Consider the following 144,179-nt stretch of genomic DNA (forward strand, 5'->3'; position numbering starts at 1 on the left):
TGCATCATGATACAGCCTTTGGCTAAGCACCTTTGGGTCATGGTGTTCTAGTGAACTGACACAGTGGGCAGTGGGGGTGTTGCTGGGAGCTATTCCCACACCAGGACACCTACTAATACCTTAATGATAAACGAAAGTAGCTGTGAATTTTTCAATAATATATGACTATGTGAACATATTGCTAGACTCCCTCCTAGGGCCTATCAAGAACCTCTCTAACTGAGGAGGGGCCCAGAGTTTTGGCTTCTTTAGCTTCACAGGAAACCAGCCTCTGGGGGCTAGGAGTCTTTAGAAGTTATCTTCTATTTTTTCAGTTTTCAAGGTGAAATAGCAATCAAGATGATCAGCTAGGAGTGAGAATGGAGAATGAGGTGGGCAGTTTGTGAAAAAAAAATAATGTATGAATAGTCAACTATGAGAATGAACAAGTGAATAGACTAGGGAAATATAATTGTTTTTAACACTTAGAGAAACATATAAATACTGTATTTACAGATAAAATATTTTTAGGTATGTGCTTTAAAATAAAGAGGGAGTAAAGGGTATAGATAGGAGACAGGTAAAACAAGATTATTGAATGAGGTGGAAGATAGGTAGGTATGGTTATTGGGGGTTCATCACACTACCCTGTCTACTTTGGTATATAGCATACAGATGACCCTTGAATAATGCTGGCATTAGGGGCACTGACCCCCCACCACTCAGTCAAAAATCTGCATGTAACTTTGACCCCCAATAAACAGGTGTCCCTTGGTATCTATCCTCAGGGGATTGGTTCTAGCAAAATCTGTGGATGCTTGAGTCCCTTATATGAAATGGCATAGAACAATGTATACAGTAAGCCCTTAGCATACACTGATCCCAACTGTGGAATCCATGTTTGGTTGAACCTATAGATGTGTAACCTGGGAATATGGGCTGACTATATATTTATGGGGAAAAAATACATATATATGTGGACTTGTGTTCTTCAATGGTCAACTGTATTTCAAAATGTCCATAATGAAAAGCTGCAATAAGTAATATCTATTCACAGCCTAAGTGCCCATCAGCAGATGAGTGGATTGAAAGACTGTCGTACATCTACACAATGGAATACTATGCTACTGTAAAAAAGAAGGAATTCTTACTATTTGCAACAGCATCGATGGAACTGGAGAACATTATGCTAAGTGAAATAAGCCAGTCAGAAAAAGATAACTATCACATGATCTCACTCATTTGTAGAATATAATGAACAACATAAACTGAAGAACAAAAACAGATCCAGAGACAGAGAAACATTGATCAGACCATCAAACCTCAGAGGGAAGGAAGGGGAGGGGAGGGAAGGGGGAGAAATCAACCAAAGGACTTGTATGCATGCATATAAGCCTAACCAATGGACACATACACCAGCGGGGTGAGGGCATGAGTGTGGGGGGGGGGAGCATGGGGGGTCAATGGAGGGATAAGGACACATATGTAATACCTTAATCAATCAATCAATCAAATATTCAAATTCAAATTTATTTTAGTTCTAAACTTAATATTTGTATGAAATTTGGGAATGCACCGGTATAAGTATCCTTGGTTCTAGCTCTCATGTTACTTATTACTTAAAGGGAAAAACAAATTAGCAATCCTCCAAACATATGATGGAGATGGATTGAGGAGGGCTTTGGAAGCCATGTAGATGAGTTTGCGTTTTATCATGAAAATGAGAAACCAATGAAGTGTTTTAACCGGAGAAAAATATCATCATATGTCTCCATTCACTCTCTGTACAGCTATTCTCATGTGAGGAACTGATTGAGGAAAGGCTGAATCATGGCATGTGATTAGTTAGGAGGCTATTGTAGTTGGCTAGGCTTACATTGGTGGGAGTTAATATAAAGGGTGAGCTGAAATTGTAAAAAATGGTGGGGGAATTCAGTGTGTTGTCAAAGCTGGGGTCTTGGTTTCAAGAGTCAAATACCAACCCAAGATTAAGCAGGATGATCATTCATTCTCTAAATCACATAAGCCATAATGGTGTTTGATTTTTGCCATTCCTCTTAGAAACATATACCGGCTTACCATTGCCCCTAAGAAAAATGTCTTCCTTCTTTGTTATAGCATTCAAGGCAAGGAAACTTATCTCTCTATAATTTTCATTATGCTCTACTAGAGGCCCAGTGCACGAAATTCGTGCATGGGTAGGGTCCATAGGCCTGGCTGGTGATCAGGTTCCCTGCCTCCTGGCCTCTCTGCCTCATCCTTCCTTTGCTCCCTCAGTGCCCCACCGCCACTGCTGGTCATCCGCCATGTTCTGTGCTTCCCCCTGGTGGTCAGCGCACGTCATAGCAAGAGATTGAACTCCTGGTGTCCTGGTTGAACTCCCAAGGGGACAATTTGCATATTAGCCTTTTATTATATAGGATAGGCTCAGGACACACTGGCTTGATTTCAGGAAATAAGCTGAGAAATTTTAGAAGTTCCTGCTCTCAAGAATACTGGACATAATTCTCCTTCTTTATGAAAATTTGTTTCATCCTTGTGTTAGCCTAGACATCAACTTCTCCATGATCTTCCCTCTTCTGTGTCCATATCTCTTTCCTGCATGCCCTAAGCACATTAATTGGACCTCATATTTACACTTAGGTAGTTACTTCAATGTGTCTTTATATCTACAGTGGTTTTCATATCGTCACTCCAACTAAGTTAGAAACTTCTTGAGATCAAACAGTGTGTTAATTCAATTTTATCTTCCCTGATTAACATATTTTAGGGACCAATAAATAATTATTGAATCAAAATGATTTCTTAATTTCTTCTGTCCATATTACACTAAAATCTAGATTACTGACAAAGTTTCCATAGAAAAATTTGATTTTAGCTTAAATATTGAACCATGCTGTGAATGCATGTGGTAACCTTAAAATAGCAAATGACAGGGCAAATTTATGAGAGTGCATAAAATTCTTTATTTAGAACAATAAAGTATATGTATATATAATGTAATTTCAAATTCAAACCTGTATAAAAAAGGTCAGGACATATACCTATTTTAAAAAGTACACATACAGTATATACACATACACATCACATTTTACAACCTTTTTTATTTAATTAAACTTCAGTCATAATAAAACTATTTAGAATAGTGTTGACATACATTTACATTACAATATGCAAACTCCAATCTGACTGAACTAGCAATATATCTGTGCATCCATCTAAATGTATGAATACTTTTCACGTCTACCGATTTAAAAAACTGTGGCAAGTGGGACACTATAATCACACGTTAACCCTTAGAACACAGGAGAATAAGATATTTTGATTGGAAAATGTTATTTAGTTAGTCTTACAGCTCAGAAATCAAGTATCTGAAAAATACTATGGTTTTTAGTTTAGACAGTTATCTTAATTTTATTTAAACAAAACCATAAGGATGTAGTTGGAGATGGCAGTTATCAGTTTACAATGCTTAGCAAACATTTTAGGATCATGAAAATCCATTTTAATATGGATTATTTCTAAGACAATAGCTTGTTAGGAAATGATAGTACTATTACTTTATCTTTACAAACAAGGCCATTTCCAGGTTTGTTCATGGAAAGCAGCAACACCATACAGTGTGTGAGCTGAAACTGTAAATGAACTAGTTAGAATTTCAATCTGAATGTTTATATTTTAATGCCAATCTAAAAATAATATTGTTTCAAAGACAAGCTAGCTTATTTTAAAATTCTTATCCCACTTTCCAATTTAAAATGAAATTTATGAATTTCCTCTTTCCAAATGGATTCTAAATTACCTGTTGGCATTCAAGAAACTTTATGAGCATCTTACATTTTCTGCTGTTAGCTTTTAAGAAAATGAGAAGATTTAAATGCCTAGTTTGGTACATTTCCAAATGTTACACACATCTTATAGTATCTCTTCCCGACTAAAATGCAGTAATGCTGTTCATTCTTCAGAAGTGATCCAAAAACATTCGTTTAAGCAAAGCAAATGCCATCTCTGTGTAAATGGTTATCCAATTCACTGTACATGAGACTGAATTTCACTTTTACTAATGGACCCTATTTACATTACAAACAAGAACAGCAATGACTTTTATGGTCAAATTGCTTATTCACGAAGATCAGAGTTGGATATTTTTCATGAGACAGTTTCAGCTCTATTCTCAGTCATATATCAATAGGCTTCCCATCTAATGTGAGCTCTCTGAGTTCATCATATAGATAATTACAAAACTGAGAACCAATGAGGGAGGTGATTGACCTGTTTCAGTAATTAGCAGAGGTTTCTTACAGTTTTTCCCAACATTTACCCCATTATGCGAAACTGCCTTTTGGAAAAATAATTTTTAGTTAAAGAAGCATAGATATGAAATGGCTAAAAGCCCTATATTGGAATTACATTTTGAAACCAAAACCTAGCTTCAGAAAAATATTAAGAAATATCCATGAATTCCGAATAATTTTTTTTGTTAATTTAACTTCAATTGAATTAAAGTTCCAAAATATGCCACAAAATTTCTCCAAAGTATTTTAATGCTCAATGAAAGGTGTTTGTTACTAAAACAAACACTTCATTATGGACACCTGCTTTTTCATTTTTCACATGCTTAATCCTTTCTAAAGAGGATAGGGTACTTATTCTATTATTGTATTTTAAAACAACCAATTTGTCTCTGACTCTTTAAAAAGTGGCAGTGTGGTGAGCACCTTAGATAATAATACAAAATTCAGGAACACTTTGATATCACTGGGCAGGAACAGTTTATCACAGAGCCAGTTTCTTTCTTTTTTTAAAAAATATATTTTTATTGATTTCAGAGAGGAAAGGAGAGGGAGAGAGAGATGGAAACATCAATGATGAGAGAGAATCATTGATTGGTTGCTTCCTGCACACCTCACACTGGGGATCGAGCCTGCAACCCAGGCATGTGCCCTGACCCAGAATAGAACCGTGACCTCCTGATTCATAGGTTGACACTCAACCACTGGGTCACGCCGGCCGGGCAAGCCAATTCTTTATGAACTTGGGTTCTTCCAAAATAGTGCAAAGCTTTAGGTATAATTTAGAATCAGTAGACTTCTGAGATCATTTTAAAAGGCAATTTCAAAACACTGATTTATAAAGAAGAATATTCAAACATATGCCAGATAAGACAAAGCAAAGATATAGATAATATATATTTTTTCCTATCTTAAAGCAGATATGACAGTTAATGCCCAAGCAGCTAGCATCTAAAATAATGTTCAGCATTTTTCTATTGTTCATGAATTTTATGAAACTTCAGTGTTTTAAAAATTGGTAATCCATCTACCTCTCAATGAACCAATACATTTAATTAGGCAGAATATAGCTCCTCTTGCCAACTATGCCAGATTTCATAAGTTGCTGAATTTGTTTCTTTAACTCCATTGATTAGGATCCTGTCCTTGAATGTTAAAATCCAGCTACTAGCTGAGAACAAAAGTACACTTATTGTACTCTCCAGCTCATTAAACAGCAGTGCCACATGCCTAAGAAAATTGAAACCATTGGTGAAACAAGTCGAACTATTACTTATCAGTTTTCTCAATCTACTTATGACCTACTCACGTAACTCGCATTCACCTATGTCTATTTTCCTCAAAACAATCCCTGTCACATGCCTGAGACAGGTCCTTTCAGCAATTAAACTGATCTCTGGTTCTATTACTAATTGATTATACCACGGGATATCTGAGGGCCTACATAAGGTAATGCAGCTTCCCAAAGCACTGGCTTATATTTTAGAAAAAATGACTAGTGTTTGAGGAACCACAGAACTTTAAAGAAGGAAGGGATCGTAGAAATCATTTGGGCTCTTTGGTACAAAAAGAGATCAAAGGCCACGTATTGAAGTTGTATTTGGATTAGCTTTGAACGTAGCTAAAATCCAACTACACTAGAAAGTCTTAGACTTTAGGAATCAAAGGAAAGTAGCAGTTTCGCATGCACTTTTGTATTACTACACTGAAGATGGTCATCTGAGGGTGGGAGTACATGGCAATAATGTTGTTCTAAGGAGTAAGTGATAATGGCAAGCTTTGGATTCCTTTATGTGCATGCTCATGATAGAATAAGAGAACCTTCTCCAAAGTAAGTCATCAGAAATCATTCTTTCACTGTAGTCAGATGTTTCTTTGACCATAAAAAAAAAAATTGGCAAGGGAAATTCACATGATGTCTCACAAGTTCTGGTTTAAAAGCGCAACGTCCATCTTGGGAATTCCTGCCAAATTCCCTCTTAATACGACAAACGCTGTCATACATTTTAAATAGCAAACTGACATGCATAACTACATAAAGCTCTCTTTTTATTTAATTCATAAACCTTAATGGATATAGAGTGCCTGATTTTAAATAAATGGATCCTTTAAAACAGATAATGGTGGTTATACTATAAATAAGTAGAGTTTCCTGATTCCTTGCATTCTTATAAAAGCCAAGTAACCTAGTTTCAACACCCATATCAGCATGTGGGTGTTGTGGTTTTCTAACCTTACATACTAAAGATCATAATTTATTTTTACTCTCTCCCATGACAGAAATCAAAAACAGGACCTTCATACATTCAGCAATTTCTCCTAAGTCCCTTTCCATAACTCTGTAATAGTTTTAGAATATAAACATTTTGTAATATATTTTGCAAGCATGATTTATACACCCGACAGCGGTCAAGGGAAAAGGCCGCCCGCACCAGGGGAGACGAATGTCCTCCTCGGAGACTGCCCTGCTGCTCAGTGTTCATAGCTTCTTCGTGCGATGACTCTTTGGGGGACTCTCCCCTCTGCAAAGGCATCACTGTTCCAATTCAGTACCAGCCAACCGTGCCCCTTTGTCTCGTGCGATGTGGGTGAGCGTGGTTCACATCAGGAAGACTCGAGATCAGACCCATATCATTAGCGGCTAAGAAGCTGACGTGATACCCACTCCAATCACTTTTTCCTCCACTGCTTTGAATATGTGCAGTGGCTGATGCTATCGAGTTTTTGTCTTTAAAATTCTTCTAGATCCCCTTGAGAAAAATTATTACCGCAACTATCCAGCTTGAACGCTACTTGAAGGGACCAAGATAACTACAAACTGCAGGTTGTAACTAAAAATAAAGCGATGTGGCTTTTCAGCAATTAGACATTTCTGGAGGCATGCAAAATGGGCGTGCAGTCTGGGACACGTGCTTTCTCTCCCAACATCAGTTGCAGGTTCTACATGACACCACAAGTCCCCCAGGTCCTTAAAGTAGAGTCCTGCTCCATGCAAGTTCTTCTTTATAGATGATTAATGCAGTGCCAGTTTCACAGTAAAACACTTTGTTCCAATTTCTGAATCATCCATATAGAGTCATGGGTAGCAAGAACAGGAAAAGATGCGGTCTGTCACTCCAGACAGAATATGAATTTGTTTAAAGCGGCTTCATTTATGAAGCAAACATGAACTGTTACCCACCTAGAGAGAAAAGACAAAGAGAGAGATTATGGTATATATCTGCTTTCTGCCTCCTTTTCATTCCCATTACATGAACTCATGTGACTAGAGAATTAGATTCAGATTACAATGTATGTTTCAATTACACAGCCTAAAATGACTTGACAAATGTTTTCCTAGATGCAGTGATCAGTCACTCTCTATGCCAGGGGTGGGCAAACTTTTTGACTCGAGGCCCACAATGGGTTCTTAAACTGGACCGGAGGGCCGGAACAAAAGCATGGATGGAGTGTTTGTGTGAACTAATATAAATTCAAAGTAAACATCATTACATAAAAGGGTACGGTCTTTTTTTTTTTTTAGTTTTATTCATTTCAAACGGGCCAGATCCGGCCCGTGGGCCATAGTTTGCCCACGGCTGCTCTATGCTCTCCCTGGTAACATTGAACATTATCTGAAATGATTTTATTGTTTATTACTTGTCTGCTCCTATTGAATATATGGAGCTTTTTCTATCTTTTTTACTTACTGCTGTATTTCAATACCTAGTACAGTGCCTGACATAAAATAATACTCAATAACTATTTCTTGCATGTAAGAAAGGATGAATGGATATCCTGTGGCTTTCATACCCAAAGCATCCCATAGATTATCTCTATTATTTGTGGTAAGAGGGTTCTTAACCTATGTAGCCTGGAATTTCTCAAACAAGGCTGTGGAAAGGTAGCAGACAGGTGGTGAGGGGAGAGGGCTTGAAGGACAAAGGCAGTGGTGTTTAGAGAGAGGTGAAGTGGACTGAGATGGAGTAGCATGAAAGAGATAGCTGGGACAGGTGGAGAAGCTGGTCAGAGGCCCAGCCAGTAACAGCTTCCTGGTCATTGCGCAGTGCTAGTATCTGGACTGCCCGCCAGGTTCTAGCAATGGCTTCTCCCAATGTAGGAAATAGCAGCAGCAAGATCTCACTCAATCCTGTCAAACAGACAACAGAAAGACAGAAATCCTGGCACCACATCCTGACAAAGCGTCTGGGAGGTTCATTTGCCTGGGCACCGCTTACTGTACTTGTCCAAGCATGAAAGCCAGGCTTTGTTTTAGTTCTTCTGCGCTGGTGTTAGACCACTGAGCTTTGGACTTAGCTTTCAGATTTTGCAACTTTTGAGTGAAATATTTGTACTTCCTTGTCTATTTATTTTTATTATAAACAGTATCTTCATCCTATCTTAAACCACCATCCTAAATAAATGTGCATTTTTGCATTTCTTTTCTTCCCTAATCACTACTTTTCCCCTTATCTCTGTTCTTATTTATCAATCCCAGAATCAGATCACTGGTTTTAAGCTATGTATGAAATTCAATGTACGAGTGATAAGAAGTGCAGTATTTTTCCCAGTCTTTCTAAATGCTATATTATAGGACATGTTATCATATAATAAAACCATATTATATGACAATTTATCAAACAGAAATTTAGGAACTAGAGAACCTGTGTTTAGGAATGCAGAATTAAATCCTGAAGGAAAATTAAGAGGCATTAAGAGAAAACTTCAGAAATCCAAAATACACAGAAGATTTTTTTTTTTAAAAAGTTTAGTTAGAAAAGCAAGAGGGAAGAGCAAAGATATCTATATTTATATCTATCTTTATCTGAATAGATATATGTAAAATCTATGAATAATTTAAAATTATAAATTTAAATATAGAAAAGCAAGATTACAAATCTATTTCTTATTTTGTCCCTGGATTATATAGCAACAAAAAGAAACTTGAAAGCTGGCAACTGTTTTCCCAGAGAATAAAACTACAATTTTTATAATAATACTCTGGCTTTTTACAATAATCTCATGAAATAAGCAGGATGAGTATTATTATCCCCTTGTTATATATGAAAAACTGGGGCTTAAAAGACAACTGACTCATTCAGTAACCTACAGCTAGTTAAATTTTCAGAGTCAAGGCTTGAACTCAAGTCTAATCCCTTCTAATCCTCGGCATTACAATGTGTCTATAGAAAGAGAGCTCCAAAACAAAAACTCCAAAGCTCCAGAAATTCTTAGGAAATACCTGGTGAAAAGTCCTATTCTTGCCACTTGGTAACCAATCATTCCCAGGAACTGTTCGCTCAATGACCCAGCTTGCTCAACCCATGCCCATCTGTACTCCAATTCTAGCATCTGTTATGTTCTGGCTTAGATCTATAGAAACTTCCAGATTGGGTTTCTTTTAGGAAATCTCTCTACCAGCCTCATTATAATAAGAACTATTTCCTACTCTTACTATGCTGGGGTAAGCCAATAAGCACTGCTAACCCAGTATCTACAAACTCGTGCTATTTACTGTCAACCACCCCGGGCCTTCTGGGTGACTGTAGTCCTTCTACCAAGGTCTCAATTAAAATTCCTTGTAGAAGACTCCCAAATGCAGCCCTGACTGTTCTCTGAATTCCAGGCTCTCGTATTTGGCCACAGGTCAATATTTACTAACAGCTCCTTCTATTTTCTTTTCACGGCACCACTATCTGGTTAGTCCCAAAGGCTCCATATCACCCTTATGACCTCCCTGGAATGTCGAGCCTCACATCCCATCAGTAACTAGGAATTGTTGATTGTTTTTGTTTTGTTTTGTTTTGTTCTTTACTGCAATGTCTCCAAAATGGCGCAGGCTTTCCTGTTTCCATGGCCCGACCCTAGTTCAGATCATCATTCTTGCACGTTTGTTTAGAAGATGGGCCTCCTAAGTGGACCCCCTGATTCTAGTTCACCACTCATGGTTATCTGGCCTCACTATATCTGATTACTTTCCTAAAACTCTGCTTTGATTGTATCACTCACATCTCTTCTGAGCCCTCCAATGGCTCCTTCTGTTACTCAGTAGAGTGTAAGGCCCATGCTTGGAATTTTTCAAACTGATCCCACACTTTCTTCTCAGCCCTTTAACGCTTTATGTGTGACCTCCACTGGAGTCTGCCTGGACAGACTGACTCTGGAACACAGTCTATACTTGGTCTCTCAGAATTAGTTTGTATCATTTGCAGCATCCAGATTACCCCTCACCTGTGCTAAGAAAAATTTACCAATCGTTTAACATCTACCTCAGTACCAATGCTACCTCCATTACCCGCACAATGAAGCCTTTCTCCGATTGCTAGTGATTTTTCTCTCCCTTCAAATAAAGCAACTGTCTATGGGTTTGCATGGTGCAATTCTAAGGGATTCCACCCAGACCAATAGAGTGATGATGCAGGCACAGCCTATACAACCATCTGCAATGGCCTTACCTCAGGTCTCTTATTGCATTTCCCTTGTAAGCTCCTTTAGTTACTTTTTAAACTTTTTCAAATAGGTTATTATGCATATGTCCTATTTCCTTTTGTAGGCTATAAGCAATTTGAGGATACAACTAGGTTATATTAAGCTTTGCATTGAATAATGCAAAGAATGAAGAACGAAGAGCAAAATCTTCCTATAATATATTCCATTTCTCTCAAACTGTGCTGTACATAACCCAATAAATGAAAAATTATAGAGGCATGTTACATATGGATACTTGGCACCAGCTAATTGACCAAATGGATTTTTAATTTTTCTTATAGACATTTTTCATGTCTGATGTTAAATAAACACAGTTTTAGTATATTTTCTCTTAGAGGCACTTTCTTTTGTTTCTAGTTCATTATTTCATATTCCTTCCTTTTCTTGTATTTAAAATCTCAAACTCTTGCCCTAGATGATTTGGCTCACTGGGTAGAGCACTGGCCCACAGACTGAAGGGGCCCAGGTTCGATTCCACTCAAGGGCATGTACCTCAGTTGCAGGCTCAATCCCAGTCCCTGTGTAGAAGGCAACCAATCGATGCGTCTCTCTCACATTGATGGATGTTTCTCTCTCTCTGTCTTTCCCTCTCCCTTCCATGCTCTCTCTCTGAGAAAAAAAAAAGCCAATGGAAAAATATCCTTGGGTGAAGATTAAAAAATAAAATAAAGAATATCAAATTCCCCTCTTCATTTCCAATTGTAGGTTATTTCCTTTGGAGAATTAACTATTCCACTGTTTCTGTTCTAGTGTTCCAATATTTGTCCTGATTTAAAATGTGAGTGAAACTTCCATTTCAGGGAGAAATCCTCACCATAAATCTGAATCATTCTCCCTGTATTTCCCCCTTTCTTGTTAACCAAGAAAATGAATATAATTCAAATTATGTCTAAATTTTAAAATATATAATTACAACTCCCCATTTCATTTCTATCTTTGTACTTTTTACTACTGTTATTCTTAGTTTTCAGCAGATTTCTTCTCCCATGTCATAGTCTGTTCTCCCAAACCTTTCCCTGCACCACATCCTTTTTCCCAAATTATACTCAAAGTTCCTTGGAAGTTTTAAACTTGTATTGGTATAGGGGCAAGCAAAAGGCTTTCCTCTATACAGTGGGTACTCAATAAATGATTACAAATGATATACATTTTGACTTTGGAGTATGCAGATTCATGATAATGAGCTGCCCCTTTTTTCTTCCTTTTTCCTATCTTCAGCATTTAACTTATTTACTTTGACATACAAATGTCTACTTTTGTTCCTATTTCCAGAAATTTTTCTGTGTGTTAATCCTTACCGAGGATATTTTTTCCATTTTTTTTTCTTTTTAGAGAGGGTGGAAGAGAGGAAAGGAGGGGTTGAGAAGAGAGGGATAGAGGGAGAGAGAGAGACATATGTGAGACAAATAGAGAGACACATCAATTGGTTGCCTCCCCTACCAGGGGCGGGGTTCAACCTGCAACCCAAGGCCCATGCCCTTGACTGGAAATTGAACCCACAACCCTTCAGTGCTTGGGCTGATACTCTAACCACTTAGCAACACTGTCTAGGGCTTATTCCATAAATTTTATTCTCACACTAGTAGCCTGGTGCATGAAATTCATGCACATTAAAAGGGAATTAATTGCCCTAACCAGTTTGGCTCAGTGGATAGAGCATCGGCCTGTGGGCTCAAGGGTCCCAGGTTCGATTCTGGTCAAGGGCATGTACCTTGATTGCGGGCATATCCCCAGTGGGGAGTGTGCAGGAGGCAGCTGATCGGTGTTTCTCTCTCATCGATATTTCTAACTATCCCTCTCCCTTCCTCTCTGTAAAAAATCAATAAAATATATTTTTTTTAAAAAGGGAATTAGCCGAGATATTTTAATATTGCTATTTGCCCTTTCTCTATAATAGAAGTGTGAGAGATGAAAGGAAATTAGTAAAATGCATATGAAAATAATATATAAATTTATTAATAAATAAACAGTAACAAAAGCATATAACAACAACAGAGGCATGATATAAAAATGACAAAAACATGATATGAAAACAACAAAAACATGATATAAAAACAACAGTGATGCAAACAATGACTGATAAAGTGATTAAACTTATTCTAATATCTCCCTGTACACCACATTAAGAGTAAAAACACTTTCAGAGTGCTTGACTAATTTCCCTTGTGATGAAGTATTTAGAACATTAACTGTAACGTCACATGCTCTTCAAACTTGAGAGAAAACAACATATAACCAACCATGTGCGAAAACGGGTTCAGGTAGGAATATGCCTACTCTGACTAGAGTTTGTCCTTGTGATTTATTAATAGTCATCACAAATGCTGGCATCACAGGAAACCATCATCGAATCAATTTAAATGGGAGGCCAGTGTCAGATGGGGACAAATTAATTCTTGGAATCAGAACAACCTCTCCTGCAGATCCTGTTAATACTTCAGCTTCGATAATGTTAGGTCGTAATCTTTTGATAATAAATCTGGTACCATTACAAAGACCCCATTAACTATTGAGATTTCTCAATAGCATGATGATTGCACCCACTTTCAATTTTAATTTATGACACGGCATTCCCGAAGAAGTAATACTATTAAGAAATTCGATGGGAAAATTTTCCTTTTCAGCATCATCTGTGGAATCAATGGAATCATCACTCAAATATGTGTGAAATCTCCATTGAGTATATCCAAAATCTCTTCATTTAATTTTTGAACATGCTCATTTTTTGGACAAAGAATTACACGTTTAGATATATTTTTAATATTATCTATAGATATAGTATTTCCAAAGGTAACTTCAACGATAGATCCATTACAAATCATTTCACAGGGGATTTCAATAATATCCATCCCAAAATGAAAACTGCTATCAAGTTTGCCATCTCCAAGTTTTACCAACCATCCACTATAAGCAGAATCCTCAGATCTCATATTTGTTGTAAGAGACAACTTTCTGAAACAATCCCCAAACACTGAAGTACTTTACACTCGTTTGTACTATGGCCAATCAACAATTAAAAATTTTTATCTTATTGAGGCAAGAACACCTAATGTGAGATCTCCCCTCAACACACTTTTATTTTATGTACCCACTGTAGCATCGTTAACTATAGACATAATGTTGTGCAGCAGATCTCACGATCTTCTCCCTACTTGGTAAACTTTCACTTGGGGTTTATTCATTCGTTCAGTTGTTCATTCAGCAAACACTTACTGAGAGTCTACGATGTACTGGAAACAAGTGAGGAGCTACAGCGAGAGCCGGGCAGGCTTGGTTCCTGTCCTTAATGCTCCCCCAGGCTAGTAAACTGATGCATGTTGCTTGACTACAATTGCATTAAAATGCCATGTTTTTGTCTCTTAAACAAGTACCCTGGGTTTTCCCATCACATAATCAACTCTCCAAATGTCACAGGACAAAGGCTACAATTAAAAACACACGATTAAAGACCCGTGTGCCAAAACAGGATCCCAGCAGTGCAATCCAAAACCGCACAACAGAGGACATTACTTGCACTTTAAGACTCAATTAACTATTTAATGTGTGATTTGGGATGTCTGGCTTAGGGGGCTGAAACGGCAGAAAGGGAAGATACAGTGAGGCTTGTGTTGGGGTTGGGGACAGAGAAATAGATTTCCAGGCAAAAACAATGACTTCATCTTGGGGAATGTGACTCCAGAAAATAAAAAGAGTTGCACTAGGGTTGTATTCATTTACATCAGTGGTTCCCAAACTCACTTGGCCTACCGCCCCCCTTCCAGAAAAAATATTACTCAGCCCCTGGAAATTAATTTTTTAAAAATTTTAATAGCAGTTACTCATCGCCCCCAAATGCACTGTGGCCATCACCGCCCACCCCCCCATCGCTGCAGCGCCCACCGGGGGGCGGTAGCGCCCACTTTGGGAATCACTGATTTACATCATATCACAGGAAAAATGAGCCTAGAAAGAAGTGAGGAGTCATGATTTGGACCCATTGATCAAGAGCATGTTTAAAGGCAAAGATGAAGTCTGTGCAGTAGAAGGTTAAAGTGTTAGAGAAATGTGGGGCATCGCTATTAGTGTATCATGTGATTTTGGATTGTTGAAAACGATGTTCTATCATCGATGTTCTATCAAACGATGTTCTATCCCTATAACAGTGAGCGCTCCGGGAGGAGGCAAAAGGCTCTGTGACACAGTTTTCCTGGTGAAGTTTCAATCTAGAGCTAAATGTCGGAATAGGGGACAGAAGTGAAAGCTGGAAGGACAGTGGCCTGTAAGGAAAGAGCCAGGATCACCAATGACTGCCTATACCACCCGGGAGAGTTAGTGGTCATGAGAGAGAGAGCCTGGGAAGAACTAAGGAGCATGAGAGAACGCTCAGACCCCGCTGTAATGAATGCGCTCAGGATTCCACGGGCCGGTTGGCAGAAGTGCAAGTGAGAAGAGCATGAATCCATCCACGCTGGACCAGGGTAGTGCCATTCCGGGTGCTCCCCCAACAGTGTCTGGAGTTTGAACACCAGTGCCTTCCAGACGTGTTTTCTCACTTCCCCATCCTCCCAGCCCTCTGCAGACCTACACAACCACAGCGGGTATTTGTCAGTGGTAAATATTCGGCGCGTCCTGGACTCTGTTCTGTGATGAGGCACAATGATTACCAGACATGTGGCAGGCGGCACTTCACCTTGACAATTCCCCTCTCCTGACTGTAAGATATTTTGACCTTTTCTCCTTTTCCTTAAGATGGCAAGGAAATTTTTTTAGTTTTTGCTCTTTTCAGCATCTAACAAATGAAATACTTTTTCTATCGTTACAGTAGTTACACCTAATTGAAATTGATTTTATTTATTCTCCCTCTATTAATAATATTTTATTTTAGTCCTAATTTACTCTATTCCCTTGTGTAATTTATTTTCTGGCCTCAAAAATAGTAAACACTTATCTGTTGATTTTTTACAATCTCCCATACCAGATGAATCCACGGGCCAGGACTAGCACGGCTTTGCCTTTCAAAGCTTCAGAATAACAATGGATTTGAAATGTACAGTTCAAATATGACAGAGCTTTTCAGTTCACATACTGATATCAGTTCAATAGGAGACAATACATTTTGTTTTGAAATTTTGGCTGTGTAATTTTTGTTAAATATTTCAGCTTGCATTCTAAAAACTTACCAATATACGAAAGTAACAGTGTGGATACAAGCAATTAGACTTCTTGAAACTCTCTCTCTTTTTCTTGCAACATACTGAAAAACAACAAGAAAAATGCTTATTTGCTTTTGGACAGAAATTCTGACATGATCTAAACATTTTAAAAGGCAGGTCTTTTTTTCTGTAAACACAGTAACAAAAGGTTGCAAAGTTGAGTAGGAAGCTTACCTTCATAAGTATAACTATAAGGATGAGGGAAGAATTTATCTGCCTCAATACAGTTTCCCAAGTAGATTTTAAAATTCTCTATGCATATACACATACTAAAAATGCTTATGTGTATTTAACATGTGAATCTGTATATACAGGCATGATTTGAGAGAAAGTAACATGACAAATGAAAATCAAACCTGAACATAAAATCAAAGTATCAGTATTGGGCAATATGGCATAAGATAAACAAATGATCAGGGTCAGCTACAGTAAATGGGAAGGTATCTTAAAATAATTTTTATATTTGGCTTTGGAGAAAATAACAGGTTGGGAAAAGTTAAGGGCTCTAAAAACTAGAATGATGGCAAACATATTAAGTATGCAAGAGAAAAGTAATAAAGTATCTTGACTTGGAAGTGATGTTATGAGCCAAAATTTAAGGAAGAATGAGACAAATGTAGAGTTTAGAGGGGCTAAGAAAAAGAAACATTCTGTGGCAGCAACTCAGGCAAAACATAATAAAGATTTGGATGAAGATAATCACTATGGCCAAAGAAAAAGCTAAGCTTGTGAGAGATTTGAGAGAGGAATCAGTATGTCTTGTAACAGTGTGGAAAAGAAGGATAAGCAAACATGCCTACCAAGCTCCATGACCAGGAGTCTGAGCAAGAAATAAAGTAGAGAGGACCAGTTCTGACACCCAAGGGTTGTGAAGGTGTTCTACAGCTAAATGGAGATGTAGGCTTGAAGAAGGAGTGAGGGGTTAGAAGCGTGGACAAAGTCTTGGAGGGCCCTGGCTGGGGGATGCTATTATAAGAGTGAACCACTTTAAAAAATATATATATTTTATTGATTTTTTTACAGAGAGGAAAGGAGAGGGATAGAGAGTTAGAAACATCGATGAAAGAGAAGCATTGATCAGCTGCCTCCTGCACACCCCCCACTGGCGTGCACCACCCCCACTGGGGATGTGCCCTTGACTGGAATCGAACCTGGGACCCTTCAGTCCCCAGGCCGACGCTCTCTCCAGAGAGCCAAACCGGCGAGGCTGAACCACTTCTTATAGGTATTATGAGCATGTGTATGGTACATGAAATGCCAATGCCAAGCTTACTGGTCCACACACTTAGTAAAACAAAATACCTTATCTCATTATCCTCTTCATTAATCTGTATATTTTCAACTGCCCTTGTAAGATTTGGTTGTTTCTTCTGGAAAAAGAACAGTGATACATATCATAAAAATATCAGTGCATAATATACTATTTCAAAGGTTAGTGGTCTCTACCTTTATCTTTTGTCAATAACTCCAGTAACAGTTGTCTTCAGCATGCAGCATGTAAAATATTTTTCCATTAAGAAATGATAAGAAATGCATGGTATTATTTACTCAACATTTTTAGAATATGGGAGGCAAACATGTAATAAAGAAACTGAAAGATTTAAACAGTAATCAAATTCAAAAGACATTTCAAAAAGCTGAGTCACAATGATTTAGCACATTTTTAACTTTTAGACAGGCTTCAATAAGAAGAGAACAAAGGAGTAGAAATCCAAATTAGCAGATAATACAAATGGCATTTGTTTGGCTTTATAAGATTTTCAGTGTATTCTCCTTCCATTTTATATTTAGTTAAAGCTATTAAAACCAGTTGCATTTCTTCAGTCTGCACCCTCAGCCAGAGGAGTGGTTTCCCAGGCATAAGAGGTAATGGGAAGAAACCTTTCTAAGATTTTAATTTTGTTGTAACTAAATTAAAATTGAACTTCACTTATTTTATCATTTTCTTGATGAGATCCTTTCTCAGAAAATGGCAGTTTGTTTGTTAATCATTTATGTAACTGTAGTAAGAAGTAGTGACTATATGAAGTTCAGAAAGTTTCTGATCAAGAAAAATAAAGACAACACTTACCTTCCAGTATAAGGCTCCAAAACCAAAGCCAACTAAAAGAGAGAAGAATGCTGGCAACGTCATGGCTGCCCATTGCAGCTTGGAGTCTCCAATGGAATTCAAGGCCTTCCCTGTAATTTAAATAGCACAGTGGTGAACACAGCATATCCATCTGGGGTTCTGCTCTATCGCTCTGGTAGTTCCCACCTGTTTCTGTAACACGCTCTTGATCTCTCTCTGTTTAAAATATTTAAACCACGATTTTTCTGCTGAGTATTGTTTGGGAATGGCAATATAAATCCATGCAGTTTCCAAAAGGTAAATACATTGAAAAAGAGAAAAACCCACAGACTAAAGGAAATTTGACTTGGTTGATGTAGATGCATAGGGGATGCAGACGGGATGTGTTCCTGGGTTTGGGGGTGGGAGGGTGATTTGTACTACCAAGCAAATCCATCTTCTGTGGCTTTATCTTCTAATATCTTTCACTTTCTCATTCTTGATATCTACCCAAGCAATTTTGTAAGGATGACATTTTGTCATCCAGACCAAGGTCTGCAAGCACCGTCATTCTGCAGGCATTGTGGTTAGATTACTTTTCGGTACCTCATGCTGAGAATCATGCTGTCTCTCATTGCATCTTCAGCACAGTTACTGGATGCCAGGCAGTAACTGACACTGTGCTATGGGCTAACGCAGGGATGGGGAACCTTTTTTCTGCCAAGGGCCATTTAGATATTTATAACATCATTTGCGGGCCATATAGATTTATTAACTAAAACTAGCCTGCTGTATTTGGTCAAACATTTAATTAACTCACCCCTAGTGCCTTGGCAGGGCCAGACCAAATGATTTTGCTCCAAAAAACACCCTTGGGCCGGATGTTCCCCACCTGTCAGTGTTTCCAAACAACAAAGCTGTTCCCTGTCAGTTCCCACGAATTTTGGACAGTGGAAAGTTTTGGTAATACTGAGATACAGTTGCCGAACCGGTTTGGCTCAGTGGATAGAGCGTCGGCCTGCGGACTCAAGGGTCCCGGGTTCGATTCCGATCAAGGGCATGTACCTGGGTTGCAGGCACATCCCCAGTAGGAGATGTGCAGGAGGCAGCTGGTCGATGTTTCTCTCTCATCGATGTTTCTAACTCTCTATCTCTCTCCCTTCCTCTCTGTAAAAAAATCAATAAAATATATTTTAAAAAAAATACTGAGATACAGTTAATATGTTAACAACCCAGGAATTTGGGATCACTCAAATCCTATCCATACGGTGTCTTTGAGCAACCTTTACTTAAAAGCAAAGCTTTGTTACTGGCTTGGGCTTTGGCCCCAAGCACCCTTACATAGGCCTTGAGGAGCCTGATTCAAATCTTACTGATCCTTGGAAAGCAGCAGGAGCAAGTGTCGGGAGTCAGGCCCTAGAAGTGCAAGCAAGCCTTTTCTGATAACATTTTTTCTCTCCCTGCAAGAGATGTGGCAGTATCACTAGAGAGAACCAAAGGCTTGGATATTAAGCTACTTGAATTAACAGAAGCAATAGGTGAGTGTAGGGGCTGACAGTGTAGGGGCTAAGGCGTGATTTCTCAGAATTCTTATTTTGAAAAGCCCAAGACTATTGAACATGAACAAACGGCTGAAAGCACCAGTGTCTTCCATTGCTTACCCTAAATAATAACTTAGTGAGAGAGAAGACATATGTTAGCATGGAACACCTTCCTTGTTCCTGCTTTGCTCTTCCAATAGAAGCTGGATGACTCATAACTTCAACAAAACACTTCCCCCACAAGGGTCTCTACCTCCCAGCACAAAGCTTAACATTTTGACAGGGTTTTCTCTGTTTCTTGACAGGGAACAGCTTTGTTGTTTGGAAACACTGACATGTGCCATTTTGGAAGTTAAAAATCTCAGTTTTCTTTTAAAGATGCAATAAGTTTGGAAATTATACAGTTTCAATGATTGATCAAAATGTAAACTAATCCAAGATAAAGCAACTGCTTTGGGCTATGATATTTTCCCATGTTATCTGAGTTACTGTCAGCCCCTACACTCACCTATTTAACATATAAGGTACCTAAATATAGAACATAATACAAAAGAGCTGAATCACTGTAGATTTAGCAATATTTAGGAAAAAATAAACCATTAAATTTAACCTGAGAGGCAAGAAACAAATCTTATCTACTCTAGTCAGAACAGGAATTGCCTATTTTCCCATCATTTATAAAGTGAAAGTAGAAAATTTGCCAAATTTATGCTTCCTGTTTCCAAAGAGGCTCTGGTAATAGGATATGTGCGCGCGCGCGCGTGCATGTTGGGGGGCAGTGAGTGGTGGTGGGAATGTAGTGTAAGGGACAGTGGGACTGGGTAGGGAAGTGGGGTCTTCCATTCACATAACAATGAATCTCTTCCTTAAGACTTGATTAGCAGTTTTTCTGGTCCAGCCCACATCCTACAATCCCCATGGGAAATACAGTTTAAGCATCTTAAATTGGAGCTCAACATGAATTCTCTCACCAAAATAAGTCTGAGGTACAAAATGGGATTTGGTATAACTGAAGTGTTACTATTATTACAATAATAGTTACTTTAAGGATTATGTGTACTAATTTGGGATTTAACCACCATTTATAAAAGTGTTTCCTAAAAGAAAATGGGTTCAGAATTTTACATGCAATTCCTACCATTTTAGGAATTTTATTTTACTGTCTATAAATGATTAAACTGTGTGTGTGTGCTCCAGTAACATGTTTGAATTTTCCTTACTAGTCAACCTGCTGTGACCCACACTCGATACTGGGGTGTAATTTTGATAAATTTGACCAGGTCACCTCCTTGAGGAGCCCTGACCAATGTCTAAAGTGAGAACAAAGGAAGCTGTTGACTTTTGCCCCCCAGGTCCCAAGGAAAACCAATGAGCTAGGATGGTGCTATGTAGAACGCCATGAGCTACATTTGGGCAGCCACATGCCCTGGCATCAAGGCAGCCAAATGCCCTGTTTGCCCTGTTTTATCCAAAGGCCAAATCTTGAACTGCACCATTCAGACCAGAGCAGAGACCACACCCACTAGCAAAAAAGCATAAGGAACTTACTAGAGAGTGAGGTCTTCTGGGATTCCCCACTTAAAATCTTTCTCAGGTGGAAGGACAAGCTCCTAAGGCAGGTGTTCCAAACAAAGCCCTAACAAGGAAATTTTACTTCTCTCTCTGAGTACTGTGGCCTTTTAGCCACTTGGAAAGTCCCACCCCGGGACTCTGGCCCTCAGCAAAGCCCTGAAAACTGCCTATCCCTCCAGCAGCAGCCTGGTGAAGACTGGGAGGCAATGGGACCACGAGAACTGGGCTTCACCTCCCATAGAGGTCTAGAGGTCAAGGTTTCCTCAATTTTGTTATTGCTTCTGTTAATTCAAGTAGCTTAATATCCAAGCCTTTGGTTCTCTCTAGTGATACTGCCACATCTCTTGCAGGGAGAGAAAAAATGTTATCAGAAAAGGCTTGCTTGCACTTCTAGGGCCTGACTCCCGACACTTGCTCCTGCTGCTTTCCAAGGATCAGTAAGATTTGAATCAGGCTCCTCAAGGCCTATGTAAGGGTGCTTGGGGCCAAAGCCCAAGCCAGTAACAAAGCTTTGCTTTTAAGTAAAGGTTGCTCAAAGACACCGTATGGAGTAAGGGAGCTCATCTGGATAGGATTTGAGTAATCTCAAATTCCTGGGTTGTTAACATACTAACTGTATCTCAGTATTACCAAAACTTTCCACTGTCCAAAATTCCTGGGAACTGACTTGTTTGGTTTGACTAATAATACCCAATATCTGTACAAATACACAACACAAAAAGTATGCTTCGAATTTGTGGCGCGCCTTTTTAGAGTGAGTCTGTAAGTACTACGCCTGTGAACAGGGATCTCTTGGTGCTTAGCAAACATGCTACATGGTGCTGCTCCTGGGTTCAGACCCAAAGCTCACAGGCTTTCCAATCACTGACCCACAGCCTCAATGCATCCAGGTGTTCTAATAATTAATTATGAACACATACTACACGTCAGACATGGCTCCAAGTATATGTGTGCTGACATTTGAAATTCACAGAAACCCTATGAAGGATGCATTATGCTCCATTTAACTGGGGAGTCCAGAGGGATTAAGTACCTGGCCAAGGTCACACAGCCAGGCAGGGGCTGGGATATAACCAACCCCAAGGCAGTCTGACTTGAGACTGTAGTTCTTGAAGAAGATGTGTACAGTAATGTCAAAGCAAGGATATCTTTCTACATCACTTAAATACTGTCTGCAAGGATCTCAAACATTTTTAGATATCCTCTTAGCCTGGTACAAAGATGTTACTATGACTTTGAAAATACAACTCCTTTGGATAACCTGGATCGCCTTTACAAGCTACAGAGAGGACACGCACATCTCTGGACTACTCCTTCATATGGCCCAGTCCTCTGCTTAGCACGGTCACATTTTGGTTGTTATCTCTGAAAACTAGCATGCTTTCTCCATATTTCCTTGACCTTATTTCCAAAACAGTCTTTCCTCCTTTATGCTATGACTAAAACAGTTACATATGTCTATTATTATATCTATTATAATATAAAGTTGGCCCTTGAATGCAGGAGTTAGGGGAACCAACCCCTCAGGCAGTCGAAAATCCCAGTATAGCTTTTGACTCCCCCAAAACTTAAGTCTCCTTGGTATCCAAGGGGGATTGGTCAACGGGGAGGGGTTCTAGGACTCCCTGTGGATACACAATCTGGGGATGCGCAAGTCCCCTATGTAAAATGGCATAGATCCGTTCATACAGTTTACCTTCCCATCCATGACCTCCCAACTGCAGATCAAAAACAGTACAAGTATTTATTGAAAAAAAATCCATGTATACTGTATGTGGATCTGCACCCTTCAAATCTGTGTTGTTCATGGGTCAACTGTATATTTGATATGTATGACAAAATTCTAAGTATTTCATTTATGTCTGTTTTTCTTATGAGAATGCAAGCTCCCTAAGAGCTGGTCTTGTGCATGGGTACCTAAGTGTCCCATTTGTGAGTGACATCACCCGGCCAAAAGTGGCTTATTATGTAAGACCCATACTTTTTATAAAAAGGAAGAAAAAAGAAAGCAAAATAAACAAACAAAAGGACTGGCCATTCATTTTGCAATTTAAAAAGCACATTCATACTCAGAAGCATACGACTGAATGGGTGTTCTGCATTCAGTTTGTCATTTAAAGTAAGTAGAAAAGACTTTTGCTTCCAACCATGATGGTAGCAGATTAGCCTTCCCAAGCTAAAGAATTACTACACTAGACAAATTATCTCAGGCAACTGTTTCAGACATTAGCCAACAGGCCGCACAAGAAAGAGCAAAAACACACACGGTGAAACCCAAACGGTCCTGATTTTCTGGCTGGGAGGCACCAAGGCATGGAAGACAGCACCCAAGTGGGACTCAGAATTTTCACTGAGACAGGGATTCAGACTGAAGTTCAGGTTTGCTGATCTGGCTGGAGTTTGCGGAGCAGGGTGAGTTGCAGGTAAGGAGCTGAGCAGAGGAGTGCCAGAAATCTCCAGGAGATTCTGCTTAAGCCATCAGTCAAATAATAGGCTGCACATGCACAGGGAGAGACTTCACAGAGCCTGCTGATACACTGAATGATGCCTGGGAAGCTATGACTTTATCAGAGACACGAACAGTTCTGATGAGCAAGAATGGAGAGATTTTCTGGCTACTGACTTAAAAAGCAGGTAGTATATATAGAATAGACACAGGATGTCTCAGTGGGATGGAGAAGGACAGTGGGAAATTTTATAGTGCTACTCAGAACAGATTAATTAAAATACAATGAATACACACACACACACACACACTTTAACCTAAAAGAGAGCTGGAAAGGAAGGACAGAGGATCAATAAACAGGGCAAACAGGAAACATAACAAGAACGGTAAACCCATACCCAACCATACCAATAGTTGTATCAAATATAAATAAATGAATGAAAAAACTTTAAATGTCAGAAAAACTAGATGAAATAGCAAGGCCCAACTATATCCTGTCTACCAGAGATATGCTTTAAAAAAAGAAAATGCCAAATCTACAATGAAAGATTTTTTTAATTCCCCTCTCTCAGTAAATGACAAAAGTTAGACAAATAATGATATAAAAAATCTGAATAACACTATCAACCACTCTGATTAAATTTGAGAATGCTACACATCATATCTGAATAATAGACATAGTCAAATTTCAAAATATTACAATGCATGTTCTCCAACAATAGAATTAATTTAGAAACAAGTACCAATAAGACATCTAGAGAAAATCCATTTTTAGACTTCAAACAACACGTGAATCAAAGAGGAAATCACAAGGAGAATTTAAAATATTGTTAAAGAAATGACAGTGGAAACAGAGCATATCAAAATGTGTGGGGTGCATCTAAAGCTGCTTACAAAGACATATCTTTAAGGTGCTTCTATTAGAAAAGAAGAATGATTTTAAAGTCAGCAATCTAATTTTTCCACCTTGAGACATTAAGAAGCTAGAACAAGTGAAGCAAATTAAACCCATAGCAGAATGAAGGAAATAATAAGGATTAGAAATCAATGAAACACACATAAATATAATTTAAGATGCCAAAAATTGCTTCTTTGAAAAGATTAATAAAATCAATAATTAGTAGGAAAGACCTTAATTGACTAACACACATACAATCCCTTTACAAAACTTTCCAGATCTGAAGTATCCTGTAATTCAGAATTTAGGTTTTAGATTCTGCCCTGCATATACTGTGTATTATATTATTTCCTCAGAGAGGTCTGGGTAGCAACCTGCAATCAAACACATTAATATTTCTACAGTGAAATGCATAAATAGTCACTTTAAGAAGAATAAAGACTATCAATAGCCTCATCTCAACTTGGTGGCAAAAATTCCAAAACAAATTGGATATTAGAGGGTCTTTTAAAAAATTTATGAAATATAGAATTGCTATTGTGGATTTGTAATTAATGGATTACTTCTTTTTATAGATAGGTCTTCTATGTCCCTCCACAAATGACAGTGCCCTATTAATAAATCTTAAGGGATGACTTTCTTAGCTAAGATCACAGGATGATTTTTTCCTCTTACATGAGACTTGAGGGTCAAAATATTTAGTAAATCTAATGATCTTTGCCTAGACTTAAAAAGAGGATATTAGACTTCCAGGAAACTAAGCTCTTGGTCAAAGAAGACAGGAATTGCAGGGGAAAAAGCATATTCTCTTCTAACATATAATTTTATAGTGAAATAACAAAATCATCAAATTTCCACACACATAATAGTAAATAGTGATATATACAAAACTGAAAATATCCTTGGAATTCCACACAACTAGCATTTGTACTTTCTGTTGTAAAACTCAGGCAAATTCTACACGGAATAAATTTTAAGTCAACAATGAAAAAAGCTTAAATCAAATTTATAAAAGTAATTTCATGCCTTATTTAAAATAATCTTAGCAAAAAATTATTCGCCCAATTCTCTCATTGTCATCTCCAACTGTACGGAAACCCAATTCTACAAGTCTAGTCCTTAACTCTCAGGAAGACCATAATAGGAAGAACAGTAATGGAACAGTATTCACAGCAATAATTGCAGAATTTCCTTTAAAGCCCATGCAATACTCCCAGAGGTGCTAATTGGAGCCATGCATGCATTAAATCAGATACATGTACTTACTATTACTGCTACTGCTGTCATTCCTAAGGGAGTTGGCTGCAACAGGGGGTAACATAAATGGTTTTGTGACACTGACTCTGGAATCTAAATAGAAAGCAATAATGTGTCAGTGTTGCACGGTGATTTACATAAATTACAGAGTCCCCAAAAGGCCGAGTGCAATACCAGAGTATTTTTCAGGTCTACTTCCCAAATCTCAATGATTCATATCCTATTTATTTCATCCTGGGTCTTGCTGTTCTATTTTTATTAAGAAGTTCACCAGTCACCTTATAGAACAAAGATTCATTGTCTATACAGGCCGATAAATGTAAAATTACAAATTGTTCATAATTGGCCATTTAAAAGAAAAGCACTGTAATTAAGATTTTGTATTATAGGAACCCTGGGGAGAGAGTGGGAGAGAAAGAGTCTCAAGAGAGAGTAACTAGTGAAGACCAGAATTCATGCCTCAGAGTTAGATCCTTTAGAAAAGAATTGAGACGGGGACATAAGAAGATGGGAGGTGAAGAATTGTAAATTACTGGCAAATGGCAGGTAAGAAAAACATGAGTGACTATCTCGTTCATTGTTTACTCACACACAATTCTTTAATCTGACAATCATTAATTGTTTTGGCTTGAAAAACAAATCTATAACCATTTCTTTTATGCTTGACATTTGCTTTTATATTAGACAAAACACACATACATCTTTCTCTAACTACACATATATTTATTCAGAGGTAGGTTCTTACCTACACATATGAGAATCAAGCTTGCTTTTATAGTTAAATTAGAAAATCTTATATGCCTTACCATTGTCAGGACTTAACGTTGAAGAAAATACACATTCGCTAGTTTTAGATGACACCATCTCCAAGTCCTTGAAGGCATTGATGGATCTATTAAAAATTCTAAAGAATTCTTCAGGAGTAAGCATCTTGAGTTCTAGGCTGTTAGATGACTTTTTTACATTCTAGAAGAAGACAAAAACAGGATTATATTTTTCAAAGAGTCTACAGATTTTAACTGATGGCAAAGTAAAAGACTATGTCCTTCAATGATGCAAGGAAAACGAGCTCTCTTAGACAATTTTGTTAATATACATAATTCACATAGGTACAGCAGGATAGTGATCCCGTCAAGTTTAGTCTGAGGCTCAACTCCAGATAAAAGGAATAGGGTGGGCAGGTGAATTCAACATCATAATAATAAAATAAACCTAACAACAAATTAGAGATATTGCTCTTTTAAGATGCTCATTAAAAATCATCATTCCTTACTAAAAAAAAACACAGACCTCTATAACACAGTTGATGCTAAATATTGGCAAGGACATGGATGGAGCTAAGGGACTCTTACAAATTGATGGAATGATGTAAATTTGGCAGGTTTGATACTAGCTGTAAAGTTGGACATGTGCCCATCCTGTGACCCAGAAATTCCACTCCTAGGTGAGGACTCTAGTGAAGCTTTTGCATTTCTGTACCATGAGACATACAGGAAAGTTCTTACCAGCAGTGTCTATAAATGCATACATCAATCAACAGGAGAATGGTTTAATCAATAGTGGTATGTTCAACCAATGGAATACTATATAAGCAGTAAAAAAGTAACCACAGCTATATACATCAAAGTGCGTAAATCTTATAAACATGATGCTCAGTGAAAGAAGTCACAAAAGAATAAAGAATATGATTAAGTTCTAAAGTCCCCCTAAAAGCAGATCAAAGCTATATTTTAGGAATTCACAAATGCATGATTATCTATAAAGAAAATCAGGCAATAATACGAGTTAACACTTATGTAGCACTTACTATGTACCTCTCTAAGTGCCTTATATATGTTTACTCAATCTCCAAAACAACTGAGAAATACCTTCTGGTATGAATCTCCTGGGTTCCAGCCAAAGCATCATGATGATTAAAGGCACATTCTTTGGTATTTGGAATGTTCTTCCTGACATCACCATTTACTGAACACCTAACTCATCTTTCAAGCTCCCCTGCATATATTATTTCCTTTATGACACCTTGTCTGATATACCCTACCTATTATCAATGCCATCAGCACACAATACTAATATGATATAAAAAGAGATGTTAATTCTAAGATGTTATTTATTATAAGACTAGAGGCCCAGTGCATGAATTCCTGCACAGGTAGGGTCTGGCTGGCCTGCCCTGATTGGGGCTGACTGGGGCTGATCGGGCTGGGCCGTCAGGAGAAGGGGACACGGAAGGTTGGCTGGCCGCACCCCCCCATTGGTTGGGGGGGCTCACTGGGGACAGGGTTGGCCAGGGGGAGGGGCTGAAGGCAGTTGGCCGGCCAGCCCTGCCCCCTGGTCAAACTCCCAGTCGAGGGGACAATTTGCATATTAGCCTTTTATTATATAGGACTAGAGGCCCAGTGCATGGATTCATGCACTGGTGGGATGCCTTGGCGTGGCCTGAGGGGATTGGGCTGAAACCGGCAGTCCAACATCCCCCCTAGGGATGCAGTAGTGCGTGAAGTGGCAGGTGGCCAGGGAGGAGCCCGAGCCCAGGCCAGGTGTCGCGCCAATCCTGCTCATCCTGGCCCCGCTGTGCCTGCCATTGCTGCTGCTTGGTAGGCTCACTGCCACTCTGCTGCAGTCTCTGTGTGCCCATCCTAAGGCGATATCAGCATGCTCATGACCAACAAGCGGCCGCCATCTTGCGCCCAGTCAGTCCCGATGCCGATCCTGATCCTGGTCCTGTCTGGACTGGGGAGAGGCGTTCAGGGGGAGTGTCTGCGGGAGAGGCTCATGCCACCGCAGCTGCGCTCACTAGCCATGAGCTCAGCATCTGGCGCCCGTAGGTCAGCTGAGGAGCAGTCCCACTGTGGGAGTGCACCTACCACCAGAAGGCAGCTCCTGCATTGAGTGTCTGCCCCCTGGTGGTCAGTGCATGTCATAGCAACCAGTAGAACGGTGGAGCAGTCACTTAGGCTTTTATATATATAGATACATTCTGACTCAGAAATGAGAAGTGAATAAATATAGTGATTAGGTTTACTAGCATGACAAGAATTCTGAGATTGGAGAACACAAATCAGACTGATATTGGGCCTTACAGTGTAACTGGAATTTTGATGAGGAGGAAGTATTTGAGCCTTGTGGTACAGAATCATATTTAAAATCATAGGTTTAAACTTCTAAAAGGCCTGTAGGCTAAACCTGGGCTTGTGAACTCTATGCCCAAGCATATCTCCCGAATCCTATTCTATTATAGATTCAAAGTTATAAAATCATCATCATAAAAATATTTATTAATCTTAATTTTGCTAGATACAGTGCTAAAGCACATATCACAAACCATCTCATGTCAACTCTACTAAAGTTCACAAAGCTAATTAGTGACCAAATCAGGATCTGAACTCCAACACCTTGTACTGTACTTAATCCTAGTGTCTCTTTAATATGCTTAGAACCCAAATTATTGCCATGCCTATATTCTGAAGTTGACAACAACTAATCAGAAAATGACTTGGAGATACTAAAATGCACTTCTTTGTTATGACGTGATTACTATGGATAAGAGTCAAGTTTAAATGTTCATTACAGACAATTTTCCATTTAAAGGTAAATGAACATTTGTAACCTAATAGAAAAGTTATGATAATTTAATTCACTTATAAATAACAACTTTTAAGTCTTAATGTATATTTCAACACTGCAGTATAACTACAAACATGTATTTCTGTACTCATCTTTCAAAATATTTTTAAATTACAAATTTATACATTAATAATCACACAAACAAAGATGCCCCATCCCCACCACCACCATCAATATAGGTTTTAGAGGAGAGTAGTAGAAACCAATCCCAATGTATATAAGGTTACCTCCAATGGGTGTTCTTCCATGCACTCCACAAGGTCATCTACTATTTTCACAAGTTTGTCTATGATAGAATAATTACTCAAGCCTTCAGAAATATTTGAAAACTTGTCCAGAAGATCAGTCAAGCTGACTGACAATTGCTCCACCATTTTGCTTATCCAACAATGGCTAGGCTGCAAGAAATTGAAAGAGAGAAAGATAAAGCATCTTTTAAATACAGTCAACTAGGAGCATCCTTCAAAGACATCAGTGCTGCAGTCATTGACTGCCAGATAAAAGATTTCCTTATATTAGAACAGGTCAGTTCTTGTGTTCTGTTTAATTCAGATTTAACATCTATTTCAAAATTTACAAATGCATGTAGATTAGAGGAAAGTGTTGATGGTAAACATTTTTCTCTTTCATGGAAGTAAATTAAGATGAGACAGAGCCAACTCTTACCCTTGATAAAATTCAGATAGTAATGGAATTAACATTACACCAAGCATGGAGCCCCACTGAAAAATATGTATTCTGTAGTCAATGTGTTCTTAAAAGAGCTTTAGGTACAATGGGACTTTAGGTACAATGAGAGAGTCCTAGTCCTTAAGGAACTTCTTGTCTTTTGGTGAATGGAAGATAAAACAATCTATAATAATAAAAGCATAGTATGCTAATTAGACCAGACAGCCAAATGACCTTCTGGATGTCATTCCGGACGTCCTTCTGGATGAAGCCGCGGTGGCAGGAGCTTAGGAAGAGGAGGTTAGGGGTGATCAGGCAGGCAGGCGAGCAGTTAGGGGTGATCAGGAAGGCAGGCGAGCAGTTAGGGGTGATCAGGAAGGCAGGCAAGTGGTTAGGAGTGATGAGGTAGGCATGCAGGCAGGCCAGCAGTTAGGAGCCAGTGGTCCCGGATTGCAAGAGGGGTCTTGGATTGTGAGAGGGTGCAGGCTGCGCTGAAGAGCTCCACCCCTCCACCCCCCAATGCATGAATTTCATGTACCGGGCCTCTAGTAGACTAATAATAGCTGATTTTCCTAGAGTGATAGATTTCAAGCCTCCTTCATAGATGAGTTCCTTTTTTTTTTTATTGCTAAAAGTATTACATATGTGTCCTTTTTTTCCCCCCCGCCCTTGACAATCCCCTGCCCTCCCTTACCCTCCAGTGTCTTATGTCCATTAGTTATGCTTATATGCATGCATACAAGTCCTTCGGTTGATCTCTTACCCACCTCCCTCCTGCCCCCCAACCCTCCCCGGCCTTCCCGCTGCAGTTTGACAATCAGTTTGAGGCAGCTCTGCCTCTGTATCTATTATTGTTCAAAAGTTTGTAATGGTATTTATTATCCATGAATGAGTGAGATCATGTGGTATTTTTCCCTTCATTGACTGGCTTATTTCACTTAGCATAATGCTCTTCAGTTCCATCCATGCCGTTGCAAATGGTAAGAGTTCCTTCTTTTTTACAGCAGTATAGTATTCCATCGTGTAGATGTACCACAGTTTTCTAACCAAGAAAAAGAATTTGGTAGAAATGTGATCTGAGAGAGAAGCACTTTTGCCTTAGTGAAAGGGCCCACTACATAATTTTGAGGGCCAACAGCAAAATAAAAATTTATTTATTATTCAAAAAAATGAATAATTTTTTATTATGTCTAAAAAATGATTAAGAATTTCAAGATGGTGACAGAAGAACATGACACCAAGCATGGAGCCCCACCTGTGAAGCCAGCCCAGCCCACTGGTCAGAGGCTCAAGCTTTGGAGTCAGGCATAACCGGGTTCAATTCAGCCAAGAGACTGTAGGTAAACTACACAAATTTTCTGAACCTCAGTTTGCCTATACTAGTATATGGAATGGGAATAATGGAACAGGGCAGTAGTGAGGTGATAATGTATATAATTCGAATGTAAGTTTCATGAGGGCAGGATTTTTATAAAATCTTGTTCCCAACTGTGTCACAAGGGCCTAGAACAGTGTCTGGAATATGGGAGTTGCTCAGAAACTATTTGCTGATCTGATGCATGAATGACTAAAGAAATAAATGAATGAGAAAAAATGTATCAGGGGGCCACACCTTCTGCAAAGGCCTAGATAGTAAATATTTTAGACTCTGCATGCCAAGAGGCAAAAATCAAGGATATTATTCAGGTATGTTTACAGAATGGAAAACAAATTTCCACAAAAATTTTATCATAAAATTAAAAATGTAATAATTGAATATGACTTCTTTTGCATAATAATTGAATTTAATTTTCTGTGTAATACAGGTGTATCAACAAGAATAATAGAATTCTCTATTTGAGGTCAACATTTTGCTCATTTGGGATCAAAAGTCACCATTCTCTATCATCATATAGACCACAAGTGTTCATCTATAAAAACCAATCCCAGCTGGCTGACTATGCAGAATCAAGCAGCAGACTAGATCTGGCCTACACGGTATAGCTGCTATAAATGGGTGGGGATCAACAGAGGTTTAGATTATTAGGAAAAACTTCTTAGCATATTAGAATGGATTTTCATAGTTCTTAAATTAATGTGGTGTTTTTTAAAATTAGTAATTGATCATAAGTTGAGATATTTCACATATTTTAAGATTACATTTTCTGTAAGTAGAGGCTCTGATTTCTTTTTTTAACTGTGCTTAAATATTACAGTGAGGAGAATAAGGCTATGAGTGGGGATAGCTAAACTTGACTTGGCTTCATAAGATCCTAAATAATTTACTATATCTTCTAGAATCTATTGTATTGGAATGATACAGAGTAACTGATGCCATGTAAAATGAATCAAAACACTAAACTTTATTTTTCCATTTACCAGCAAAGTATCTCTGTGGAGGAAAGTCAAGTAATTTATTTAATCTAAATTAGATATTGGGGCCATTTTAGATTTCTTTAACAGAACAATTTCAATTAATATAATGCAGACAAAAAAGAAAGGGGTTTACCCATAGATAGGTAAGCTCCAATTCCTGGAAGCATTAAATGTCATTTAAAAGTTTTGGGTTTGAGAGTTGGGGGGCCAGAGGGATGGAGGAATTGAACAAAAAAAGAAAAAAATGAGAAAAAGCTCATGGGTTTGGACAGCAGTGTGGTTATTGCAGGGGTGGGATTTGGGGGAGGTGGAGGAGGGTATAAGGGGTATAAATGGTGATGGACAGAGACTTGACTTGGAGGGTGAACACACAATTCAGTGTACAGAAGATGTGTTGTGGAGTTGTGCACCTGAAACCTGTATAATTTTGTTAACCAGAATCACCCCAATAAAATAAAAGAAAAAGAAAAAAGAGAGCATCTCACATTTAATATGTCCTGACTCTACTCTTCCTCTTCTACGTCACATCTCAGCCTAATCGCAATCAGTTTCCAAATCCTGTCAGTTCTACCATTTTACAGTCTCCCAGATCCATGCCTTGTTCTGCCTGCTCTAGGGCTAGATTACAACCTCCTTTCCTTTCTTACCCATCACAAAACAAACAAACAAACAAATAAAAACTTTCAGGATTGTTGGCTCTGGCTTCATTTAAGTAGAATAAACAAACCACCAGTGCGCATTAATTCAATTAGGTCACTTCATTCAACTCATCAACCAAGTTCCGAAAGACTGTGTTTCCAAGAATGTTCAGAATGGATTCTTTGTTTTGTTCAATCAATGCTTATGCTTATCTCAAGCATCTGCAAGTTCATATTTGCACCATTTACAAGTCACTTTCCAAGCTGTCAGTCTTTCCTTTGGGGCAGAACTGCTCTCCAAGTTTCTCTCCATTTAGACAGTGACAACTACCTTTATATAGTCAGCCCTATCAGCAAGGGTTGGGATTCCTAACATATGGAATACAGCACATACTAGGAGTACAGTTTGAATAGTATTTACATGGCAGAACAGCCTTTACCAATTAGTTCACTCCATTGTAACTGTGCAAATATTTTTGTGGTAAGCAAATCCACATATTAATATCTTTAAATTCCTTCCTTGCTCTACTTTCTGAATATACTCTGCCTATCCTCTTGTTGGGTCTTCTGACATGTAGGAACCAAAATTAAATTCCTTTGTTTGTTTTGAATTGAACTAAGGGCCTCCTTTTGTTACTGTGGTCTTTTTTTTTTCTTTTTCTGTGGTTAAAGTAAACAAAATATTTTGTATCCATGTATCTTATTTTTACACTGGGGAATGCCAGTGCTTACAGACACTTCTGTTTACCTCTCTTTTCATCTGAACTCCATGTTTACATTCTGTATTCAAGTTCTCATTTATCTATAACTACACTTCCCATTTTCACATACCAAATCAACAGTCCAAACAATCAACCTTTTCCAGTAAAATTTTCAACTCTAAAGCTGTAATTTTTTGCAGTTTAATCATGAAACGTCCACTACCTACTCCTACCGCAGTATCCGTCCTTTTAAAGTAATGAACAATTCATTGCTAGCTGATAAGATATAAACTTCTGGACTCTACTGCTGAAAAATATATTTCTAAAAGTTTTGCAATTGTATTTCATTCATTATTCATTCTTGCCACAATTTCATTGGAAAAGGTTGTATAATAAATTCAAAGTTGTATCTTTCCCATAATTTGTTTAAATAGTTACATTTTAGCTTTTCAAAATTCTTGGATTTATTAAAGCTAAAACTGAGACAAATAAATAATATTAAATATCATCCAGTTTTGACCTGTCTGCCTGCAGGAGAGGTAACCAGTTTTTACTAGAATGTCAAGCAGTTTCGTATTTTCTTTTTAATTAAATATAGTCAATGATTTGCAAAGAGAACAAAACATGGCCAACTGAATATTTCACTTGTGAGTTAATAGGCCTTTCTATTTTTCAACTCTTTCAAGATTATGATTAAGAAATGGGTGGTTAAAGGTTGTGAAGTGCACAAATGTAATTTTTTCTTTGCCTTAATCACAGGCATGATGGTCACTATTTCTTATATTTCAGAGACCATTTTAAATGTAAATAGTTCTTTATAAATATGAACTCACAGCATTCATTAGAAGAATGTATGATATAAATACCATTCTTTCACTAGTAGAAGAATGTGAAGGCTTAGGAAAGTTGATAAAGCCATGCAGGATGTCATAGCAGCAATGTAAAGACTACCTTTCAGATCCCTGAAGTTCATGTAACTGAGTTTTATTCAGCCATATACATACAAAAAGAAATAGAGTCTTTGCTTTGAAAGGGAAAATATGTCTGGATTTTCCCTAATTCCATAGTCTCAATTTATTACCTTCTTTCTTGGTGGCTTCTGTCTTACATTTTCTGGGTAAATTATAGCAGTTCTAGGTAGGACTACTAAAACAACATATCCTTTATATTCATATATATATAATACGTATCATTCTAGAATGCTAACTGAATCAATGATACTGAATCAATAGCTTTGAACTGCTAGCATGCTCCTACCATTGAAGATTTGGTTAAAAACTGTGAATTTCCTAAGGAATTAAAAAATATATATTGATTTATTTGGAAGGGAGTGGAGAGAAAGGAGAGAGAGAAACATCAATTTATATATTGATTTCAGAGAGGAAGAGAGAGGGAGAGAGAGATAGAATCATCAATGATGAGAGAATTATTGATTGGCTGCCTTCTGCACAACCCACACTAGGAATCGAGCCCATAATTCAGGCATGCACCCTGACTGGGAATCTAATGGTGACCTCCTTGTTCATAGGTTGACACTCAACTACTGAGCCAGGCCGACTGTTCCTCTTATTGATACATTCATTGGTTGATTCTTGTATGCACCCTGACTGGGGATGGAACTGCAAACTTGGTGTTTCGGGACCATACTCCAACAACTGAGGTACTGGGCAAGGGGGAGATTCCTAAGGGATTTTAAAAGCACCACGAGCACCAAATTAATGATTTAACAAAATGATATTTTTTAAGATATAAAAACTACTATAAATAAAAGCATTCTAAATATAACTAGGAATGTGACTGCTTGCTAACACCAACAAAGAAAAGACCCATGCAGCCCTGGCTGGTTTGGCTCAGTGGATAGAGTGTCTGCCTGCGGACTAAGGGGTCCCAGGTTCAATTTCGGCCAAGGGCACATTCCTGGGTTGTGGGCTCGATCCCCAGTAGGGGCATGCAGGAAGCTGCCAATCAATGATTCTCTCTCATTGATGTTTCTATCTCTCTTTTCCTCTCCCTTCCTCTCTGAAATCGATAAAAATATATTTTTTTAAAAAGAAAATATCCATGAACATTCTAAAACTACACATAAATTTAAAAGTAGATGTTATATGAATTTCATAAGACATGTGATATAACACTTCTGCAGTCTCAGAACTAGTTGAAATACACTGTGTGCTTTGAAAACATCGTGGGATCTTGCTAATTTGGGCATGCTTTCTCCTTCCCACCTTCCTGCTTCTTTCAAGAAACTGTTCTGGTTTATTAGTTGAAAGAATCTGACACTTTATGACACGAAGCACCAGGCTTAGATGCAGAGTCACCACAGCTTTATGGAAATAGGAGCTGAAAGTGGACAAGACATGCTAACAGTAAGTCCTCAACTTTGTCCATAGGTTCTACAACTTTAAGCAAAATGACATACAATGAAACCAATTTTATTATAGGCTAATACCTATTTATATTTAACCTATTTATATTTAATAAGGGTTAAGTTCCTATGGCATCTCATCAATATTTTAGTAACAAAACGGCATAAACTGAAATGACATTATTCAAGGACCTGCTAGATAACACTTCTTCGTGGATGCACCTGGCACCACTTCTGATTTGGTAGCTATTCCTAGAGATATCTGTGTGCTTCCTTAGGGGGTCTAAGGTAGGTGATCACTGTGAGAGTTCTCCACAAAGGAGTGGAGGTAATACACCCATTAGAGATTCTGAGGGAGAAAAGCCCTGGCTCACACGCTGTGAGGCTTCTGAGAAACAGTGGTATTCACCCAGTCTTCTAATCCAACTCATCCAATTACCAGCATTACCATCCAGTTTGAGTGTTTTTGTTTCCTTTTCTTTAATATGTGTCAAACCTCAGACTTTCCAGAATTAGAGGAATGAGTGCCCAGGGCACAAAGCATTCCCTTTCTTTCCTCTCATGCTTCCAGCATTTACTCCCTAATTGAGCAATCCATCGAATCTAGAGCCATGCCATTAGAAGCACAATACTTTAAATCCGGAAGGAATACTAAAGACCACGTGGTCCAGTTGTTCCAATATCATGAATGAGAAAACCAGTGATGTGGTTTGCTCAAGGTTACACCAAAAATTTAGATAGAAATATGAGACACCAAGACTGTCGAACACCTGCTAGTTCTTTCATCAATGAGTCCAGTCAAAGCACATAAACTATTTTTCCTGCCCCAGAGTCACCATGACTCTGCTCGCACATCTGGATCAGGTGCACTGGTCCTTAGGCTCAATTAAGAGATCTCTGGGTAAAGGTATGGCTCATTCTGTATCATTCCAATGAATCCAGTGTCATTTTGATGAAAGAAACTTTCTCTGAGCAACTGTCAGAACCAAATAGCAAATGTCAATTGCCATGAGTAAACCTTCTTTCCTCTCCTTCCGGTTTTTATTCTTAGGGCTAGAAAACAGACAAGACACCCCTCTGCCACTCTCAAACATCCCATGGATGGGCAAAGTGAGAAAAGGCCTATAAAAGCACTTTGCGAAATACTGTGTGCTCCCATTACTAGGTGTAGAGTCTCCAAAATCTTAATTCGCTTTTGGATGAGCTGGGTTTTGTCCAGACTTATTTTAGTCCTCTCCCTAAACAATTAATTTGGGTTTTCAGTTCACTTTAGGCACTGTAACTTTGCATTTTCTTGTTTGAATTAGAGTGATGTAGAAACCTCAATCTGATTAAGATGGTAATCAGCCCAAACACTATAAATATGTGTTGTTTCCCAGAGCAGGTCTATAAATGGCTCCCGAGGCAGACACAAAATAGCACAGTGAGGAGGGAACAGCATGGGGAGGGGAGGGCAGCAAGGATGACCCAGAGGCTCATTTTGCCTCATTCCAGTCCCAACTCTGCTGACACAGTTTGAGAGTTTAGACAAGTCTATTCAGAGCTTCAGTTTCTCTGTCTTTGAAAAAAGGGGTCTGTCTAATTGTGGTAGCCAAAATAGGGCCAGTACTCAATATGTGGCCAGTGTGACTGAGTAACTACAATCTTAAGTTCACTTAACTTCAGTTTTTTAAATTTAAAAATCAGTACTTGGTTCAGTCACTAGAAAACTTTTAAGTATGTTTGGAAAAGCTAGGTATGTAAACCTGTATTTTCATGAAAATCTAAATATGGACTAAATATTTCTGATGAAAACTTAGTGTCTGAACTAGAATGTGCTGGAGGTGGGTTCTGAATAATGTAAAACAATGTAAAACATTCCTTTAATAATTTTATATAGATTGTAAGGTAAAATGACATTTTGGACTACATGAAACTTATCATTATAGTTACACCGTTCCCTTGTAACTTTTTTTAATGTAATGACTGGACAATTTAAGATTACATATGTGGCTTCTATTATATTTCTTTCAGACAGTAATGGGGTAGATGTTCTGAGCAGTGCCTTAGTATAATCACTTTGTTATTAAGATGGACCCTGTAGTTTAAATACACATAAGAGCCATTTAAAAATACTATTAAATGTTGTATTTTATTCATTTAACTAGCATTTATGCTTAATCATTTAAAAAATACTTATTATATGAGAGGTAGATTTAGATAATTACAGTGTCTACTTGGCTGACTTCTATTTCTATAGTAAGTACTCCAAATCTGAGGGTCAACCCTCAGGATCTGTACTTATAATTAGTGAACTTGCTCTGTGGCCACAGCTGATTGGACAGTGGAGGACCCTGAGCTTGATGGGCCAATCAGAAAGTCCCTTCCCCAAACTAATACTGGTGATAGGAACTGATAACTAGTCTTTGCAGGGCCAAAACTGTAACATGACAATTTGGGAGCGCTGGGGAAGTTACAATCTACCATGTGACTGGGACAGAGGAGACAAATTCTGTCAGACAGAACAGAATGAGGCAGAGATGCAGAAATGGAGAAAGGAAAATCCAGTTTTTGTGTCTTAATTATTTTTTCACAACAATACTTTTTTTTTCACACATGCAATTTTAAACAGCTGGGTAAGCAATATATGATTAGGTTCCCAAAATGAAGATTTTCTGGACAAATTCTATAGAAATTCAGAGAAACCATATCAGTATTATGTAGTAGCACCAAGCAAAAGCACAGAGTAGGTGTGATATACAAATGATTCAGGGAAGAGAAAGCATGATATGAAGTAGGAAATGGCCTGGCAAGAAGGCCTGGTGAGAAAGAAGGATCTTAGGCTGACCTTGGAGGAAATGACCATTAAGATGCTTTCAGCCCCAGGATAACTGCATGATTCTGTGGGGAGAATTTGAATGGGTAGACAGGAGGGAGAAAGGCATCCCTGGCAAAGGGAAGTAGCACTAAACAGTCTTGGAGTTTAGAATAAGCACAGTAATTTTGAAGGCAGGGACTCATCTGGCTGGGGTGGCGAGTTTGTGTTGGGTAATATGGGTATTGAGGTGAGGTGGTTAGGGTGGGGCGAGATTGTGTAGAGTCCTGAGCAAGGATCAGACTCAGGAATTTGGCTTTCAGCCTTCAGTCCTTGGGAACAATGAGAAAGTTCTTGACTATGGAAATGACTCAATAATAAGTAGTATAATAGAAGGCGCAAGGAAACTATGGTTCCTCAAAATTTGCATAATACAACTCTCACACTGAAGATCTTTTACAAAATGAACACCTACCTAAAAGAAGACCAGAGTAACACTGTGGAGCAGATATGTGATGTTATAGGCATTCACCTCACCTCATCATATTAATCGTGTGGATTCTATTCAGGTCAAATTTGTACCTCAGGGAAATTACAAGTGATTACACGTTAGGGAACTTTCCTCCTTCCTTCCGTCTGCACTTTCTTTCAGTAGATATTTATTAAGTGCCTATCACCCACTAGGCAGTGAGAATATTAAAAAGCAAACATACAATTCCTGCCCTCTTGAAGTTTACAAGTGGACAATTATCAATAAAATAATCCACAAATAAATGAAAAACTGCTACCCTGAGGTGTCCTTTCTAATAGGAGGATTTGGTGTCATCAAGGAGAGGGAAGGCTTCCATAAGGAAGTGAAATTGACGCTGAAAGCGTCAGCAGTTACCTAAACAAGAGGACAGACCAGATTCCAGGTACAGAGAAAGCCATGTGTAGAGAAGCCTCCCAGCGGGGAATGTGTGCGGATGAGGGACTGAGCAGGATATGGAAAGGTGCCAGATCAAACAGCTCTGGGAGGCCTTGTTTAAGGAGCTCCTTTTCCTGTTTCCCAAGAGCAATTAAGAGCCATTCAAAGTAAATGAAGGAGGAGTTAAATGATCACTTGAAATCTCTCTTTTTTAATCAGTATCAACGAAAAAAATTGAAACCTTCAATGATGAATTCTGAAATGACCAGGGAGACTGGAGGAGCCCAGAAGCAGCCAAAGAAGGGGAGACTGGTCCAGAAGTGAAGTCATGCATACCTGAGGAAGGGTGTTGCAGAGGGAAGATGGCTGGGAGGCATATGGTTAGAGTAACGTTCCATATTGCCAATGACTTGTTCAACCCTGCTTAATTTAACTTAATTAAAAATTGATGTGATAGTAAAGCCTGGTTCAGGTAAGAATCATTAATAGCTGCTAAACTTACAGGAGAGACTTGGATGAGGAATTGGACATCGTCTGAAAGTGTCTCCCCAAAGATTGCTTAGTAGTCGCTAATGAGTAAATACACAGCATCAGTGGAACACCTGCACCAGGTGATCACACAACGAGCACCAGGAAGGTGAGATGGACAATATGTGCCTCTAGAGGCATCATCACTTATGTCACATAGAGGCTGGACATGCCTAATCTGAATATAGTCATTCAGAAACTGTACTACTGGGGAGGGCTGCATTACTGAAAACTTTCACTCTCATAAATACAAAGAAAGGTTAGGAGCTCTTAAAGCAGACTAACGAGACAGGATGTATTAGTTTCCATAAACTTAATGTGCTTGAAAAATTTATTAGTTTGTAGTCCCTGAGGTCAGGAGTCCAAATAGGTCTTAGTAGGTGCAAATCAAGGTGTTCAATGGGGCTGTTTCTTTTAAAGGCTCTACAGGAGAACCCCTTTCCAGCTTTAGAGGATGTCTGCATTCCTTGGCTTGTGGCCCCTTCCTCCATCTTCAAAGCCAGCCATGTAATATCTTCAAATCACTCTCTCTGGCTCTGACACTCCTGCCTCTTGCTTATAATGATGCAAGTCATTAGATTGGGCCCACCTGGGTAATCCAGAATACTCTCCCCATCTCAAAATCCTTAAATTAGTTATATCTGCCAATTCCTTTTGCCTTGTCAGGTAATACTAGATTCACAGCAGGAGACATGCGTGGGGAGCCATTATTCTGCCTATCACACTTGATATAAAAATGTAAATTATAATCCTAGATCGCTTCTTGTATTGGAGAAAAAGAAATGCCCCCCAAAAATGTTGTTAGAATTGAAATACAGCCAGTGGATTGAAGTATTCTACTTATTCCTAAACTTATTGAAGTTGACAGCTTACAATGTTGTCATGTAAGAGAAAATAATTTACTTAGGAAATATACACTGAAGTATGTAGGGTAAATAGACATTATGTATACAACTTACTCAACAGGTTTAGAAAAATAATAAAACACACATGTGTGCAAAGAAAGCAAGCATTTAGGAAATCAAATAAGGCAAAATATTAAAAGTAGATGAATCTGGATTAAAGAGTATATTGCTGTTCTTTGAGTAATAGTCTTATAAACTTTTCTGTAAATTTGAAGTTATTCCCAAATAAAAAGTTAAAAGAAAACTGATGAATACATAATTTACTTTTATTAAAAACAGATAAAGAATTTTTTACTCAAATACCACAAGCAACTCATAGTGTATATCACTTTACAAATGTGAAAATGACCGAAGACATGTGGCACTGATTCAGTGACTTAATATTTGTTCTTTCTATAGTAACATTACTAGTAAATGGAAAGGCTTGGAAATGTTTAAGACTTTTAAGGTTAGGAACTTAAAGGAAATCTTAAGCCTGGCAATATTACAGCTTCAGGAAGCTTAAAATAGAATTGGTAATTATCCTTAGATTTAAATAAAAACCTGTTGATCATACCCTGCTATTTGTGAGAGAGAACCTACTAGGTAATTTCCTAGGAAGGCCCTTAGAAAAGCAAGCTCTCCTTTTCAGGTGTATTTATCTGATTTTTAAAACAAAAGCTAATAATAATAATAATAATAATGATGATGATGATAATGTGTATTCTATTCTAGAGCTTTCTTCTGCCCAGTGCCGCAGGCAGAATTTTATTGCTTTGGCCCCAGAGAAGTTGTTGGTGCCCATTTTGATTCCCACTCCACCCTTTATTGTTTAAACACAAAAGATAAGGCAGCTGGGACTCTGACCACTGACAAATAATCAGGGGCCTGTCCACTGGGAAACTCCTCTGATCTTGGCAGCAACTACGGTTTTAAAAGGAAGGTAAAAGAAAGCTGAAGACAGGTTTCTGCGCACAGTCCTATGTGTGGGCTTGTTTTCCTTGCCAACTGTGGTAGCCAAAAACAGAGTTACTCCCCAGCGTGCCAGGATAGAGTGCCAAGATCAAATAATAGTGGACTTTTCTCAATTACAGAAACAGAAAGAAAACATGTGGCAAAGAGCTGGCTTTATTTCTACAAGTTTGGCTCTTGCTGTCACCAGCCAGTACCAAAATGTGTGATTTAGTGTAATCTATGATTACACCGTACACAATAACCTATTCCGTTATTTTTGGTGTAAGCTTGTTTTTCAAAGAGCCGCATGTCTTTGAGTGAGTTCGGCAATCAGAGGCCCAAAGTGCTTCTCTAGCCCAGAGCAGGTGCGTCCTTCCCACTCAGATGCTTCACTTAGAACACTTGCTCTCACCAGTGTAATTATTGAGATAACCACATTCTGTAACCCAGGGGTGAGTCGCATGACCCCAGGTTTCTTGTTAAGATGGGTCACTCTCTGGTTGTGCAAGCCTGGGCAAAATACTTCTGGGTTGCAAACCACAGTGTGTCATTTGTAAAAGAGGAGTCACCTTAGCTCTCCTGCTGCTCTCACAGGTTTTTCCGTAATCATCCAAGGAGACAAATACGTGAATTCATTTTGAAAAAGGCCAGATAATTTCTCCCCAGTTTTTCAACATAAGACTAAATCGACATGTGTTTGTTTCTTAAAGTGTCTGATGAAGTGCTGTTTCCATAGTTTTTCCTAAACAAATACTTGCTGCCTGAGTGACTGAATGGTAGCATTAATTAACTTTCAGGATGCTGTGGTTTTACATCCCTATCTCTAGAGAACTTCCCCTAATTCAATAGGCCAGACTTTGACCTAGACTCAAGAATAACTGGTTCAGCATGAAGGTACATGTTCAAAAGAGTTCTAAGGAACATTAGACAGTTCATGCTAAAAGGTTTACTAAGAAAAAGAAAAGTACCTTTGACCTTCTCTTGTAATGATAACCTTATAGTCTTTGAAACACGTTTTAAGTACAAGCACTTAGTGATGTACTTAACGCACTTAAACTCGTCATGCTTTTGATTGACTCAAAGCCTCGGACAATTTGCACGAGGTGGATGTATAGTATTTGGTAATTTAAGGAAAGATGTCTACTTGCAGAGTAGAGTACCCCAAATGGTTTCAAATGAACTCAACACAATATGTTAGTTAGAACGAATCAACGTGGAGCAGTATCTCAAAGGCATGTTGCAATAGTAAGCAACCTGCAAAGTGGTGTATGCAGTATAATGACATTAACATAAATATGAAAACATGCAAAAAACAATATATTATGTATAGATGCAGAGTTTGCAGTAGTAAAACTATAAAAGCACAAGGGCTACTGTGTGCTGTTGTGCTCGACACAACTCCAGGGGAGGCTAACCTCATGCCAAGTCCTAAAAACATGCCTTGGAATAAACTATTCCAGTTCAGAATACTTGTTCATAAGAGACAAATTGTCCCTAAGAGACAAAGTGGGACATAATGGAGATAGGGAAAGGGAATACAGGGGACTTAGTTATATGTATAATGATTCAATATCAAAAAATATTTGAAGCAAATATTGCACAGTGTAAGGTTTGACAAGCTATGTGATGGATACATGGGTATTACATTTCCTATGCTTGAAATATTTATTCATATATGAATTCTTCAACTATTTCTTCCCAATGAAAAATAATTAACATTTCTTGGTTGCAATAACAAAGGAGTGTTTATAATCATAACCTCATATTTTTATTATGAGGTTCTAAGAATCTATTGTAAGATTCTAATAAATTCTGAGATAAAATAGTTTGTGTTCTCAAATTAAATAGAAAAGAGATTTACATAGGACCTTTTCAAGTATAGAAAAAATTTACATAATTTTACACTGAAGCCTTTTTGGGGAGAGGCTAAAAGGAAAAGAGAAATTTGTGGCTTGTTCCAAATTTGGGAGTAGAGGTTTAGGAAACAACTTGCAAACTTCTAAATGTCAGATAATTTTCTATCTCAATAAGGTGATGCCATCTCTTTTATCAGCTACCAAAATGAAACTCTGAAACGTAAAGTTTACATACCAAAACGTCCATTCCGGGGACATACTTGAGGCCTATCTTATAGTCTTTTGGAAGATTTGCCACCTACAGAGACAAAAAAAAAAAAAAAAAGAAAAAAAAAGAAAGAAAATACTGTAAGAAAATCCATACATAACAATTAATATGCTATTTTTAGTAGTATGGAAAACATACAAACCTGTTATGTTTTTAAGTTACACAGAATTTCAACATTTACACATAAAATGACTTTCATTCTTGATATCCCTTTGTAATGAAAGTCAATCTCCAAAAAAATAAAGTTACAATACAAATCCTTTGGACTACAAATTCACTTATGGAAACATGATCTGAATTGCAATTTCTATCTGTGGTCTTGGAAATTCCCTTCCAGGATTATCTTCATACAATTCCTCCATATAATCAGGAATACAATATATTTTCCTTATCAGTCATTCACAAAGTCATATGTCAACATCACTCGGGCACCTGTTAGGAATGCAAGTTCCTGGTCACACCAGACCTGCCGACTCTCACTCCACAAGTCCCCAGGCCATTCTGGTGAGTGCTCAAGTCTGAGAACTACTGCTCTATGTTGTTCTAAGGAAAAACGTCAGCAAAACTTCAAAAGAATGCTAATTATGGGATGGAGATGCTTTATAACTTAAATAATTTAGAAAAGTCCAATTCATCCACTTTTCTAGGGCTGAACATCTGAGATGCCTCAAATATTTCCCTAATTTCTTTTAAAGGTTTTAAAAATAGATCTAACACATTTCTATCAGTCATTGTGGCATAAATTGAACAAGCACCTGATTTGGAACCAGGGAATTTGAAACAAATCTAAATTCTGTACTTTGGTGTCTCTCACCTGTAAAATGGAGATAAAGATACCCAGGCCAAGTAGTCATGAACTGAGGTAAGGGAATGTGTCAAACACATCATAAACACTCAGTCTATTTTGAAAGCTATACTGGCAACTGACTTCCAAGCACACGGAATTCTGGGTTCTCTCATATCCTTTCTTACATATAGCACCAGCTCTGCCTTCCCACCCTTCCAGCTTTGTTAAAATTTCCATCTGAATAATACAGCCAACAGTTGATTTAGCCCACTGGCTCTTAAAACAATATATAATGGGGAAATGTGGTTTTGCACTGTTACATCTTCAATGAATCTACCCTGCTTTTGCAGACTTATCTTCTCTCATCCTGGCTCCAAAATCTTTACTGTTCCCCAAAGTAAGCTGGGACCTTGTACATATTTGCTGGACTATGTCATCTCTGAGAGGAGATGACCTAGTCAGGGTGTCCTATAACACAACCCATGTTTCTTCTTGGCCTTGCCAATAGCTTCTAGAATCTGAGAACAATTTGGCGAGAAAATAATCCAGGTAAAGGCATAAGTACAGGGGGCCCTGGAACAATGCAAGGGTTAGGGACATCGACCCCCATGAAGTTGAAGATCCATGTTTAACTACTGGTCAGCCCTCCAAATACATAGATTCCCAACTTCAGATAGAAAATACGTAGTTGAGGGGGAGCCACTGTGTTCACTACAGTTCTACCTCCAGTGGTACCTCTCACACTCCCATCTCAGCCTCCAGCCTAACATTTACCACATATTTACTGTGTGTCAGGCACTGTGCTCATTAAGGACTTACATTGCATCATTATATCCAACCCCCAGATCCCTGTTACATATTATCTGTATTTCACAAATGAACAACTTGAGGGGTGAAGGAACCTGACTAAGGTCACATTACTCAGTGTTAAGTCTGCACTGGAACTCAGCTCTGACAGCAAAGCCCCCTTGCCTCTTGGCTCCACTGCACATTTTCATCTACTTTCTGCCCATTTGTCCTGGGCATTTTCCACTCATGAGGCCACCATCATCTCTCCTCATGCCATCCCCACCAAATTAATAAAATAATGGACCCTCTGCTGCTCATTGAAAACACTAGAGGCCCAGTGCACAAAATTCGTGCACTTGGGGTTTTCCTTCAGCCTGGCCTGACTGGGAGCCCTCAGGGGATGTCCAACTGATGGCTTAGGTTCACTCCCTGCGGGAAGTGGGCCTAAGCTGGCAGTCAGACATCCTTGGCACTGCTGTGGAGGTGGGAGAGGCTCCCGCCACTGCCGCTGTGTATGCCAGCAGTGAACCCAGCTCAGGGCTTCTGGGTGAGTGGCGCTCCCCCTGTGAAGAGCACTAACCACCAGGGGACAGCTCCTGTGTTGAGCATCTGCCTCCTGGTGGTCAGTGCACTTCATAGCGACCAGTCGTTCTGCCATTTGGTTGATTTGCATATTAGCCTTTTATTATATAGGATGTCTGGGCTGCCAGAGAGGCAGTATTTTTAATTGTTAATTTAGGAGTTACATTCTTGCCTTTTACTCTTAATTTTCTTCCTCTCTTACCATGCTTCCGTAACTTCTTTGGTCTTTTGGATCTTCATCCCCATCTTTAAAAAGCAAAGTGACTTAATTATGTTCTGCCAGCCTTGACACTGCTGATGCCTTTGCAGGTATAAATGCTGGAATCAGACTGAGCAGCAACATTTTTTCATTATGAACAAAACATGTACATTAAAGCCATTCCAGATGGAGAGACATGGCAAGCAGTGGCAGCTGCTCTGAACACAAGTTGCCTGACAATCTGGCCCTACTTTTATATATAACTTGCATAGCCAACAATATAGAACTGGTCAAGTTAGCATTCAGAAAACTCAGGATCTGAGTACATACACCTAAAGAGCAGAGAAAATGGAAGGGATATGCTGGCCAATCCCATATTATTAGTAATTTCTCTGTAAGAAAATTGGCTTAAAAAAGTCAAAGAAACCCCACAAAAGTTATCTGACCAACACACTAAACTCCCTACACCTTACCACTTGAAGGATGGATAATAATAAAGAAAATTCTCCATTAAATTGATTTAATAGTATTTAATTTCTGATGGGGCTTAAAAGTAATGATACTTTTGAAAAATGCTATACAATTAATAAAAAGTTTTTATACACAGTCTCTACCACAGCCCCATGAGGTGTATATCATTACACCTCATTTACAGATGAAGGCCTGGAGGCCCAGGGAAGTTAACTGGCACCTGGAGGTCACAGGCACCAGGAGTTCCTGGTGGGGATGGGATCAAATCCAGGCTCTGGGTGCTGCTCTCAGCACAGTTCTCTCTCCCCTTCATGACTTTATTGGTGTGCACCGATTCCTTCCCAATTACATTTGGAAGAGAATTTAGGAAGTCAAGTTAATAGATTTTTATGATCAGTTCATGAATTATTATATTACTTTCTAAGTATTAAGGTATGTTGAGCAGCATTCAGAAAGCACAGAGAACCCTGCGATAAATTCAGCTTCTCTGAGCAGAGGGAGCCTATGGCCTGGAACTGGAAGATGTTCCTTTGAAGCACACACGAAAATGCACAGTGTTGGGGACACACGGCCCAGGTTGGATCCAGGCCCTGCCACATGCTAACTCATCGGCAAGTAATCTACTTCAGTTTTAATTTCCACATGTGTAAAATGGAAATCATAATAGAATCTTACTAGTGGACTTATAAAGACTAATTTAGAATTAAAGACCACATTTTAAATACTTAGTGCTCCAGCATGGCATGCGAATGAGTACATCACAAGGGAATGGGGCATTAGACTAGACAGAGGAAGGGTCACAGGCAAAGACAAAGAGATGGGAAAGCGCGTCGTAGTGTCTTTGGGAGACCAGAGACAGAAAAATCAGGCTTCTGCAGATGAGAGGGCAGGAAATACTCCAGAAAGCCACCTTAGAGAGCCCCTGAATGTTGTGCTAAGGAGGCCCAAAGGGAGGCCGTGAAGTTTCAGTGGGACCAGGTCTACCACCAGAGCCCACAGCAAGTCACTTCTGCCTGAGGGACATCACTTCCTCTCTGGGGAACTTCTACTTCTCGTCGGTAAAATGAAGAGGGTGAACTAGACAATTACTAAAAATCAGTCTGATTTAACTCTCATGTAAGCAGGAGTGTTGCACTGAATGTTTAGTTTAAGAGGGAACAGGACAGTAAACTTAGGAAGATTAGTCTGGAAGGATGGATTGGAGCAAGGAGAGAACAGAGGTGGGAAACAGTCTAGAAGACCACTGGGCCAGTGCTGAGCATGTGCTCAATATTTATATAGAGAGTGGAAGCTGAAAAAGCAGAAATGTGGTTTAGATTCCAGGGAAGTATCCTGTTGGTATGTTAAGTGGATAAGTAACCAAGGCTACAGATTTTGAAAATAAATATTTTGTAGTAAAATAAGCTCAGGGCAAAATTAAATAAAGTCGAACCTAATTGATGGAAAATTTTACCAAAGGCCAGATTATCCCAATGATCTTTGTAGTTTGGTCTCCAAAGATGTCAATACTATACCCGATTGTAAAATGCATAAAACTGCAAAAAACAAGTCACTTGATGATTGGCTGGCTTTACTAGGTGGGCTCATTCACTATCTTTTTTGAAATGTCTTAAGAATTGATCATACTCAATGACACTGAAGGAGGGTGGAGTATAAGGGAACAGCATGCAAAATTGCTGGATACTGAGCCAAAAAAAAAAAATCATTGCAAGCCAGATAGGCACTGGCTGCATACCATGCCCTGCAGGTATCTGGACTCAGTAGAAATATTTAAGTCAGAATATTTAACTCCCTCTCTAGGTCATGGATCTGAAAACCTTAGCATCTTCAAATGTCACTGAGGTCCCCAAATGTTCTCAAATCAGTGTTTGCTGAGACATCTTTGTCAAGACACTTATTTATCTCAGTTTTTTTCTCCCAAGTTCTAGGTAAGAATCAAAATGCAGTAGGAGTAACTCCTGATCCCCTTGACAATGTACATAAAATGTAGTGCAGATGTGGCCCTTTTATGGGTAAGGGCCCACAATTTTCAGAGTCTCATCAGATCCAAATCACTACTGTAGAGGGAAAACAAGCAAACTGTGCTCTTGTATTTAAATGTCATAGTTCACTCATGCACAACAGCTTAGTGTAATGTTGGCTGTTGAGTCTTCAGAAATAACATAGGAGAAAGCTTTTTGATTTTTAAAATTTCTCCTTATAAGTCATCTCCTATTAATATTGATAAAAATCTAAGTAACCAGGTCAATTACCTTTAGTTTTCAAAGGTACTGAGATTATTTTTTTAATAATGCCTTAATTAATGATTTAAAAAATTAGATGACAACTTCAGGAGACTTTTCTGGATCATATTTTCTCAGTGAAGAATACATAAAGAGTTAGATGACCCTTGTCTTCTTTCAAAAGCAGAACAGATAACAAATTCTATTTCACAGACACACTTTATGACTTCAGTTAGGTAGTATTAATTGAACTTCTACAATATGACTGCTTCCTAATCATAAAATAGGTGGCTACTACCTAGGAAATAAAATTCAATAGGTTACAATGATAATTCTTACAGTACAGTTGACATTTACATCTTAAATTAAGACCTTATAAATTAAGAACTGGGTTCTTGTGCTTCAGATCCACAAACAGAGACAGGAAATGATGGGTTCAAATCTCTACTCAGCTTCCTCTTTTTTTAAATATATATTTCTTTATTGATTTTTTACAGAGAGGAAGGGAGAGGGATAGAGAGTGAGAAACATCAATGAGAGAGAAACGTCAATCAGCTGCCTCCTGCACACCCTCTACTGGGGATGTGCCCGAAACCAAGGTACATGCCCTTGACTGGAATCGAACCTGGGACCCTTCAGTCCGCAGGCTGACGCTCTATCCACTGAGCCAAACCAGTTAGGGCAACTCAGCTTCCTCTTTACAAGAGAGGATAGTCAACTGACTTACTATTAGTAGGCCTCAGCTTTCTAACCAATAAACTGACGCTAAAAAAAATGATCTCCTAGGGTCATGAAAATTAAAGGAAAGAATCCATACAGAGTGCTTTGCATGGTGTCTGAATACTCAGACAAGAACCACTGCTTTAACAAGTCAAGGAGTGGGAGACATAGCATGTAAGTGGTTTATTCCATAAAGAAAGAACTCACAATGTTTTCTTCATCATAAAACTGACATGCTTGGCAATATAGCAAGCCATCACAAATTTTATTTTTAGTACATTTCTGTCCTTTCTTTGAATACTAAAATTCCTAACTTTATCTGTACTAATAAAAGGGTAATATGTTAATTAGACTAAATAAACCAGATGTCTTCTGGACAAAGCCACAGTGGCAGGGCCAAGGCAGAGGCAGTTGGGGCAATCAGGCAGGCAGGCAGAGCAGTTAGGGGCGATCAGGCTGGCAGGGGAGAGTGGTTAGGAGCCAGTGGTCCCGGATTGCAAAGGGATGTCTGACTGCCCGACTGAGGGATCAGGCCTAAACCGGAAGTCAGACATCCCCTGAGGGGTCCCGGATTGGAGAGGGTGCAGGACGGGCTGAGAGACTCCCCCTCCTGTGCACAAACTTCATGCACCAGGCCTCTAGTTTTTAAATAAAGGCATTTCTACTGACCACAGGAACAGAAATTAACATGCTAAGTATTGCAAACTAATAAAAATAAACTTTAAAAACACTCTAGCTATAGAATCATTGTTCTTTGAGGGTCACACAATATGTGAGACCTCTGCTTTAAAGAGAAAATATGCTTAGAAAAGCTTAGCATCCATCTAGAAATTGAAAGACTCAAGAGATTCCAATCCTCCACTTTTAATGCAGTGGCAATTCTATTTGAAAGAAATTATATTTGAAGATGAATAAAAACCAGAATTATTCAAAACTGCCCATTCAAAGTGTGAAAATTTGTTATCTGAGGATATTTTTATAATTTCCCACTATGTGAAACTCCAAGAGTTACATAATATTAATGTAACCTACTTAAAATAAGTGGCTACCACAAGACCAGGAAAACCAGGCATTCCTGAGTTTCAATTCCTTCTACTGATTTGTACCCTGACCTTGAAAAGGCAGAGTAATTTCACCTCTACAAGATGCAGATGGGATAGCCACCTGCCTTAAAGCATTTTGAGAGACAAATAACCACTCAATGGATATTTAAAGATAAAAAGAGCTTTTAAAAGAGTAAAGTCACATTTAATTAAATTCCCCCAGATGAAGGAAAAACATCATCACGAATGAAGGCAACAGTAGGAAGAAGTAAGATGGAAACTAATTTGAACTATTTCAATATTTGGATTCCTCCCATCAACACAGCCACTAAAAGCTGGAGCCTAACTGTCCTCTAGATATAAGCTTTTAAAGTTCCATTCATCCTCTTCCCAGATACTTGACCCTTTCCTTAGGTAGGTCTGAGTGTGCCATTTAAAACAAGTCTTGCAACATTTTTTAGAAACAAAGCAAAACGTTCTGTAAATAGATGAACTATTATCCTGAGTAAACATGCCAGCAGGATTTCAAATTAAAACCTTGGGGGCAATAGGGGTAGGACAAAGTGTCCAAGAAGAAATGTGAAGAGAAAAAATGACAGTCAGGTCATAAGTCATGTGCTTCTCTGACATGAGAATGACCCAAGCAAAGAAACTTAAGGTTTGTGGGCACAGTACAAGGTGCCACCTAATGTAAAGGCAGAACTGGCAGAGACTGCAAAGGAATGATTCCAGTTGAAATGATTGTGAGGCACAGGGCAAAAGTGTACTATCAACTCACTTTCTTTCCCCCAAATAGGACTTACCAAGGTTATACCTGCAAAACGAATTTCTCTCATTCTATACAAGTTCCTTTAGGTAAGACATTACTGAATGACTCCAAAAGATGCATCCTGAAGAAGTATTCTTATGCACTAAAAGGACTTCAAAGCTAAAAAGGGCCAGGAACTTCCCAGGGAAGCAGATAAGCGCTATACACCTTTTCTCAGAAATTCACCTATGGCCTCAGAGGCATCCTTTGGAGTTCCATTTTACAAAGGTTCGAAGTGGGTGAATCCTAGATTAAGATTATTTGTCCAAGTCACACAGCTAGGTGACAGCAGTCTTGGTGACCGGGGCCAAGGCGCTTAGCCCCACTGTTCTTTAGGGAGAGGCTGTGATGATCTATGTTCATAAAACTCAAGTCACTCATGTTGCTGTTTGAATTAGTGAAATTAATGGATTTTAGTTTAAGGATGGGAAACACAGCTTTTCAAACATGAAAAACAACAACATTATCAGTACTATGACCTAAGCAGTCCTGGTGCTTCTATGCAAATAACTCTCACCTGGGATGCAGACATTCAGTTCCTCCACTCCATCTGCACAGGTTGAGAGTCAGCATTTTTGAAGTGGGGCCTGGCAGCTATACTTTTAATAAATACCCTAAGACAGTGGTCGGCAAACTGCGGCTCTCGAGCCACATGCGGCTCTTTGGCCCCTTGAGTGTGGCTTTTCCTAACCTTAGGAGTACCCTAATTAAGTTAATAACAATGTACCTAGCGATATAGTTTAAGTTTAAAAAATTTGACTCTCAAAAGAAATTTCAATCGTACTGTTGATATTTGGCTCTGTTGACTAATGAGTTTGCCGACCACTGCCCTAAGAGATTGTATTGAGCTGTACTTTGAAGAGGTACCCTAACGCATGGTTCTCAAATGATATCCCACAAATACTAGTTTAAAGTCGTGGCTTTCAAACATTTTTCATATGTTTGATTCTTTTTTCTTATTTGGAAGCCCAGCTATGTAGATAATAGCAGAGTGGCTGGGTGGCTCTAGGAGCCCATTTGAGAACCACTGTTCTAGAAGACCAGCACTGGTAATGGGACCAGGAGCCCATCTTCAACAATTTGGGTCTAGGTTTCCTTATTTATAAATAGTTTCTCTATAATGTCTCTAAATTCCCTTTCATCTCTGGTATCCTATGATCCCATAAACACTATTACTATCACCACTAAGAGCTATTATTTAGCAGGCACTTGCTTTGTTCTTTGCACTATTCTATTAACTTATTTAATTCTTGCAATCCCTCTATGAGGTAAACGATTATTATGATTTTTTAATTGATTTTAGGGAGAGGAAGGATGAAGGAGAGAGAGAGAGAGAGAGAGAGAGAGAAGGAAGGATCAATATGAGAAACATGGATCAGTTGCTTTCCATACACACCCCAACTGGGATTGAACCCGCAACCCGGGTATGTGCCCTGACCCAGAATTGAACCTGTACAGGATGACACTCCAACCAACTGAGCCATACCAGCCAAGGTGTAAAGTATTATTAATTGATTATAATGATGAGGAAACTGAGGCACAAAAAGGTTATGGGATAATAACTGGGGTAAATATTTATATATGCATTCTCTTATTTAATCTAACCCACAAAACTGGTCCAAGGTCAAAGAATTGGTATTTAAAATTCAGGTTTGCTGGATTCCAAAATCCATTCTCCTAACCAATATATAGGGTACCCCCCAAAAGTGTGTATACACTTTGAATAATTATAAAGGCAGTGTTTATTAAAATATATTTCATTTTCAAAATTGAGCTGTCAGCTGTTAAAGTGTATATACATTTTTTGGGACACCTTGTATTCACACAGGTTGGGTCCGATGTTATACCATGAAATCTTTTAAATGGCATCCATTTATGTGCTGTTTCTGTGATATTAGTGATATACATTCATATATTCATGGAGATGGCTTATTTCCCACTCTGATATCAGAAATTACTTTATACTTTTATGTTTTCTACTCTATGAAATACAGGCTGTGCATTATGAAGGTCTTTTATTCAATTAGAAGTGATCTATATTTTTATTAACTTGATTTTTTTCAGTAATCTGAAATAAACTTACTAATTTCACTAGATCAGCAGTTCTTAACCTGTGTGTCGCGACCGCTTTGGAGGTCGAACGACCCTTTCACAGGGGTCGCCTAAGACCATCCTGCGTATCAGATACTTACATTATGATTCATAACAGTAGCAACATTGCAGTTATGAAGTAGCAACGAAAATAAATTTATGGTTGGGTCACAACATGAGGAACTGTATTTAAAGGGCCGGAAGGTTGAGAACCACTGCACTAGATCAACACTTGAAATTAAAAATTTCTCCATGAGTAAGTTGCTAGAAAGGAGATAAAACTCTTTTCAGTTTAATGATTTCACAGTTGTCCTTGAAGGGAGGAATTATATTTTAATGTCAGTATTAATAACCATCCCTTTCTGGCACTTCTTTCTTTTTAGTTTCTAACCATTTTCCATTGAATCAACAGATAGGTAACAGATTGAAAACAAGCAAATGGTTTTTAAAGATAAGAATGGGAAATCTTGGAAGGTTCTTATAATACCTATGTATGCCATTTGAAAATACCGATTTGACATTTCACTGGAAGTGGTGGTCACTGAGTAGTATCCTCAAACACTCAGCAAAAAATAATGCCATGGTTGCATCAACTCCCAGACTGAAGGGTCCCAGGTTTCGACTCCCCATCCAGGGCATATAGCCTGGGCTGCAGGTTCCATCCCCTGCTCAGTCTGGGCACATGCAGGAGGCGACCAATCGATGTGTCTCTCACATTGATGTTTTTCTCTCTCTCCCCCCTTCTCTCCCTCCCTTTCACCCCCTCTAAAAATCAATGAAAAAAATATCTCGGGTAAGGATTAACACACACACACACAAAAGCAAACAAACAACTTGGACAGGTAATTTTTCTTAAATACCATGTTAATATTGGATATGCTTGGCCTGTGGTCAGATACACCATCATCTCCCAACTATGAGTCATTGCCCACATATTTGAAACTTGCTCCCCAGGACCCCTGCTGATCGCCCCAGCTCATTCTCAGCTTCACAGCTCTACCAGCAGCCCCTTTAGCATGTACGGGAGACACATACTCAGCTGACATCCATAAATCTATATAACAAAGATAAAACTAGCCATAATAAAAACTGAGATTAAATAAAAGTTAAGACACTTTGGTCTTTAAAGTTTGACAGAAAAGACCATCTAGAGCAGTAAATCTCTTTTCAGAAATGTCCTAAAAATGCGGATACCTGGAGCCCTCCCTCAGACCTACTGAATCAGTAGAACCCTGACACCTGCAAGTTTAATAAGCACCACAGGTGACTGTAATTCTCACCTCAGTGGAGCACATCCTTAATTCTTTCATCAAACACACATTTAATGTGTGTCTTCTACTAAAACAAAATTTAAAAAAAAATACTCCACCCTTATCCCCCCCACTATACTCAGTACCTAGCTGAGCATATGATAGGAAAATGATGCATTGCTTTGGTCACTATCCTCTCAAATAGCACATGTTACTACATCTTCATGTTACTGCATCAAGAATACTTTTAAACCTGTACCCTCTTATGTACAATATTAATCTTGGATATGCTCGGCCTATCTTCATACACTGTGTTTGTGTGTGCCTGTGGGTATGGGTGTGTGTTCCTAATTCTGCACTGAGGCTAAGCTAGCAAGATTTTGACCAGAGCATTAAACTTCTGTTTCAATGAACCGAAAGTCATTTAAACCAGGAAATGTATATCTAGAGTAGGAAAGATAAATATCTCCATGAATGTACTTTTCTTTCTTTTGTACATGTCACAACAACCCTCATTTCTTTTTTAGTCTCACATCATTTCTGTTCTCTAGACAACAGTCAATAACTAACTGTCCTCAGCTATTTTGAACCAGAAATTTATAAAAATGCCTCTCAAATGCTGTTCATCCCGAAAGCACACTCCGAAACTCAAATGAGCATGTACAATCTCCCCTAGATCGTCAGAGCTGGGAAAAATGCATTCCAGATGTGGTATTATGCCCCCTGTCTCTGTGGTCTGCATTTTAAGAGAGGATGGCACGAAGCTGGCATTGCCTAATAGCAGGAGTGTGAAATGGCTTTTGCTGAGGGAAGAGTTCCACTGACAAATGTAGGAGATGAGTCTGGTCAACATCTGGACAACAAGCCACTCCTCCAAGTATGTTCACTGAGGGAGCAAGTACACACCCCCACAAGGGACAGGGTTTCCCAGATGTTGGAAAGGGGAGAATGGCCATTTCAGATCTCCTTTGAGTGGGTTTGATAGAGAAAGGTAGGAAGGCATGTGGAGGGGAAATAAGACATGCTGAGGAACCCACTAAAGAGCTAATGGGGATTCTCTAACCGGTTTGGCTCAGTGGATAGAGCATCAGCCTGTGGACTGAAAGGTCCCAGGTTAGATTCCGGTCAAGGGCATGTACCTTGATTTCGGGCACATCCCCAGTGGGGCAGGGGGCGGGGGGGGGTGTGCAGGAGGCAGCTGATCGATGTTTCTCTCTCATTGATGTTTCTGACTCTCCATCTCTCTCCCTTCCTCTCTGTAAAAAAATCAATAAAATATATTTTTTTTAAAAAAGAGCTAATGGGGAAGTAGCCAGGGCTGGCACATCTGCACCCAGGAAGGGACCTCGCTTCCCAGCTGGGGAATGAGATGAAAAGACCAGCAAAAAACAGAAGTCAATACAGCAGTGTGCCATGGGCCCATTTTATCAACAGATTCTCTGTGACCTTGAGTGTCTTCCCTCCTGCTCTCCCTATAAGCCCTTTAGATAACTCAATGATTTCCTTGTCTTAGAAAAAGGCCTATTTGGATCAAGGAAAAATGAAATCTTCTTCAAAAAACACAAGAAAAAGGGTCACAGCTATTGAAAGCATCCTTCACTCACCAATTTTGTAACGTCTTTCACATCATCAGTGACACGGTTCGTGCAGATCCCTGTAGTTCTGACGAGATGATTAAAGAGGAGCAGTTGAAGATAAATGCAAGTGATAATCCAAGTCTAAACAAAAAGAGAAAAACTGCTGGTGACCATCAGTTAACATCTGTAACCACTTACACTATTAACATCTTACCCCTTAATGTGGAAAAATGCAATCTGCTGATTTTTTAAATACTTTCGGCTTAAATACTACAAGTAAGCACTGATCTTTCAAACTGTGCTGACTGAAGTTTTCAAAAATTCTCAGTTAAATGTGGTTTGGATTTTTCATTTCAGTGACATTATTTTTAACTTTTGTCAAAAGCTTTCTACAGCCTATTTCTAGTGGCAATTAGGAATAACTTGTAGCAACACGTAAAGGATTTATCACTTAAGGTGTTCTCTAAAAACCAGGGAATGCATTAAATTCATACCTTAAGGCACCAAATGAAACTTTCTGTACTTTAAAGGTGGACTGTTTGGCAAGTAGCAGCATAACCCTGAGCTGTGTTTTAATCCAATAGTCCATAATAATCCTCCAAGTTTGGATCTAGAATAAAATTTAACCTAATTTATGAGACATCAAAAGAAACATAGTTTTGAATAATACCTTTTGAGCTATTTAATAAGGAAGACTCTTTCCCTAGTCAATAAGAAGACATTCTTCAACCCCAGCAGGAAGCAATCACACACACCTCTCTCTTTGAAAATAACACTTCAAACCATACATTGCAGTTACTTTTACACGGCTTATTTTTTCCTTATTACACTATATTTTAAGTTTGTAAGAAATTGGGCATCTGTGTGTGTGTGTGTGTGTGTGTGTGTGTGTTTCAGTACCTTTACAACATAAGACACAGCACCTTGCATGTAAAAAATTCTTTATACATATTTTGTTGGATGAATCAGTGACCAAGGTAAAAATCGTCTAATGCTTCAAACTGAATACTTATTTATTGAACACGTATTCTGAGACAGGGACTGTACCAGTCACTAGAGAAATAAAGGTGACAGACATGCCCTTGAAACTCAGAGGCTTTGGGAACACAAAGGAGGAAACAACTAATCCATCAATTTTAAGGGGAGAACCTGCACAGGAAGACAGCGCCAAGAAAAGCCAGAGAGAAAATATGACTCTGGCTGGATTCTGGAGGACCAGGAGAAGTCTGACAAGGAAGGGAGGATAAGTCCAGGAAAAATAAACAACATGAGCAAAAGCATGGAGATGTGAAGATATGAGGTCTTAAAATTGCACAGAAACCCATCTGCACATGGCTAGAAATCCTTCCTATTTTATGTAGCTAGCCAGTTGTTAAAAGGAACTAGATTGTTATTTTTAATTAACATCTGTAAGCTAACTAGATATTACATTATTACACTGGACCAAATGATGATTATCATTACTAAAATTTCTAAGAGTGCAATGCTACCTACATAAATAACAGTGGCTTGTAAACAAAATTAAAATGCTTTTATTGTTTTACTATTGTGATCTTTTAGCAGTAATCCTACTTAATTTTGTTTAAGTCTATTTTAAAGCAATATGGAGTCACACTCTTCATAGCACCATCTCCTTTTGGAACAAAATGAAGAGTAAGTTGTATAAGTGATTTCTGTTTGGAGCTTCAGTCACCCGCCAGCCTGAAAGCAGCCCTCAGCCCCTCACCCAGACTGGCCAGGCACCCCAGTGGGATCCCCACCCTGAAGGGTGTGTGACCAGCTGCAAACAGCCATCATCTCATCCAGGCTGGCCAGGCACCCAAGCGGGACCCCTACCCTGATCCAGGACACCCTTCAGGGCAAACCAGCCGGCCCCCACCTGTGCACCAGGCCTCTATCCTATATAGTAAAAGGGTAATATGCCTCCCAGCACCAGGATAAGCTGAGAAGCAAGGCCTCCTGGCACCAGGATCAGCGTGACAGGGGGCAGCGCCAAACTCCCTGATCGCCCTGCGTTTCTGTGTGTGACAGGGGGCAGGGCCACAACCTCCCTATCCGCCCTGCTTTGTTCATGACAGGGGAAGGTGCCCCAACCCTCTGATTAGCCCTGCTCTGTGCCTGATATGGGGGAGCTCCCCAACCCCTTGATCGCCCTGAGGCTCTGTGTGTGACAAGGTGCGGCGCCCCAACCCCCTGATTGGCCCTGCTCTGTGTGTGACAGGGTACGGTGCCCCAACCCCCTGATCGGCCCTGCTCTGTGGGTGATAGAGGGCAGCGCCCCAACCCCCTGATCCGCCCTGCTCTGTGTGTGACAGGGGGTGGTGCCCCAACTCCCCTATTGGCCCTACTCTGTGCGTGACAGGGGGGAGCTCCTCAACCCCCTGATCGGCCCTGCTCTGTGTGTGACAGGGTACGGAGCCCCAACCCCCCTGATGGGCCCTGCTCTGTGCATGACAGCGGGCAGCGCCCCAACCCCCTGATAGGCCCTGCTCTGTGCGTGACAGAGGGTGGCGCTGCAACTTCCCTATCCACCCTGCCTTGAGTGTGACAGGAAGCGGTGCCCCAAGCCCCCAATCGGCCCTACCCTGAGCATGACTGAGGGTGGCATCGCAACCTCCTGATTCCCCCTGCTCTGACAGGGGGCAGCGCCCCAACTCCCCAATCAGCCCTGCTCTGAGCCTGACCAGGGGCTGCACCTAGGGATTGGGCCTGCCCTCTGCCACCCGGGAGCAGGCCTAAGCCAGCAGGTCATTATTTCCCGAGGGGTCCCAGACTGCGAGAGGGCACAGGCTGGGCTGGGCTGGGCCGCCCCCCCCCCCCCCCCCGAGTGCACAAATTTTTGTGCACCGGGCCTCTAGTATATATAATATTTCTCCATGACTCTCGTCTATGATATGACTTGGGAAACCCCCCAAAGGGTCTCTGTAAATGGCCAATCTCACTAATGATCGTATTCATATTCTAGGCTCTAAGAAATAAAATTCTGTTACTCTGTTTCTTCTCTTCACCACGCCCTATTCCTGGCACTGAAGAAACATTAAACAAACATTTGTTTGTTCACTTATTTATTCAAAAAACATTTACTGAGCACCTAGTGGGTGCCAGACACTGTTCTAGATGCTTGGGACATATTAGTAAAATATGGGGGGGCCGCAAAAATCCCTGCCCTCATGAGGCTTATCTTCTAGTGAGAGAAGGCAGACCATAACCAAAAAATATAAGAAACTAGATTATACAGAATGTCAAAAGTTGTTTCGTGCCATGGACAAATAAAAATTAGATCAAGGTAAAGAAAATTGGGATTAAAATGCCTACTCTGCTCCACTGGCTTTAGCAGTCTTAGGTTCAAGTTGACCAGCACACTCACGAGGCATCAGGGGCTTCCCTCAGCACCAAGCTTTAAAAGGATGCAGGACAGGCAACAAGAGCATGGCCAGCACCAGCAGAGCCCAGTCTCAGGACCCCGGGAGGCAGTCTCTAATGTCCGCACAGCACTGTACCTGGGCCGTGGAGGGCAGTGACAGATGATTTCGGGTGGGCAGGGCCACTCTGGGGGCTTATACCTTGCTAGTTGAGCAGCCCCATCAGGGGCATGTGATGAATTTCCAGTCATTCTCCATCACAGCTACCTCCCACTAGTACATCTCAACAATAAAGCACATACAAGTGTTTGTTCTACTAGAAATGCCAGCAGGATTCTCCTGAAGCCCAGCCATACTCCTAGGCACTGCCTGCGTTCTTGCTGTAAGGAGGATGACAGAGAGGGTCAAATCCCCAGGCACCCCCGAGTCTAGAGAAAAGGCCCCATTTCTTTCCAGGACTGCAGAAGGCGGGGATACGGCTTGAAATTGTAAGCAGGATGATACCTGGCGTGCCTCACTGAGAAGGCTCTGTTTTATCACAGCTTGGATGCAGCCGAGGGAGTGGCCCAGGCGGGTGTCTGTGGGAAGAGTGCCGCAGAGAGGACAGTGGTGCGAAGGCCCGAGGTCTATCAGAGGTGTCTGCTGTGTTTCAGGAGCAGCAACAGTAAACGGGGGCAGAAGATACTGTCAGAGAGAATGGAGAGGCCAGATCCTGTAGCGTCTGGTACCCCACGGTGTCCACTTCTGTCATACTCCGACCCTCCAGTCATGTGTAAGCCTCCGTGCAAAACAAAACTTAACCCTCTCATATATACATCCTATGCCTATTTATGTATATGTATATATGTATGTAAATACACCTATGTAAAAAAGACTGTTGGGCAGTTTCTGACAAAACTAAACATGTTTGTGCCATACGATCCAGCAATCACACTCCTTGGTATCTACCCCAAGATGCTGAACACTTGTGTCCACACAAAAACCTGCACGCTGATTTTGTAGCAGCTTATTCATAGTTGCTAAAACTTGAAAGTAACCATGATGCCCTTCAGTAGGTGAATGGCTAAATAAACCATTTAGGTGGAGTACATCCAGACAAGGAATTATTATTCAGTGATAAAACAAGAAGAGCTATCAAGACATGAAAGACATGAAGTAACCTTACACACATACTACTCAGTGAAATATGCCACATATTTGTGATTCCAACGACAATGACTTTATGGAAAAGGCAGAATTATGGAAACAATAAAAAGATCAGAGGTTGCCAGGGTGTGGAGGGGGGAGTGATGAATAGGCAGAACACAGAGAACTTTAGGGTAGTAAAAATGCTCTGTAATAGTAGATACATGTCATTACACATTTGTCAAAATCACAGAATGTTCACCAAGAGTAAACACTAACATAAACTAACTTTGGGTGAGTAAGATGGGTCAATGCAGGCTCATCAATTGTAACAAATGTATCAGTTGGTGGGGGACTATTGATAAAAGGGGAAGCTGTGCATGTGTGGGGACAGGGGGCATATAGAAATTGTCTCTACCTTCCTCCCAATTTTGCTGTGAACCTAAAACTACTCTAAAAAAATAAAGTCTTTAAAAAATGATTACTTTGATTACTGTGGTGAGAGCCTTTAGGTCAGCAGTTCTCAACCTGTGGGTCTCGACCCCTTTGACGGTCGAACGACCCTTTCACAGGGGTCGCCTAAGACCATCCTGCATATCAGATATTTACCTTACAATTCATAACAGTAGCAACATTGCAGTTATGAAGTAGCAACGAAAATAATTTTACGGTTGGGTCACAACATGAGGAACTGTATTTAAAGGGCCGGAAGGTTGAGACCCACTGCTTTAGGTTAACAAAGTAGAAACAAGTTAGTAGTTATTGATCTAATCTAGCAATTTTCAACCCTTTTCATTTCATGGCACACATAACTAATTATTAAAATTCTGCAGCACACCAAAAAATAATCTATATATTTTTGCCAATCTGACAAAAATTAGGTATAATTTTGATTTGTTCACACCAGACAGCTATTGTTGTGTTTGTTGGCTGTTGTTCTTTTTTTTTTATTTGACAATTTAAGGGAAAAGAGGTCTGTACTCCTGATTAAATAGTCAGGTATTACATGCTTTAAAAATTCTTGAGGCGTACCGTTAAAAATCACTGCTCTCATCCAAGCAAGAAAGGACTGCTCGTTGACCAGAGTGGTTAGATTCTGGATGTCTCATCAAGGTTGAGCCAATAGGATTTCCCGACAGATGGAATATGATTTGACAGAGTCAAAGATGACTCCAATGATTCTGGCCTGGACAACTGAAAAGGTGGTGTTTCCATCAGCTGATATGGAAAGGCTGAGGATAGAGGAGGTTTGGAGGGCAGGTCAGAAGCTGAGTTTTGGGTGTGCTAAGTTTGAAATGTCTTTGAGACATCCTACTGATGTTACCTGTGGGGAGCCGGCACGGCCATGGCACACTCAGCCCCAGGGAGCCTTATGTGCCATGCCAGCTCAGCCTGGTTCAGTGACCCTGAGTGGGGGTGGTGAAAGGCTTAGAAATGACAGACATGAGAATGAAAGCTGGGTCTTGGTGGGACGCTGCCCCTCTGATGGACAGCGCCAGCGCCCACAAGCTGTGTCTTTATTTTATAGCAGATACCACGAGGCAAAGTAGGGGTGTGATCAAAATGTTTACAACATTCTCGTTGGTTTCAACCCTACTCAACTACATGCACCTGAACTCTATCACACAGGCACATGGGGCCACGTGTTCGGACCACAGGTTCAAGCTTACAACTACAGCTGTTGGCTAATTGTGCTGGGAAGGCTGTGCCCTCCAAGCTGGGACTTGCACATGGCAATAAGAGGACTGTGCCCTCCCCTCAGTCCAAGGCTTGAACCTGTCCCAAACACTGTAGCCACGCCCCATAGTTACTGGATCAGGAGGAGGGAAGTTTGGGCTGGGTATATCAATATGATAGCCTTTGATATAGAAATGGAATTTTACGCAAAAGAGTAGATGAGATCATCAAGGATTGAGTACAAATAGAAAAAAGAACTAAGGACAGAGTCCCAAGTGCTCTATCCTTAAGAGGTCTGGCGAAAGACTGAGAACTCACAAAGAAGCCTGACAAAGAAACCAAAAAGTAGGAGGAGGCCAAGTGGGAAAAAAAATAAAGTACCGAAAGCCAAACTGTCAAACTATGTTAAATACAACAGGTCAATTAAGATGAGGGCTGAGAACTGACCACTTGGATTTAGCAGAATAGACATCATTGGTGACATTAACAAGAACATTTTTATTGAAGCAGTTATGGGAAAAAGCCAGTCTGGAGTGGATTTAAGAGAACACGAGAGGAGAGTAATCGCATGCAGTGAATATAGACAGGTCTTTTAAAGGGTGTCCTTCAAAGGAGATCAAACAAACAAAAACGAAGTGGGGTGAGAGTTGGCAAGAAATACCAGGATGTCAGTGTGTCTATGGGGATGACCCCGGAGGAGGGTGCGATTGGCAGTGCGGGTCAGGGAGGGGACTGGCTGAGCAGTGTCCTTAGGAAGGCAAGAAGGGGCGAGATCTAGGTCTCAGGGAGAGGGCAGCTTCAGTATTGTTTTTTGTAGCAGTTATATATACACATCTGTAAACATAGGATTTCGCTCACTGTATACAATGTACATTGTAACTTCATACACTCAAATATCCCAGACAAACCTATATTTCTTGAAGCACTTTATTTTAAAGCTATTAAACAAACTCATATTGTAATTTAATTCTGTATATACTTTGCTACCAAAAAGGAATATTCACCTTTTGTAAAATTCAATAACTCACTCTGGCATAAGTAAACATGAGGAAGGAGGAGCAGTGAAGGCAGAAATATACGGAGAACTCTGCAGAGCCGTAGTAACTTACTTTTTTTGTCAGAATTCCTGGGAGAGGGCTAACATGTGGAGCTTACTTCTTTATATGGAGAAGTAGTTTTTCAGTACTACTTATTCTATACAGAGATCTTTCTAATATATAGTACAAACACTTCCCTGATTTCTTAAACAGTGGGTAGAAATATTAAACTTCGCTTTTCTTTGACGAGTCAAGTTCATCATATAAAGGGAAGGCTAAGTGAAATAAGCCAGACACAGAAAGACAAATATCGCATGATCTTACTTATATGTGGAATCTAAAAAAAAAAAAAAAAAAGTTGAACTCACAGTAACAGACAGCAGAATAGAACAGTGGTTACCAGAGGCTGGGGGGTGAGAGGAAAAGGAAAATATTGATCAAAGGGTACAAACTTTCTGTTATAAGATGAGTAAGTTCTGGAGACCAATGTATAGCATGGAGACTGTAATTAATAAGGCTTTACTGTTTAGCTGAAATTCACTGAGAGTAGATCTCAGATGTACTCGGTAGCTCTGTGAGGTAATGGATACAATATGCTAATTAAATTGGGGTAATCATTTCACAATGTATGCATATATTAAAACATTATACTGTACACCTTAAATATATATAATTTCTATTTGTCAATCATACCTCCATAAAGCTGGGCGGGGAGCATTGCCGTTAAAAAGTTGTGCCTGTCATCCTCCAAGTGGCTCTCAGTGACTGTGCTTGTTTAAGTGACTGTTTTTAAATTTTTATTGTAGTTTTTGTCAACTTGTTTCTCAGTTTACCTGTTAACAATGCCTATTTCTAGCCGACAGAGTCTTGATGGCAAACACAGAACATGGACCATGTATGGTGGGTGTTTTATGGTAGGCGGAATAAGGGCAAAATGATGGCCCCGTTCTAATTCTGGAATTTATGAATATACTAGAGGCCTGCTGCATGAAAATTCATGCACTTGGGGGGAGGGGGATTCCTCAGCCCAGCCTGTGCCCTCTCACAGTCCAGGATCCCTTGGGGGATGTCCACCTGCCAGCTTAGGCCCACTTCCTGGGGGATTGGGCCTAAGCTGACAGTCAGACATCACTCTGGCAGCCTGGGAGCTCTTGGGGGATGTCCTACTAATGGCTTAGGCCTGCTTCCCATGGGGAGCAGGCCTAAGCCATTAGTCAGACATCCTTAGCACTGCTACAGAGGTGGAAGAGGCTCCCGCCACTGCCGCTGCGCTAACCAGCCATGAGCCAGCTCTGGCTGAGCAGCGCTCCCCCTGTGGAAGCGAACTGACCACCAGAGGGCAGGCTCCTGCGTCGAGGTCTGCCCCCTGGTGGTCAGTGCGTGTCATAGCAACCAGTCGTTCCTGATTGTCCCGCTGTTAGGGTCAATTTGCGTATTATATTTATTATATAGGATGGCCTTATATGGCAAAATGGACTTTGCAGATAGGATTAAATTAAGGATCTTGAGATAAAGAAATTACCCTCAGTTCTCTAAGCCCAATCGAATCAGCCAGGTCCTTACAGACACAGAACCTTTCTCAGCTCTGGTCAGAGAGCAGCAGTGCCGGAAGAAGGGTCAGGAAGATGTGACATAAGGACTTGACGTTGCTGGCACTGAGCAGAAAGGACGGGGCCAGGAGCCCAGGAATGCAAGCAGCTTCTAGAACAGCGGTTCTCAACCTGTGTGTCGCGACCCCTTTGGAGGTCGAACGACCCTTTCACAGGGGTCGCCTAAGACCATCCTGCATATCAGATATTTACATTACGATTCATAACAGTAGCAACATTGCAGTTATGAAGTAGCAATGAAAATAATTTTATGGTTGGGTCCTCACAACATGAGGAACTGTATTTAAAGGGCCAGAAGGTTGAGAACCACTGTTCTAGAAGCTGAAAAGGGGCAAGGAACCGGTCTCCCTTAGAGCCTTCAGCAAGGAACACAGTCCCACCGACACCTCAATTTTAGCTCAGTAAGCCCCACTTTGGACTTCCTAATCTCCAAAACTGTAATATAATAAATTTGTATTATTTTAATTCACTAAGTTTGAGATGGTTTGTTATAGCAGCAATAGGAAAATAAGTCAGAGCTCAATAAACTTATTTTCTGAATGAATTAACGCATGAGCGGAGTAGTTGCCCAATGTCAGAGCTGTTCCTCGTAAGAAAAATCAACTGCCCATGTCAGTGTTCCGGGTCCCCCGCCCCTGCTTTAAGCAAAGCAGCTCAGCCTTCTTTCTGTTTTATTTGTTCATGCTTCTGGGTAAGATTTTGTTTGAACAAAGGTTTCCAAGGGCAAGAAAGGAAAGAGAAAAAAAAACAACCACAGGCTTTTGAAAACCAGTGGTGTGATGGGAGAGTACAGAACATGTATCCAGGAAAACCTCTGAGTCCCTTATCGTGGGACCTCAAACAAGCCAGTTAATCCCCCTGAGTAGCTGTTTATCAGTCTCTCCAATGAGAATCAGGGTAACTTCCCCCTCACCCACCTCAAGGAGTGCTGATGGGAATCAAATCAAAACTTTTCAGACTACAGGTGCTGTGCAATTATTTGCTGTGTGGTTTCTGGGCTTGGGAGCGCTAGGAAACCAGGGAAACCAGTGCTTCAAAACCATTGGAATGAAACTGTCAGAGAAAGGACTTGGTAAGGCAATCCATGAACAAAGAGTGTGACCTTTACTGCAGGGTGTTTTGACTCTCATTTTGGGTTCAGATGCATTTTTTTTTCTATTTATTTCTTGGTACTGTGGGTAGAGTAGCTTCAGTTAATAGACTACTGATTCCCAATTAAGTGAGGTGTCCCAATATATCAGAAAAAGTATTTATCGCTTTTTTCTTTCTCTTCCTCTTTCTCTAAGTTCTGGAAACTCCAACAAGGCATACAGGTGTCTAAACATGTGGGCGTGTGCCCCCCCACACCCTTGGAGATAGCAGGATGAAACTAAATGTCCCTGGGTTTGTGACTTCTCTCAAATGTATCTTTTCAGTTTTGCGTAAGCATCTCACTGTTTTTTTTTTTTCTGTAACAGTCTCTGCTTCTGCACATTAATTTTTCTTTGGCTACTTTCTTTTAGCGTCGTGCAACTTTTCTCTGTGGGTCACGCTCATTGTGTGATAACCTTTCATTTCACGATAACCTTTCGTTACACATAGTAAACTAATCTTATTGTCGACAGTTCTAGATTTTATTTTTATTTAGATACATCTGTTAAGTGTCCTCCCATATACTCCCCATGGCACACAAAATTCCAATAGCCTAATCATTGCTAAAATTTGCCTTCAAATTATTTACAGGAGGAAAAAATCTAATGAGACATCTGTATGCACTGTTAGGACTGCAACAGAAACAGTCCTGGTGAAGGGAAGTAATAGTGACTAAAATTCATACTCAGTTGTGAATGACAGATATAGCAGGCCTTCTGGGGGGAGCAGGTTTTAACACTGGCAGATCGTACTGGAAAGGTACTTTAAAGGGACCTTGGGGAAAAGTTACAGGAAGATGAGGCTGGAGACCCTGAAGGCAAAGGTCTTACCCAAATCTCATTTTTGTGGAGAATCAATCTCATCAGACCCCAGTGGACTATTCACTCAATTATCGCTTCTTCCTGAACCTAAGTGCCTTCCTTACAGTAAAAAGCCGCCTGCCAGGAAAAGGAGCTGCAGTGTCCCTAAAGCCAACTCTTTACTTGATCTGAACACGGTTAGAACACAGAAATGACTTTTCAGACTTCTTTCCTCTGGTAGAAATGAACATGTGTGCAGCCCAAGAACACTTCTCTGTCAGGGGTCTTCACCCAGCTGCCTTGAACACATACGCTGTTCAAGAAACCAGAAGATTCCAATCGTCTAAACTTGGAAAAAAACCCAGACTTTTCTATAAGTGCGAGAAGCGGTTTTCAAACAGGCACGGCGAGCGTCCCCGTTGCAGACTCCTCCAAGTCAGAACGGTAGTGAGTGGTCCGTGTGGCTCGTTTTCTGTACGCGCAGACCTACAAAATGGTATTAAGACTGCGCCGAACAAAACAGCAGCTGCTGCCAAAAACAACATCCATCTTCTCTTTAATCTCAAATGCCAGCTAGCGAAGCAGGCAGTTGCCTTGCAGCCCAAATGTGCTTTGGAGGAGAGCCAACTGGCGCGGCTGCCCAGAGCCAGGAAAGCAAGTTACCGAGACACAGGTAGAGTCATCAGTCCCGAGCTCAGGTCTTCTGAGTTCACATGAACCAGATCCTTCAAAAGTGATCTTGAGGGAAACCTACATCAGATGCCTGTTGAGTGAATGGCCGTCAATCCCATATGACCTTGTCCCTCAGGTTTTTTTATTGATTGTAAACTTGCCATTAAACACTCAGAGAAAAACCTACTCATCCCACACAGATTCTCCTCTCGTGGCTGTCCAGTAATCTCAAAGGGGCGAAGGAACACTTAGCAGCCTTATTTCTTTTTTAAACTTCACTGCTGTCGGGAAAGCTGATGCCGACAGCAGAGCTAAGTGAAAATTCAATCCAGCTGGAAATCCAAATTGGCACACAGAAATCTTGTGAACATACTCTTCACTCTCTTTTCCATGTAGGTCATTTTGTGAGGAAGTTAAAGGAAAATATTTTAAAATATTGGTAATCACTAAAATATGTGGTGCGTATGCCCTATGACAAGAACAAAGCATCCGAGAAAGGAATCGCTTAACATAAAAAGGCAGATAGACGGTGGCTTTAATGTGAAAGAAGAATGTAAGGATTTCAAGGTATCCCATCTACGGGAAAATCACTATGATAGTCAGTACTCACTCTAAATGTAAATGGTATTCAAGTGCAAATCACTAGCATATATTGATTCCTACTAAGGGCCACGCACAGGATGAGCAGTTTGCTGATATTATTTCATATAACCTCCCACCGACCATGTGGAGGTTATTATCCTATTTTGCTGGTGAGTAAAATAGGATTCAATGAGATTGAGTAACTTGCTCATGCCACTCTGCTAGTAAATCCCCAAACTGAGTTTAAAGGAAGACCTACACAGCACTGGAAATAAAACTGCCGGGCCAGTCAGACATAAAGCTGATTTCATCTACATTTAATGAACTATTTAGTTTTATTTAAAAAGCCTATGCCTTGGAAGGCACATAGGCCCCTTAATCTAAATCAGTTTCTAATTGAAACCGCAGTGCCAAGTTACTACTAGGCTGGGTAAACAAGTAAATCAAGTTACACTTTGCTGTAGCTTAAAGAAAATCACATAGTTAGAAGGAGGGGAGAAACCCAAGAAATAAAGTGATAAGTTGTTCCTGTTGATAAATACAAAATCAAGTGCTTTCAGTCGGTTAAGAAGAGCTACTTATTCATTCAACAAACTTGTCTAAGTACCTGATAAGTACATAAGATAAAGACATACAAGATATGGACTTTGGCCTCTGAAAGTTCAAACTACTAGAGACCCACAGCAGGGCCATAGACTGAGAGGGGAAGGGCCCAGGAGGGACAGATAAACCTGACTTTGGGGGTTGGGGATGGAAATTGAGGGAGGGGCTCAGTGACAGCTCCTGGGAGGAGGTGACACATTCTTCAAAGGGAAGTAGGAAGTAGCCAGATAGATCAAAGGCAGCTGGGTGAAGACCCCTGACAGAGAAGTAGCAGGGGCCCAGAGAAGTGAAGGTACATTTTCACAGAACTTCAGGTTTATGATACTATTGAAAAATAAGTTTCAACGTATAAGCAACAATAGAAGAGGCTAGGGAAATGTGCAGAGGCCCTCCCAATTTTGCTAATTGAGTTGTTTTTCTATCTTAAAGGCACTGCTCAGGAGCTCTTGAAGGACTTTAAGCAGGGGAGTATCAAAATCTGATTTATTGCCTGGCCTGCGTGGCTCAGTGGTTGGGCATTGACTGATGGACCAGGAGGTCATGGTTTGATTCCCGCCCCGGTCAGGGCACATGCCGGGTTTTGGGCTCTATCCCCAGTGTGGGAGGCAGCTGATCAACGATTCTCTCTCATCACTGATGTTTCTATCTATCCATACCTCTCTGAAGTCAATAAAAATATATTTTTTAAAAAATCTGATTTATTTTTGAAAGGCTTATCAGACATTAGAATAAAGAATAGCCTGGGGGAGGCAACAAGCCTGAGGGACAGGAGGCCAGTTAGCAGGTCGCTGGAGTCATCCAGAGTTGAAGTGAGGGGAGCCCCAACTATGTGAGTGGCCATGGGAGAGGGACATCAATAGGATATGGAAGTGGAATGGAAGGGACTTGGTGGCTTACAGGAAATGAGAGGAGTCTCAAATGACTTCCAGGTACCAGTTTGGGTGACACAAAAAAGTGGTGCTTTTCACTGAGCCAGGGTATTCAGGAGGCGAGGTGGCTGCTGGCAACTGCAAGTTTATCACCAAAACCCCTGACGAATAGCACTGTACTGGTATAAGGAGAAAGAACTATCTGCATAGGAGATGAGAGGATGAGAAGCAAATACACGAGAGACAGAATGGTTGACTGTGGGGCACTGTGGCCAATGGAAAAGAATGTACAAAACAGAGAGAACGGTCAATAAAGCAAGCACTACAAGAGGTCCACCTGGTGGTTGCTGAGGGGTACCTGGTGGAGTTGACCTTGATGAAGACAGTTTCCAGTAGTGAGTCAGACCGTAGTGGATGGACCACAGGGATAAATGAGTGTGGGGAATTTCAAGGATATACCACAACAGCTTGCCTAGAAAGTGAGGAAGACAGCGGGTAATATCTGGAAGGGCTAGAAAGTTAACTTCAGTCTGTAGAAGGAAAGACAGCCCTAAAAGGGTGGGGCTGAAAAGATCAACTAAGCCTTCCTCTTTCTTACAGGGTCTTTCAGGAGGAACAACGCCTCTGTGCCTCTGTGGTAAATGACAGCCAGGTGAGCTCAGAGGCTTTGCCATTGCATGACAATCCCTACGAATGACTTCTAGCTCAGACTAGAACCTAGGGCCTAGGGGTTCAAGTTTTGCTATTATTTTTTTTAGAGAGATAGACATGATAGAATAAGCATTTGTGCCAGTACTGGAGATTCCATCAGAAACAATGGTAATATATACGTCTTTAGCAGTTAAATAAAAGCAGAGGGGGAAAAATCCCCTTAAACAGTATAAACCGACTGGATTTTAGGGCGATGCTAGTCGAGGACTAATTCTAATCAATTTTATGAGGATGATGATATGCAACAAACCAAACAAGTCTAGCAAACTGGTGGATGCTAGCTCAATGTTAAACCTAGATGAACATATCCATTGCCAATTATTTTCACTATATGAATGTATTTTTAAAGAAATAAGAGAGACAGACCCCCATCATTGGCCAAGGTATAGGAACATAGCAAAAAAATAAAAAAAATTCATGACAGTTCTTGAATCCGCATACCAACTTTCAGTGCTCCATGGGCACCTGTTCTTGTTGGATGGCATTGTTCACTGTCATGTCAAATGATTGCATTGAACGACCATCATAAGCTTTCCAAAAACAGCCACAAAAACAAAAACCGTAATTCACACTCTCCCAAGTATGTGACTCACTTCTGAAATTGTAATCTCAGGAAAATAAAAAACCCTGCAATTCTTCAAAATCTGTAGAATCTTTTTTTATATATATGTATTTCTTTATTGATTTCAGAGAGGAAGGGAGAAGGAGAGAGAGAGATAGAAACATCAATGATGAGAGAGAATCATTGATTGGCTGCCTCCTGCACACCCCCTACTGGGGATGGAGCCCACAACCCAGGCATGTGCCCTTGGCCAGAATCGAACCTGGGACCCTTGAGTCTGGAGGCTGACGCTCTATCCACTGAGCCAAGCCGGCAAGGGCTGTAGAATCTTTTGATCTCCAAACAACTGAGAGCTAAAAAATAAGTGCAGAGCTCCAGTTGCTATCTGATCCCAGGTGCTGAATGTGGACTGAATGCCTGAACTCTCTCAAACTTCTCATGCATTTTCCCTACAGTTGAAATTAAATGGGTTCAGATGTCTTGTCAGATCAGCTACTGGGAGTCTGACAAGTCTGGTCTCATAGGGCTGTTAAATTCAAAGAAAACACTGTCAGGAAACAGCTCAGGAAATCGCCAATAAAGTGTTTTTCCCCACCTGGGTTTCTGACTCCATTAAATAAACCAGATCTTTGCACTCTGCTTTAACTACCTCTAAACAGCATGAAAACCAATGGGGCTAAAGGCCCTGAGTTCAAAAACACCCAAGGTCTTGATCATTTTCTTTATGACATCAGATGACCTGCCCAATCTGCGAAGGTCCCGGCATGAGTCTTCCCAATTACACAATGTATGCTGGATGCACCAATTGCCTTTGGATGAACTGAATAAAATGTTGAAATGCCCCCCTTTCATGGACAAGGGTTTAGATCAAAGTGCTATTACTAGGGTATTTACTTAGGATGCAGATTCCTGGGCATAGTGAGGTATCCAATTTTCTGAAGGTGTATCTCAGGAATGTGCACTTTAAAAAATATATAGATTTCTTTATTGGTTTCAGAGAGGAAGGGAGAAGGAGAGATAGAAACATTAATGATGAGAAAGAATCATTGATTGGCTGCCTCCTGCACACACCCCACTAGAGATTGAGCCCGCAACCCAGGCATGTGCCCTTGGCCAGAATCGAACCTAGGACCCCTCAGTCCGCAGGCTGACGCTCTATCCACTGAGCCAAGCCTGCTACGGCAGGAATGTGCACTTTTAACTAGCCCTTCATGTAATTCTTGGGTACTCTCTCAGGTCTGAGTCAGGCTGTTTAGGCTGTACTTGTTCATGGGTGCTATATCATTAGGAAAAACAAACAAAAAGGTCTCAAAGGTATATATACAAGGTGGCACTCGGTTCAAGGGCTACATAGCAGATGCTCCTGATTTAGAGTAATCTCAAAAAGAAAAGTTAAATGTAGCGAGTGTGGTGGGTACCGTGGATCGGTTCTCTCAAGTCCCATTCCAGCTCCCTCCTAGCATATCCTTCTCACTGTAGTGGTTGCAAAACTGGAATCTGTATTTCTTGGGCTCCTCTGCATTTAGCTACACCTGCAGATGAGTTTAGGTTTTGCCCATCAGGCACCACACTGCAGGGTTTGATATGGGAAGAAAATCCTTGACATGAGAAGTTGGAGGCTAGACATGCATTTTGCTGGCTTGAGTGGTGTTGGGGCAACTAGACTATGCAACCTGCAGCAGTAACAGCTTCCTGCATTGGCTGTAGCAGCTACACAGAGAGCAGTGGCCTTAACTGGGTTCTCGGTGCTGCAGTATTCTGGAAGCATACTCTCCTAGGCCTGCTGGTGGTTTTATAAGCCATCAAATACATTTCAATACATCTCTTTTTTACTAACTAGAGTGGATTATACTGTCTGCAACTAAACCTTAAGCAATACTAAGAGTAAAGAACCCGAGTTATTAAGCATTTATGTCTCATAAAGGCTAGTCTAGATGTTCCTTGGGAATTTTCCATTAGTATTTCAAAATTCAAATTATAAAATAAGAATCATATAAAAATTTTTATGAAGAGCCATTTTTAATTGGCAATCCATAAGAATGTTAATGCAATGCTACCACTTGAAGCAACACAAAGCAATTTACCTCTGATACGCCCAGGACATGTTCCTCTGGATATCTATCTGCCACCTGAAGCACAGTAAATTGCAAGTTCATTGCTTATGAAAGAGGTGATGCTTAGAATAGAACAACATCAGCAAAAGTGAGACCTAGATGCAAATCATGGTTCCATAACTTACATGCTGTTACCTAAACAGATTATGGAAACTCACCTCAGTTTTCCTGGGGTGATCACATTTCTTTGACTTTTTTTTATAGATTAAATAAGACAGTTATGTAAAGCACCCACAACAGGAATGGCACAATGCAGATCATGACATGACTTGTTAATGCTATAGTTATTATTTTATCATTCTTACTAATGCTTTCAATGTTGGCTTCAGAATTAAAGCTATACTAACAGTGAATGTCCCAACCCCACTTATGCTCTGCCTCCCCATAGATTAAAGATCAGCACAGGAAAGTTGATAAAAAGAGGTTGTGAAACTGCCCCCTGCACTTGGATTGGATCAGCTCCCCCAAAGCAGGCAGGCTCCTCTCCACCTGGTGCAAAAGTGAGGCCCAATTGTTTGGGCAATGGGTGAATGTTAACCTAAACTGCAGAGTTTCAAAAGTCAACTTTAGCTTCAGCAGGAATCCAAGACAGTTTTAGAAAACAGGGTGTTTAACCCATGCATGGAAAAAAAAAGAACAGTAGAGAGTGGGGGGCTGGGCGGCAGTGATTCTAGAATTAGGCTGCCAGTTTTTAAATCTCTCCTCTGCCACTGACTAGCCTTGTGGCATTTGCAAAATTAGTTCATTGTCCTGTGCTTTAGGGGCCCACCTGTAACATGTGCACAATACAGGACCCACCTCACAGCCTTGTTGAGGATTAAAAGGAGTTATGTGTGTTAAAGCACTTAGTAGAGTACCTGAAAATAGCACACCTTCATAGATGGCCACTACAGTTATCATCACTGATAACTGTGCAAAGGGTTTTCAACCATATCTAGAACAGTCATCCCCAGAAATGTCATTTCCAGACTGGAAGCACAGTGGTCCAAGCCAAAACTCAGGGCACCATCCTTGATTCTCTCCATTATTCTGTTTCTACATGCAGCCTGTCAAGTCCTATCAGTTCTATCAGTAAAATGTACCCTGAAACATTTCCTTCTCTCCATCACTCCTGCCTGGAAGACTGAAAGCACCTTCTAAATAGCCTCCTTTGCTTGTATACTTTTACTTACAATAGTGTGGTCTTCTGGGAATATAAAACATCTCTGTCTGCTTAAAATCTCTGAATACCTCTCCATTACATTTACAATCAAGAGTGAACTCCTGACCAGGCCTACAAGGTGGTACGTAACGTGGACTTGCCCACCTCCATGCTCATTACCTTACCAATCAGGCCCTCCTCCCACCATACTCCAGCCACACTGGCCTCCTTTCTGTTCCTCAAACACTCGAACGGTATTACTGCCTTAAGCCCTTTGCACTTGGTGCTGTAAGCTTTCCCCGTCTTGGGCTCTGCAAGAGGCAAGTCCTTCTTTTCATTCAGGATTCAGTTCAAATATCACCTTCTCAGATAAGCCTTCCCAGGTAACCTAAGCACTGGTAGCTTCAACTTTCATATCACTGTTTTATTTCAACTGCAATAACATTTTCATCAGAAATTATCTTCATACCCCAATGAGTTTATTCGCTTATGGCTTATCCCTTTGACAAGAATGTAAATGGTGTGAGGGTGAGGATTCTATTAGTCTTGTTCTTCCTTCTTAGCTCTAGCACCTTGGACTGACCCCCCACCCACATACATGCTCCTTCACATCTGTGGATTGCATGCATTGCAAACTGCTTCTAAAATACCTGCAAAAGTGCTCCTCTAATCAAAATCTCTTTTATATAGTGCAGACTCCAGTGGCATCAAGATCCAAATTGATCTTACTCATTTGTGGAATATAATGAACAACATAAACTAATGAACAAAAACATATCCAGAGACAGAGAAACATCGATCAGACCGTCAAACCTCAGAGGGAAGGTAGGGGAGGGTGGGGGTAAGGGGGAGAGATCAACCAAAGGACTTGTATGCATGCATATAGGCCTAACCAATGGACACAGACAACAGGAGGGTGAGGGCTTGAGTGGGGGGGTAAGGGGGGGAGGGTAATGGGGGGATAAGAACACATATGTAATACCTTAATCAATAAAGAAATGTTTTAAAACAGAGAGAATATACTCAGTATGTGAAATGGGGCACAGACAAGTCTGGATAATGCAGGATTCAATCCTCAGCAGATGGTGTCCATATTCACACAACAGCATTGCAACATCACCCACCAGTTTTGCTTATTATCTGTCTCCTGCACTTGAGTTTGAGCACCATAAGGCAGATTCTTGCAGTTCCTGTTTCGTTCACACAACAGTGCTGAGCACAGAGAAGCCTCTCAAATACATTTCTTAAATGAGTAAATGCAGGATAAACACAAGAGTTTTGTCCTGGGGAAGGGGCAGGGGGTGGGCTGGAAAGGGTCAATGGAGAGAAAAAGGAGACATTTTGGGGTCAATGGGGGAGGGGGAAAAGGAGAAAGTATTGTTGAAATACTTTCAACAATAAAGATTTAATTTAAAAAATACTGCAAAATTCTAATGATGACAAGTGTAATGTCACAATATTCTCTTAATTATCCAAAACATGACATTAGCTAAATGGGTCTCAGTTTGAACTTCTAACCATTTTCTTTGTACCTTTATTTTGTGTGTGTCTTTGTACCTTTAAATACTTCTCTAGCTCCATGAAAAATGAAAAATTAGGATATAAAACCAGAGATAGACTGTAAACTCCATGAGGAGCAGGAACAATGTAACTGTTTTGCTCACTATTGTATCTCTAGCCTCTAGGCAGTTGCTTTTCTGGTAGTAAATAGATCAATAAACAATTTTTAGTATGTAAACAACCAGTGGAAAATGCCTTTTCTTGTAGATGTGGTAAGAAACTGTGACAATAAACCAAAATGCTGAACTTTTAAATCCCCAGAGCTCCCTTTCTAAAGGTAAGTATAATATGAAGTTACTTTCCTTGGTTGACCCAACAGGGGCATAGTTTCATTTATTTATTTATTTATTTATTTATTTATCTGAATTTTTTTAGAGAGACAAGAAGAGAGAGGGAGAGAGAGAAACACTGATGTGAGAGCAGAACATTGGCTGCCTCCTGCACGCCCCCTACCGGGGATTGAGCCTACAACCCAGGCATATGCCCCAACCTGGAATCAACTGGCAACCTTTCCATGTGCAGGATGATGCCCAACCAACCAACTGAGCCACATTGGCCAAGGCAGCAGGGACATATTTTTTTAAAAATGTAGGTACTTTCCTACAGTAAGTTCAATGAAAGTCTGTGAGAAGTCTACAATTCTGTAGCTTACTTAGAATCCTATATAATAAAAGCCTAATATGCTAAGTGTCCAGTCACCTGGTCGTCCGTTCAACTGATCAAAGCATAATATGCTAATGATATGCTAAGGCCGCTCAACCGCTTGCTATGACGTGCACTGACCACCAGGGGGAAGACAGTTGACTGATCGACCAGTCGCTATGATGTGCACTGACCACCAGGGGGCAGACACCCCGACCGGTAGGTTAGCTTGCTGCTGGGGTCCGGCCAATCGGGACTGAGCGAGATGGGCCGGACATGCCTTGGAGCCCTCCTGTGATCCCTCCCCCCCACCCAGCTGGCCAACCTCCTGCGTCCCTCCCCAGCTCAGTGATCATGCACTGGTGGGGTCCCTCGGCCTGGCTTGCACCCTCTTGCAATCCGGGACCCCTTGGAATATGTTGGAGAGTCAGTTTTGGCCCAATCCCACTCAATACAGGAGCTGCCCCCTGATGGTCAGTGCACTCCCACAAGGGGGAGTGCCACTCAGCCAGAAGCCAGGCTCACGGCTGGCGGCTGGCGAGTGCAGCAGCAGTGGCGGGAGCCTCTCCTGCCTCTGTGGCAGCACTAAGGTCGACTGCCGTCAGTCAGACATCCTCCAAGGGCTCCCAGACTGTGAAAGGGCACAGGCCAGGCTGAGGGAACCTGCTCCCCCTCCCAGTACACAAATTTCATGCACTGGGCCTCTAGTTTAGTATAAAATGCAACTATAACTTTCTCCCTGTTTCCCCAATGAGCTGTAATCCCTCAAAATTTCTTAAACAGCCATTTATAAAAAAATTAATCATGGTGATTTGGCACTGGAAATACACACAGAATGTGATTTCATTTGAGAGCAAACATGTTCAGAAGTGATAACACTGGTTGAGCTTTCAAATGCTAATCTTATCTCTTCCCAAAGCATTGGCTAACTGTTCTCTATCTGTTCATCTTTACTACAGTAGGCAAAACAAACAAACAAACAAACACCTCAGAGAACCAAATCCGACCCATTCCTAGTTTGACTAAAGAATAAAATCAGCCACCTTTTCTTCAGAGTAATATGGGCATAGGATTTCTGCTCTCCTCTCACAGGACTTGTTTTCTGTTATTCAGCTTTTCCACCGTGATATCCAGGCAGTTATGCTTACCATTCTCCACAATTCCAGTTGTAGGAGGAGACTCCGAGTTCAGTAGAGAAAAGAAGATATATAACAGAAACAAAAGGAGAAGGCTTTTTACAATCTATCAGCATGTGAGTACTGGCATCACACCTTTTATTATTTAAAAAAAGGTTCCGAATTAACAACCTTCAAAGTAAATGTAAACTATTTTATGTTCTGAAACTCATCCTTGAAGAAGACTCAGGAAGATTATGAATTGAGCTCCCTAGTGTAAAAATCAAAAGAAGAATATAGTTTAAACCCTCAAGTCCTTTCTCACAATCATGTTGGGGGGAAAAAAAAGACACTTCGCTCTTTGGACAGAAAAGAGGGTTGAGTGGGAAATGACCATCACAATCCTGTGGGCTCCTCAAAGCAGCTGCTTTGCTGAGGAATCAAATGGAGATGGAAGCATAAATGTAAACAGGAGGACTGCTTGGAAAGCAAAGAGAGTCTCTCACCGCATGGGGGAGAATGGGGACTTACTTCCCAGGAAATGGAGAGAGGACCCTGTGAGCTGTGGATCCAGCTCAATGAAATTTAAAAGATATGTTGCAGCTGCTGTAAGATTTAGGAGCCAAATCTGCACAAACCATTTTGCACATCGACTTCATTGTTTAATTCTGGTATGTGAGCACCTCTTCTCATTGATGGTACTCTTTGGAGCTTCTATTTGTAAACCGAGGCAGGAGGGAGACTTTGCTCTCTGGGATAGGACATTATTTAAAACTTTAAAAGCTGTATGGGTGCCAGGAATATTAACCTTGCAGTTCTACACCCAAAACCAAGATTACATGATTAACAAAAACATACAAATAGCCCTAGCCAGTATGGCTCAGCGGATAGAGCGCTGGCCTGCAGACTAGAGGTTCCCGGGTATGATTCCGGTCAAGGGCACATGCCAGGGTTGTGGGCTCAATCCCTGTGGGGGGCATGCAGGAGGCAGCCAATCGATTCACTCTCATCCTCTCTCTCTCTCTCTCTCTGTCTCTCTCTCTCTCTCTCCCTTTCTCTCTCTCTCTCTCTCTCTCTCTCTCTCTCTCCCTTCCTCTTTGAAATCAATAAAAATATATTTAAAACAAAACAAAACAAACCTCATTGGGGTTAAATTTAAAAAACACACACACATACAAATAAAAAAATAGACAAAATGAAAATAGGCCATGGTACAGGTTTGTGTAACTTTTAAAAAATGTCAGAAGTTTGAAAACTTAGCATCCAAAGAGTATCCTGCAAATTAATCTGCTAAGGACATAAAGTCCCTGTACAGAGCACTGTGTCTTAAGGCAGTACTGTGATTGCTTTGGTAACTTCTGATCACAGATTAAATGGGTGTCTTCTAACCACAAGTGAAATCTGAAAACGTCATTTCTTGATAATCCTCCAACTTCCTTCCTCCACGTTTAAATATATCTTTGATCTTAAGTACTAAAACATTATTTTGTTGCAATTGCTTAACCACATCTGTTTTATATCCATAAATATCATTCAAATGGAACCATCTAAAAATTCTCATATTGTCACTTTTCTGTCTTTCATGACTTTCTAGATAGATATAATGCACAACAGTAGGCAAAACTACACAACATACTGTCCTTGTCTATTGCACTGGCTAACTATTAACCAGCACAAACTGTGGAAAAATATATGAAAGGAAGCATTTTGAAGGGGTGGGGAGGCGGTAATTTGGGAAGAAGAATCCATTTACTGTATGTATCAGTCTTATTATTACTTATCAAAAATGTCTTATCTAGGCAAAAAAGGGAAGATGACAGCAGCACCAAGCAAAGGATTAGGAGGAGCACAGAGATCAGATTTCATGATTCTAGTTGTGAGATGCTTCGCAACTTGCTCAACCTCTCTAAGCCCACCTTCCCCTTCTATAAAATAGAATAATCACATGACCACCCTCACAGGTGAAGAGAATTAGGGGAGATAAAACATGCAACCCACACACTTAGCTCGGAACCTCACACATTGAATGAGCATCAAAATCAACATTTCCTTCTTTGTCATCAACAGCACTATGTCTTAAAATCTTTTCTGGCTCATCAACCCTTTAAACATCTGAAATTAGCAAGCACCAGCTGGTACTTGCCATTCAACCACTGTGTTTTTTCCTCAAAGATGCCAAGCAACGTGCCTCAGCTTCATCTTTTTTAAATCCTGGTCTCCACTCTCTTCTACAACCCAAGAGGCCCATTTATTACTTCTCCCTCTGAGCAGATTTATATTTGAAGAATGTGTGTTTGTGTAGAGCAGTGTTGCGTGCACAGTTAGGTTTGCTTCCTATAGCCATCCGTGCCTACCAGCAGTTCTAAATTTCTTCCTACCTTCCAAGTCACCGCCTTGCCATCAACCGAATGTCAGCGAGGTCAGGAAGCACAAAGTTGCTAAATACCCACATCCATGAGTAGAATGCTGATACACATTCAGAGTGCCGATAGTAAATGATTCAGTCAAACATACACCTGGCATGATTCATTAACTCACAGTTTGGTTCTGAAAATCTTTACCAAGATGTTGGTGCCGTGCCACCAGCTAGGGGTACCAATATGAGGTGATTCAGGCAGGTAGACAGGTAAGTAAAATGATGATTTCTGTATGTTTTAAGCACACAATTTTTCTTAATGCTAGAGGAGCACAGGGTAAGATCACTAAACACAGTGGGGATGGGGGCAGGGAAGAAGGGCAAACAGACATGAGGAAGGGTTTCTGTGAGGAGGCATCATCTCAGCTAGACAACTGGAGAGGCTGTCAGGGCCTCTGAGACTAAGTGGTGAGTTTGCAAGTGTACCACTGTTCACAGTTAGGTGACACTGGAATGAAATTTACCATCTGGGGAGTGGCAGAGATAAGCACCAGCCACATCACAGAGAACCTGTATAATTGTTGAGGGTTTGGACTTTACCCTTCAGGTAATGCAACGTCATTGGAGGATTTGAACCAAGGTAGATGCATGGTCAGCCTTCCATCATAACTCCAGATGGTATGTGTGAGAGAGAATCTTTAAAATTATAGAATTCACCATTCGTTTTGTTGGATAATGAAATGAATACCCGGGAGGGACTAAACCATATACCAACACCACACGGCTGGATCTTGTGCTGTCAGCACGTTCTTGTCTTTCTGTATTACCTCTCAAATGCCAGGACACGAATTTTCAGGGAAAGATGCAAAATTAGGCCCCTTTGTAATCCAGCTCTTCTAAGCAATTTTTAAAAATAATCCAGGCCAATGACTCTGTCTCATTCTACTTTAGTCCTTAAAAGAATGAACTTAACTTCATTTTTCTCCTTTTTCTGATTTAAAGAGATTTTTAAATTCTTGATTTTACAGTCTTGATTCGAGTTTTTTTGTCTTAGATCCAACTCTGAACTCACACATTTCCACATTTCTGGGTTGGTTACTTGATTGTTGAGGTAGCAATAGTCAAAGATTCAGTCAAGAAACCTCTAGAAAAAGCCTTTAAGTTGTACAATGTCAGAAAACAGAAGCTGTTTTCTGTCACAAATGCTTGAACAAGTCAGCACTCCATCAAAAGGAATATAACAGTTTAATGTTCTGTCAGAGAATGGAATGCGTGTTTACCTGAAGTAATGGCCTGATAAAAGGAACTCTAGTCTGTCTTGACGGAAACAAAACTTACTCAAAGATTAACCTGGACAATCAATCCCTTAAACTCTAAACACAATCATCACCCATAAGAAAATAAACCTTGAATTTGTAATGAAAACAATCCCAAACTGTTGATCATACACACTTACTAAATTCAACACATACTGCCCCCTCCCCACGCCACAAGAAAGGGACTGTGAATTTAAAAGTGAATTTTGCTTGACAGCAGCTAACATTTACCTAGGTTTTTCTGGATATCTGGCACAATACTAGCCCTTCTCATATATTGGCTCATTTAATCCTCACAACCACCTAAAGAGTTAGACACCATTGTAAACCTCATTTTACAAATGAGAAAATCAGCATGTTAGCAGAGTTAAGTGACTTAGAGTCATCCAAAAGAGGTGACTCCAGATCTGAGTCTGCAAAGTTATTAATACATACTATACATAAAATAGTTTGAGGCTCCTTTTGGAAGACATTAATAAACACAAAGCTTTCATGAATTTAGAAAGTTTAGATTTTTTTCATCACTCAAGGTTTACAAGGATAATATGACCCTAGGCCTATGAATGGAACCTCCTGGTCTGTAGAGAACTGCTCTATCCATCACCTCTTTGCCTCTTACAACTTGTGAGGCAGCCAAGGCGTGTGTTAGCATCCTTAGTTTCAAAGATCCATGCTGACTGAGATCCAGACCCTTCACTAATCTCCGATCACAGTTACGTAATCTCATTTCCCATAACCAGCCCTAATCTCTCCGTGCTTTTCAATGGCCGCAGGTTTTTAATTACTACAGCCGTCACACAAAAGTAGCAGACAGAGTAGAAGTCTGATCTGTCTGCTGGCATAATCCAGTCCCTAAAGATTAGAGACACCACTTACTGAACATCAGTTCTGGGTCAATGTCCACCTATTATCTCATTTAATCTTTGTATTCTTCTATGTACTGTTACCCCAGTAGACACATGAGGGCATTAGGGCCTAGAGGAAGAAAGTAAATAGCATGCGCATGGTCTTGGTGAACAATGGAGCTGGGACTTAGGCCACATTCTCTCTGACTCCAAAGTCCACGCTCCTTCAAGTGTCTGTGAGATCAATGGGTCAAACACTGTGCACAAACAGAATTTACAGTATAGCTGGAAAACATGGATGAGGTCTGGAAAATACTTTTTTTATCATAGTAAAAATCTGCGAGGGCCAGCTACAAGACAGGTATACAGCATATTATTCGTAAGTTAAAAAGGTAAAGAAGGAAGGGGACCAGAAGAGGGAGGGAGTGAAAGGAGTAGGGATAAAACGGGGGTGGGGGGGTGGGGAGGGGAGGAAGGGAGAGAGGAAAGGTGCATTTTACAGAAGAGGAAATTCAGGTAGGAAAAGTTGAAGCAAAGTTAAGTAATTTGCATAGGATCTCTTGGCAAGCTGGAGTCAAGAACCAGAGGTAAAACCTAGGTGCTTTTGACCCAAAAGCCATACTCTTTCCATTCTCCCTTGACAAGGGGCTATCTTTCTGTTAATGCGAAAAATGACCTCTCCTCCCCGATAGGGAAAAGTAGGACATCACTCACCAATTCATGAGAAGGACTCATGTTCGGGCCCCCCCAATTCTAGGGACAGCATAGAGTTCAGGAATGCAGGCGCTGGTGCTGGCCGCCTGGCTCGGAAGCCAGCTCCTGTGTGCAGTTCGCGCGGTGACCTTGGTGCATGATAGAAAGAAGTAACTGCGCTCTAGGTGAACTATCTGGAGATATCATTATACACACTTAGCTCTTTTTCTGGTTTTGTTATAGTAGGGAATGAAAACAATCCAATTATTCAGGACTGCAGTGGATGTAAAGCCCGAGTTCTTTGGATAAATGGCTCCAGCTTTCCCTTCCATTCAGACAGTGGGGACTTTTAAAGGCACTTTCTCTCAGACAGGAGGCACCACACTGATAAGCTTAGCAATTGCTGAAGGCTAAGGATAACAGTAAACGTTTATTTAGTATTTCCCATGTGCAAGTGCTGGACGGAGGGCTTTCCTGTGGATTATTTCACTGAATCTTCATGACCGTCTTTGAGAAGTGTACTCTTGCTGTCCACGTTTTGTAGCTGTGGAAACGGAGGCTCAGAGATCTCGTGCTGAGCCAACCACAGCAGGCTGTCCAGCTGCGGGCTGCTCGGTCCATCATAGCTCTGCCATGCTGTGTCCATCATCTGTGTTCAGATGAGGCCAGGACCTTTCAGCTAACACTTTTGTTTCCGCTCAACCTGATGAGTAAGTCCCATAGCGGTGCTGCTGACAAGGGTGTTCCCATGGTCATTTGTTTAAAAAATCGTAATGTTAAAGCAGAAAATGAATGACAGAGCAAAGGTCCTAACTTGGGTGGCTGGTAGTTTTGAAAAACAGGCAGAAGCATAAAGATATCATTATTAAATAGTTTTCTAATATGCTCACAGGCGCTTAGAGTTGCTTTAGAAAACAGCGTGAAAATAGGGTCAGGACCGATTGAATGAAGTGATCCCTGAAGCATCTTTTTTTCTAAGAGTGTACTATTTTGCAACACCATCTTAAAATATTTTAAAACCTGCCCTCTGCAGACAAGAGTACAATTTTATTTGAAAGACACCAAGGTTTAGACAGTAATTCTTAATTCCATAAAGTAAAATGGCCCTTTTACCGTTTATAAGGCCCCCGCCCCCGCGCCCCCCGCACAGCAGTCAGATGAGGCACCCATTTGACAGCTGAGGAGACTGAGGGAGAGGCAGGTGCCCTGACTGTGTGAGCGTTGTTGCTCCCACAACCATTTACCCTCCTGGTGGGACTAAGGAGCTGGGTCAGAGCTACTTGTCCCTCACCCAGAAGCTCAGCTTTCCTGCCATATAAGACTAAAAGCTATCATCTCCACAGACAAATTAAAACCAAAAAAGCTCACACTGTACAGACTGCACATCTATGTATGTATACCTAAATATGGCTAAGTGGAATCGAGTCTTTAGAATTCAACAGCCTTGGCTTCACATCCAAGATTTTCTGCTTACTTGCATTTTATTCTTCTTTTAATTTGGGGCACGTTTTCTTAAACTCTCTGAACTTTAAGTTCCTTATTTGTTTAAAAAAGTGATATCAACAATAGTATTTACTTCATAACTTTTTGGGGCTAGAATCAAATGAGACGTACCCGTGCAGTTTGCACCTCATCGTGGTGCGTAATCAACAAGTATATATTAACCTATCAACTGCTCTTACTATTTCCTTATTCAATAAGCTGCTTTCTCTTTTTAAGTTGCTTGTCATTTGGACTATTTTGTATAACTTTCCTTTCATGGGAAGGGGGGTAAAGGTAAAGGAGATAAAATTGAAGGAAAATGTTGTTTAATTTGCTAAGAGTACTTATGAGTGTTAAAGAAGGCAGATAACATAAGGAAGTTATGCCATTAATCTCTAAGGATTATTTTATTTATTCATGCAAAAGCAGAAATGGCTAACAATGAATGTATTTCTTACAGCATTTGGATTTGCTATAATATTTCATGATTCATTATTTTAGCAGAAAAGGAACTGATTATGTACTAAGTGTAAGTCGTTGTGCCCTTAGACAGTCCATCTCACTTAATCAATACAACTAATAGGTGGTTATTTCTGTACCCATTTTAAAGATAGGGAAAGTAAAGATCAGAGAAAAATACCTACTGAAGGTCACATAGCTAGTCCGTGGCAGAACCAATACTACATTTGATCTATAATTCAATCCAATGTTTTCTGTTTTTTCACATGGCCTCCAGTTTTGCTTAGTAAATGATATTGCATATTCATGGAAAACAATGCTCTATATGGTGAACAAAGTAACCTTTATAATCATCAACCAAACACATTTGTGCATATAATAGCGCCAGCACAGTAGTTAAAAATGTACTTTGTTTTGCCCTGGCTGGTGTGGCTCAGTTGGAATGTCAGCCCATACATCAAAAGGTGGAGGGTTCTATTCCAGGTCAGGGCACATACCCAGGTTGTGTGTTGAAACTCCAGTCAGGGCATCTACTGGGGGTAGCCAATTGATGATGTTTCTCACATCAATGTTTCTCTTTCTCCTCTCTCTCTTCCTCTCTCTAAAATCAATTTAAACATTTTAAAAAAATTTGCCCTGTTTTTTTTTATTTTTTTTTATTTTTCGCTAAAAGTATTACAAAGGGTATTACATAAGTGTCCTTTTTCCCCCCCACCGCCCTTAACAAGCCCCTGCCCTCCCTTACCCCCCAATGTCTTATGTCCATTAGTTATGGTTATATGGATGCATACAAGTCCAATTTGCCCTGTTTAACAAAAGAAAAGAAAAGGAAAAAAGCCTCAAAAAAGTATATCAGCACCTAACAACCTGAATCAGGCATTTACTCTTTCCACAACACGATGAGTATCTGATATGAGCCACTCTGCTAGGCAACTGGAATTATGAAAATTTTTTATCCCACAACCTAATTTTGTCCAAATTCTATCACTGGCAGCTGTTTCTAATATCTGAATTGCATTTGCTTTTGATTCCATGTTCCTGTAAACAGAATTTGTATCTCTGACGTGCTAAACAAGCCACACTAACGCACTGTGGCTGTGCCAGCTAAATCTCTTTGGGTGTTATTCTTGGCAATAAACACGTGGAGTTGGCAGAGGAAGGACCTTATCTGAATTTCCTCATCTGTGAAATGGGATTTTTAAAAAAAAACCTGTACCTACCTCCCAGAAGAAAAGTTCTCCCAATTAATTAATCTTGGAACTGTTTTCTACGGAGTGCCACTCTGGTTGATCTTATTAGCAGGGTGATTTGATTTTATAAAGCAATGATGGAAACTCTTTAAAATGGCTACACATTTAAATGTCAAAATTTGACACACACACTACAGTAAATCCTTTCCTTCATGCTGAATCATTTATGTGTGACATTTGTACAGACGCAGAACAATAAACGATCAAATTGCTTTTGAATTTAAAAGTCTATTAAAATTGTTTAAGAATAAAAAAAGATTCAAGTTTCAAAAGGGGAGAAAAAGGCAGCCCACTGTTTTCTAAGTATTATTAAGGTATAGAGTATGGCACATTACCAAAAAAAAAAAAAAAATACACGCACTAAAGTTTTAAAAATACTTTCTTGGGCAGGGGTTAAGGATATTGTTTTAATGTTATAATTTGTTGCAAAACAATGAAAGAATAACATAAACCCTATTTTGTAGTGCTTTTGTACATAAAATTAATGTCATACAATATTAAAAACATACTAATAACCTCTCTTTCATTTTTCATGAATGTTTTCTAATGCCTTTATTATCTCTGCATTTCAATGCCCATTTTGGACCACCTGGAGGCAGAAAGCGCAAGCCATGCACCCTATCTAACAAGCAGAATTCCATGTCAGAGCCAGTCCTCCGCTTAACAGAACACATCAGAGGCCTCTGAGTAGGCCTGGCCGAATAGAGCAGCTTTCTAAACTGCCAGAGATCCAAACTAAAGCAATCACAGAGGTTTTCGCTGGTCATCAAAAATGGAAATCCCTAATGTGTTGACTATTTCAGAAGCATTAAATTGTAGGTTTACATAGAACCATAAATAATGATGTGTGACTGCTGAGGTTTGTTTTGTAATCCCTGGGTTTTCCAGATGACATTAGAAATCACTTTATATGAAATACTTTTACCCTTCCTCCCTCCTCTTCATCTCAAGTTCAGCAGTTAATGTAAATCTGAACAGCCATCCATATGTCCTGAAAAACACGTGCCAGGACAGGAGCAAGGAATTTATAACACAACCCATTTCTCTGCAACGCTCTGCTTGGAAATCAAGGAATCCGTGTGCTTTCACAGGCAGTCGTCTAGAAAGGCCTCAAGAAAGGGACTCCCAGGAAACAACAGAAAACTCTGCATAAGGGGGTCCCTCACAAAAGACAGCCCCTATTAAATTATAATTCTTTGAGGTTTTACTCAAAACCCTCAACTACCCTTTTGGACCACATTCTAAGCCAGTTGTGAGATACACTTGAATGGAAAGACTGCTGGCTTCAGAGATTTTATGTCAAGTTGAAAAAGAGGCAAAAGTTCTAAGCACCCACAGTGCTTTTGTTCAGAAGATGAAATTCTGCTCTTGAAAGGGCAACAGAGTATGTGCAAACAAGGCCAACACCAGGCCCCCCATCCTACTGTGCTGGGTCCTCCCAGGTCTGCAGCCTGCCACACTATGTGTTTGGGTGAGGAGGGGGGTGCGGGGGGCTTCTGCAAAGGTGAAGGAGGCTGAGGCTTTCTTTTTCGAGTGAACGCTGAGGATGGGTTTGTTCTTGCTCTTTTGTGCCTTTTTGCATTGTCACCCTAGAGAGCAAAGGCATTCTCTGAAGGGCAACTGCCCATTTTGAGTGACTTTCTGTGCACCCGGAACACAGAAAAGGCACCCTGGCTGCGCCCTTCATGCCCACATTCTAATCCACAGCACTCAAAGCACCAAGGCAACAGCTACACCTGCAGAGGCACCTGCTGAATTCCCACACCCAGATCACGAAGGAGAGCTACCGCTGCCTCTGTCAGAGCCTGGATCACTGCCTCGATGCTGGACGTGCTTTCAGTGGGCAGCTCTCTAGGCTCTGCCTGTGCTTAGAGGAGAACAGCGTCACTGTCACTGCCACTGCTCCATTTTCTGAAGAATCCCTGCTCTCTTGGCCCGCGCAGGGGTCCAGCTGATGCTCCAATAGTCTCCTGTCAACAATGAGAAAGGACTGTCATGGCTTCTGATGGCTGAGGAAAACCAGCTGCTGGCTACTGGGCTTGCCCCAATTCTCCAGTGAGGTCAGTTCTAGAGAGAAGCTCAAGAAAGGAGGTAGGTGAGAGGTGTCCCGAGAGGGTACTGAACCTGCGAAAATCCTCAGCCAAGTGCCTTCCACAAGAACAGTCTTTCCCTGAGGCAGCAGGCCTGCTCCCTCCTTTTCCAGCCCGTGTTGCCGGCTGCAGACCCCCTCCTCTTCCCTGGTTTCTGAGGGTTCATGCTAGGGAGTGGGCCAGAGATACTACTGAGATCAGTGACTCGCCCAGGACTTGTCCAAGACTTGCCTAAGCCTCAGTGTCTGCTGGCGCTGGAGCAAGAGCCAAGCACACGACCCATTCCCCCACGCTCCCCACCAATGCCTTTCTGCTACGTGATCAGATTCCCTCCATGGCTACTGCATGCTCCCAGACACTGCAGACGGCAGGAGCAGAAGAGACACGCAGGCCCAGGGAGGCACTCACTACCTTTGTGAGCCTATCTCCTCTGGTCGCCTGCCTTTGCCTTAGGATCCTTCCTTACGGAGAGGATTTAAAGATCAGAAGAGAGAAAGTAACAGTGGATACTGCTAACATAGCAAAGTGCAAATACCATTCTTGTTAGAGAGAAATGCCAAGGAGCAGGTAAAATGGCTAAAAGCAGAACAGTCTAAATTTAAACCTCTTTCTCCCCATTGGCTGGGTCATAATCATAAAATAATGGCTATCATTTATATTCACACCAAAGCAATGGCTACACAAGTCTCAGAACCAAAGGGTGCTTAAATGCCATCTGGTTCAAGCCTCTATTTTACTAGTACCTTCAAAATTTTAGAACTGGAAGGCACTTAGAAATCGCCTAGTCCTACTTTCTCATTTTACAGTTGAGGAAATTGAGGTTGGAAAAGACAGCAACATAAAGAAGAGTCTTCCTTTAGATGACACACATTGAGACCTCAAAAAAAGAACCATGAACTTGTATGCATGCATATAAGCATAACTAATGGACATAAGACACTGGGGGGTAAGGGAGGACAGGGGATTGTCAAGGGTGGGGGGGGGAGGGGAAAGGACACATATGTAATACCCTTTGTAATACTTTTAACAAAAAAAAAAAAAGAACCATGAGGCCTAATTATAAGAAAATCACTCCCCACCTCCTTTTTTTTTTTTTCTGGACAGAGGAAATAGAGATGTGATATTAACAATTCCCTCAAACTCCCAACCCCTGTTAATAGTTCTTCCTGTGCCCATAGTCAAGTAAAAAGGAAAAACACATTTGCAGCATCTAAAAATCAGTGAGGATACAGTCAATGGTTTCTATGAGACAAAGTCTATACAAACTAACCTTGAAAACAGCATACATTATAAAAGCATCTTGGTGTTGCCTCAATTTGTTTCATAAATGTTCTGACTACACAGGTGACTTACACCCAAAAGCAGTCCCCTGCAGCTGTTGGATTCATGTACTAGAAAAAAAGATAAAAGATCACTCCTAAGATTGATTTGCAGCCAAATGCCTTACCCTAATTTACAAAAGGGAACATTAAGGTAATCAGGAAAAGGAAAACAAAAATCTCCCAAACTTGCATAATGGATAAAAATGTCACTGCATGTTGCCTGGGAAAGACAAAAAGGATACTGTGCAGAAATGAATGCATGGCCTCAATCAGAAGAGCAAGTGCAAGAACACCAGGGATAGGATGCTAAGTCTCCAGTTCAAAACAAAATAAACCCTCAGCATCACACCAGGGGAACTCAGAAAGCAAGAGTGTGGAAATATGGAAGTGAATCAGAGATGGCGATAATATTTCCATTTTCTATTTCTATTTTCAATTCTAATTCTCTCACTCATTTTTAGTTTTAAAGAATTTAACATCCTTGATGCCACATATAGCCTTTGTTTTCGTACATTCCCAGTTTGCTGTGTGTTCACTACAGTCTATAAACAGACATCAGCCTGGAACGGGCAGCACTGAATCCACAGATTCAGATTTGTCTGTTTTGCTGGTGAAGCACCATCTACCTGCAATAGTCAGTTTTTCTCTGGTTGTTAAGTTAACCAGCAAGCAATTCTCTTCTCAGGAACAACAAATCCAGACTGGAACTACAGTAAGCCACTGTGCTGGGATAAAGATATATATATTCTCCTTTAATCCTTACAACCACCATGTGAGAAAACTCTTTATGACTATTTTATAACCATCATACAGATTACAAAATGCAATTCCTAAGAAGTTTAACCATTTGCCTAAGGTCATTTATCTCACCAGTGGTAAAACAGGAATTGGAATCTAAGTCTTCAAAAGCTAGAGCTAGATGACACACACTGTGTGTCCACGACACCTGAGGCGCTCCCTAGCCATGGGTGGGAAGGGCACGTGAGTGCAGACCATGCATAAAACCTCCAATATTCAGACCAGCCATTTGGGCAGGGGTTTTTTTTTTTCCTGGTGATGGAAAGATGTCAATCACCTACCATTAAAGAACAAACGTGACTTGCAATTTGCTATGTTCAAATCAACAGTTAGACATAAATAAAATTTAGCAATTTTAATTGGTTTGGCTCAGGCCTTCAGATTTCCATATGGTTATTTCCTTGTTTTATGTTAAATGTAATTGACTTAGCACTTGAATTTTAAAATCTTGGCAGAATGTATCAATTAAAAGCTACACAAAATAGAATTACTCAAAGCACACACTCCAAATTGAGTGACTCTAAGGATAAGATGAAAAAATGCTCTTTTCATAATTTTTTTTTCTACAAACTTGCATTATCACCCAAATATCATCCTCATACAGACAATAGAGGGATGTCTTCTTGGAACAACAAAAGCTAAAAAGTAGTCTATTTGCTTCTCTGAGAACTAATGCATGCCTAAAATGGCCTTTTATTACACTGTTTGCAAGATGGATTTTTTTCTTAATATTTTTAAAACTGATAGCAGTAAGGAAAACTCTTACAAACCATCTGAAAACTAAAATGTGAGTACATCAATAAATCGGGCATCAGGCCCATTAAGTTGATAAGCACTTTTTAAAATGGTCTTGAAAAATATACTGTCCAATTGTTATTTAATATACAGAGTGTTATATTAAAATAAATGATTATTGATCGAAATAGATGTTCTTTCTGAACCTAAGCCACAATTTCCTTCAAACCGCAAAACCATATAATATAAATAAAATGCACTCAGAAATCTGAAAAATGCAAAATGCATTCATTTCTGTAGACTTGTGGTTAAATTTGTTATAATTGCTACTCATAGGTATTGTCCATGTAATTATTTTCTTAATGCTAAAGTCCATTACAAATGCTAAATAAATGAAAGAATCATTTATTGAACCATTACAAATGCTAAATAAATGAAAGAATCATTTATTGAATCATTTATTGAATTGTTTCTTGATGGAATTTTCACACTTATTTAGCTTAACTGAAAGGCCAGAACATCTGGTGCACCCGTGATTCTTGGAGAGCTGCATAACTGCAATTAAAGTTTACTATTATTATTACTTTTATTAAGTTCTAATTTTATATCTTGGGTAATATATACTAAGAGAGCAAAAAACTGTTTACCTTAAAATAGAACTCTCCTATTAAGGCCATCTTTATAAATGACCATTGAAACTATTGATTTAGTAGATACCCTTGCTGGCAATTTATCTTACTTCTTAATATTTGATTTCCTCATGCTACTCTCCATCCATCCAGAGTTACACAGGAAGTTTCTTGTACCTTTTGGATTAGAAAATTTAGCAATATTAACAAGGATCCAATCCCTCTCCCCCTCATTTCCACAGATTATGTTATCGATTTCATACTATTTCTAGTGTCCCCCTTTTCAGTGGCAAGAATGTGGAATTGCTAGAAGTATCCTTAAAGGAGACCTTGAAGGTCATTAGATCCCAGGCAATGAATGCCTTCATTCAGCAAGGGCACTGCCCTCCTATGCCTGCAAGTCCTTTAACATCAGCAAGTTCCCCCAAAGGGCTTGCACTTTAACTTGGTCTGAGCAGGTCACATTTCTAAAATATTTAGCTATCTCAAATGACCCTGGTCAGCAGCACTGAGTCACTAACACCATGGCGTTTCAGGCTAGATTGACCTCTTTCTAGTTTTCAATGGAATTATTCCATGTAATCAGATTTACACAGTCATTTAATCAAAGTGAGAAGGAAGATTACAGAGCTCACATGTGTTTCGCAAAGCAAGGGTGCAAGGATCATCAATCCTACTGACACTCAAAGTGACATGATAGTATGTCGCCCTCCTTTGGAGTGTTGGTCATTAACCTGATCTGTCTCCAGTGCTCTTGTTTAAATAGGAAGGTTTAGGCTCTTTTTCTGAACTGGTAGATAGAGATTTCTCCACCCAGATCTCACCACTGCCATTCATGTGAGCAGATGCTACTATAACAGGGAATGGGTTCTATGATCTTGCATATTATTCCTGCAAAGCAGAAAACTTGTACAAATCAAGAAATTACATCGTAACCTCTCTTTCCTTGCCAGCCTTTAACACTTGCATTTCCGCAGCACACTGTGGTGACCCCAGGTGTGGCCTTCAATGCTCTGCCTATAAACCAACCTGCTTGCAAGAAGGGAACTGCACTCCCTTCCTCTCCTCCTAGGCCTCTGCCCTAGAAACCTTACAAACCTTTCTGCCAGGCAATGCCCCTTCCCCCTGCTCTTCTCCACATGGGTGCGATGACCTTGATTCTTCCTGATTCCTTCCAAATGTGTACATCTCCTAAGCCTAGACATCTATTGAAAATATGATACGAAGCGCACCCTTTAATACAGCATTTCCCCCACAGTGATGCCTTCATTCTGAACTGACGATTTCCCTTTTCCCCCAACACTTCTATCCCTTCGACACATTTCAGGAATTGCAATTTCGGATAGAACCTCTGGGGGGTGAAAGGGCAGCCTTACCCAAGGGACAGACACACACAATTCCAAGGGGAAGAAGTGAGAAGAGGTAAGAACTGCAGTGGTGAAAAGAACTATGGATAGGAGCAACGTGGGGGCCCTTTTAAAATGACAAGCCACATATCTGCTTCAGGGGGTTGCTGGATCTAATTGTACCCCTGGGCCGTGCTTTACCCAGTGATTAAGTGTATAATGCACAATTTAGCAGCACTGAGAATTACCTAAATAACTATCATTAGAGGTGCCCATTTAAAAAAAAAGAGAGAAACTTTCTATTCTGTAATGAAAGAAGGTGGGTGCGATGTGGAGGTATCACCTCATCGAGAGCTCTCTGGAGAGCTCCCCCATAGCTGCAAACCCCGCAAATGCTGCGGGGAAGCAAGTTTCCGCGGTGGGCCAGGCAGGTTCCTTGCCCCGCGGAGCGCTGCTACTAAAGAAACTCGAGGTCGGCTTCGCGCCCGCGGTGGCACCCGCGTCCCCGCGAGCCCCGAGCCCACTTGGGGGCTGCACAGAAATCTGGGTGCGAGGGAGCGCGAGAGTGTGTGGCGTACGGGGAGCTGTTTTGTAATCTCCCGGAATCCGAGAAAATGTCTCCCGTGCAAAGACATGCCTTTCCGTGATCACTTAAAACTCTCCGACCAAAGAGCAGATCCTTCCTCCTTACAGGAACTGCGACTCGTACTGACAGCTCCAAACTTAACGGCTGAGGCTGCGAACTTGGCACCGGCTCCCTCTCATCACTCCCACTCCTCCTCTCCCGGGCTCAGCCGGCCCCGGCGGCTCGGGCTCGCACGCCACGCCCGCCTCCCCCGCACCCCCTCGGCGGGTCCGGCAGGCACAGCCCCGGACGCCCAGGCAGGTAGTGCCGGGACGCGCCGGCCTCCGGACGCGATTTTCTTGGAGAGCCGGAGAGCTCCCGGGCGCGCCCTACTCACTTGTGTCTTCTTCATAAGGAAAGGCAGCGCTGTGATCTAGCCCAGGCAGCGGTGTGGCGACTGCGTTTAGCTGTTCTGGAGCTCCAGCATATTGCACGAGGAGCGGCTGCAGATAGTCCACGCATTGGGTAGCCCGAGCGCAGCGCCCTCTCCACGGCCCGTGCTTCCCGCGGCGCTCCCGGTCCCGGCGCAAGGCGGCGAATGAAACCCCGGCCGGCGCGCCGCCAGCACTTTTATATCGCTCCCTCCCGCCTGCTCCGGACACGCCTCCTTCCCTTCCGGAGCCCAGGAGTGGCGAGTCCGGGCCCTGGCTCGGAGTGGGGGGTGCCGGGGGAGGAGGGGGAGATCGGGAGGGCGTCAGAGCCGCGGGGATGGCCCAGAAGTTGGACAGATCGGGTTAAGCGTGTCCTGTTGCCTGCGGGCCCCGGACGCGCACCGGCAGGAGGCCACGAGGGCGCACGGGCTCCAAGGGCGAAGCTTAACAACCTGCAGCCGCTGCAGGCGCGGCGCGCCAGACGCGGCCAGTTCCAGCGTGGCCTCTCGACTGCTCAGGGGCTCACCTGGCACCGCCCGGACAAGCGAAATACTTCGCCGGTTGGCTAAGGCCCGGTACAGGGGTGTTTGGGGAGAGGACTCCGGAGCCTAGCCAATAATTCACCCTGCCCCGCTCAGGGACTTAATTAGGATTTAGACCATTGTCTTACCCCTCATTTTTTTAAAAACAATTACTTTAGTGAATAAATATTTAATAATTAAATGAATTGTTCCCTCAGGGTTAAGTATTGCTAAGGGAGGTGTTGTTTTCAGAAGGGTTCACTGCTGCTTCTTTAGAAATTAAGATTGAAAGGAAGTGTAGATTATTAACTGTGCAGGTTGCGGACACAGCAAGTGTTCTGGAAACTACTTTTTGTTAGAGAAGTTTTTCAAATCGGAAAGATCATGTAACAATAATATTAGCGAACACCATTATGTGATGCACTTAATTACATACTAGGCGTCATGCCAAGGACTTTACATAGATTATATAATTAAATCTGTTCCCCAAGCTATTGCATAGGTCCTCTCATTTTTATTCCCATTTTAAAGATGGTGAAACGGAGGCTCACAGAGGTCAGTTTCCCCAAACCACAGCTAGTAAATGGCAGAGCTTAATTTGAATCCAGTGCTCTGGCTATACAGCCTTTAAAAATTACATAAAATAAATATTTTATTGATTCTCCAAAAACCCTTTTATATGTTTCTTATAACTGAAGACCATTAAAAGACATTTTAATTTTTTTTAAAAAACATGTTAACTAGACATTAACATCAATAATGGATTAGAACAAGAATAATGGATAAATGTAGGAATTAGGTATTTTAATAAGAAAGTAGGTTCCAAGTTTGCCTTCATTAGTTGAGTGTGCCTTTGTTAAAAATGAATGAGCCAAACTTATAACCATGAGAGAACAAGAAAGTAGGCAAAATTTGAAGCTCACTGTGTTAGTTTTCTATTGCTGCTGTAACAAATAACCATAAACGTAATGGCTTAACACAACACAAACTTAGTATCTTACAGCTTGGAGCCATAAATCTCACTGGGCTAAATATTGGAGAAAATCCCTTCCCTTGCCTTTTCTGCCTTCCAGAAGCTGTCTACTTCTTTGGCTCATAACCTCCTTCATTGTCAAAGTCAGTAATGGTGAGTTCAATCCTCCTCACTACAAATCATTTTGACTCTCCCTTCTGCCTCTATCTCCTACTTTTCTAAACACCCTGTGAATACATTGGGCCCACCTGGGTAATCAGGATAATCTCCCTATTTTAGTCAGCTGACTAGCAATATTAATTCCGTCTTTGCCACATAACATAACATATTCACAAGTTCCAGGGATTAGGATGTTGACATCTTCAGAGGGCCCCTGCTCAGTCTACAACATGTAACAGCATAAGTTTGGGGAGAACGTGGAGTGGAAATGTGGACTAGGTATGTCACTGTGCACCCCTTTCAGGGCTTACCTCTGAGTGGCTCTGGAGCTCCCAGCTAGAAGACTACCTCCATGGTTAGGAAAATAAGTGTTTGACAAAAGGACCACAAGAAAAGTTTAAAATAATTGCTATATACATATATATATATATATATATACATATATATATATATATATATATATATATATATATATACATATATATATATATATATATATATATTTTTTTTTTTTTCCCAGAGGGAAGGGAGAGAGAGATAGAAACATCAATGGTGAGAGAGAATCATTGATGGCTGCCTCCTGCGTTGCCCCCACTGGGGATCAAGCCTGTAACCCGGGCATGTGCCCTGACCAAGAATCTTGGTTCATAGGTCGATGGTCAACCACTGAGCCATGGCAGCCAGGCTGCTTTTACTTTTAATCAAAATAGTACTGCAGACCATTTTAAGTGGAACTGGAAAGTCTGAAAATAGAAGCAAATATGACAGCATTGGAAGGTAATAAAACCAGCCTTTAGGAGTAATTTTGGTCTGCCAGAGTTTCAAAACAGTTGAACATATATGATGCACGAAGGATCTACACTACTGAAATGTGTCATGTGGCCTAACAGAAAGGGAAAAGAGTTTGAGGAGGATTGGTTCTATTTCAGATTCTACTTCACTCAAGTTGAAGGTCTAGCAGTGTGGCATGCATAACTGTAAAGTTTGCCAGGATGATGTTAGGTGGTACACAAATGAACATTTTTATTTATTTTATCAAATGAATATAAATTAAAATGTATATTTTTAAATGTATAGGATATAGTATAATATATGATGCATATAATGCTATATATACACATATATATATATATACTAGAAGCCCAGTGCACAAAAACTTGTGCACTCGGGGGGGGGGGGGGGGGGTCCCTCAGCCTAGCCTATGCCCTCTTGCAGTCTGGGACCCCTCGGAGGATGTCCACCTGCTGGCTTAGGCCCGCTCCCTGGGGTATCGGGCCCAAGCTGGAAGTCAGATATCCCTCTGGCAGCCTGGCAGTCCTCGGGGGATGTCCATTTGCCAGCAGGGAGCAGACCTAAGCTGCAGTCAGACATCCTTAGTGCTGCTGAGGAGGCAGGAGAGGCTCCCGACACCACCGCTGTGCTGGCAGCCATCAGCCTGGCGTATGGCTGAGCAGAGCTTCCCCTGTGGGAGCGCACTGACCACCAGGGGGCAGCTCCTGCATTGAGGATCTGCCCCCTGATGGTCAGTGTGTGTCATAGTGACCAGTCATTCCCAGTCATTCTGCTGTTAGGGTCAATTTGCATATTACCCTTTTATTATATAGGATAGAGGCCTGGTGCACAGGTGGGGGCCGGCTGGTTTGCCCTGAAGCGTGTCCTGGATCAGGGTGGGGGCCTGCTGGGGTACCTGGCCAGCCTGGGTGAGGGGTTGATGGCTGTTTGCAGGCTGGTCAAGCCCCCCAGTGGGGACCCTCACCCCATGGGGGTTTGGCCAGCCTGGGTGAGGGGCTGAGGGCCGTTTTCAGGCTGCCCACACCCACTTCAGGGTGGGGGTCCCCACTGGGGTGCCTGGCCAGCCTGGGTGAGGAGCTGATGGCTGTTTTCAGACTGACCAAGCCCCCCAGTGACCGAAGCTCCCAGCTTTCCTTTTTTTTTTTCCGCTCCAGCTCCATGGCCATGGCGACTGGAAGCAGTTATCTGGGGTTTATTTACCTTCTATAATTGAAACTTTGTTGCCTTGAGAGGAGGCAGCAGCTGGCTGGGAAGCTTGGCTTCTTCCATCGCCGGGCTGCCGGCCGCCATCTTGGTTGGGTTAATTTGCATATAGTCGCTCTGATTGGCTGATGGTCATGGCTTAAGGTGTAGCGACGGTACGGTCAATTTGCATGTTTGTCTTTTATTAGTGTATATATATATCACATCAAACAGATGATTCCAGTTTGATTACTTCTTAGAAAAAACTTTGGTCAATTTAAAGTCAGTTTAATGTGCAACATTAAGTAAATAGTGCTAAGGGAGGGCATATATGACAAAAACTACAAAGTTGGTAGAATTGCTGATGCTTAGGAAACATCAATCTAACCATACTAATTTTGTGAAATCAATAGGATGGAATGGCCTAATAAGTTAGACAAGGTTTTAAAGAAACAAGGGGTAGACCTACCTGAAATTAAGTTTATATTCTTTTCATTCAACTCAATAATTCATCCCAATACTCAATATATTTCTCTCCTACAGTGCACTCTCGCTCTCTTCTCTCCTTCATCCTTCCTTCCCTTCTTTTCCCTCTCAGTTCTCTATCTCATCCTCTCACCTCCACAGTTCATTGGCTCCGGCTACATTAATATCATCACTGATTTTCTCACCCATAATTCTGTATCTTTTTTAAATACATATATTTAGGAGTGCACTTTCCCTTTTCAGTGAGAATGTGTTTCCCTGACTGGGGCTGAACTGCCAACATTGAAGAGGTCTTGCTGGCCCAGAGCAGAGCAGAGCTGAGCTGAGCAAAGCCAGGCAGAGTGGAATGGGGCAGAGTGGAGCACACTGGACCAGAGCAGAGGTGTCTAGCCAGAGGGGGGTCTTGCTGAGGGCCACCTTATCCCAGAGTTGCCTCATAGTCATGATTTTCCACACCCATGCTGCTTCATCACTCAGCTGTTTAGCGTTCAAACCATAGCTGTGCTAATCTCACAGCTGTGTCATACCAACATTGAACTCTTTGCAGTGAATAAAGTTTCCTTCTATAGGGCAATAAAATAAATAAATAAATAAATAAATTACTTTTTAAAATATGTTTTTATTGATTTCAGAGAGGAAGGGAGAGGGAGAGTTAGAAACATCAATGATGGGAGAGAATCATTGATTGGCTGCCTCCTGCATGCCCCCTACTGGGGATCAAACCTGCAACCCTGGCATGTGCCCTTGACCCGAATCAAACCTGAGACCCTTCAGTCTGCAGGCTGATGCTCTATCCCAGCGGTTCTCAACCTGTGGGTCACGACCCCTTTCACGGTCGAACGACCCTTTCACAGGGGTCGCCTAAGACCATCCTGCATATCAAATATTTACATTACGATTCATAACAGCAGAGTCGTACAGCGGAAGCGTGCTGGGCCCATAACAATAGCAACATTACAGTTATGAAGTAGCAACGAAAATAATTTTATGGTTGGGTCACAACATGAGGAACTGTATTTAAAGGGCCAGAAGGTTGAGAACCACTGATCTATCCACTGAGCCTAACCAGCTAGGGCAGCAAATAAAGTTTTTTTTAATGATTTCAGAGAGGAAGGGAGATGGAGAGAGAGATAGAAACATCAATGATGAGAGAGAATCATTGATCAAGTGCCTCCTGAATGCCCCCTACTGTGCATCCAAGCCTGAGGCCAAGACCCAGGCATGTGCACTGACCAGGAATTGAACCCTGACCTCCTGGTACATAGGTCAGTACTCAACCACTGAGCAACACCAGCCCAGCCATAACTCTGTATCTTTTGTTTCTTTCATAATGTTGTGCTACAGTTGCTATATGATCATATTACTTGAAATCAAGTCAAGAGAATAAAGAAAACATATCAAAGGGATTAAAAAGAGTCTGTATGCAAATCAAGGATGGTAGGCAAGGTCAGAAGTGGGTCAGGAAGACGGAGATTTCTCTTTAAAGTGTGCCTTGGAGAGGAGACACGGGCCAGAATCCAGTTCCCTAGCAGAAACAAAAGCAGGAGGTACTTAAAAGTGAACTAGTGGCATTGCTTTGGCCCAAGTGGATAAGAGGCATGGGGAATTTTTTCTTTTAGAAATAGTAGATGCTCACTATAGGTACAGAGAGTTCAACATTTGATACATTAGGAAGAAAGTCTCTCCATGATTATCTAGTCCTTCCTTGCATATTTCAATGATAGTTGGTCTACCATGCTGGTGGGGTATTTTTTTTAATCTACCTGTTGAATAGCTTTTTTAAAAAAAGCTTTAACATTTGTTCTTATTAAGAAACAGGTTTCCTTTAGTAACTAAATCTTCTCAGTCTTGTTTAGTGCACATGAAACATCTTTTCTCTTCACCACTTTGTGGCTGCCCTCTGTTAGAAACACAGGTTGTTTTCAGTACCCTTCTTTAAAAAAGTGGCACCCCAAACTAAAGCCCGTATTTCTGCCAAGGCCAGACCAGACGGAGGCCATCCATTCTCATCTTTGGGGAAGGTGGAAAAGGAGAAGGAGAAAATCACACATTGATTATTAACTCCTCTGCCGAAAACTGGTAACTTGCCATTGCTCTTGGGTTAAAGAAGTAAATACCTTAGCAAAGGCTTCAAGGGTTCCAGGGTCTGGCCCCTCACTGCCTCTTCAAAGTCAACTCACGCTGTGCCTCCCTGCTCAAGAGACAAGGGCCTTCTTTCTGTTCCTCACAATTCCCTCTCATTTCAGAACCTTTGCATATATTCTTCCTTCTGCTTCTGCTTAGACTACTTTGTTCAACCCTCTGCTCTTTGCCTAGTAAATATTTTCTCATTCTTTAGATCTCAACTCAACATTCCCTCTGTTCCCTCAGGCAGGCTTTCTCTAACACTCTGATTCCATCAACTCCTTATTATAAACACTAGAGGCCCGGTGCATGGATTCATGCACCAGTGGGGTCCCTCGGCCTGGCCTGTGGGGATCGGGCCTAAACCAGCTCTCTGACATGCCCCGAGGGGTCCCGGATTGCAAGAGGGTGTAGGCCAGGCTGAGGGATCCCACCAGTGCACAAGCGGGACTGGGGAGGAATCGCAGGAGGGCTCCAGGGTGTGTCTGACCCGTCTGGCCCAGTCCTGATCTGCTGGACCCCAGCAGCAAGCTAACCTACTGGTTGGAGCATCTGCCCCCGGTGGACAGTGTGCATCATAACAACTGGTCGAATGGTTGAATGAACAGTCAGACACTTAGCATATTAGGCTTTTATCATATAGGACAAGTAGGAATTCCCTCTCTTTTATAGTATTTGCCAGTTTGACATTTCTTTGTGTGATAATTTGATTAAAGTCACTATGATGCTTATCACTTATAATTTTACCTTCAGTGTCTTGTATAGTGAACAGAACATAGTGAATCTCTTAAATATTTTTCTAATTAGGTCACTGATACCAGACATGAGTCAGGAATTGGGTTAGGCCCTTAGCTTATATTATGTCACTAACTTCTCTCAACAATTATGTAAGTGAGATAATTGTTCTATTTGATAAATAAGAAAACTGAGGACCAACAAGGTAAGGTTTTTTATTTAAGATTCTTCCATCATTAAGTGGAAAAATCATGATCTAATCCAGGCATTTGTGCTATGGTTAGGACTCTTTATCTGCCCAGCACAATTTCCTATTCTTCTTCTGCTACCAGGACCCCACTTTCTTTCATAGAATTCACACTGGATTCCATGCCTTTCAGGAGGGCTTGTCATTCATAAGGTTCTGTTCCCCTCACAGCTGGATCTGGGTCCAGCCAGTTGTCTGATTGGTGAGGTGTGGATACATCACCTGAGGTGTACCAGTCAGAATCCACTGTGGGACTCATCTGCTGAAGTTAATTGGAAAGTTGACCTCTTCCCTATGGAATGCCAATCTACAAAAATGTGAAGCTTTCTTTATCCTATAGGTGTGTGGTTTTACCATTCTTAAAAATAATGAAAGACATCAGTTCACAGAATTTTCTTTGAATAACCCAAATTTTCTAGTATTCAGGGAATACTATCAAGCCCATTTGTTTAGCTCACTTGTTTTTAAATTACGGAATAAAGATTAGCAAATATTGCCAACGATAGTGAATACTTAAATTATGGGTAGTCAGCCTTCCTTTGCATTTATACTGCACCTAAAAATTAATCACAGGCCCAATTTAAAAATCAACAATAAATAATTACATTTCTGAAGAAAGTTGAACCTGTATAATACCTAATCAGAGATACTTTTTTACTTTTTTGTGAAATTCTAGAAATGTTCATAATATTAATTTAGAAGGTTCTATTTAGTGTTATAAATAAATATTGATCACACATCAGATAGATTTTGATTGCCAAAAAAAGAATTAGTGTTCTATGGATATAATTATAATACAAACAGATAATTATATACCATGTTTATCAAATAATCAAGGAGGTATTGGCTATCATTACCCAATGACATGTAAGATTATAAAAATAATTCTAAAGGAATAAATTTATTTAAACAATCTAGGAAGAACTTGAGTGAAAAGAAAAACAGTAGACCTTAGGGGGAAATTTCCTGCTATATTTAAACTATGCATTTGACTTTACGAAATAACTCATATTATATATTCATTAATTAATTCATTTTACAAATATATTTGAATACCTCCAGATGACATTAATGATTTCCTCTAAAATGTATTTATTTCTATTATCACTGCCCTAGTTTGGAGTCTCATGAACCTCACCTAAACTATTTCAGTTGATTCACCAATGGTCACCCTGTCTCTGGTCCTTTCTTACCCCAATCCATTTCAACATTGCTGCTAACGTTATAGTAGTGTCCATAAAAATCTAGTCACACCACCTCACTAACTTAAAAATATATTTTGATTCTTAGTACCTAGGGAATAAAATCCAAACTCCTCACAATTTTGCCACAATATTTATAGTTCCTTGGACTCATCTATTGTACTAGGTACTTCCAACTAGTTATATTGGCCTTCTCCATATTTTCTCTTTGATACCTTTGTTCTTGTGTTCATATTGTTCTTTATCATGGAGTAGCTTTCCCTCTATTTTCTGCCTGAAATCTTCTTTTCATCATTCAAATCCTGGTTCCAATGACACTTCCTCTTTGAAGCAAATAATTATTCATTTCTTATAACCTTAATTAGATTTAAAGTTAATGGGAAAATTAATTTATAATACATGAGCCCTCACTCAGTGAAGGAAAGAAAAACATTGCTGAAAATATGCTGAGTGAAAGAATAAAATGAGCTGTGGGAATTTAATGGGAACATTCTAGAGAGAGAACATTCATATAGGGCTTGATGAAAAATACCTATGTTTTCACATTATTTTTTTCTATTAAAAGTTTAATAAGTATATTTTGCCTCAACATTTATTTTTAATAAGAAAGTATAATTATTTCATTTATGTAAAAATTATTACGCCTTCCCAATCCTCAGAAATTCCAGGAGTAGTTATTTCACAGCACATAGGTTTTAAAACTAGAAGAGAATTTTGATAATATGCAGTTTACACAATTAATCTACAGATGAAGAAACTGAGGCTGCAAAGGCTAATTTGAATGAAAGGTAGAAGCCACATTTCCAGAATTGATTTATGGCACACTTCCCAGGGAATCCAGAAGCACTGCTTCCAAGGAATCAAGGTTCAAGAGTAAATAGTCCACCCAGGTTTATAGTAAAGAGTGATTTATTATTAATAAGACCTTGACTTTAAGCATACTCAGAGAAGGATTTCTATAGTAGAACAAAAGATAGAGTTGATTTTTAAATTTTACACATATATTTATATATATATATACATATATATATATATTCGGGGAATATACTTTTTTATATTCTATATTGTAGGCATATAGGAGACTGTGGAATTATAGCTTAGATGCTCAAATAACATGAAATAACACAACTTCTATATATTTGACCAAGGTTCCCTCTTCTCCATGATATTTAAAAAATATGTTATCTAATTGTACATTTTGCATATTTTTCCTGGTTATGGTTTCATATATAGCTCATAACCTTTATGTGTATTAGCTAGATTAATTTAGGTTGATGTTTTCCACAGTGATGTTATTCTCTTTAGTTATCTGATTTTAAAAGAGATTTGTGGCCTCAACTGTGGCAATGTTCTTTTTTATATTCTACGTTTGAGCTGCATGCTCTCTAATGAATCATTAAAATGAGAAATTTCTACAGCATGGCTTATTTCCTAATTGACATGTTTGTTTTGTACAACTCTTGGATGGCACAGTTAATAAAGAGTGTAGAAACAGACAAATATGCTATTTTAAAAAGCTCTGTCACAGAGGTAATGCCACTCCCCTGACTATCTCTTCTACAGAAATTATAAACAGGACAGCACAGCAGCTGTCACATATTTGGAACTTCCTTCTTTCTTTTTTTGGGGGTAGTGGGTGATAAAGAATAGATTTGACATTAAGGTAGCTAGGGACCAAATAACTTTATATTGTGTGTTCCACAGTCTGAAATGAGCTACTTTTTTTTTTCTACTGCATGCGCAACTGGTTTAAACAAGTAGCAGATTTTTTGTGTTTTCGTGTCTCCCTTCAGCGTCATCAGACCACTTATCAAGTTTAGATAAGAGACATTTGTTAACAATGTACCTCATTGTCAGTGTTTTCCCTCAGCTAGGAACTATTTGCTGTGACTCCATCTTCAGAGGTTATGAGGATCTTGACCATTTTTTAACCTGCTCTTGAGGGGTGGCCTCGAGGGAAGAGTTGGTTTTTAAAATTTAGAGATCCAAACTTAGAATGGTTAGTAAATCCTAGACATTGCTATCATCAGTCACATACATCAGCCACCCTTACCCGCTTTCCTTTGCTTTATTCCGTTTTCACTCAAAGATGCCTTTCCATGCTGTGGAGGCTCCCCTGGCAAATCCTAGAAACCAGCTTTCTCATCCTGAAGACTGCTCAAGGTGAGATACGAAAATAAAACAGTCATTGTCATAACCATTGGTTTTTAAATATGTATTTTCTTTGTCACTTGTAAATGATACATATTTAAATGGGATTATTGTTATGATATTCTTTATTGACCTTAAAATATGCAGCATGGCATTAGGTGTGTGATATTTGATTGAGGGTGAATCCAGGTGCTGTCATCAAGAATTTCAGGCCAGAGCTGGCCAGCTAGCTTCCTCAGTAGAAGTTCCATGCTCGAGAGGGTACTAATGCAAGCACTTCTATGATTCATCTCTATGTTGTCCAAACATAGCTTATTCATAGATGTTGGAAATAGGTTAGAAATAAGAGTATTGGGTATTATTTATTAATAGCATACCCTGTGGCAAAATACTTTTTTTAGAGGAGAAAAAAGTAACTTATTGAGCAACATTCTTAATGTAAGAAAGGTCTCCTTGGTAAAACTAAAGTTCTTCAGAATATGTGCATTGGCTAAAATTGTTTTAAATACATAGACATGAACATAGCCTAAGAATTCAACGAGGCCTGAAGCCTTTAGCAGTAGGAATGATGCTTGAGACTTGAGCCCTTAACAGGTTGGTTTCAGTCATTGGTGTGGGAAGATTTCTTATGATGAGTTTGTTTTGAGTAAATATTTCATGCAAGATGTTAAAGGGAGCACTTAACTATACCAAGAGCTAGAAATTTATCAAACTTTAAGGAATAGTTTTTATGAACTGAATTGTATCTATTTGTTAGTATATTGTTCTATATGTGTTGCAGAATTTGGTTTATGATTTGCTTTCATTATGATCTGAAGGTATGTAATCTACCACTAAGAACCCAAGTTGTACATGTTAAATTGGCTTAAGGGCAGTTCGTAATTGTTTGTGGAGCACTTACAAAGTGCTAAGTACTTTGCATATGTTATTTAATCTTTATGGTAACCTATACAACAATCCTCACAATGCTCTTTACACAACTGTTATTGTTGGTTTTTGTTTTTAGTAAGCCATCCATGCATAGGGTGGTGCTAATCATTGTCATTATTTAGAGAAAGAGAAACAAGATCATCACATCCACCTCTGAGGTGGGTACAGTCACCTTGTATTATAGATGAAGAAACTAAGCCACAAAGTAGTTAAGTGACTACTCAAGGTCACAGAACTAGAAAGTGCCTGCATGACTCTGAAAGCCCTTCCTTCTAACCACGCTGTTTTACTGCATCCCTTAATGATTTTTGTTAAATAGGAGAATTTATGGCTAAGAAGTGAGTTAAGAATTCCTTATAAAGAGCATTTATGTTGCTGAATTTTCTTATGTGCTTGAAAGGTAGAAAATAACCTGTCAAGTCATAGGGCATGCTGGGTAGCTACAGGATAATTAGACACCTTTTAAAGCAGTACTCTCAGCGTGGAAAATGTCCTTAAGGACTTTGATTCAAATGACTGATTTCATGACAATGAAGGGCTCAGAAAGCTGAACAAGGTTCTTTTATGAAGAGCAAAGGAAATCGTTAGGCCAGCACTGAATCTTTTCAGGGTGAACATTGGATGCCGAAGATTATCTGTGCTGATTTTCCCCTAATCCCGTTATTGGGTTTCTCGTTACTCGACCTTAGTATAGCTTGTACAATATCATCTCTGTAACCTTTGTGTTTGTAGGTTTATCTTGATCAACTATCAGTGCAAAGTGAGAAGCCGCCTTTCATCTGGTTTCCAATGGTGCTAACTAGAAAAAAAAAGGAAGCTAAAATGTTTTCATTGAGCAGAAATAAAGTAGTCAGGGCATTAAAGCACTGATAGTGAATCTCAAGAAGGCATTTGAAGAAGGAAGCCTTCCTAGGGAGAAGGTTCACTAAAGAATAGCGACACCATAGGACATTGGGAACAAAGAGGGTTTTCTATAATCTTGATTATTTGCAGTGGAACAAAGTTTTCCTGCTTCAATAAGAGTTTTTGTCAATTCATCCTTATGCTGAAACTGTTCTCCTAAATCAATTGTATCAAAGATCTGGCATTGTTAAGGAAGATAATCCTTGAACATTTAACATTATATAAAGGAAAGCTGGCAAAAAAAAAAAAAAAAAAAGAAAAAGAAAAAGAAAATAAGAGAAAGAAAGAAAACAAGAGAGAAAAGAAAAGAGAGCATAATGCTCCATAAGCCTTCCTACCTCAAAGAGAAGAGAACAGGTTTGATTTTGGGAGACCAGCTAACTCAGGTGGAAGAGCAGAGAGGCTGTGCAGCCAAGGAGGGAGGAGAGAGCGAACAAGGAAGTTGTAAAACACTAGATGATTTATTTTACAACTGTTAATTAAATGAAAGAAGGAGGTGCATTGCGCTTATCTAACATGCTTTTCTTTTATACTGTGTCGTAATGTAAAGAACATTACCTTTGCAGTCAGTCAACAGACCTGGGTTTAAATCCTGGCTCTACCACTTGCTGCCTGGGAAATTTAAGGCAGATTATTTAACCTCTCTGAGCCTCAGTTCCCATAGGGTTAAGTGGCGTTCCCAGTAGTGTTGCAGCCTGTATCTGTCACGAACCTTCTATTTAACTTTGGGCAACTCAACCTCTCTGGGCACCAGAAGCTCCATCTGCAAATCTCCCTGGCTCATTAGAACTTTTCCCTGCATGCATGCACAAAACATAAAGGACTGATACTTTTGGTGTTTTTTGTTTTGTAATGACAACCTAGTAATGGCATTCTAAAGATTAGGCAGTAATGTATTTCAAGTCCTAGCTCATAGTAGCCAGGCAATAAATGGCACAAACGGCATGCAGTAAATATTAGAACTACATATGAAATTCACTCAAGATCTATTGGTGGCATTGGCCTACTTAGTACTTGCTTTCATAGAGAAAATAGATCAGAGAAGACAATATGTGAGGCAAAAATGTCTCATATTTAAATTGTTCTCCATTTCCTAAAGCATAATCATATCCTCACAGAGAAAGACACACGTACATCATACTTCCTGTGTTCCAGAAAATAAGGCTGAGATCCAGAGAAAGTTAGTGATATTGACTAGAAATGATATGTTTTTAAATAGGGGAGTCAGGCCTGGAATCTGGATTCCTGAATTCTGTTCTCGTGATCTCTCCATTATACTACACTGACACCGTCCAATTTGTCTGGCATACCTTTCTAGAAATCCTCTTTAAGGGTAAACTGTAGGAGCAAGAAATAAATCCTCAAAATAAGTGTTCCTCTTATGAGTTCATTATGAGTTGATATCCTTGGCTTATTGTGTCATTCTTTACATGTAAAAAAAAAATAATGAGTTCTCTGTAACACTTAGAAACAGAGAGAACACACTTTTGCTAAATTGAGTGGCCTTTTGCAGGTATCAGGTGTTTTAAAAATATGTCTTTGTTGATTTCAGAGAGAGGAAGGGAGAAGGAGAGAGAGATAGAAACATCAATGATGAGAGACAATCATCCATCAGCTGCCCCCTGCACGCCTCCTACTGGGGATGGAGCCAGGAAAACTAGGCATGTGCCCCGACCAGAATCAAACTGTGATCTCCTGGTTCATGGGTACATGTTCAACCACTGAGCCACACCTGCTGGGCCTCTATTAGTTTTGAGCTTTGAATGGATTTTAGGCTCTTAAAAGTTGAAAATTAACAAAAGGTTTTGTCATTTTTCAGAAAGTTTTTAAAAGCACAAACAAATTTATCAACTCTAAATAGCTAAAGAAAAATATTCTGATTAAAATAATGAAAATTGGAATATCAACAAAATTATTTAATTTTCTGTGAAACATGTCTACTTATAGTACACTAGGGGCCCAGTGCATGAAATTTATGCACGGAGAGGGTCCCTCAGCTCAGCCTGCACCCTCTCCAACCCGGGACCCGTCTGGGGATGTCTGATTGTCAGTTTAGGCCCAATCTCACAGGGATGGGCCTAAACCGGCAGTCGAACATCCCTCTCAATGCGGGACTGCTGGCTCCTAACCACTCACCTGCCAGCTGGCATGATCACCCCTAAATGCCCTCCCCTGCTGGCCTGATCACCCCTAACCGCCCTCCCCTGCCAGCCTGATGGCCCCTAACCACCTCTGCCTCAGCCCCCGCCACTGTGGCTTTGTCTGGAAGGAGGACCAGACATGGGAAGATGTCGGGTTGACCTGCTCTAATTAGCATATTACCCTTTTATTAGTATAGATGATATTGTTTAGAAGAATTGTACTTATAAGCCCAAACTGACTTAGATTACTTAATATAGCTTATTTTACCCAGCTAAATATTTTACAATTTAACACCTTTTCCTTTGCAATATTAAAATACTTTTAAAAAGTAATAGAAACATAAAGCATTATGTAAATGTATGAACTTACTATCTATTTCAGTTCAGTCCAACCTAGATAATTTAAGTCAGCTTACGATGCTCATAGAGAGCCTGCTCTCCAGGGCATGACGCTGGTCCTAAGATAGCTAAGGTGAGTGCCTTTGAGGAATTCAGTGTATGAGCTTTATGGTAGTAAAAGCTTATAGTTGCTAACTTTTACTGATCTTTCACTGTGTATCAGCCATACTTCCAAGAGTTTTGCAATATGTTTTATTTAATGCCTCCACCTAAATCCTTGGGAAATAGCATTTTATTAGCCCCATTTTATAGATGAGGGGACTGTACCTTAGATTAAGAAATTTATCCACAGACACACGGCTCAGAAGTGGTTCAATTAATAATTCACTTGATATACTAACATGGATATACAGATAGAAACACAACTACTTACATAAGTAAACACAAATACTTGCAACTTTTAGTTTTTTTAAATATGAATATATTTTTTCTTCTGTAATTGAGAGAAAGGTGTTTGTTATTGTTGTTTCTCCTGCCAGCTTATGCTTAAATAAGGATTAGTGATAGTAGTATCATCATTGTGCAGAAAGGGCAAAGCATTCACAATCACAAAGGAGGGCAAAAGTCTTTCCTAGCTATTAAATTAATTATCAAATGCTCTGCCCCTAACACTATAGTGTGTTCATTTTTAAAAAAAGATAAATTATAGCCTAAGTGATATTTAAACTTTAGGTTGACTTCATAATAAAACACCTACTTTTCAACCATATTTGTGCTCTTTCTAGGAAATCGTGTTAATAACATGCTTTGAAGATATTCAGAAGTGTTCATTATAAAAGGATCCCAAGCACACGAGGACCTCATATATGAGGTCCTGTAAGAGGAGCACAAGTATAAGAGGGGATTTCAGGGGAAACATGAGGCTCTAAGAAGAATAGATTTTGCCCATTCTAATTAAAGTTTTGGATAGAAAACTCTTGATGGAATTAGAAAAATATTAGAGATAATTCATGCATTTAGATAGTAGATTGACTGACTGTATTAGTTCCCTAAGTTGCCAAATAAAACTACCACTGGCTAGGTGGCTTAAGCAACAGAAATTTATTTTCTCACAGTTCTGGAGGCTGGAAGTCTAAGAGCACAGTGTCAGCTGGGTTGGTTTCTTCTGAGATCTCTCTCCTTGGCTTGCAGATGGGCCTCGTCTTGCAGTGTCCTGACATGGTTGTCCCTCTGTGCACATGTGCCCTGGGTGCCTTTTTGTGTGTCCGAATTTCTTACTAGGACAGCAGTGAGATTGAATTAGGGCTCATCCTATTAGCCTCATTTTAACTAAATGATGTCTTTAAAGGCCCTCTCTCCAAATGCAGTCAGATGGTAGGTGCTGGGGATTAGAGCTTCAGCATGAATTTTTTAAAAATATATTTTATTGATTTTTTACAGAGAGGAAGGGAGAGGGATAGAGAGTTTGAAACATCGATGAGAGAGAAACATCGATCAGCTGCCTCCTGCACAACCCCCCAGTGGGGATGTGCCTGCAACCAAGGTACATGCCCTTGACTGGAATCAAACCCGGGACCCTTCAGTCCGTAGGCCGATGCTCTATCCACTGGCCAAACCGGTCAGGGCTCAGCATGAATTTTGAGGGGACATAATTCACCCCTAGCAATGACCTTTAGCTGCAAAGAGCTGAGAATTCTTCCAGATCTAGAATTTTGTGCATCTTCTTCAAAATTTTTACTGTATATAAATTGGCCACAATCTAAGTTACTGATATAATACTTTTCTTTATCTATTACAAATGACATTCCTGCTTTTCTGTGCTACCAAAAGAAAGGATCATAGAATATTGTCCTGGGGTCCCCTTGTAACTAACAGAGACACTTTCACAATGCCCAGGGCCCTTGATGTCTTGCAAATGAAGGAGGAGGATGTCCTCAAATTCCTTGCAGCAGGAACACTCTTAGGTGACACCAACCTTGACTTGGAAATGGAGCAGTACATCTGGAAAAGTGATGGTGTCTCCATCATCAATCTGAAGAATCCTGGGAGGAGCTTCTACAGGTAGCTCGTGCCATTGCTGCCATTGAAAACCTTGCTGATGTCAGTGCCATATCCAGGAACACGGGCCAGCGAACTGTGCTGAAGTTCGCTGCTGCCACTGGAGCCACTCCCACTGCTGACACCTCACTCCTGGAACCTTCATGACCAGGTCTAGGCAGCCTCCCGGGAGCTGAGACTTGGGTGACCACTGACCCCAGAGCTGAGCACCAGCCTCTCACAGATGCTTTACATTAACCTGCCAGCCATCGCTCTGTGTAACTCAGACTCCCTCTGCACTGTGTGGACATTGCCATCCTGTGCAACAATAGGGAGCTCACCCAGTGGGTCTGACGCCATCCATGTGGGCCTGGGAAGTTCTGCGCATGTGTGAACACCCATGGAAGGTCATGCCTGACCTCTGCTTCTGCAGAGATTGAAAAGGAAGGGCAGAGCACTGTCGAAAAGGCTGCGACCAAGGAGGAATTTCAGGGTGAGTAGACTGCTGCAGCTCCCGAGTTCGCTGCCACTTAACTGAGGTGTCAGACTCCTCTGCGTCTGCCCTGGTGCCTACTAAGCAGTTCCCTTCTGAAGATGAGTGCTCAGCCGTCCGCGAAAGAGTGGACTGAAGCCTTTACTGCTCAGAGCACTGAAAGGGTAGGAACAACACTGAATGTCTTGGACAGAAAAGGGAAATAAGGTTCCTGGAAAATAAAGTCTCTTTAAAAATTGACATTCCTGAATTAGCTTCCTGAAGCTAATTGTGTGTGTATGTGTGTGTGTGTGTGTGTGTGTGTGTATGTGTGTGTGTGTGTAAACACGCACACATATATTTATATGCTTTGGGGTAATAGAGAGACAGCTGTGGTTATATCTACCTTTTATTCACTCATACATTTACAATCAAAAGTATGTATTTATTTATTGCCAATGAAATGTGACCAAATGAATAACCAAAACCACACATTTTCACCATGCTAAAAGCATTTTTAAAATACATTTAATTAAGTTTCTCTTTTAGATGAACCTACAATTTCATACTGCATTCAACCTGGTTTTTAAATATATTTATCTAGACTAAAATATCTGCAGCTGTACTATGAGTTAAAGGCATTCCAGGTACATTCAAAAAGAGCCCTGTTGGTCCTAGCGTGTTTGGCTCAGTGGATAGAGTGTCAGCCTGCAGACTGAAGGGTCCTGGTTTGATTCTGGTCAAGGGCATGTGCCTGGGTTGCTGCTCGATCCCCAGTAGGGGGCGTGCAGGGAGCAGCTGACCAAATGATTCTTTCTCATCATTGATGCTTCTATCTCTCTTTCTCCCTCTCCCTTCCTCTCTGAAATTGATAAAAATATATATATTTTTAAAAAGATCCCTGTTGTTGTGGGTTGTATTTTCCAAAACACGGCTAAACAACATTTTCAATCCCACAGACCCTTGAACTTCCCAGTCAAGAGGTAGAGTCCATGTCTTCCTCCCCCTTCTCTAATCTGGTGGGCCTTTATGACTGCCACAACAAATAGAATGGAGCAGAAGGAGCATTATGGGATTTCTGATAATAGCTCATAAAAAGTGTTAGGGTCGTTGAAGGAGGAACACATGAGGCCAAAGTGGTAAGGGATAAATTTATTAGGTCATCTGGATACTAGATGGGCTGAGCCCCAAAATGGAACCAGCCCCCAAAGACAGGGTGTCAGAGGTTTTTAAAGAATTCTAGGTGGTTTTTTTCTGGGCAGAGAATTCTCTGTGAAGGTCTGGCTTCTGGGAAAGATTGGAGGGGAGAGAAAATGTGGTCTAAACAAGTGGAATGTCCATTGTGAAGTGACTTAAAGTTTAGTTCCCAGGGGAGGGGGTATTGATTCAATTATTTGATCAGGTCTAACATTCCAGAATTTTTGTTTTATGGAATAAGATACTAGTAAATGAAATAATTTCCAATAAAATAAAATAAAAGTCTTCTAGCTTCCTCTCTCCCTGTCTCTCTCTCCTTGATAAGTGTTCTGTCTTGCTCCAAGCAATCTTCATTCCAAGTAGCAATATTAACAAATATAGCATTATAAGAGTATTTTTGGCTTACATTCTAGAATGGGAGGAGTCAGTATTTCAATCTATGAATTTATATCATTTCATTTCCAGTAGAAATTTACAACCAAAATGACATGATGGTTGTGGTTTTCATTATTTACTAAATCCTAAAAAAAAGGTGGTCTTAACATGTCAATTCTTTTAAGAGTCTGGCCGTAGAGTACAGTTTTAGTAATGATACTCCCATTATTCACTTCTGTCAGTTGGTTATAAGGTAAGAGAAGCCCAAATAAGCTTTTCAGAATCAAAACAAATACAGTAGAAATAGTGTTTTCTATAGATATACACCAGCCTTTCACCACAAAAATTGGTGACACAAGTTGGTATAGGTAAAATTAATTATGTAAAACCATCAGAAGTCGTGGAATTGAAACTAGTTTGTGATTGGGTTCTGTGTCTCCTGTGAAGGATGAAAAAGATAAAAAACAAAACAAAAATTTTAAATATGAATTTAAAAGGCATCCTACCCAAGCCTACTGCCCGTTTTCCTTCTCATTCCATAACTCTTCACCCTGGGCTACTCCTGCTTTTTCATGCTATCAAGCCTGCCTCGACCTGACTGGAGAGTTCAGGTCCGAGCCTGTCTCTGATAACGTACCTGAGCCTCTCTTCTAAAGTTACCCCCAAGGCCCTCAGGCTTCAAGCTTTCTCTTTCTTATAAAGTCCGGAGCCTCTACCAAGAGAAGTATGAGCTTAAAGCTGCATGCCCAGGTTGACAGCATTGCTTAATGAATCCACAGAACCTAGTGGCACGCTGTAGGCCTCTTTGAGAGTTATAGGTTTCTTTGTTTACTACACCATTGTTTACTATTTAGTCTATTTCATTTTCCTGAAAAGTGACTGGGAAGTTAGTTTTGGTATCTTATTTCCCTGGGTTTTGTAAGAAGCTACCTCTGGAAAACAAACTAGAATTATGCCACTGTAAAGCATTGCTTGCCCTCCCTCAAACTTTTCATCATGCTCCCAGCACTCTCTATTCCCTTTTCAGCTTTATTTTTTCCTTTCTAATGTTCATCACTGACTGCAGTGTCATGTATTCTACATACATATTTTTCTATAGTTCCCCCACCCCACTAGAATGTGAATTGGAAGACCCATCAGGGTTTTTGTCTGTTTTTGCTTACTGCTGTATCCCTGGCACCTAGAGCCATGGCTGGTAAATAGTAGGTACTAGATAATTATTGAAGGCACCCTACCTAATAAAAGAGTAATATGCAAATTCACCATCACTCCAGCACACAGGATGGCCACCCCCTTGTGGACACAAGATGGCCACCACAAGATGGCCTGCAGGGGATGGCAATTGGGGGTGACCAGGCTGGCAGGGGAGGGTGGTTAGGTGCAATTGGGCTGGCAGGGGAGCAGTTAGGCATTGATCAGGCTGGCAGGGGAGTGGTTAGGGGCAATCAGGCAGGCAGGCAGGCAAGCTGTTGGGAGCCAGCAGTCCTGGATTGTGAGAGGGATGTCCCAACTGCCCACCAGGATCGGGCCTAAACAGGCAGTCGGACATCCCTTGAGAGGTCCCAGATTGGAGAGGGTGCAGGCTGGGCTGAGGGACACCGCCCCCCCCCCCCCCCCCGTGCACGAATTTTGTGCACTGGGCCTCTAGTGAATAAATAAAGGAGTAAATGAAAAAATTCTGCAGGATAGGGCTTAGAGCTGGCAATAGCATTCAGAGCTAGGGCTTTCTAGTGGCCAGCTTCACAAGAAATAAGATGAAAATAATTTCCATGTAGGGCTATTATTTATTGGAAATATATGCTTCATTCGTTCATCCATTTATTTAACAACGAAAATTTATTGAGAACCTTTTGTTAGAACTTGATGCAGAGTTCTGGGTTGGTAGGGTTTAGAAATGATGTGTGTTATTATAATCCACTTTATGGGTATTTACTCACATGTTGGCTGAAGGAAAATCTGAATGAATGCTGGAATAAGTGTCCTGATACAGGTAGACATAAAGTGGGAGTTGGAGTGTTTTAAGGAGGTTGTGGAGAGGTGGATTTACACAGGAGAAAGCATTTATTTTACATACTGAAGAAGTGATTGGCAGAGTTCACTCTGAGCTAAGGGAACTGAATGTTTAAAACCACAGATGAGAACTTATGGGATTTCACAGGAATTGCTGTGACCGAGTTGAGGCTGGAAATGTAGGTTAGGATAGGAAAGTATATTAAAGATTAAGGTTAGAAAGTATCTTAAGGATTTTAAATGTATATCTTGTAGGTTATGGGAAACCACATAAGTGTATTAAGCAGGAAGTGACATATATACTGTTTGTTTCGGAAACATGATCATGTTTGGTGCAGAATGTTGGGACTAAGGAAGGAGAGAGATTTCATACAGGGGTCGGCTAGGGGGCCACATCTTTGGTCCAAGTGGAGATGGTGAGGATTGGGGTAATAGCAATGGGTGTGAGGAAGTGATAAAGCAAGTAAATATGTTGGAGGTGGAACCTATAGGATTTGATGAGAAGAGTAAGGTAAAGGGAGGAATGGGTAATGGTGATGAAGTTTCTAATTCGGGAAACTTTTATATGGTTTTATCTCTAACTGATATAAGTAATATACAGGGTAAAGGGAACAGGCTTCATGGAAAGATGGGGAGGAAGACACCAGTTTACTGTTAAACCTGCAAATGTTTGAGTTTCCAGACACTATTAAGGTGAGCTCTGAGATTAGTATAAAATGGGGCTGTGGATGAAGATTTGGGGGTCATTGTCAGACTGATTATTAAGCCAGGACAAGTGGAATAGGAAAACTGAGACAGTTAAGTAACCAAGCAGTTTACATCCATCTAGTAAATTATAAATCCTATCTTCCCTAACCAAGGATACTTAAGAGTAAATGGTTTACACTTCTCCTACTCAACCAGAGGGTAAATAACTTAAATAACTCTACTCAGGGAGATAGATAGCAGGAACCCAATTAGTGCCATTTGTGCCAGCCACACTCAAGGACAAGTCAGGGCAATAAATTTCATTTTGGTGCATCAGTTTAAGCTGATGAATATTCTATTGAGATCCTCCTCTAAGACCTCCCTTAAAATCCTCACCTTGAGAACCTTCAAGACAAAGACTCAGCATGGGCTCTCTCTGGAGCGCACCCATGCCTTTCTTCCCTCTCAGGCGTGCATCTTTATTTTTCTCTTCTAAACTCTAAGGATTCTCAGGAGACTTTCAACCACTGGAGCAATGAGCAGTAGCAGCTCATCCTGGGCATACCCCCTGAACCTGTCTCCAAGGCCCCGTTTTCTCTGACTTTTCAGTGTGCTAACTATAGCTCACTTCTTTCACTGTGACGTTCACTACCCAGTGAGTCCATGCAGCCCAGTGTGGCCCACTTCTTTCTTATAATGTTTCTGGAGAGCCAAAGCAGAGCACTGCCTAGGCTTTCTTCGATTGCTCCTTCTACCCTATGTCCTTCCTTTGTTTCACTGTCCCCAGCTTTAAAAAACACACTCTCAAAATCACCTGGGCTCACTTTGTGAAATCTTTCCTGCAGGAAGTCAAGAACCTACACACTACTGGCCTACCTGAGGCAGACCCACTCAGGGCCTGGTCCCTTTCTGATGACAATTGCTGAGGCTATAGGATTTTATGATCTCTATCATAGGATACAGAGCAAGAATAAAATCATAGGATGCAATCCTGAGGTATGTGAATATTTAAGAGAAACTGGCAAAGATGGGGAATGAGTAGCCATTTTCACCAGAACCAAAACCAGAGGAGAGGGAAGAGAGAGGGAATTATTTTGCAGAAGAAAGAACAGCCAACAAAAAGGAAAAAAAAAACAAAAAAAAACTGCAGAAGTCAAGAGAATGAGGTTCAGTAATTAGGAACCTTAGGTGACCTTAACAACAAAACAAAAAACTGGCCTACCTGAGGCAGACCCACTCAGGGCCTGGTCCCTTTCTGATCCCTTAAAAACAAAAAACTGCAGAAGTCAAGAGAATGAGGTTCAGTAATTAGGAACCTTAGGTGACCTTAACAAGAGCCTTTTTAGTTGGGTGCTTGTGGTGACAGCTGGGTTGCAAGGTCTGAAAGGTGAGAAAGCAGAATGAATGCTGTACATTTTATATGAATGTGTAGCAGCAATCTGATTGCACCCTCAGCCGCACCACACACAACCTTTCTCACAGAAACAGATTCTCAGTCATGCAGGGCTTATGAGTTGAATTAACTTAGCACCTTGTATTTGCATGAGAACTCTATAATAGTAGTCACAAGCTTACACAATGTGACTGCCAGCCATTTACTCTATTTTTTTTTTTTTAGCAACCTCACAGATATTTTTTTATATGACTGAGAAACATCACTTACTGGCCAAAATGTATTTGAAGTGAGTGAGGTCCAGGAAGTCTTCATTTCTAAACTAATCAAGGGCAGTCGCACATCCTGAGGTGGCCTCAATTTAAGTTTGACTACTTCTGTGCCGGTGACAGTGTCCTCTGTCACCTATTTGATGAAAAAAAAAATTTGCTGAGATCATTTTATAAGCAGAAATTTCCACAAGTAAAAGGTCAGAAAGTACACACATACCTATGTATCTTTGTATGTAAATGAATAGAAAAATCTGAAGGGTGCACACCCACCCAACAGTTGGCACTGAGTAACTCTGAGTAGAGGAGAAGGTTGGGGGGCGGGGGGCGGGGGAGATAAAGATAGGGCTTCACTTTTCAGCAGCCAAATAGGGATAGTGCATTTTCCCAGAACCTAGTGTATTTGCATCTGAGTCACAGAGGGGCGCTCAATAGAAATACATATCCCCAGGTCCCACTCTTGATCTACCACACTATTGATGGTTCTTTGGTAGAGCAACATTGGATGGTCATTGGTACATAGAACAGCATACTGACTTGGGAATCTGAGGGTCAGGGTTTTAGTCCCAACCCTTACCATTTGGGTGGCCTTGCACAGATAGCTTACCTTCTTTTTTTTTTTAAATTAATACTCTTTTTTTAAAAAAAATATATATTTTATTGATTTTTTTACAGAGAGGAAGGGAGAGGGATAGAGAGTTAGAAACATCGATGAGAGAGAGAAACGTCAATCAGCTGCCTCCTGCACACCTCCTACTGGGCATGTGCCCGCAACCAAGGTACATGCCCTTGACTGGAATTGAACCTGGGACTCTTCAGTCCACAAGCCGATGCTCTATCCACTGAGCCAAACCGGTTAGGGCGATAGCTTATCTTCTTGATCCTCACTCTCTCATATGAGAATTGAGCATTCCCTCTAGGATTCTAGGGTTCTGGGATTTTCTCTAAGATTCTGATTTGTATGACTGTGAGTGTGACATAGCACTGTGAAAAAAAACTTCCCTTGAGATAAACCTTCTCATTATCATGTTTATACTTGTGCCTGGTCCTACCAATTAAGAAGATGCATTTAAAGAGAACATGTTTATTGTTGCAAACTTTTAAAATGTGAGCTTATCAAACCCTTAGGTGCTTATCTGTGACAGGAATTCCTGCTAATGGTTATATGAGTGTCAGTCATGGGAGGAACCTTGCCAGGTTGGTAATATATCAGTCATTGAAATTTCCTCTGTTTCTTCTTAATTTGTAAATATTTAGATGTGATGTGTCTGTAAAGTGGCTGGGGTAGGGGATGAGGTTGGTGGAGGAGGAATGAAGAATAGAAGAAGTGTTATAAACATTAAAAAAATTTTTAATTTCTTAGCAGGGAGGTCATTCAAATCCTAAGCTGCCTTTAGTGCAGGTGTGATTCCTCCCTCTACCTCATTTCTATGCTTTCTACAAGGTCGCTTTGCCTCTGTCCTGGCATTTTGGATCAGATTCCCTGTCAGGGGCAACACAGTGATAGAAGGTTAACTGGTGAGATGGCTTTCGAGTTACACCTTAATGATAAAGCTGGGGCAAGCAGTTGGAGAACATCTGGATAGGAACTCTCCCTCCTACTGACCTTGGCTCTGCTTTTAACCTAAAAAAAAAAAAAAAAAAGGAAGAAAGATTACTGCATTATTCGTATTTTACTGTACATAAATACATGAGAATTTCTTACAATTGTTTAAAATTACAAATGTTAAGGACATAAAAATGTGGCTTCACTGTTATGGAGAATACTGACTTTGGCAAAGCCTAGTATATCATAACCACAATGAAAATAACCACATCCATGCACACACATGCAAACAATACCCTGAAATTCCCTAATTGTATGTAGGATATCAAAGTCCCAAGTTGTATTTTGCAAGATATTGTGTCCCTTCTTTGCTATGTTGCCTTTTTTTTCCAGCCAGAGAACAATTGCCCTCCCCTTTCCCCTTCTTCTCTTCATATCTTCCTTCCTCCTTTGAAAATTGACATGTCTAATACATTTGAGTCCCAATAGCACTTTCTTTCATAGATGATAGTGACTTAATACATGCAGTGGGACAACATTTTGAAAAGTACAGCTATTTATGAACACTGTGGTGAGGGAGGCTGGAGTAAGTAGGATTCAGATTCTCCTTTTGTTTGGAAACATCACCTTCATAGGACTATTGCTTATGTAAAGGCCAAGTTCAGAATATGTCTGATGGGAGAGATTTGTACAAAGACCAAACAATTGCTATGCTAAATTGTGAAAAAACAAACAAACAAACAAACCTAAAACACTATTCATTGGGTAAGCAGGCAATTCTGAGAGAGTGCTAGGCTAACTGACTGCTTTCTCTGGGTTGTGGGTGATAGTGGCACTGAGGGATGATGAGAGACAAGAGTGGATGAGAGACAAGAGTGAAAGATCTTAATTGGCAGAGGTTTAAGTCTCAGCTCTGAGGACCAGTGGAAGAGGAGAGAGACTTAGAGGTAAGGAACTTGTCCTGGAAGGGCCTGGCCCATGAACTTTAGGAGCACTAATAAATATCTCGTCTGAATTTCTTTCATTGTTCTCATCCCTTTATGTATACTTAATTAAAAGTTTTCAATTAAAACTTTATTAATCATTAAAGCCTGAATTGAACTTTGCTGAAGGAAGTTATGAGCTGGTTCTTTGACCACAGTTGTTTTGAGCTCATGATATGAGTATAGCTATTTCTTTTTCTGAGGCTAATGTGAAGGTAATAACATCTTTCTATGTGATATCATCGATCCTTAAATTCTATAAGTGGGTCAGCAACAAAGACAGTGTCTTAAGAAAGAACAAGAAATTAGTAGTGATACCCAAGATTGGATAGTAGTGAGTACATGCCTTCTGCAAGGTTCTCTGTAAAATTAAGAAAGAGGATCTGAAAGGGACATGGATATCTGGAATCATGCAAGATGGAGAGTTGAATAATTTGTATTTGGGTGTTAAAAGAAAGGAGAGCCTGGACGGTGTGGCTCAGTGGTTGAGTGTCAACCTATGAACCAGGTTTGATTCCTGGTCAGGCACATGCCTGGGTTGTGTGGGCTCGATCCCCAGTAGCGGGTGTGCAGGAGGCACTTGATCTATGATTCTCTCTCATCATTGATATTCCGATCTCTCCCTTTCCCTTCCTCTCTGAAATCAATAAAATATATATTAAAATATATTTAAAAAGAAAGGAAAGGGGAGTCTTGCAAACCTGATCACTCTCAGGTTAGTCATAGTATGTTGCATTTTCAAAATTCTTCACATTTAAAGTTATTCATTTTGAATATCATACTTATACATGCTATAAATTAATATTTTAAAAATTTCCTTATGTTTGGGAATATTCTGTTAAAAGTGATGTCATATAATATTATATCCTATGTGATGGTATGGGAGTTACATTTTATCCAGATATAAATGACCACTATTTGATTGTAAAGAAAAAAAAAAGAGTAAAGTTGGACTTAGACTGAACTCTTGGAGGTCATCTAACTTATAAAAGATGGAGTTTACTTGATTGACAGAGCTCATGAAAGAGTATTTTGATGGAAAAACAATCTGACTTTGTAATCAGTCACAGGGTTGGTTTCCACTATCACCCTAAAATTCCCTCATTGATATAATGCCTGCTTTGCAATGTTTTGTCTTAGTCACTGATTTATTCTCCAAAAATTCTCTTCAGTTTCAGAAATACAAAGCCACACTTAGTAACAGTGATTCATGACTAAAAAATTCACAATTTATAGTCCTTCTAGAGGTCTGATTTTTTCTCCTCCTTCTTGAGCTTTTCAGTTTAAAGATAAGTAGAGACACTTCTGGGAAGATTAAATTAATTGTCTCAAGTTATTGGCATCAAGCTAAATATCATCTCATTCACATTTGCCTCATTCCAACCCTAACAGTGAAGGTTTTATAGATAATATTCCTTAAGCATACTTACTCTTCATCTTTGGGAAAAATAATCTGTTATTGGTCAATAGTCTGGATCCTGGGATTAGAAGATGAACCAGGGTATTTATTGTGGCAGACACTGCACACCCTGCGTCAGTGATTATATCAGGAGTCAGGGGCCTTAAAAGAAGATATAAATTGGTGCCATAGGCCTGGCGCCAGGCACAGACAGGGCCTGGTTCTCAGTCATGACCAATGTTGTGCTGTCAAAGTGATTTCTAGATCCTGTGACCTATCTCCCGCCCTGAGATCACAGCCAGCATTGCATAAACTTGCTATTAATTGGTCTTTTTGCTTTTTTGTTCCCTTACATGTCTGGCCTCACTCTCTTCATTTTTACCTCATCAGTAGTTAAAAGTGGAAAGTAACCCTTAAGAATTCTTTTTGAGGGGTTATGATGAGATAGAATTGAAGAACAAGCTTCCAATGGCAGGAAACTTGAATGAGGACCACATCAGATGTGGATATCAGAAAGGGAATCTTAAAGGAGAAACAAGGTTTCAAGAAAGAAAATTTGGGAGGTGAAGGATTTCTCTAGGATATCATGATAAAAAGGGACAGTATGGGTGTTACCTGGGAAAGAAAACCATCAGAGCTGAAAAAAATCAAAGAAAGTCAGGCTGAGAGAATTGGCGAGAAAGGGATAACAAAGAAAGTAAGAGGTTGGGAAAGAAAGCAGGATATGCTTGAGAAAGAGCCATGTGCTAGTGGCCATTTCAGTCTCCCCAAGTGCAGGTATACACTCATTCTTTTCTCACACCTAAACTTTCTGTAATTTAACAGCCTTCAAAGCAGAGGTGTTCCCAATAAATAAATAAATATATAAAGATATGTTTTATGAAAGTTCATAGAAGAATTCAATTATTCGATGTGAAAATCCAATTTCCTCCCCCTCCCCATTATCCAATCTTGAGAACCTGGATAGGCCTCAGAAGATTAGCTTTAGATCATTATGTAGAAAAACACCTGTCCTTTTCTCTTCTGCCATCACAGCCTTGCATGTCAGTGTACTGAAGTGCATTAGAGTCTATTAGAGAGATGCTGGTGAGGAAACTTGGAATAAAAGGGATGAAAATGCTTCTACTCTCCTCTGCTCCCATGGGAATTAGCTTACTAAAGTCACCACCAGCATTTTTCTTGAGCTGGATTTACTGTATATATTCAATTTTAAGTTAAGTGCAAAAGATTTATTTACTTCAAGGATTTTCTAAGGCTCCTTTTAAATTTAATATCTAAATAAGGTCTTAGGGTCTGAACTTCCTCCCATTGTGCAGTTAAAATGTAATTATGAAGTTGGGTGTGAAGGAGACTGTGGGGTGTGACAGCAAAACATAAGGAAGTTTGTTATGAAAAAGAAAACTCAAAATCACAGAACATCTAAAATAAAATATAGTATGCAGATTGTCTGCAGTTTGAGATTATTTCTGTCGTGGAAATTACTCCTTAGTGTGGGTAACTGCCAATTGACCAAATTTTGGTGTCTGAAACTCATAGATAAACAAGAAAACTATTAAATACTATAAAATCACTGACAGATGCCTTCTTAAATGACCAGACCTTCAAGACTTCTAAAATCACCCTTGATCTCATTTTAAAATCCAAGCAATAGCTTCTAAAAAATTGTTCTTTCAAAAGCTTCTCATTGTCTGTGCTTATGATATGGTGGGTTAGAGTATTACATACACATTTTTGCAAAAATTAGGTTACTCTGCCAAGATGAATATTGTGTAACCCCCTGAACTATCATAATGGCCCCAGAAGTAAACTTACAAATAAAAAGAAAACAACCTTTTGCAAAAAGCATGATCAGCAAAGCAGACATTGCAATATATTCTTTTCTTTAAAATTCTTACCCGAGGATATGTTTTCACTGATTTTTAGAGAGAGAGGAAGGGGGAGGGAGAGAGAGAGAGAATCATTGATGTGAGGGAAACGTTGATTGATTGCTTCCCATATGCACCCCAACCAGAGATCGAACCTGCAACCAAGGTATGTGACCTGACCAGGAATCAAACCCTGGACCTTTCAGTGTATGGGACAATGCTCTAACCAAGTGAGGCACTGGCCAGGGCTGCAATGTATTATTGTTATTATTATTATTTTTTATTGTCTAAAGTTTTACATATGTCTCCTTTTTCCCCAATTGACACCCCCCCCCCCCCCCCGCAAGCCATTCCCACCCCAGGCAAGCCCGAACTGCCCCAGTGTCTGTGTCCATTGGTTATGCTAACATGCATGCATCAAGTCCTTTGGCTGCTCTCTAACCCCCCCCCACCCCTCCCCCACCTCCCCTACCATTTGTCTCTGGATTATTCTTGTTCATCAAATTATGTTGATCATTATATACCACATATGAGTGAGATCATGTGATATTTATATTTCTCTGACTGGCTTATTTTGCTTAGCATAATGTTCTCCAATTCCGTCCATGCTGTTGCAAATGGTAAAAGTTCCTTCTTTTTTTATAGCGGCATAGTATTCCATTGTGTAGATATACCAAAGTTTTTTAATCTACTCATCTGCTTATGGGCACTTAGGCTGTTTCCAAATCTTAGCTATTGTAAATTGCACTGCTATGAACATAGGAGTGCATATATCCTTTCTGATTGGTGTTTCTGGTTTCTTGGGATATAGTACTAAAAATGGGATTACTGGGTCAAATGGGAGTTCCATTTTTAACTTTTTGAGGAAATTCCATACTGTTTTCCACAGTGGCTGCACCAGTCTCCATTCCCACCAGCAGTGCACCAGGGTTCCTTTTTCTCCACATCCTGGCCAGCACTTGTCGTTTGTTGATTTGTTGATGATAGCCGTTCTGACAGGTGTGAGACGGTATCTCATTGTTGTTTTGATTTGCATCTCTTGGATGATTAGTGACTTTGAGCATGTTTTCATATGTTTCTGGGCCTTCTGTATGTCCTCTTTCGAAAAGTGTCTATTCCCTCTCTGGCCTGCACCCTCTCCAATTTGCCCATGTTTTGATTGGATCATTTATCTTCCTTTTGTTAAGTTGTATGAGTTCTCTGTAAATTTTGGAGATTAAACCCTTAACGGAAATATCATTGGCAAATATGTTCTCCCATGCAGTGGGCTTTCTTGTTGCTTTGTTAATGGTTTCTTTTCCTGTGCAGAAGCTTTTTATTTTGATATAGTTCAATTTGTTTATTTTCTCCTTAGTCTCCTTGCCCTAGGAGCTGTGTCTGTAAAGATATTGCTATGACATATGTCTGCTATTTTGCTGCCTATGGAGTCTTGTAGGATTTTTATTATTTTTTTTATGTACAGAGAAGAATGATATGGGTAGGGGGGTATCCATCTTTATTTCTTTAAATCCTCATTAGAGGATAATTTTTCCATTGATTTTTAGGTAGGGTAGAAGTAAGGAGGAGAGAGAGAGAGAGAGAGAGAGAGAGAGATTGCTTCCTGCACCTGCCCGGGGAAGGAACCTACAACCCAGTTACATGCCCTTGACCTGGAATGGAACCCAAGACCCTTTGGTGTGTGGGTCAACTCTCTACACTAAGCCACATTGGCCAGGGCTGCAATATATTCTTAATAGACATTCAAGATATACTTATCTTAAAAAGAAAACATTTTTGCTTATATTTTGGGATAAGATCTAAAAAACAGCTCACCCATACTTTTAAGTTGTTTTAGTTTGCTTATGATAGAGAGCAATGCTACTACATCACTGTGTCCTCTTGACTGCTTTTGTTAATCACGTTTCCAATAGTCAGCAACATCATCTGAAGTCTTTTTATTCTGCTGTTAGATTGTGGTTGGGTTCCCCTAAAAGTTTCCTTGCTCATCCTTTCACTTGAGGTCCTTGTGTTGGTTAATTCGATGTGTCGATTTGACTGGTTCACAGGTACCCAGATATTTGGTTAGCACTATTCTGGATGCTAGGGTGTTTTCTAAGTAAGATTAACATTTGAATTCATAGAGGAGTAAAGAAGATTGCTCTCCTCAATGTGGGTGGGCCTCATCTAATCTGTGTAAGGTCTTAATAGAACAAAAAGTTTAAGTAAGATATAATTTTCTCTCTCTGACTGACTGTCTTTGAGCTGGGACATCAGTCTTCTCCTGCCCGTGGAGTTGGACTCAGACTGGAACTTACACCATTAGCTCTCATGGTACCCTGGCCTTCACACTCAGACCCAAACTATTCGTTTCCTCTCCTGAGTCTCCAGTTTGCAGACTGAAGATCTTGGGACTTCTCCACCTTCTGAATTGCATCAGCTAATTCCTTGTAATAAACTAAATGCCCAATGCATGAATTTGTGCATGGGTGGGGTCCAGCCAGCCCAGCCCCAATTGGGGCAGATTGGGGCTGTGCCTGTAGGTGGGAGGTTGGCCAACCAGCCCACCCTCATCGGGGCTGATCAGGGCTAGGCTGGCTGGGGGGAGTGGCCATGGGCGATTGGCTGGTGGGTCCCTCACCCGATTGGGGTGGGGGGCTGACTGGGGGTGGGGCCGGCTGTAGGGAGGGTCTGTGGGTGGTGGTAAGGTGGCCCCACCTTCAAATGGGGTGGGGGGGGACTGATCAGGGGTCAGCGGCCGGCCCTGACCCTGATCCGGGTGAGAGGCTTATCTGGGGTGGGGCTGGGCAGGGGGAGGGGCTGCAGAAAGTTGGCTGGCCAGCCCTGCCCCCTATTGGGGTAGGGGAATGACCAGGGGTGGGGCTAGCATGGGGGAGGGGCTGTGGGAGGTTAGCTGGCTGGCCCCAATCCCCATCGGGCCAGTTCACTGGCCACAGTGGGTGTCATAGCGAACAGTCATTCTAGTTGTGGTGTTCTGGCTGCTGGCTTTTTATATATATAGACTAGAGGCCCGGTACATGAAAATTTGTGCACAAAAAGTTGGGGAATGGGGGTCCCTCAGCCTGGCCTGCACCCTCTCCAATCTGGGACCCCTCAGGGGATGTCTGACTGCCTCTCATAATCCGGGACCACTGGCTCCTAACCACTTGCCTGCCTGCCTGCCTGCCTGATTGCCCCTAACCCCTTTGCTTGCTGCCTGATCGCCCCTAATCACCTCTGCCTGCCTGATCACCCCTAACCACCTCTGCCTGCCTGATCACCCCTAACTCCTCCCTGCACCTAGGACCCAGGATTCCCTCCTCCAGCTGGTCACAGGCACCTAGGACCCGGGTTTCCCTCCCTCTGGCTGGCCACAGGCATCCAGGACCCAGACCGGCTTCACCCAGGCCAGCTGCAGCTGCAGGGGACCATGGGCAGGCGGCTTCACCCGGTCCAGAGCTGCAGGCTCCCGGGATCACGGGGTGGGATCTTGTCTCTCTCCTGGGCCGCAGGCACAGGTGCTGGCATCCAGGACCATGCGGCAGGTGGTTTGTCCCTCTCCCGGGCCACAGCCTGGCTGGTCCCCATTCCTCTCTCGTGAGCTCATTTGTGCCTGGCTGGTCCCCATTTCTCTCTCCCCAGTGTTGAGTGAGCAGTACCGGCATGAGGGCATGAGAGCGAGATGACCATTTGCATATTAGCTCTTTATTATATAGGATATTTGTATATGTATATGTATTCTGTTGGTTCTGTTTCTCTGGAGAACACTGACTAATACAGCCACCTGGTTAGCTTTTTCATGAGACTGTCAACAGGAGCTATGTTTGGCTATAACTCCCTCCCTACAAAGTCTCTTGAAAGAGAGTTCTGAGAGGGTCAGAGAAGAAGAGCCATTCCCATTCATGGACTTATAAACGGTCCCAAGGCAACTCCATTTAAATAGGTCACCTCTTCCTCAGGCTCATCTCATAGAGCTCTACATGTCTATTTGCCTCTGGCTTGGAGTACCAAAAGCTTTTAGCATCTGGCAGCCACTTACTCAGTTCCCAACTGCTGATGCTCAGCTGCTGGAGGACTCGTTCAGCCTCTGGAAGTAATTTTTGCTCTTGTTATTTACAAAGCCCACCAGTCTGGCTGCTTTTTTCTACTTGAGCTGTTTCTCATTTTCCTTAAGGGTCTTTACTCTCATATGGATGGAGAGGCTTCTGGAGACCTTGAAATCCCAGGACATTAAAAAAAGGTGCATATATGTCTTTTTCTGTGAAACAAATCATATATTTTTTCCTGTAAGATTTTTAAAAGATCCAGGGACACCCCTCCCCCCGCCAAAAAGATCTTTGTCTCAGGGAGTTGGTATATTTGCTGATTCTTTAAGGCATTGTGTTATTTTTCTACTCCGAGGAAGAGATATCAACTCAGTCACTAGCATTGTTTGCTTTGTGGAGCCCAAAGGAGGCCAGCAGTATCTTGCTTTCTTAACCAAACTTGCTCTCCTTAACCAAAAAAGTTGTACATACTTCTTCCTAAGAAGGACATATTAAACCTTCTCATTTATTTCAGGTCAAGAAGAATTGGGCAAGGTTAAGCATGACTACATTTTCCCCCAAGGAAATGCTCTAGTCTAAGCTTTCAGGGTGGGGCATACACATGTTCACTGTTTTTGAAATTTTATGATACCTTGTCTTCTTAAGCACACATATTAGTAAAAGATCTATTTTTCCCACTTCCTTCTACATGTTGCCCCTCCTCCTCCCACCTATATTCGGGAGCACTAAAGTTCAGTGTTGGGGTTTTCACTGATCTCAAACAAATTTTTTATTGAATTCCTCCGTTCTTTTAATACCTGAATTTTTAGGAACTACAGTGACAGGACAAAGTCAGTGCCATAATTTTTCCCCGACCACAGGGATAGTACTGTGTTTGCTGCAATCCCACCATCATATCTTGGAAGGTTTATTTATAGTTATACTCCTGTTGCCTAACAATAGGACTGGTTGTTGTCTGCATGGAGCTCAGTCCAGCAGGAGAAAGAGTTACACAAATAAACAGTGATAATCAACAGTGACAACAAGTAGAACAATAGTGTCTACAAAGTGCAACGGAACTGCAGCCTGAGGGACAATTCACTGTTTCCACCTTTGCAGATTGAGGAGGGCGAGGGAAAGTTACTAAGACAAGAGAATTTTCTCCTGGCTTCTGACATGAATATAATTTGGCCAGGGGGACCAAAGGAAAGGGAATAGAGGGAGACCTGATAACTCTAAGACAGAAAAATCTAGAAAGGCGTTCTTTCTTAAACTAATGGTTAGAAAACATTTGCTGTTTAAGCATTCCTATTAAGCAATATTTGTAAAATGCTTATTTAAGACCAAGAAATTCTGTGCCAGTGTTTTTAAAACAGAGAAACAGCTGCATTCATTCAATACCTTATTAGTTTTAATTTTAAAAATTAATTTAAAAGAATTTTAAGGCATGATTTTTCTTTTGCTTTTAAATTGAATCCATTCTTTTTAGACAGAAGCTCTCTAACTTTCTTATTTGTTTAACATTTATGGAGTGTTTTAAATAGTCTATTGAACATATATTTACTCTCTTAGGAAAGGATTTACTTAACACTTTCTAGAAAACAGAATTGCTACTGTCAGCTACTATATGATTTGATTTATTACAAGAGTTTATAAGTTAGACTCATTAACACTCCTTACTAAGGGTTGTTCTGGGAAATATTTGATTTCTAATTTTTAAAGTTAAAATTGTGATCAGAATTTCCTGAAATATCTAGTGTTCTATCCCAATAAAGTATCAGAACTCTACATTTTTTATGCACTTATAGACTAACTTTTAGACAGTGATTTGAGGAAATATATTTGAAACTATTTATGCACAATCATTTATCTCCCTTATTTAAGGAACTAGTGGCCCGATGAACAAATTCATACACATTGAAAGGAAATTAATTAGAAGAAATATTTTAATATCACTATTCGCCCTTTCTCTATAATATAGAAGTGTCAACCAAATTCACGATCGACAATGACAGATTAACACACACTCATGTGATTGGCGCCAGCGAGAGCTTTATATGTATTGAACATGGGTGAGTCAACTTAGCCATATATATATATATATATGAATGGGAATGGCTCTTCTTCTCTGACCCTCTCAGAACTCTCTTTCAAGTATATATATAATATACTTGCTTAATTAGACTTACTTTCTGATTTAGCTAAACTTTTTCCAGCCCAGTGAAGCACCCCACCTTCTCTTTCAGGTAATTGTCAGCAACACAGCACTAAATATCAACACAAAGCAGATTATTATTGTAGATCATGCAGGGAGAACAAAGGGTAAAATATTTAACTGCAGCAGTGTTTGACTATATTCTGTGCAGTGACAACACCTGAAGTCATTTTCAAGGTCCACCATTTCTTACTTCTTTTCAGTCGGGTCAAGTTCCTCAGTTTTCTAAATCTCTGTTTTCTGGCTAATGAAAAGAAAATAGGACTCCACTGAGTCTCCTATCTACCTACCCCAGGACTTCCGTGAGGATCAAATGAGATGAGGCACAGAAAACGCTTCACAGACATTTGGTTAAAGTGTAAATGTTTCCACCTGACTATAAGGCAAGTCATGTTCCTGGGCTGAAGAAACTTCAAGGAGGTTAGTTGTCACTAGGGAGAGGAAGCTGGGCATTGCTACATGACATCATTACCCAGATGGACACTTAGCATATTAGCCTTTTATAAATATACATAGGCTAGTGGCCTGGTACACGAGATTCATGCACATTAAAAGAGAATAATTAGAGGAAATATTTTAATATTTCTATTTGCCCTTTCACTATAATAGAAGTGTCAGAGATGAAAAAAATTAGTAAAATGTATATGAAAATCTCCCTCCTGTCGAGTCTGGGGCGCACCGTGGGACCTAGACTCAAGTCCCCACTCACCACCCGCATGTGCTTCGAAAACACAAGAGACCCAGACCCGGCTGGCCCTACTGCCATTGGTTGAGACCCAGACCTGGCCGGCCCCACCCCCATCAAGCCCCTCCAGGTGGGGGGTGCAGTCTCAGGTGTCCCATCCCGGTGCCGGGGCAGGGGACATGGCCTGAGGTCCCCCGTCAGGCCCCACTGGGCGGGGGTCGTGGCCTGAGGTTCCCTGTCATGCCCTGCCAGGTGAGGGCTGAGGCCTGAGGTCCCCATCAAGCCCCACTGGGCAGGAGGCGTGGCCTGAGGTCTCCTGGCCCGGCATCAGGGGGAGGGCGCAGCTTGAGGTCCCCTGTCAAGCCCCGTGGGGCAGGGGGTGCGGCCAGGCACCATGCAGACTCAGGTCCCTGCTGTTTGGTTGTGATGTTATGGCGTCCCAGCTAATTTGCATATTCCTCTATGATATAGATAGATTATATAATTTTGATCTCTAGAGTTACTTTAGAAATACATTATGTTCCCAAAGCTTATTTCTCTTGATTTATTTGCCCAGATAAGATAAAATTCAACTAAGAAATATTGAGGAAATGAGAGCCAGTAACATTAGCCAGAGTAGAGAATGGATTCTAAAAGTAAATGTGTTATGAGTAGAGAACATACAAGATGAGATGTGGTTGTAATATTATTATTTTTTATTAGGGTGATATATGGGAATGGAGGAAGGGAGAGGTGATTTTATGGTGACTGACATAAAATTATCAATCAATGATTTTCTGGCTGAATAAAAGGATTCACATATTTTTAAAATGTGCTTTTCTCTTACTATTCTTTTAAAAATGTTTTTATTTAATATAGAGAGTGTTTAAGGGAGAGGAAGTGAAAGAAACATCCATGAGAGATATCCAAACATCCTCCTGCATGCCCCCTACTGGGGATGCAGCCTGAAACTGGGGCATGTGCCCTGACAGGGAATCCAACCAGTAACCCCCTTCCCCCTCCATGCAGGGACAATGCTCAGCCAATTGAACCACTCTGGCCAGCACTGTTTCATGTTTCATTATGCATTTTTAAATGAATATATCTTAAAGAGCTCTGTTTTTCTAAGTCATTTATTCAGCATTTTTTCTAGGAATAAAAAACAATTGTTTTTATCCCACAGAATGTCTGAATATTCTATAGATATCTCAATGTCAGATTTACTCTCCTGAGTAGGTTAAAATTCCAAAAAGCTTTCCCCCTTTTCTCCTTTTATTTCCCCCTTTTTTCCCTACCACCAGGGGGCACATATCTCATCTTCTCTTAGAAGTTACTAGAAAAATACGGGAAATGTGGGCTATTTCCAGTCTGTTCAGTTGTCTACCCTGATCTCAAAGTAGGCTCTCTGCAATCTCATGGTTGCCTTTGGTATGGGAAGATGTCTGTCTATTTTCAAACATTCTTTTTTACTATTGTAATTATCTAGAACAGGGGTGGGCAAACTTTTTGACTCGAGGGCCACAATGGGCTCTTAAACTGGACCGGAGGGCCGGAACAAAAGCATGGATGGAGTGTTTGTGTGAACTAATATAAATTCAAAGTAAACATCATTACATAAAAGGGTAAGGTCTTTTTTTTTTTTTTTTTTTTTAGTTTTATTCATTTCAAACGGGCCGGATCCGGCCCGTGGGCTGTACTTTGCCCACGGCTGATCTAGAACCATGTATTGTTGTTGTTGTTGTTCTTAATCTTCACTGGAGGATAGGTTTTCATTTATTTTTAGAGAGAGTGAAGGGAGAGGGAGAGACACGGCCAGAGAAACATCGATCTGAGAGAGAAACATTGATTGGTTGCCTCCTGCATGCGCCCCTACCAAGGCTGGGAATCAAACTTGCAACTGAGGTACGTGCCTTTGACTAGAATTGAACCGAGACTCTTAAGTCCACAGGCTGATATCCACTGAGCCAAATCAGCTAGGGCTATAGTTTGTTTTTTTATTATGACCTGAATCATCTCACCATACCAAACTAAGGACATGGCTTTACCATCTGTCCTATCAAATGCTTTGGTAACATGTACTACACCACCTTCTATAATTCTGCAGTTTGGTAAATAAGATGTTCACTCGGATCATAGAACTCCATGGTCCCACCACATCTTTACTTTTCTTTATTCTTTTCCAAGAAGAGAAACAACCTGAACTCCTGGGAGGTCCCTAATTGACTTTAGCTCCAAAGAAAACAGGATGGTATTTTGAGGTAGGTTTGGTCAAACGGGATAGGTTTGGATTCTGTTTAATTGTTATTCTGGATTTAAGTTTATTTAAAAACAAACTGATTTATTTTTCTAAGTTGAATATTCCTCCTTACCTTAGAGTTAAGAGGGGTTACACGCCTCAAAAGATGCCTATTATCTAGGCCTGTGTGGTCCATTAAAAGGCTAGAAGCTGCAGGCTTTGCACTGGATAGCATGCATACATTTTGGCTTCTTGGATCTTTTGTGAAACTTGCAAGACTTTGGTTTTTAGGGTTCAGTCCCTCAAACATTCCAGACCCATCTACATGTGAGTTACTGCTTCCTCCAAGGATATTTTTCAGTCCCCAGAAATTCCCTCTCTTTCTGAAATCAGGACATTTCTTCTTTCTCTTTCATCTCTGTGAGACTTTCTAAAATAATCCAAGTCCGTTTTAATTAAATTCAAGAACAAAAGTCTCTAGAAGAGAATTTGCTTTTCTTTTAGAAAAAGAGAAGAAAAATGATTCTAATTTTCCTGATGAGCCCTCAGAAAAAGTAAGTACTGTTTACTTTTCTTTCTGATTGTCTTGTCCCCGTGGCTTAGTAACCGTCCATACTTTAATGGTGTTAGAGACTCCTAAGTGGACATTTAACTACTCTGGTTTAAAAAACGAGCTCCAAGCCTAGCAGACACTGCCTGTGCTCAGCCATGGTCAACCTCTCCATTACCTTCCATTTGACATTATTGTCCACAGGACCCTTTGGGCCGCCAGTCTCCTTCAAGCTGTTTGCAGACAAGATTCCAAAGACAGCAGAGAATGTTTGTGTTGTGAGCACTGAGGAAGGAGCATTTTGTTATAAAGGTTTCTGCTTTCACAGAATTATTCTGGAATTTATATGCCAGGGTGGTGATTTCACACATAAATGACACAGGCAGCATGCCCATCTACGGGGAGAAATTTGATGATGGGAATTTCATCCTGAAACATATGAGCCCTGGCATCTCGTCCATGGCAAATGCTGGACCCAGTACAAACGGTTCCCAGTTTGCCATCTGTACTGCCAAGTCTGAGTGGTCGGATGGCAAGCATGTGGTCTTTTGGCCAAGTGAGAGACGGCGTGGATGTTGTGGAAGCTATTGAAGCTTTGGGTCCAGAATGGCAAGACCAGCAAGAAGGTAACCATTGCTGACTGTGGAGAACATGAATAAATTTGATTTGTGTTTTATCGTAACCACCAGACCATGCCTTCTGTAGCTCAGCAGAGCGCCTCTTCACCCCGATCTGCTCAGAATGTCCTATAATCTGTGTGCTCTTGCTGCAGTTTTGGGGGTTTCATATTTTCCTTATTACCCTCCAAGTTTAACTGGATTGTAGAGTTAAGTTTATGATTATGAAATAAAAGTTAAACAATAACAAAAATTAATTCCAAGAACTGGGATTTTGTGTGTAGAGGTCTCTTAGATCGCAACATTTTTATTTTTGGTTTGCCTGACTAGAAGTTTATCAATTATTAAAGAACCAGCTTGTATTTTATTAATTTTATTTACTGATTTCCTCTTTTCAGTTTCATTGATTTTGCTGTAATTTTGATTATTTCTCCCTTCTACTTGCCTTAAGCTTGCATTGCTCTTCTTTTCCCATTTTCCTAGAGTAAAAGGCTGGATTGTTGATTTTAGATGTTTCTCCTTATCTAATACATACTTTTAGCACTATAAGTTTCCATCTAAGCACTACTTTTTGCTGGATCCCACAAGGTTTATCAGTTCTATTTTAATTTACATTTAGTTCAAAATATTTTTAAGTTATTTGAGATTTCTTTTGTAGCCCATTAATTTTATTTTTTTGAATAATTGTAAAGGAAATATTATTCAGAGTTTATTAAATATCAAATTGAATACTTATTAAATATCAGCCACAATAAATAAGCTAAAAAATCAGTTTTGTATTTTGTATAGTATAATAAGTCAATTTCTGTTTATCCTGGTTTAATTACTGTGCAGAAAAAAAACACATGCCATGTATTTTATTATAAATATTTATGCTATATTGAATCTAAGCCATTAAGATAAATAACTTAATTTTTGTTTTTAAGTAGGCTTCTAGAAGACTAAGCATATTGCTATTTAAGAGGGATTTATGTATGGATTATTCATGTTAAACAGTGTCTAGCTCATTACAATGTTAGACTTGTCTCTTCTTCAATAGTATAACTATACCCTTCGTATCTCTATGCATGTATTGCAAAATGTGGTCAGAATTAAACAAAGGCCTCACTTGACTCAATCCACTCAAATAAATTATACCTAAATATGTGTGATTTCAGAGAGAGGAAAGGAGAGAGAGAGATAGAAACATCAATGAGAGAGAATCATTTATTGGCTGCCTCCATACACCCGCCACTACTGGGGATCGAACCTGCAACTTGGGCATGTGCCCTGACTGGGAATGGAACCATGACCTCCCAGTTCATAGATTGATACTAAACCGCTAAGCTACCCTGGCTGGGCTATATCTAAATATATATTTTTAAAGATTTCCCAGAACTTGTATCACTGAACTGAGCTGTTTACTTAAGTCTGTGCCTGGCTCTGCTAGCACAGTAGCTGCAGCTTTCTCCTGCTCACTCTGCCTGCCCTATGGAGTACTTGCAGCGCAGCATTTTGAATCCAAGGATGGAGCTCCATGCTCTTTCTGACTTCAGGACCTTGTACTTCCTTCCCTGCATGTCCCTTCCTCCTTTTACTGCACTTCAAATTACCTGGGCAGTGAACAATATTTCTTATCCTATTTTCAAGAATTATCTCCTGGTTCTGGTAGGTTTATCTAATATTTGACCTCTTATTTCCCTTGACCTCAGTTATTTGGGTGAGGAAAAGGCCCTTTTTATAAAATCAAGAAAAAAGGAATGGCATGAGAGGGGATGGGCCCCTGTTGACATTCCTTAGTTTTTCTTATGTTTATAGTTGAAAGAAAAGCATTTAAGCTTTGTTGGCGACTTCTTTAAAGTAATAAATAAACCTTCTGGGAATAAAGATAACCTCTCAATTATTATGAAATGCTAACTCCTAAGTATGTTCCATTACAATAAATTATCTAGCTTTTGAGGAGATTTTATTTATTTGTTTATTTTTAAGTTGCATTTATTGGGGTGACATTGGTTAATAGGATCATATCGGTTTAAAGGGTAGATCACCCAAAGTCAAAGGGCTTTCAGAACTTGGACAAGGAGAATCATTTCTAGAGTGAGGTGAAGAGATTTTCTTTTCTTTCCACAGCGTGATTACAAAACGTTTCTCCTGCCATCTAATGCTTTTCAAAATCACAGTGCAGGGAAGAATCTACCCACTTCCTCTGTTGAAAAAGGAAGGAACTGAAGTCATTAATGGTTCTGATGAGATTAGGAAATTCATACTCTCCCAGCCCCAAAGAGAATATGTTAAAAGTTTTAACAGCTTAAAAGTCTCTCTCAATTTCTCTCTGTGTTCATTAAGAAAACACATGAGAAATTCCCATATGGAAAGTATGGATTTTTCTTTCCCCTAATCATATAAAGTAGCTTCTTATTTCTCCTCTCCTTTCTACGGGAGTGAACTGGACTAAACCACAGGCTACTGTCTGTTCAGTACATTCCTTCCATCTCCACCGCCAGTTAATTGCCCTGTGCTCAAATACAAAGGTAATCAGCTCTTATGCTTCTAGAAATGCATTGACCCCTTCCCCTAAGTACCTATCCCAAGCCTTCCAAAGTTTCTAGGCACTTTTTCAAGGATTCACTATCTGTAATGAAGATGGGGGAGGCAACAATCACTAAGAGCAAAGCCCACAGCTGCGGGAGAAACATTGCCAAGATAAGAGCAGCTTTGAAGGATACACCCAGCGATCACGTTAGCAAGCTTGGCTAAGGCTTCTGCAGGCTTCGGGGAAGCTGTGCTTCCATATAACATTATATTGCAAACCTAAGGGTCGCATTCGAATGAACTGTTTATATTCCCTGTGGGACACCAAACAAAAATTTCTTTCAAAACAATATTTAATTTACAGTGCTCACTTAGGCTTTGGAGTAAACATTATTTTAGGGTCTAGGAGAATCAGGGACAATGATTTCCACAAATGTCTTATATAAAAATGAATGAATGCCTTAGATGGATTCAGCATAATCACACTATTGCCTTTTCTGCAAATGTTTTCCAAAGGAATGGGTAACCTTTAGGCCAGTAATTTACTCTGTGATATATCATTTCAAATAAAATCTAATCTTTGTTTTTCTGTTATATTAAGTTTCATTTACTTTGGAATCATTCCTTTCCCTAATTTATGCAAGCCTAATTTATAATGTTTGTTGAATTTTTAGTTTTCTTTATGCTATATATTTCCTCTATGTCCTTGAGCACTGCTTATAAAAAATTACATATCAGAAGCTGATACAGACATTGGTAATATATGAAATTTATATATATTCATGCTGATGCATGGAATTTAAATAAATATCTAAATTTTAAACTTTAGATTTTGTGGTTGTCTGTATAATTTTCTTGTTGCAGTCCTGCCTTCTCAATTATATTTTTTCTTGGACTAACATTAAATGTAGTTTCCTTTTTGAAGAATTCATACTGGGAAATGGACCAAATGAGGCAGCCTCAAGCTGCACCTGTTCACAGTAGATGGGAAATACATGCTGGCTGAGTGAGTAAGTGAAGGGATGTTGTTAATTAAAGCCCTTTAGAAAATCAGAGTTAAAAAAAAGATTTATCAAATATCAATAATTGAGAACATAATATATTTAATGTAAGTAATTGAGAATATTTTTAAAAGGTCATTATTATAGCATATTACTATTTGTTTTTCACTATGCTAATGAAATATATGTATATAATAATTTTAATTTATTTTCAAAACATTGTTATGAATGTTTATTAAATATTAAATTTACCAAGATAATATATAAGAAATAAGGCCACAATTTTCAACAGTGCACAGTTTCTACTAAAGTAATTTTAAAGCTTCTGTTCTCACTCAGTTTTTGTTCAGCTCAAATGCTCATTGATACTGATCTGAAATGCTGTTGAATCAAAAGACAGAAAGAATGAAAGTCTACTCTTGTTCACAGGTTTAATCCTTACATTTTTTTCTCTGCCAAAATACATTCGTCAAAAATCTTTCTAGCCATATGTTTATAACAATTACCCCTGGCTATTTTGAGAATGGAACTACTTTAATATCTTTACTCCATGTAGCCTGGGATATTTCTGTAGTATCTAGAAAGGCTTAGCTGATACACTCAGGATATGGTAAAGGCTAATTTGAGAATTGTTACCTGAAAAAGATGTAGACATTGAGCAGGAAAATATTGTAAATGACCACTTCTACTTTTATTTCACTGCTGCTCCATGAATTAAAAACAACAACAACAACACATTTCTCTAAAGTTGAATCTTTAAGTTGTTTTTGAGCATTTAACTCCAATAAACATTTTTTATCTCTAAAATTAATTAATAAAAGAAAAATTATTGGAGCAATTTTTTTAGTTTTTTTTTCTTGATAACCTATTTTCATGTTTTTCAAAGTGCTAACTGGGTATGGTCTATATGTGATAATATGTAGAAATTTTCCCAGAGGGAGCTATAGAAAAAAATTGATCTTGTCTGAGGTTATGCACCAGCTGTAATTCAGAGTATAATATATTAGTACACACCCAGAAGACTATGTTCCCCAAAACCCTTAAAACAGTTTCAGAAACCATACCCACCTTATTCCAGAAAGAATTCCAAAATGACTAATTGTATCTATAACAATGATTCAGAACATACTTGACAAAGCTGGATAGAATATACATCAAATTACCTTCCAAGAAGATAGTAGAGGAAGCAAAAGACACTTAAAAAGTCATTTAATTCCAACTTCTATATGGAGCTGATCCTAATTAAAGCAAAGATATAGGCAGAGTTAGTCTCCTGGCACTAATTTTTACATCCTTTTGGAGAGCAGTTTGGAAACTACATTGTATGTCATAAAAATGTGCATAGTTTGACTCATTAATTTTACTTTTGAGAATCCTAAAATGTAAATCAAATCTTAATATTAAATTTTATGTATTAAGTGTTCATCACAGTATTGTTTATAATAGTCAAAACTTGGAAATAACCTAAATTTCCATCCAAAAAGAGAAACATTAGGTAAATAGAATTATATCTACTGATTAGGATAGCAATTTTGACATTAAAGTATGATTATGAATCACTATAAAATTATATATATATATAATTTTATGTGAAAAGGCAGAATATAAAATACCATACGTATTTTATGGAGATAATGGAAGCTCACAGAGTTTGAGAATTTGAGAAGAGCCTAAAGCTGAAAATCAAAATGGGGCATGGCTTAGGCAATCTTTGTATAAGGATTGCCCTCCAGAACCAAAAGGATCCCACGTGCATGGACCTGGTGAGTGCCTACCAAAATCTAAGCTAGGACATGCCAAAATCTACTGCTCCAAAATGTGGAAACAGTCATTGAAGGTTCTCTCTACTCTCTCTAGCTGAGAAACAAAGAGAAACAAAGGCAGGTGTTGGTTCTAGCTAGCTGAAATGAAATCACATAGGATTCTCCTTGAACATGCTAAGAGAGTTTTAAAATTTTGTGAACCTTCTATTTTTCAGAACTGGTGTTTAGTGCTTTATCTACTTGCATGTTAGTTTATTTAACTTACACAACACCCTGCAAAGAAGATGATATCATTCTCATTTTACAGAAGAGGAACCTGAGTCCAAGAGAAGTCACGTGATCTTGCCAAGGGGCACATAGCTGCTTGTGGATTAAGGATTTGAACCCACATCTACAAAGCCCAGGTGCTTTTTGATTTTTCTAGTGGGTCAGAGAGTGAAGTGCCTCAGAAGTTTAAGTCCAACGAATTGCTATTACACCCCCACTCCAGGTAATAGGGCAGATAAAATGAAATTCTGTGTTTCACTCTCTCTGGAAAGCAATTGAGTTATCTTAAACCACAGACATGATAAAGACCATCTTCGCCCAGCTACATTCAGGATAATTGGACTGTGTCTAGGTTCAAAGTCATACCTACATTCAAGATAATGTCAACAGTGCTAATGGTATCTGTAGAGAAAATCTTAGATGTTGCCTCCAGTCTTGGGAAATTTAGCATCTGGTGAGAACCAGATTGACTCACGTTGATGAAAGTACATGTTTCCAGAGTTCACTGTCCAAATTCAAACCAAACCAGCAAAGGCCAAACTAAGTAAACAAAACAAAAACAAATAGCTTCCATAAACAGCTGTGACATTGTTATGCCAGGCAGTAATGTAGAGTGCATGGTCAAGCAATGAAACAATTAATGACCAGACATTTACACACTTGGTTATATTTATATAGAAGAAAAATATCACACATCAGATACATGTTCTTGTAAGTATGTGAGTTTCATATGTATTCATTTTATTTGGTAGTTTGCATTTTATCTTTATTAGAGCTTTTGAAGTCAAGAGTGACCTTCTTTTTCTAAAATTATACCCTTTTCATAGTCAATGTCTGCTTTACTTCAGATTTGTTTCAATCTTCCAATATCCATTGTCCCTGGCTCTCACAGAAAAAAACAATTTTTCTAAATTCATTATTGAAGTCATGTATTTGTAAAATTCGAACCTAGTCAAGCTTTGTTATTGGTAGATCCACTGAATATTTTCATTTTTAAAAATAGCAAATCTTCAACCAGATGCCTGATGCTTTGATACAAGTTTTAGTTTACATACTTGGTAGAATGAGGCCAGCTCATCTTAAAGTAGGAGATAGGAATCAACCAAAGAGTTGGTCAGTTCTCTGAAAGCATCGAAATCTAATAAGAGCTTGAATTATGGCAACTAAGGCCACTCTTCCAATTACTGAAAGGTAATCACCTTGAACAGACCTGCTGTAGTAAAACCGCTGAGAAAGCCTTTCTGTCTTCCTTCAGACCATAACAGCTGACTTGCTTACCATGTGATAAGCATACCTGACACAATCTATTCTAGAGTCATTTCCAGTCATAATTGAATTGTGCAATAGGAAAGAATGGCGAAATCTCAATGTTTTATCTAGTATCCAGCACACTGAGGACCATTGTAATCACCACCCCTCCAATTTTTTTGCTAGTCTCTTTCCCGCTACTAGTTCCACTGTTCACTCACAAAGCCACTCTCTTGCTGAGGATGGTAAATATTACTCTTGTGTGTTCCTACATCAGCCCAACCCCTATTTAACTGGCCTCTGCTTTTCTCAACTTCTCACACTTAGATTCTTTGACTCCCACTTAGTCCATTTCCTGAACCAACTTTGGCCAATAGAAAATATCCCTGTACCACTTAATACTCTACTCTTTCCAGCCTTTGGGATTTAAAAAATAAGTTACCAAGAAGACAATCTGAAAAGGCTACATATTGTGTGATTTAAAATATGTGACATTCCAGGGAAGCCAAAACTATGGAGACAGTAAAAAGATTAGTAGTTTCCAAGAATGTGGAAGGGGAGGGATGGACAGGCAGAGCACAGAGGAATTTTAGGGCAGTGAAAATGCTCTGTCAAATACCATAATGATGGATGCAGGCCATTGCACAGTTGTCCAAACCCATAGAATGTGTAACAACAACCATGAGCTCTAACTTAAAGTATGGAATTTGGGTAATTATGATGTGTCAATATAGATTCATCAGTTGTAACAAATGTACCACTCTGGTGGGGAATGCTGACAATGGGAGAAGCTACGCATGTGTGGCAAGGGTATGTGGGAAATCTCTGTACCTAAAAAATTGCTCTAAAAAAATAAAGGCCTTAAACTGTAGGTATAATGATTCCACTGTAAGTTAGTTTATGGGTTGTTTTGCTATTCTACTTGTACAATCTTTTTACTCCTGACATGGATTAGAGCCTTCAATGCTTGATTTCTACAAAAAAAAAAAAAAAGTCACTCATGCAAGGCAATTAGACTTACTGCACATTCGGTGTTCAACCAGCTGGGTCTCTGGAGCTGCTATTCAGCTTGTCCCTCCCTACAGGTGAAGAAGGACTAGATAGTTCCTGGGTTAGAAGGCTTCGTGGAAGCAAATGCCTATCTACCTAAGTAAGGTAGGTTTCTAAATCTCTAACAAACTTTAAGATAGATTTGGATAGTGTATTATTTTTTCTACCAATTGTTTTAAGAGACTTTGTCTAGATCTTAGAGTCCAATAATTCCCAGAAGACATCTGTATTTCATTTCTTTTATAACTAGAGGCCCAGTGCACAAATACAGGTGGGGTCCCTCAGCCTGGCCTATGCCCTCTCGCAACCTGGGACACCTAGGGGGATGTTGGACTGCCTGTTTCGAAACTGGCAGTCCGAAATCCTCCCAGGGATGTAGTAGTGCCTGAAGCAGCAGACGGCCAAGGAGGAGCCTGAGCCCAGGCTGGGCACCATGCCACTCCCGCTCATCTCGGCTCCCCTGCGCCTGCCACCGCCACCGCTAAGTAAGCTTGCTGAGTGTAACAACAACCATGAGCTCCTGGTGGGAGCACACTGACCACCAGGGAGCAGCTCCTGTGTTGAGCACCTGCCCCCTGGTGTCAGTGCGTACCATAGCGACCGGTCGACTGGTTGTTTGGTTGTTCAGTCGTTTGGTTGCTTAGGCTTTTATATATAGAGATGGATTGAGAACAAGAAAAAGGGAATTAACAGACTTTATGACTACAGGTTTAGTTAAGGAAACTGGCTATGTGAAAGGCAATAGACTGCAGATGAAACTCATTTACTCATCCATGTGGTTATTGATTCAAGAAGTGTTTACTGAGTACCTTCTTTGAGCCTGGCAAAGTACAATATGCCTTGGACACACTTAATAAAAGGGATATGGCTCATTGCCTCATAGAACTTAAAATCTGCTAAGAGAAGCACGTACTAAGTGAGAAAACTAGTGTTGGAGGAGGCCATTGAGCTTATGTGACCATGGGCGAGGTTGATAAAGTCCAATTTATCATTTTTTTTATGGTTCATTATTTTATGTCCTGTCTGAGAAATGTTTGCTTAGTACAAGGTTGCAAAGATTTTTCTCCTATCTTTTCTTAATTCTTTTTATAACTTCAGTGTTAGCATTTAGATAGATCTATGACCAATTTCAAATAAATATTTGTATGTAACATGAGGGAAAGGTCAAGGATAACTTTGTCTCTATATGGATAGCCAGTTGTCTGTTGCAACATCATTTGTTCAGAGGACTAACTTTTCCCCATTGAATAACTTTTACATATTTGTTGAAAATTGACAGTTCATATGAAAATGGGTTTATTTCTGGCTTCTCTATTTTGTTCCATTGAATTATTTATCCTTATACTAATACCACATTGTCTTGATAACTGCAATTTTGTAAAGAGTCTTAAAATCAGATAATATAAGTCCTCCAACTTTGTTCTTTTAAAAAAATTATTTTGGCCTCTTTCTATTTCCATAAAATTTTAGAATAAATGCATTAATTCTATTTAAAAAGCCTTCTGAGATCTTGATTGAAGTTGCATTTAATTTATAGATTGATTTTGGGGATAATTGAACATTAAAATATTGAGTTTATAAATTTGTGAACATAGTAAATCTTTTACTTTTCTGCAATGTTTGTAGTTTTTAATGAACATGCCTTGCATATATATATATATATATATATATTTTTTTTTTAAGCTATTGTATTTAGTATTGCTTGTCTTAAAAATATTTTCTAAATCGTTGTTGATAAGAAGTTGTTTTGGTAATTATCAGAAGCCAAATAGTTTGCAAGTTTCCAGTATCATGATACATTTGAATATCATAAACAAATATGGCTGCTTTGTGGCCATCTAATAAGCATATCCACCTCTAAGGTGCAGAAATTAAATACACTTCCACTGTTGACGATGTATATGAAATATAATTAATCTATGGTTCATGATATTTTATCTGTTAAGGCTAGTTATTTCAAAATTTCTTCTCTTAGCTTTTTTGATTTTGCAACCCCTTCTATTTATAAAACCTTTTGAGCACACATATACCTTAAAAAATTATTTATAAATTATATACACATAAATTCTCTACTAATTTAATACCTAAGTGGCATAAAATATAGACACTTTAAAAGGTCAAAATAAAAAGTAAACCACATTTTAAATGTATTATTAGTAGTGGTGGCTTTATGTTATTATTAGCTAATTTCTTTTTAAAAATATTTTTATTGATTTTTAGGAGGAAAGGAAAGCGAGTGAGAGTGAGGGAGAGAAATATTTATGGGGGTGTGCAACATCTATTAGCTGCCTCCTGTTTGCTCGCCCTGAGGGAATAAGCCCGCAACCTTAGACATTCACTCTGACTAGGAATCAAATTGGCAACCTTTTGGTACATGGGATCATGCCCAACCAACTGAGCCACAATGGCCAAGGCTCATTAGCTAATTTCTTAAAGCATGAAATACATGTAGAAAAAGTTTCTTCATTAACAACTGTGGATGTAAATCCCTTGTTTAAATAATCTTCTTGATCATTTGAAATTCTTTG

The 144,179-nt window shown here is 40.1% G+C and overlaps 1 protein-coding gene across 2 annotated transcripts; it reads right to left on the bottom strand.

Moving 5' to 3' along the window:
* Positions 1-2,936: 2,936 nt before the first annotated feature.
* Positions 2,937-94,562, bottom strand: KITLG (KIT ligand). Of its 2 annotated transcripts, XM_070409602.1 has the most exons (10): positions 94,377-94,562; positions 56,808-56,921; positions 44,209-44,271; positions 29,550-29,720; positions 26,502-26,661; positions 25,705-25,788; positions 18,003-18,112; positions 17,234-17,301; positions 15,899-15,972; positions 2,937-7,452 (listed from the first exon to the last, which is right to left on the bottom strand). In XM_070409602.1, exons 1-9 carry the CDS (start codon positions 94,389-94,391, stop codon positions 15,933-15,935), a joined length of 825 nt encoding a protein of 274 aa, XP_070265703.1. In that variant the 5' UTR covers positions 94,392-94,562; the 3' UTR covers positions 2,937-7,452; positions 15,899-15,932. The 2 variants fall into 2 exon arrangements, with proteins under 2 accessions (XP_070265703.1, XP_070265704.1); XM_070409603.1 differs by lacking the exon at positions 25,705-25,788.
* Positions 94,563-144,179: the final 49,617 nt, after the last annotated feature.

This window comes from Myotis yumanensis, unplaced genomic scaffold (genome assembly GCF_028538775.1).
Source record: "Myotis yumanensis isolate MYYU_CA2020_CCGP unplaced genomic scaffold, mMyoYum1.0.hap1 SCAF_3, whole genome shotgun sequence".
NCBI lineage: Eukaryota > Metazoa > Chordata > Mammalia > Chiroptera > Vespertilionidae > Myotis > Myotis yumanensis.

Excerpts from the sequence above, each read along its gene's own strand:
- KITLG (XM_070409602.1), bottom strand. Across the intron at positions 44,272-56,807 it reads TGAAAGACGTTACAAAATTG|GTGGCAAATCTTCCAAAAGA; the intron begins GTGAGTGAAGGA and ends TTGTCTCTGTAG. Across the intron at positions 26,662-29,549 it reads TGGAAGAACACCCATTGGAG|AATGTAAAAAAGTCATCTAA; the intron begins GTAACCTTATAT and ends GTCTTCTTCTAG.